General features: G+C 40.9%; 1 long non-coding RNA gene across 1 annotated transcript; it reads right to left on the bottom strand.

Annotated features, from left to right (window-relative positions):
• Window positions 1-10,017: 10,017 nt before the first annotated feature.
• On the bottom strand, window positions 10,018-111,039 carry LOC123939652. Its single transcript, XR_006817954.1, has 4 exons — window positions 110,934-111,039; window positions 26,645-26,754; window positions 22,809-23,070; window positions 10,018-12,274 (listed from the first exon to the last, which is right to left on the bottom strand). It is a non-coding gene; the product is annotated as an uncharacterized LOC123939652 (long non-coding RNA).
• Between the last annotated feature and the right edge of the window lie 33,140 nt (window positions 111,040-144,179).

Below are 144,179 nucleotides of genomic sequence, written 5' to 3' on the forward strand. Positions count from 1 at the left end.
GAGCTTTTGCCTATATACCTTTATAGAATACTTATCTTAGCCATGTTTGTATGTATTTGGTGTGAGGCTGTACTTCTTAACTTTGTTTTTTAGGTTATTAAAGGTTAAATTTCAAAGTATACCTCCCTATGTAGCTACCAAGCTAGCTAAATCACCCAGGAGACTGAGTTCCTGATGGCCTTAGATTTTAGATTTTTTATTAAATTGGTAATGAGCATGAATGAATATTGGAAAGTTTGAACAATCGCCAGTAGGAGTACTAGTGAGTAATAAATATTCTAAGCTCCAGTTTTCTTTTACAATGGTGATACCAATACCTACCTCTTACAAGTGTAACGCAGATGAACTAAAATAATTCATAGAGGAAAAAAGAAAAGCACAATATGTAACAAAAACAAAACAACAAACAAAAGCAGAAGAAAAATAACCTCAATAAATGCTGATTAGTATCAGGAAATTTGCCAAATGAGTATTTGAATAAATGAAAGGAACTTAGCTATCCACATTTTAAGGGCTCTCTATCCCAGATCCTGGAAAGCAGAGTTCTCTCAATATGGAAGCAATGGGATTTCATTCTATGACAGAAGGTATGTGGGCCTTCTCTGGGATCCAGGCCTTAGAGGACTTCCAAGTAGAGTTGCCTGGCCTTAGGATTCAGACAGCATTTCCTAGCTTCCCTCCACACCTGTACAGAATAAAGCTCTCTGACCCTCCTGTTTGTTTACTAGAATTGCAGGGGTAATAACTTACCATCTCCTTTGGGAATTTTGCTACTCGCAGGTAATTTGCCATGCCACTTTTACATGATTACAATGTCATTTTGGGGTGGAGGAGGATTTTAACTTGGGGTTTTATGTTTTTTTTTTTCATTTTATTTTATTTTATTTCTTTTCAGTGTTCCAAAATTCATTGTTTATACCTCACACCTAAGGCTCCATGCAATCCATGCCCTCTATAATACCCACCACCAGGCTCACCCAGCTCCCCACTCTCCTCCCCTCCAAAACCCTGTTTGTTTCTCAGAGTCAACAGTCTCTCATGGTTCGTCTCTCCTTCCAATTTCCCCCAACTCACTTCTCCTCTCCTTCTCCCCATGTCCTCCATGTTATTCCTTATGCTCCACAAGTAAGTGAAACCATATGATACTTGACTTTCTCTGCTTGACTTATTTCACAATGTCATATTTTTTAAACTTGGAAGAGAAAGAGTGATTTGGGTTAACAGGTATCAGGATATACAACAAAAGCTGAGGACTAAACACAGGTTACTACCTTATTAAGACAGAAGGTGAATGAGGCAGGTCTTCTAAAGGGACCTAAAAAACCACTTCCCATTGCAGAATTGTGGTGCTCAGGCTGCACTCAAAGTGTTACTGGCTCATCAAATGTTTCTACTCTGCAGGCCTCACGCAGGTTAAATTCTTCAAGTCTGCTTTAAAGTTGTCTCCTCTTCAGAGGGGGAAATCAGAGCAGTGCCTCACAAAGTGTGCCTTGTTTGGGAAACGGAAATAAAGCTAGGTGACCAGGGGGTGGGGGAGTCAGGGCTCAGAACAAGGCTGTGACTTTCTCCTTTGGCTTTCTCCCATAGTGACCCTCGTTGTGAAGACATGAGGAGCAGCTGGAAGAAGGTGAGGAAACTAGCAACACCTCACTTTAACAAGAGATGGGGAAAGACAGGATAGAAGCCCTCTCATGTCTGTATGCGCAGCTCTTGAGTGAAGTAGACTCTATTTGGGATGCTCCCCAAACTCAAAGTGTATGCCGTTGGTTAATCAGTTCCCACTTGCTGACCACGTGCTAGGTGCCAAGCCCTGTTCAGGTGGTGGATGGAAATACATGCAGAAATGTAGTTCATGTGAACAGCATATGCCTGGTGTGCAAGGCATTTTGTTTTTATTATTCACTTAATTTCCACAATACTGCAAGGACTGTATTATCTCATGTCCTTAAGGACTGTATTATATTGCTGCCCAGTTGGTGGAAAGCAGAATTGTGCTTAATGTGGAAGGCACTATGACTTAATTGAAAACACAGATGTAACTTCAGAAACCTAGGTTTATTTCCCAACTTTTCTACTTACTCGTGCTTTTACCATGATCGACTTCTTTCAAATTCTCTTTGACTCAATCTGTTCACACATAAAATGGGCTAGTAATAATGGCCTTGTAGGATACTTACAGAATCAAAAGGAGATGTATTTACATTATAAATGTAGTATTAGATGTTAACATTTACTGGGCACCATTTTGTGCCAGTCATGTGCCAAACAGTTCACAAACATTTTATTTAATCCTCACCACATGCCCTCTAAAGTAAAAGAATTGCAATTGCTTTTAAAGGAACTAAGGCTCATAAAGATTAGTTTTTGCCCAAGGCCATCCAACTACTAAGGGTCATGACTGGCATCCTGAGTCCATCTGACTTTCCCTACATCCTGTGGTCTTAACCTTGCAGACATCAAAGGATTAGGAAAGCATAATGAATACTGGAAATGTTCACCATTTTTAGACGTTTTAAAGAATGTTGGTTTTGAAGTAGTTCCTGTATCATAAAAGGAGTTAGAGGAGGTAGTTTCTATAGTTCCTTCCACCTGTAAATATTGTTTCTATAAAAAAGATTTTCCAAACCACTAAGTAAGAAATAAGTATGTATTGGCCTAATTTGGCCCCAGTATGAGCTGTAAACCACGGTTTCCCACACTATCCATGACAGGCACAGACTTCTGCTCAGTCTTCATAAAGAAGATCCCTTGGTCCAATCTCAGACCTTGTTTCTTGGATTTTGCTCTTTGCTCTTGTTTGGACCACCTTCTCATTCCATTTACTAACTCACCAGTAATCTCTGCCCCCACTTTTAACACTGCTTTCTGGAAACCTCCACCATGCTCAGCACCTGATGCCTAATTTGTCCTCAGCTAGAGGAGGCTTGGCCACAGCATCTTTCAAAATGTCATCCCTGAGGCACAGTGAGCTTGCCTCATCCTCTCATCCCTCATCTGTGCCTAGGTCACTAGGGCAGGAGAGGCTAATAACCCAAGGTATAGAGTCATCCTAACCCCCACCACCACCGAAGAAATTCATCCCAGGAAATTCTTCTCACCACAAAGTAACTTCCTTTCAGGTCCACCAGCTTCCCTAATAGTGTGTACACCTAGAAGATACATTATAAGGTTTATAGTACAAGTGTTCCACCTGATTTTTCTGTCAGACTTGGTTTGACTTCTAGAGAAATAAAGGTCTTTAAACATAAGTGAATGACAGAAAGAAGAAAACAGCACTTCCTTTCACACGAGGGAGACTCAATGTGAAGAGCTAGAAGGAATGCTGAAAATGTTACAGTTGTGGAAAATGAGGATCAACAAGAGGAATGTACTTGTCTGAGTATCTTACTCTTAATTTCCTACGTATTTTGTTTGCCTTGTTCTCTGCCATGCCACACACACACACACACAACCAAACCCATGCACACACGAGCACACTGTCGCTGAAATTATTCTATCCAAAAATTCATTTGTATATATAAACCTCAGGTCTTAAAAATGTGACTATTTCATGGAGGACCAAACTATACACCAGACCTTTTTTTAATTAGATGGGTTTTCTCATTAGAGCACAGCACAGTGGAAAGAAAAGAGACTTTTGAGTCTGCTTTTGACTTTGGTTTGAAATGACTCTCTCTTATTCATTCACTATGTGACCTTGAGTGACTTATTTAATGTCTTTGGGTCTCATTTTCTTTTTCTGAAGAAGGAAGGTAGTCTCTTTCTCATGAGCCTGTTGAGGGTATTAAACAAGCTTCTGTAGTTAAAAGTTTCTGTCTTCTGGCTGGCACATAGTAGCGTCTTCTATAAATATGACTGTCTTTCCTTGAAAACAATGAGTTTCAGGAACTCTGAAGAAAACAGGGTTTAGTGAATGCTGTGGTGAGGTGAACTGAAGTAAACAGGCAAGAGGCCAACAAACCCTCAACAACAGACCTGTATTTGGGCTAACCACACCCAAATTCACACAACATGCAAGTAATATGCACAAAAGGAATAAAAACATAACTTGACCTCTAGGTGATGGAGGTATTTCTATACATCCAAAGTAGCATGCTTTCTCGATTCTACTAACATGGGAAGGTCTCCCTCAGGAGGCACTGATCACACCTGCCAAAGCCCCTTCCAGGCCTGCCGTGCAGTGCTCTTTGGTATGAAGAGACCACAGGGCCTATCCCTGAGGCTGAAGAGGAAGCAAGAGCCCTCTCATTTCGTGGAGCCTGAGAATCCCAGTCATTGCCCCAAGGGAGGTCACTGGCAGTCTTAGCCAAAGTGATCTGAGTAGGGATGAGCCATGATATCGAGTTCCAGTAAAACCCACAGAATGTTCTGAACTCATGACTAAGCCTGCACTAAATAAACAACCCTCCCCGTCTACCTCAGAAGGATGGCTATGTGTGGTATGGCCTAGTAATCTCTTTTCTCAAAAAAATGAAAGACCAAGAGGCTGTATTTTGCAGTTTTCAACATTCTTTTAACAATTGCATGTTCAGCCCCTATTTCATGCCAGTCATTGTGTCAAGTGGGGATATTATTAACCGTGTTCGGTGAAGCCCAGGGCGTCCTCAGGACCACCGTGGGGGTAAGGGGGGAGCCAAGAAGGCTGTGTCTGGCTGCCACTCCATTGAGTCAACCAGAACAGATTCCCTTTTATCTATTTTATTGGCCTTCCTCATAATATTTTATTGAAAAGATAAAAATGTTAAAAAAAAAAGAGTCCTTTTTTTTTTTTTTAAAGTGTGGAAACAGAATCTAGGCCAATGATATGAAATTAAAGGATGATGAACCTATTATTTAGAGCTAAAGAGAGAGAAAAGAAAACAACTGATATTTATCTTTTATTGTGTACAAGACAGCGTTTTCAATTAATCCTCACATAACCCTAAAAGTGAGAACTATTATTAGCACCATTTTGGAGAAGAGGGACTGAGGCCCAGAGGATTTGAATGAACGTGCCCAACTCAGCCAACAAATGATCTGGTAGATATTTAATCCCAGGAACGCTGGCGTTAGAACGTGTGCTCTTAACCACCACACTACGCTGACGCCTTCCAAAAATCTCCCTTGGTGACCACTTCCCACCTCCATCCCTGGACTTTGCCATACTCCATACTCAGCTTCTGCGCAAGGAGTGCCCCCTCAGAGAGACCTTCGCTGACCATCTCACCTAAAACAGCTTCCACTCCAGCCAGTCTACCTCTTTTTTTTTTTGTGGCTTTATTTTCTCTTTGTTCTTATCCCAAACTGAGAAATATTGCACTGTATTTGTTTCTGGTTTTTGTTTTCTAGAATGTCACCTCTGTGAGATCAGGGATGTGTAAGCTTTCAGATAATGGTCCTTCCCTGATAACCAGATTAGGAAATAAGTAGGCGAGGGGGTATAAGACTTGAAGAGAGAAAGATCTGGACTGGGAAAAGCAACACGGTGTAGGGTGTTAAACCAAGAATATAAGGTCAGCTTCAATTTCTATCACAGCTTTGCTAACAATTAGCTGTGTGACCACAAACAAGTTTTGGCTTCCTCATCTGTAATGGGGATAATTACTATAGACTCACATGCTGTCGTGAGGATCAAATGAAATAGTATGCATTAATAAATGGCTTGTATTGTTTACTTCATTCATTTTTTTCCCCTAGAATGGGTCTTGAAAACATAGCTAAGCACATAGCAAGCACTCAAATAAATATATGATGGACAATGGAATGTCAGGTCATAATTAATAATTAGAGAGGTCATGCTGTGTTATCGAAAAAATAATGATAAAAGAGTAAAGAGTCCAGCTATTACCCAGTTCTGCCATATAACTAGTTGTGTGCCCTTAGACAAGTCACCTTGCCTCTTTATCGCCCACATTTTCTCTTGGGTGAAACAAGAAGTTTGGACAGGCTGATGTGTAAGTTCCTTTCATCTCTGAAATCTATGAAATTGAAAACGTCCCACAGCTGATCTGGTTTCCATTGGATTTTCAGTAGCAAACCATCCTACCTGGATTGTTTTCAGGAATCTGAAATGACCTGTTAGGTTTTTAAGTTGCTCCCTGGGTTCTAGTCCAAATGGAAATTCTTCATACTACTCACATCACAGAGTAACTGCTGGTTGCTTGGCCAAAGCAGACTGATATTCACAATGGGCAATTAATTCACTCTCTTATCTGGGTCTCTGAGGGTCATTCTGGATTGGTGAGCCTCTTGACTGGTGGAAGGAATTCTATTACCCCTCATACTTACCCTCAGTGAATGAGAAAGGAATGAGATGTATCGAGGTTGTCTTGGAGACTTCTGTTCCAAGTCCACCTTGGGGAGTTCAGTAGTTTCCTTTCTGTTCCATTGGAAGGGCCATTGTTTCCTTTGACATGCTGATTTATTGGATGAGGCTGCTTGTTGCCAAAGATTTTGCTGGCTCAGAAAGTCATATTGGTGACCTGATGTGAGGGTTCTGTGTCCTTAGCCATCATTTCAAGAGCCATCATTTCAAAACAATTGATATTTTACCTTTGCCCTGTATTTAAAAGACCGCATAGCCACAATAACATCTAAGAATTCAACAGAGTCATTCTTTTTTTTTTTTTTTTTTTTTTGTGAATTTGTGTCCTTTGGTTGGTGGACTAGCAAACACAACTCACTCATAAAATATGGATTATCTGAAAACTCATTATAAGTCTCACCTTCTGTTTGATATTTTAAAAAAAAAACAACAATACATAGCACTTCTCAGTTTTTTAATCATTTTCACATATATTACTTGATCCTCAGAAAGGGGCATGGACATGGTATTATTAGCCATATTATTACAACCTCATTGTTCATATGTGGAAGCCGAGTCTCAGAATGTCTTTAAGAGTTGCCTAAATACACAGATGAAAACCTGAATTCAAGCCTGTGGCCCAGAGTTGAAGGAGAGTGAAGGTGATCAGAAAAGACTCGTGGCCAAAGTTCCTATGTCTAGCAAAACACGAGACAGTGCTTTTTACAGCAGCTTCCCAAACTTCTAACCCCCTAGGAAATACAGAAAATCTCTAGGGAAGGAGAAATGACAGAAGTAACCAGCAACTTACTTGCAAACATACTAATAAAAGCAAGACCTGAGCTGCTTTCTGTCCCCTATGGAAATTCAGCAGAACTACCTCGGTGCAAAGGTAGGAAGGGAGATAAGGACTCAGAAGGCACCTGCTAAGGAGTCAGCAGGATCTAGGTTGAAGACCCAGCTGTGACACCCACCTGACAGCTGTGTGAGTTTAGGCAAATGATTTCCTCTCTGTGTGCCTCACTTTCTTCAGGGACAAATAAGAATATCTCCCCATAAACTTATCATAAGAATCAAATACAGTAATGCACAAAAAGTGTGGGGCAGAGTGCCAGGAATGAAATAGAAGCTACAATTATGTGTGGTGGTGAATGAAACATTTCACCTCATTGGACCTCAGTTGTCTTATGTGTAAAATAAGGTGGTAGTTTAGAAATTCAGGGTTTTTTCTCTCAAGCTCTCTACATGAGTTATGACTATATTCTCTGGAATAGAAAGAGATAGATTGTTAACTATTTTAGAGTGACATGTCACTTATGAGTGAGTAGAAGGTGGCTGTGGTTATTATATCTCATTGATAATAAGGATAATATTTTAAAACCTATCTTTTATTAAGTGCCTGCTGAAATATATATTCTCTTATTATTTCCCCTTGAAAACCCCATAAAGCAGGGAATAGTAACTCATGTTACATATGTAGAGAGACTAAAGCACAAAAAGTTTACCTCACTTATTTAAAGTCACCTACCTCATCCATGGTGGGTTATACTGCGTCCCATATGACTCTGGCTCTCTTGCCCGTTGCAATCTCCTATGTTGGCTCTATTCATTAAAACTGCTATTTAATTTCTCTATATAATCTTTGTTTTCCTCATTCCATAGTAACCTCTCTTCCTTTGTTCATCCTTCTACTCAATAACAATGTAATGCATATTTAAATACATGTACCCACAGCTGCATTGTGTGCTTTTGTAAATGTGTGATCTGTTATTATCTACTTAAATCTATGTCTTTATTGCATAATTCAGCATTTTAGTATTTGCTTTGAAAAGTTTTGAGTCCCTTCTCTGCAAAGGTGCTGTATTAAATGACATTCATTATTCTTGCTAAATGTAGACAAGTCATGGTTCAAGTGAACTGGCAGGTAACTCCCATTATCCTTGGCACATTCCATCATATTCGTTATTCTCTGTGACATTTATCAACACAGCATTTAGACACTTTCAAGAAAGAAAAAAAAATCACTTTACATTCCAAGACATTTAACTAACATGTAGCCAAAATCTGCAGGTGAAAAAGTCACTTCTTTGCTACAAGTTACACGTGTTGCTTTAACTCTTTTGGAACACAATGAGAAGCTGTGAAAAAAACGTGCTAAGGATCACAGTGTCTGAGCTATCAAACCCACCTGCCATGACTTATGTTGCCTCATGCTTACGGTTATGCTCATGTTATTTTTTTTCTTTTATTCTTTTCTTTTATTTTTAAGTATTCTCTACATCCAACGTGGGGCTTGAACTCAAAACCCTGAGATCAAGAGTCACACCCTCTATTGACTCAGCCAGCAGGGCTCCCCTATTCATGCTATTCTTAATAAAAGATGACTTCCCATGTACCAAGGATATAGAGGTTGTGTTGACATTCTCCTAGGTGTCTTTGGCCTTTCCCTGTGTTATCTTCTTCATTCTTGTACAAAAGCTTAGTCTTCTAAGGGACACACCATCTGGTCTTGCTGCCTTTCAACTATCACGGTGGCTGGCATTTATCAGCCTCACTCCCTTACTCATGGAGAAATCACAGCCTGACTACTGCCCACTCTAGTCATTTTAGTGCTGGAGAGACAATCAATATTGTCGTAGGCCGCGGCCCCCAGAAGTTGATCCCAAGACGAGGATTCAAATGCAAGTAAATAATTTATGAAGGCAGTACTTCCTGGAGAACTTGGTAAAGAAATGGGGAAGCAGGGCAAGCAGGAGATCTCAGATGAAGTCCCATCCTTATCCTGCAGGGGATAGATTCCAATTCAGAGCCCAGAAAGCTGGTTGTTCCTATTCCCACACCCTTCAGTCGTTGGCCAAGGGCCACTCGGGGGAAGGAGGGAAGTTATTAACTCCCAAGGACTGTCTGTCCAGGACTGGAAAACTGTGTCAGCACCCTGAGGGCTGACCTCCAGGAGGAAGGTACAGCCCAATGAAATGGGGGCAGTGCTGGAGAAATGTAAAAAGGCATCCCAGGGAGTAAGAGTGAAGTACCACCACTAACCACTAGAGGCAGCCACATGGAGCAACCATCGAAAGTCTAACATAATTCCTTGATACTCCCATCCATTTGCTAGGGCTGTCCTAACAAGGTACCATGAACTGTGTGGCTTAAACAACAGATGTTTATTGTCTCATAATTCTGGAGGCCAGAAGTTCAGATGGCAGGGTTGGCTCCTTCTGAGGGCTGTGAGGGAGGGATCTGTTCCAGGGTTCCTTCCTTGGCTTGGAGAGGGCCATCTTCTCCCTGTGTCTCCTCCCATCATTGTCCCTCTCTACATGCCCCTATGTCCAAGTTTCCCCTTTGTAAAAGGACACCAGGCATACTGGATTAGGGACCCAACCCCACTCCAGTGTGATCTCGCTTAATTAAGTGCATCTACAACTACTCAATTTCCACATGAGATCACATTCTGAAGTACCAGGAGTTAGAACTTCAACATATGAAGTTTGAGGGGACACAATTCCACATCTCACAATATTTCAAAACTATAGTAAACCCTAATTCAGGCACCCCCTTCCATACCCACATTTAACTCTTCCTTTGTTCCATTCTGTTCACTGTACCTGTTCATTGTCTTTCTCACAACATTTAGTCCTTGGTGAACAAAACACAACATGGGGCAGTTAGAAAATGTAAATGGTATGAATATGATTTGCAAATGATAAGTTCCTGTGTGAGTTTTAATTGCCGTTTATTTTCATTTCATCAAGAAAAGAAATGTGCACGGAGCTCATATCTTGTATTTAGCTCAGATTTCCTGGGATTTCTGACTTAGAAAGCTTTTTAAGTACAGGATGGATTACGGGAATGAGAGAGTAATTGTGAGGGCATTGTAGTGTTACAGATTTTAAAAAAATGGGAGTTTAGATTAGGGAACCACAAAGGGGATGCCAAGAAGGCCAAGTGAGACCCACCCAGAAAGAACAGTCATACGACAGATTACATATTGAATAGGGACATCATGTGAAGAAAGGCAGATTCTGGCACCTTTACATTTTTTTTTTCCTGTATCAAATGCTATCGTTGATTTCAATCTTATTTTATTTATCATGTTCCTACACTGCCATGGGTTCCCCCTGACTGCCAAACAAAAGGCAAACGCTTCAGCAAAGTCCCTCCAAGCATCTGCCCACTCCTCAGCCTCGTTCCCCCCACCAACACCCTTGCTTGCACCTCAGCAAATGACTTGGAGCTGAGCCCTTCCTTCTGTTTCTTCCTGTTGCACCTGCTGCCCTCTTTCCCTGCAAAGTCCCTCCTCAGTGTTCGCTTGACAGAGGGAAGCCTGCTGCCCCTCCTCTCTTCTGGGGGTTGAGCCCTTCCTGCATTTATGTCACCCTCTGTGCCTGGAAGCCCTCGGTCACTGATCCTCTTAAAGTGGAATGCCATCATTTTTTATATGTGCCCCTCGTGAAATCATAAACTCCCCGAAGACAATTTCATATTGGACTTAGCTTGTGCCCACAGTTCTTGGCACAATGTCCCACCCTTGAATACGGTCAGGAAGTATCTGTTAACTGAATAAGTGAATGTAAACACAGACCAAATCAGAGGCTAGGTAATGCATTGCACCCTGTCAGAGAGATCTTTCTAGCACTGGGACATTAGTGACTATACTTTGGAGGCTATGTTTCAGATTTAAAAAAAAAATCTGAGAGAAATACCGATTCCTGAGATATGACTTCCTCATTTGCACCAGCCCCACCAAGCTGATGCATTAGGCCCTTGATTTAATGATCAGATATCTCCAAACATTGGCTGAGTTTCCAGAACACCTATGTGGGAAGCTCCTAATGTTCTCTGGTGTCCGGTGTGGATGCCCAAGGGCATCTCCACTGTGTGTGCACACCAGCTCTGAGAGAAGAGGCTCCTGGTACAGGAGAAACTCGTTATTAGCGAGACAAGCTCTCTCCTCGCTAATGAGCAGCTTCTCATATGGCTGAAGCTGCAGAACTTCAACAATTGCCCCATAAATTAGCTATTTTTTCCCACCCAATTAGGATATTCCTTTTCAAATTAGATAGGAAAGCTGACTCACCCCCAATCTTCCATTTTTCAGAAGGTCTCAAACACTAAGATCTGGATGGCTGTAATCAAGAAAGCAGAGTGCAGCAAAAAGACATTAATTTTAGAGACAGAAATCTGTGAATTTAAAATAAGCAATGCTAATTAATAGCTTCTTGACCTTGGGCAAGTTCTTGAAAATCTCACTTACCTCATCTGTGAATTAGGGGTAATAATAACTGACCTTACAGTATTTGGTAATGATTAAAAATGATGCAACCCACATTATAAGACCTAGCTCTGTGTTTCCCAACAAGGGTGTTGTTGACATTTGGGGTGGGGAAAATCCCCTTCTGGGAAGGTCTGCCGCATACACTGCAGGACAGTAAACATCTTTGGAAGCTGAACTCCAAATTCCAGGAGTGTCCCTGTCACTGTGACAGCCGCAAAGCCCCCACACCACACATACATTGCAAAAAGTCAGTCATAAGAAGAGAGAAAACTTCACAGGTGCTCCTCCGTGCTAGTAGTGTTCTAAGAACTTTACTTGATTCGTCACATTTAAGCCTCATAAAAACTTTGTGATGCCCTGGAAGGTTAAATCAGTTGCTGGGTTACACAGGTGGACAGTTGAGGATCTGGTTCGTAAGCTCCTGGTTCAGCTTCCACACTATGTAGGCTGGAAGCATGGTAAGTCCTCCACCCATGCTGCCTTCCTTTCCTCCTCTCCGTCTGGTTTCATTTCCAGTGCCTTTGGCTAACTCCTCAGAAAGCTGCAATTAGATTTTGTCCCCACATCTCTCCCAGCGGACTCCCAAAATGCAGGCTTCATTGGCCATAGTCCAATCTTGATGAGACTGAAACAACTTTTGTTGTTGTTTTGTTTTGGTGACACGTATCTCAGGGCCAAATTCATCTTGCTGTACTGTGGCCCCCTGAGGGTTTCCACTGGAAATAAATGAACAAAATATTAGCCTCCATGTTTTCCCTCTTATTTGGTTCTTCCCCTCCCTGTTATGGGTAGCACTTCTCACTCGGCTGATTTTTGTGATTGCCCCCTTCGGCTGGGAAGGGAAGAGTTCTGGACCCAATTCCAGTGTTGCCTGAAGAGCAGGTTCCCCACACATCTAAGCTCTTCTCTGACCCCAGCTGCGTGTCATACAATTAAGCTCAACTCCAACACTATCTCCTCAGGAATAGAGAGCTTCCACAAGTGAAGGGTTCAATTCTACCCAGCACCCAATTCAGAGGCCAATGACAAGTTCAGGTGTCACCTATGCTTCTGAACCACTGGCTAGAAATCAGAGGTTCGGTGACCCCCTCTCTTGATTCTACGAACTTGCTAGAGCAGCTCACAGAACCTAGAAACATTATATTTACTAGATCACCAATGTATTGTAACAGGCTAAGTCAAGAAGAGCCAGACGGAAGAGATGCACAGGGTGATGTGTGAGGAAAGGGCTCAGAATTTCTATGACTCTCTGGATACAGCACTTTCTCCCAGCTCCATGTGTTCACCAATCTGGAAACTGTCTGAGCCCTGTCCTTTGTGGTTTTTATGGAGGCTCCATTATGTAGGCACAAATGATTAAATCATTGGCCATTGGTGATGGACTCAACCGCCAGCCCTCTTCCTACACCCTAAGTGGGGCTAGAATGGAATCTCCAGTCCTCTAGCCCCCAGCCTTAAGTTACTTAATAAGCTACCAAAAATCACCTCATTCACATAATAAAAGACACCATAATCATTCTCCTCAGTTAGGAAATTCCAAGGGTTTTAGGAGCTCCAGTACCAGGAACCCAGGTGGAAGATCAAATATACATTTCTTATATAAATTACATCACAGTAGGCTTTCAAAATAAAGTCAGAGACACTTGTAAGTAATAGTCAGGAGTCCCCGGCCCTGAAGCTTACTAGCCCACATGATATGATGCAGAAATAGCTCCATCAACTCTAACATTGAGAGACCAACAAGCTGTTTGCCACCGGCTGCCTGTCAGTTGCTAGGAACAGATGTCACAGTGGGATTCAGGGTGGTAGGAGTGAGGGGTGGGCAGTCTCCCTGAGCGAAGGTGCTGGGGTAGGAAGAGCCCTGCACTAAGACAGGACTTCAGGACCTGAAGGAGTTCAGACTCCCTCTTATAACAATAGAGTATTAAAATAAATGACTCTTTATCTACTCTAAGATTCTCGTACATTCCAAAAAGTGGGCTGACAGTCAGTAAAGAGGCCACAAAGAAAGGAGTGAGAAACAGGTGGACAAAATACAGGGAGGCTCAATTCAAGGCAGCGGGGACTGAATGTCCATCTTGTGTCTCCGTCAGGTGGGCACTGGGAGTAAAGAGGTGAGTGACATCACACACCCCAGAGTAGCTCAAACCAACTCCTTAGTTACTGGTTTGAATTAATAACAAGGAAAAGTTTGTAGACTGTTTGATTTTTGTGTAATTTTGTAGAGGTGTCAGAAGACTTGACCTAAGTAGTCTTAAAAAGCAAAACTCAACCAAATAAAATTGAAGATCTAATTTGACTTTCTTAAGCAATTCTGGACTTGGGGAGCATCCCATCTAGCAAGAAGAGTTGCTCTGAGGAGTTGTACAAAATGGAAGGTTTTTATAGGAAGGAGAGTGGGGCAGGAAGTTGTTAGCAAAGGCAAGAAGGGATTGTTTCATCTTCTTTTGAGGGGAAGGGAATAGCAGGGTTTTTATCATGCAGAGGCCCTCACTCTTGCAGATCAGAAAATTTCCATCTGACTGTTAAAAGGTCAGGTTCCTTTGGTAGATTGGTTTGCTGTCTTGGGGAGCAAATGACTCCTTTTGGGGCTTTTTTTTTTTTTTTTAATAGAGGGCAGTGTTAGAATCATTGAGAGGTTGGCTTGGGAATGGAGGGAGCTAAAGACTGGCCCCAACGTTGCCATAGACTCCATTAGAGTGCCATCCCTGAGTATCATATAGTAGGTCCACATGGGGTCCTGCTAATTTTCTGGCTCTGATTTACATCTCCAGATTTCTGCTTTTCAGTGTTGGAACCTTGGATGTCTGTTTGCTCTCTCCCAACCTTACCTCCTTCCTCTGTACAATGTAAACAACATTACCTAAATCTCAGAACATGTTGAGTATGAAATGAGCTAATATGTATATATATATAATCAATGTATACACATGCACACACTTATTTATATATATAAATATATATAAATATATATATATATATATATATATATATATAAAGCGCTTTCCATATAATATAATTTGCTATGATTACTACTCTTTGAAGGACTCTCAGAAATCATCTCATGTAAACTCCTGAGGATACAGGTGCGGGAACTGAGATCCAGAGATGCAGCCACTTGCCCAATGTCATACTTGCCTGCTATTCATTCTGTTGACATCCAGTCCTCCAAAATCTCATATCCAACTTAAAATCAAAACAAGGAATAGCTAAGTGCCTCATACTGTGCTAGTTCTTTTCACAAGTAACCTCTGAGGATGAATATCATCATCTCCACTTTACAAATAAGTAAATGGAGACTTAGGTCATAAGGGACCTACCCAAGGTCACATAAATGGGAAATGATGGTGACAGAGTAGAAGTCACTCCACCAGCCTCTGTGCCTATTCCTTGTTCAACTAACTTATGTGGACAGAGATGACCCATTATGTGTAAAAAGTTTGATTATCTGAGTTCCAGAGCAGATACATCTTCAGTTTGAAAGGATAAACTCACTGATTTCATGGGTGCACATGGGTTCTTCAAAAGCCTTCAGGCAAAGGAGTTTCTGCCTTGGCCTGGACCCCCATTTCTGGTGACTGCTCATGTTGCAATTTCAGGATCATGGGAACTAAATTGAATCCCTGTAACATTAAAATGCCCAGAAGAATAATCAGACAAAAAGGGGGTTTCTTTATTTACTTAGCTTACACAGAGGTACCTTTGTTCCAGATAAGCCCCTGAGAAATGTAACCAACCATTGTAATTGCATTTATGTGTGAGGAGGCAAATCGTTTTCTGAAGGGGGAGTCTGGGTCTTCGAGAATTGTGCAGGGACCAAAAAGCAGAAAAATACAGTAAGTATTAAACAAAAACAAACAAACAAACAAAGAGATGGAAGGATTTTAACATTTTGCCAAAGAGATTGCTCTGAGAAGGTTTTAAAATCTATGTAGGGGAGGGATGCTTGCATGGCTCAGTGGGTTAAGTCTCTGCCTTCGGCTCTGGTCATGATCTTGGGGTCCTGGGATTGAGCCCTGCATCGGGCTCTCCACTTGGCTGGGAGCCTTCTTCCCCCTCTCTCTGCCTGCCTCTCTGCCTACTTATGATCTCTCTCTCTCTGTCAAATAAATAAACAAACAAACAAACAAATAAATAAATATCTTAAAAAAACAACTATGTAGGGGAGACTTGAACCTGTCAGCCAGGGCTTATTGGACCCAGAAATTAGTGAATCCTTAAATGTTAGAAATGAGCGGACTCTACGGCTGTCCCTTTCTAGATGGACACCCAGACACATCTTGCTTTTCTTGGCAATTATGACATGATGACTTTCAGGAAGGCATGGGCTTAGAATCATTTGCCAGAATAGGAATGAATTCACTCATTCACTCCATCATTCCATCATTCCATGCATTATTAGCTCTAATGCAATTTTCAGGCACCATGAATATTATACCCCTCCGAACAAGTCAACCTCCTGACCAGTTGCACCTTTGAACATATTTATAAAGTGATGACCAGAGGCTACCAAGCTGAACAAACTTGGGTGGCCGTAGGTAAAGATGGCTCCCCAACGTGGCTTCATTTTTCTTGTCTGCGGTATTACAACTAGGTGACCTCAGACCTCTTCCAGCTCTGACAATTAAAGATTTAAAAAATGGTCCCCAGGGAGAACAAAAGCCATGCCCATCGCCCATTAGATAACTGTGGTCTAGGACAATGACATGCCCGTGGCTTCCATCCATTAATTCATGAATCAGTTTCTCACTTACACTCCCATGACAGCATGTACTGAGCATCTCCGCATATCTCCTCAGAGATATGCCCAGGCTACTCTGTGAGACAGACTGTGTGCAGACACTGGCAGTCTCGTGTGGTTTCCTGTCCTACAACAATGAGAATGACTGGGACTCAGGAAGGATAGAAAAGTTTTTGTTTTTTGTTTGTTTGTTTTCTAAGACTTTATTTATTTGAGAGAGAAAGACACAGAGAGAGTGTGCACAGGCCTGGGGAAAGGGCAGAGGGAAAAGGAGAGGCAAGCTCCCTGCTGAGTCCCAGATCATGACCTGAGCTGAAGACAGAAACTTAACTGACTGAGCCACCCAGGCACCCCTACAAATAAGTTTTTTAGTGGAGAAAGAAATAAGAAGAGAATGGGTCTTGCATAGAACCAAGAATGAGGCAAATCTCTACACAATTATTTACGGGTGAATGTGAACATGTTTTCCTTGTTACTAAGCCTGGTGTCCTTCCTACTCTATAAGTGTGGTGATAACACTACTTAGTAGTAATAATATTTCTAAAAGTGTTTGGGAGGCTCCATGAAATAATTGTGGCAAAATAGTGTTAGACTGTAAGGACGTCTGAAAATCCTGTGTTTTTATGCTTACTCCCTTCTTTTCCTGATCCCTAGGACAGAGCACCATACTAATTGAGTTTGCTTAGAAACTCTTAGTTGACATTCTTTCTTCATAATTTTAATGCCATCACCAGCCCGAAATAGTGAAATCACCAGATCCATTCTCTCCCCTTAGAGGTTTCAAAATCTCCTCACCACTTAAGGCCATCCTTTTACAACCTCCCAGGGTCTGAGAGAGGATTAGCTCACATTTATGACCACTAATGCACCCTGCCCACTTGGAGGGTTGAGGCTGATAAAACAAATCCCTAGCAATTGATTTCCCTCCAACTTTAAGTTCACAGTGCTCTATCTTCCCCACCCTTGTGTGTTATCTCGGAAAAATAAGACTTCCTTATGCTCACTGAGTTGCTGGAAGAGAGGAAGAAAAAAGAGCTGAAATTGGTAGGATGGGTTCACAGAAACTGGAATTGCGGAATGAGGCACAAGACGCAGCTCCAGCCACTAGTAAGCTGTGTGAACTTGGCTAAGCCATTTAAGGACCCTGAACCTCAATTTCTCCATCCAGTTTCACAGCATTACTGTGAAGATCAGAAAAAAGAGATGATGTACATAAAAATATTTTGAAAACTCTAAAGCCCTGTACAAACCTTAGCTGGGAGGTGTCAACATTGATAATGATTGAGCTGTATCTTGCAAAAGCACCAAAATGAATGTGTTTTATTTATTTCTCATGACAAACTCATGAATTTGAGTTCATGAGTGGGACTCATGTCATGTGGGAGAGTGTGACCATGTTTGATGATGGTCCTGTGGTGCCACAGAAGTGGAACTCATGGAGGTCTTAATGACATGGCTACCTTTCATAGTTTGGTGGTAAAAAGGCAGAAAGCCCTCCATTTCTTTGTTTTTCCAACCAGGCGGCACACCTACTCTTTGCTGAAGATATGAATCCTTGAATTCTCCACACCCCCGTGGGAACCAAAGCAGCATTCCCTTAGCCTATTTACTGGTTCAAGGGTAACTTCAATTGGTTCAAGGGTAAACTTCAACAGAAAGCAACATAAACTGAGTCAGGCTCATCCTTCTCCTCCCTGTTTATTGAATGTGGATCAGCCCTGTATTCAGACTTTAGGCAGATACCCGATGACTTCTCTGAGCCTCTTTTATGCACCTTATATAAAGTTCTATCATGACAACCACCAGTATGACTGCATTGCTAGTTATCTGTCAGACCCGTGCCATTAGACACTAAGCCCCTCAAGGGCAGAGACCTGCAATGGAAGTCGTGACACATGGTAAGTAACTAATAAGACTAGTCTGAATCTATACATCAATGAATGTGAGAACCGTGAGTGAGTGGGTGATTGGATAGATAGACGAATATGTCCTGGCCGCCTAGAACACAGGGCAAAGAAGTGTATGCTGTCTTTCAAAGGAAGTTTGACTTTGGTGTCAGAGAAGATGCTTCAAGCGGCTTGACTTCTACATCTACACTGATGCGCCTTCACCATGGACAACCTCTTGTTTATTTTATATTCACTTCAATGTTTCTTCAAGTCCTCAGGTTCAATTCCAAGTCTGGCTCTGATCCCTGAGACCCATCTGTTGACCTCTGCATATTGAGCCTCATGAGGGCAGTTGCTCTGGGCTTTGGCTATTGTGGTCTCCCATGAGCGTCCCTTCCACCTCATAACACAAAGACCAGGGAAACTGGTACTCTCTGGAGGTGCTCATGTCAATCAGATTTACCCTCAAACATTCTCCCTGCTTTGTCCTGCCTGTCTGCCCTAGACTACAGAGAAACCCCAACTCAGCTACTTAGAGCTGAAGTCATTCTACTACCCAGGTCAGCAAATCATGGCCCATAGGCTAAATCTGGCCTGTCATGTGTATTTGTAAATAAGATTTTATTGGAATATAGCCCTACTCATTTGTTTACAGACCATCCACAGCTGTTTTGCACTCCAGTTGCAGAGTTGAGTAGTTGTGACAGGGAACAAATACACAAATACACAAAGCCCATTACTACCTAGCCCTTTACAGAAAAAGTCTACCGAACTCTTCCTTGTAAACTAACCCAGGTGTATAAGTTAGTTGGATAAAGCTCTGATAGATTTGGCTCTGGATTTAGTCGTGAGTAGTCAACCATGCTTATTTTCATAACTGCTCTGAACTTCGACACTACCAAGAGAGAAAGACTTTGTTGGTATGGGCCAATTGTCTGGTGGAACTCGAATAATCTATAAAGGAAGAAAGGAAGGAAGGGGGGGAGGAAATGGGAAGAGAATGCATCAGTAGATGGTTCTGTCACAAAAAGATCAATCCAGGGCTCATCAGAACAACCCTGTAAAGTGAAAAGAATATGAACAAACCTTGGTTCTCTACGTGGTTTGAATACTTATCACCTGAGTGACTGTATATGGGTCATTTATCTGAGTCTCAGTTTCCTCATCTGTAAAATGGTTAGAATTTTCCAGATACAAAGTATTTCAGATACATGTACATAAGGCAAAGAGGAGAGATTATGCATGCCTTGGAAACTGAACAGTGGTCTTCCTAAGACACCTTTCCCTGGGCATCCTTTCTCTTCCGTACCCCACTCACAAGGAGTTGTTCCCATGGGCACTTTCTATTTTGACATTTTGATGTCAGAATGACGTCAATAATTGCAAATTAGGTGCCTGTATGTGTTGTCACCAGCCCCAAAAATGTGTGGATTAGAAGTAGCAGGGAGTAAATCACTGACATGGCAGGCACAGGCTGGAAACCTAATTGAACCGAATGCCATTCACACAAAGGAAAATCTGGGAATCCTGCCAGCGTCTTTCCAGAATGATAATTTTTCATTTAAATTCACCCCACTTTCCCCCTTCAAGGCACACCTCCTTCTCTATCATCATCTGAACTATTGAATTGTTCCTCTCCTCCCATCCTTGTGGTAGAAGCAACTGGATTCTTCCTGGACCTTCCCTAAGATGCTATATGTGGACACCTGCAAATCAATGTGGTGAGCATTGTGTACCTGCTTCAAGGCCTGAAGAGTCATGGGGACAGGAACATGGAGAGCTTCATCTGAGCTTCCAGGATGTCATCAGAGCCCTAGGGCCTAAGGTAGAGTGAAACTGTTTTTAAGTTGATATGGCCCTAATGGTTCTAAGACATACTGGTTTTTCCAGGCCCAGTGATGGAATACCTTCTGCAAGAGAGTAAGAGGTTTAATCTCATGGCCACTGATTGGTATGGAGTGAGCATGAAGGTACTTCATGACTCTCAACATTTCATAAACAGAACATCATCTACAGGGATTAGAGAGTGTGTATATTGTCTGAAATTTAAAAGCCAAAAATACCATTTGAGTTAAAAAAACATGTAATCGAACTTTTAGCAAGGATAAATTGAACTCATAGTTCATGTTAAAACAACATACACGATGTACAATCTTAAAAATTTGCCAACAAGCTTAAAGATCTAATTCTTTATTAATTCAACACATTCAGCAAATATATTTTAAGTGCTTATTATTAGTCATAATTATATAAATTAACATTTTATAAAACTTTAAAGTTTCTAGAGCATTTCGTCTCATCAACTCTTAAAAATTCTCTGAAGGAGGAATTACTGCATTCCTTATTTTACAGACAAAGAAAATCGTTCTTCAAGAATAAGATAATTTGGGCGCCTGGGTGGCTCAGTGGGTTAAGCCGCTGCCTTCGGCTCAGGTCATGATCTCAGAGTCCTGGGATCGAGTCCCATATCGGGATCTCTGCTCAGCAGGGAGCCTGCTTCCTCCTCTCTCTCTCTGCCTACTTCTGATCTCTCTCTCGCTGTCAAATAAATAAATAAAATCTTTAAAAAAAAAAAAAAAGAATAAGATAATTTGTTCAAGGTCATGTGATCAAAGGATCACATCCCTAGAAAGTGATGAAACTGTGAAAGGAATGTATGTCTTTTGACTCCAAATCCCCAAATTAATGTGTACCCACTCTCCCCGGCCTTAGCTATATTCACTAGAATTCTGTATCTTAGTTCTAGAGCCTCCTGTCTGTTCTTCACATTCTGATGTTTATTATTTTCTGGAACCTATTTTCACAGAAGTATTTCTCATTTCAGACCTTCAAGAGTCTAGTGCCTAAAGTTGCCTCCAGAATCAACTCTTGAAATCAAGGGGTCATCAAATATTTCCTGTAAGAGTCCAGATAGTAAATAGGTTAATCTTTGTGGCCCATATGGTGTCTGTCATAAGTACTCAATGCTGCCATTGTATTGGGCAAGCAGCTATGGACAATCCATAAACAAATGTATGGCTGGGTTCCAATAAAACTTCACTTACAAAAATGGACAATGGATCAGATTTGATGAAAAGACCATACTTTGCTCTCCCCTTTGCTGCAGACCTATAATGCTTTCTGATAACCTCTTAACTAGTAACAATTCTCCAAATTAAGATTTTTATTAACTGTTCAACATTCTAGTCATTTATGGAAAATGCTGCTGTTTTCTACCCTTTGTGTCCAAGAAAGCATATGTCAATTAGAGGGGGAAACACTACACAATAAGGGCCCAAAGGATGACAAGATAAGTGTGTACTAGCACACAAGCAGAGTAGTAGGTCAGCTCCTCCTGATCATGGTAGTAGAAAAAGGGCCTCATAACTGCTTTTTTGTGATGGGTAAATCTAGAATGTAAGGGACTAAATCAAGAAAAGGAATGATCACTTTTAAGTGTTTATTATGAGCCAGCCACTGTACAAGACATTTCATATATTTCATAATTCTCAAAACCATTATTTTATACCCTTTATAGCCGGAGAAACAGAGCTCTGGGCTACTTAGCCTCTTGTCCAAGTCCAGACAATTAGCAAGTGGTGAAACTGGAATGCAAACCCACTCTTGGCTAATTCCAAACTACACATTCTTTTGAGTTGAGGTGGGGCCCACTTAGGAATGAACTAACCTCCTTCATTACAAGGAATTCAGGCTCTTCTGCATCCCCAGCCCTAAGCACAGAATACTCAGGATACACAGAATACTCTAGACAAATTTATTATAAAGATATCGTTGAATACATGGTCATTGTCTTCGACTTCTACTGGCAATGAAAGGTAGAGCTGAATATTTTAACTCACCAGAATAATTTATTCTGAGCCCTTGTCTCTTCTGTTGTTGACCAGCTCAATTAAAAAGGCTTTATGGTCATATAGGAGGGAAAAATAGATCATTATCCCATGTGATTAATGAGTCAGCAAAACCAACATCATGAAACTGAGTCAGCTGTGGGCTAAATCAGAAGCCAAAGCAGGTTCCAGGACAACCGAGACATTTCCCAGAGCTAATAAACAATAATGATGCATGGTTTGATGTCTGGGTAAAAGTGCAGGGAAGATGCTCGTACTTAATAACATATGTCTCTATCGTACAGCATTTCTATTTTTTCCTGTAGCCTGGAAAACAGAGATCAGAGACCAGGAGATGGTAGACTCTTTTCTGAAGCAGTTGTTATTTCTGATGAATTTCCATAATTTTATTTCTTTTTTATAGTGGTGTGGGAACCTTGATCTAAATAAATCTTTTGTCTAAAGATTATGTATTCATACAATATCAAATAAAAGACAGTAAGCCAAACTCTCTTGGGTTTTAATCCAAATCCAGGATGGAAACAAAATTTACCTTTATTCCTATTTAGTTTAGAATATTTGGAAGAGTCAATTATTTATTATTCTACACTATTATTTCCTGAACTATATTCTTCAGACAGTTGGCATCCTGAGAGAAGCCCATGGGGAGGAGTTGGAAAAGAAAAGTATGGAATGTTTTCAATGGCTAAACATTTCAGGAAGTGTACAATTATCTGTTACTATACAACAAATGACTCTGATGATTGACAACTTAAGATCACATACTCATTACTTCACAGGTTTGGGGGGTCAGGAGTCCGGTCTCTGGTTAGCAAGACACTTCTTGTTCAAGGTCTCACATGAGGTTCTAGTGAGGTTGTCAGTGATGGCTTTAATCCCCTCAGGGCTCCATAAGGGCTGAAGAATCCATTTCCCACCTCATGCATGGCTGCTGGCAACCCTAAAAATCTACCTCCAAGTGTACACACATGTTGTTTGTAGATCACCTTGTAGTTGCACCAGAAGCTTCCTCAATGATATGATAGCCAATTGTCCTAGAGCCGGAAAGAAAATCAGAGAGTGCCCCAGACAAACAAACAAACATACAAAAGAACAACAACAACAAAAAAGGTCTTTTTATAACCCAATCTCAAAAGCGACATCTCCTACTCTTGCCATATTATATTTGTTAAAAGCAGATCGAAGTCCAGGTTATATGCAAGGCAAAGGATTGTACAAGGTTATAAATGCCAGGAGGTGGGAATCAGTGAGGACCCTATCAGGAACTGTATAGCACAGAAATGCTGAGTTAAACAACATTAAAAGGTTTCTTAAGCACAAAATCTCTCAAAGCATTTTATTACACAAATGTGTTTTGGGACCTCTCCCAAAGGTTATTCGAGCAGGAGTCAGGAAACTCTCCTTTGGAATGTCTAATAGTGAACATTTTAGAGGTGTGGGTCAGAAGGTCTCTGTCCCAATTACTCAGTTCTTCTGCATGAAAGCAGCCATAAATACACAAATTGGTTATTCTCTCCATAAACAATGTTGTCAATAATATATCTATATCACCTTACACCAGTTAGAATGGCCAAAATTAGCAAGACAGGTAACAACGTGTGTTGGAGAGGATGTGGAGAAAGGGGAACTCTCTTGCACTGTTGGTGGGAATGCAGGTTGGTGCAGCCACTTTGGAGAACAGTGTGGAGATTCTTCAAGAAATTAAAAATAGAGCTACCCTATGACCCTGCAATTGCACTACTGGATATTTACCCCAAAGATACAGATGTAGTGAAAAGAAGGACCATCTGTACCCCAATGTTTATTGCAGCAATGGCCACGGTCGCCAAACTGTGGAAAGAACCAAGATGCCCTTCAACAGACACATGGATAAGGAAGATGTGGTACATATACACGATGGAGTATTATGCCTCCATCAGAAAGGATGAATACCCAACTTTTGTAGCAACATGGACGGGACTGGAGGAGATTATGCTGAGCGAAATAAGTCAAGCAGAGAGAGTCAAGTATCATATGGTCTCACTTATTTGTGGAGCATAACGAATAACATGGAGGACATGGGGAGATGGAGAGGAGAAGGGAGTTGAGGGAAACTGGAAGGGGAGATGAACCATGAGAGACTATGGACTCTGAAAAAGAACCTGAGGGTTTTGAAGGGGCGGGGGTGGGAGGTTGAGGAACCAGGTGGTAGGTAATAAGGAGGGCACGTACTGCATGGAGCAGTGGGTGTGGTGCAAAAAACAATGAATACTGTTATGCTGAAAAGAAATTTAAAACAAGTGAAAAAAAAGAATACATCTATATCTTCTATGTATATGTGTATATATGCATGTGAGTGTAGATATATACAGATAAATTAAAGGAGTAGTTGAAGATAAATGTGTAATCAAATTTTTTCATATATGTACAAGGAAATTAACACTTTTTAAAATGTAAGTATAAATATCTAACAGTAAAATAAATAAAATTGTTATACGGGAGGGGAAAATACATAAATTGGTGTAACTGAGTTTCAACAAAACTTTATTTGTAAAAACAATCTATTTTGTCACCCCCTGGATTAGGGGATGTGGCGTTAGCTGGTAGTATTTAACAATAACAACTTTTGTCATAGAATCCCTCTCCCACAAAACAGAATGAAAAGCTGCCATATACATATCTGTGATTTTATCAATAAATGCAAAGATGTCAGCAAGAAGGAAAATGCTTTAATCATGCCAGAGTAAGTATCATAGTTTCTCCTCTTTGTTTAGATTCACGGAACACTTTAGGGTCACTTAGGGTTCTTGAAACTCTAGATTCTTAATTTCATGAGGGAAGAATCCACATCTCCCATCTTACCTACCACCATACTTCTCATGTCTAGCACAGGGCCAGAGACCCAATAGGTACTCAACATTTTTGAATGATGGGTAGATGGCTGAAATAATCCCAGCCTTTCATATTGATATTATCTTTCTTCTTTTTCATGATTGATGTTCTTACCTACCCAAGTGTTCACATTCCAATACATAAAGTGTCCTGACCTGCAGCTGAACCCCTTCCCATAGCATCTCCCTTCTTTCCTGCTATCAGCCTACCCCTGAAGCCTGCAAGTCAGAATTACTATCATGGATGGATTCAGCATGGGGTTGTTGGCCCTTGGTCTCAGCTTCCTCACATGAAGACTGAGGAGGACAGGCTGGCAGGAAGAAGAGAAGAGAAGAGAGAGAGATGAGAAAGAAAGAGCATTAGGTTTTTTTTTTTTAAGATTTTATTTATTTATTTATTTGACAGACAGAGATCACAAGTAGGCAGAGAGGTAGGCAGAGAGAGAGGAGGAAGCAGGCTCCCTGCTGAGCAGAGAGCCCGATGCGGGGCTCGATCCCAGGAACCCGGAATCATGACCTGAGCCGAAGGCAGAGGCTTTAACCCACTGAGCCACCCAGGTGCCCCCAAAGAATTAGGTTTTGAAAGCTTGCAAGTCATCATGAGAGAGCCAGGTACTGCTCTGCATGGTATGCTGTTTAGTACTTAGAGCACAATTTTAAAATGGATATTACGGGGGCACCTGGGTGGCTCAGTCTGTTAAGCATCTTATTCTGGCTCAGGTCATGATCTCATGGTCTTGGGATTGAGCCCCAAGTCGGGAATCCTTGCTCAGCGGGGAGTCTGCCTGCTTGCCCTCCCCGACTCATGCAATCTCTCTCATGAATAAATAAAATAAAGAAATAAAATCTTTTCAGAAAATTAGTTAATTAAAATGAGCATTACTGACTCCATCTTACAAATAAGGAAAGAGTCTTAGAGAGGTTCTGTGACTTGATGGTGACACAGTTAATTAAGGACAGAGATGAAGGATAAACCTGGTCTAGACTAACCCTAAAGCTCATTCCCTAAAACACACATCCTGTTTGCCTGGGACAGCCCCAATATCCACCCGTTGTCCTGGCACAATTATTAAAATCATCACTTGTACTCTGAAGGTGTCTCATTTTTAAAAGATATTATCTGCCTATAACCTTCTGACTCCCTAGAGATAGCTCTGGTCTTGCCATGGATACAAATCCGTCAGAGGTCATGGCTAGGATTTTACCCTAGAACCGGGGGCATGCCAACAAGGAGCGCACTGATTGCTTTTCAAACTTGTCTGTGGAGCTCTTGCTAGGCCACTGGCTGTTATATTATACATATTACAGTGGGGGCAGGGCAGTTCATGTAGTCTGAAATGCCACTGAAAAGGCATGTGCACAGGTGCATGTACGCAGAGATAGGCAGACACACAGGGATTTATTTTTAAGCCACCTTCCAAAGTATTTTGCTTCCATTTGCCTCATGGAACATGTTTTGAATACAGTCATTTCTGCACTTGGATTCTGGTACCAAAAAAGTTCCTCCTTTTCCCCCTATAGTCATCATTACTGCTTCTGTTCTGGATTAATTTTGTCGACTTAGAAGTGGACATAACAGATTCCTACTTTGGACTTGACTTGGGAGTGCCTCCCTTCCTTGGACTTCAATGTGCAGTTACCATTCAGTACATCAATCTCACCACATTGTTGATAACTCTTTTATGATATTGGTCCTTTTCCATCTAACAGGACAGTTCGTTTGTGATCTTCTTCTCACCTCTAATCAGGATGCTCAATGTTTTTACAGCACGTCACAGTTGGCTGAGAGTGTCCCATAGAATATTGTATTTGATCCTTACAACCACCCTCACAGGTCGCTCAACTGATCTGCATTTTAGAGATGAGAAAACTGAGATTAAGAAAGGTTAAATGAGTCACGCAAAGTCACACAGTGAGTAAAGTTGACAAAGTTGAGACAACTTGAAGAAAGGGATGAAATATGATCCATATCTATATTCTGCAGAATGCCTTCTTTATTGCACACATGTAAGACGTTTATGTTTAATGACTGGCTGAATTAATGAACAAGTATATAGGATTTTTTTTTTTCTAATTGGCTTTGGTCTCTGTCCTAACTGGGGCAGGATTTGAAATCATGTCCCATGAGAAATGATGGAAGGACATGTTTTGATTGGGGGAAATGTCTCAGGGTGAGGAATGCAGTAGGGAAGAATTGAGAGCCACCACGTGCAAAAATGAGTGGAATTCAGCTCTGTATCACAGGGGATATATCTGGAATTGTACGGATGTCAAAGGACTTCAGGTCATTATAGGGACACACGTTCTAGCTAATAGAATTGTCTAGGCTTTACAAGACTCTCATGAGGAAGTGAGGTCTCCACTCCAGAGGATATCTTAACAGGAGCTTGACATCCTTGGCTAGAACACGGTAAAGGGGATCCAAGCATCGCCAATAGTAGTTGAAGTGTCTGATGATTATTTCAGTCCCCTCTGACAGTAGGAGTTAGAGACTTTCTTCTACATGAATTTTGATTTCATGTGTCATTTAGTTGTCTCCTTCATGTGTCTCTAGGCTGTCCGATTGACACGTTGCTGAGCATTCTGCAATACTGACACAAGTGTCCATGAATGCACCACTTTGTTCTGTCTCCCGGCAACCATTCTTGTTTTGATGTCAAAGCATCCAAGCCTTAGCCATGCATATAGTAACAACAGGTGTAAACCATTTAAAGATGGCTGCATCATCGTCCCAAAAAACTGGGATTGATGTCACTGGGACAGGCTGCTTGGAGACTATTCATTGCAGGAGGGCTTGGCCCCTTCTTCAGGTCCAGAGTCAAGGAGTCAGGACTCGGGAAACAGTTGAAAGGCACTTTTCGAAACCCAGGCCCATGGGGAGAAGGAATTGTAACCAGTATATCTTTTTCAGGTTAACCTGAACACAAAAATTATCTCACTGACGGTGGGAAAAAAACTGGCAAATGAGCAGTGAGGGATGGTAAGACTGATGAATGTGCAGGTCTCACTGGATAGGAGGTCAGATACATGTGACTCATGAAACAAAGCACAATAAAACTGGTTAAGGATTTTAGAGATTATACGGATGAAGAAGGTGAGGCACAGGGAGGGGAATTGACTGATCCACAGTAATACATGGAACCCAGAAACTTGCACACCTGATTCCTATGCTCTCCAGCCTACAATATCCTAAGCCAGAACCCAAGGACTGCACTGTTTATAGTAGTGGAGAGCACCCCAACACCTTGAACATGGGAGGATACTGAAAATTTCCAATATCAGATACAGTTGGGTAATTTGTCTCTCCTAAATCTTATTTCTTTTATCTACAAAGGCAGGACTTGTCAGTGATTCATTTAACTCATGTTCACTATATGCAAGGGAAGGAATCAGCCTCAGTGATGAAGAGAACGACTCTGAGTTCAGACTGACATGTCCACACCACGGGAAGCTCTAAACCCTGCTGAACTACAGCGTGCCTTTTGGGTTCTCGCCGTGTGCTCAGTCCCATTCTAAACCCTTAGCATGAATTATTTCATTAAAACCTTAACCAAGGGGCACCTGGGTGGCTCAGCGGGTTAAGCCTCTGCCTTTGGCTCGGGTCATGATCTCAGGGTCCTAGGATCCAGCCCCACATTGGGCTCTCTGCCCAGCAGGGAGCCTGCTTCCCCCTCTCTCTCTGCCTGCCTATCTGCCTACTTGTGATCTCTCTCTCTCTGTCAAATAAATAAATAAAATCTTAAAAAAAAAAACCTTAGCCAAACTCTGAGATAGTTCTATAATTATCCCTATTGTATGCGTGCAGTAACAGAGACCTCCAAAAGTTAGGCAATGTGCTGAAACTCAGATAATTAAGGTAAAGTCCTACACACACAGAGTAAGTTCTCAGCATATATTTCTCTCTTCCTATAAATATTTCTTCTTCCTCAAGCATCACCACCAAGACCATAGCTCTACTAAATATCTCTCACTTCATGTTGGGGGCCAGGGATGTATATCTTTTAACCCTCAGTAGCTCACAGGCAAACAGGGGAGTAAAATAATTGCACACAATGAAAAATTCAGTGTGATATGTGGTTTCAAAGTATTCCTGTCTGTAATTCCTTAGAGTGGCCTTTGAAGACCCATGGTTTACTTATAGTTTACTTACACAGCCTTCTCTTGCTGGCTACCAGAAAGAGCAACAGTGACAACCACAATAACCTGCAGAAGTCATTACTACTCATACTTTCTCAAAGTCATCAAGGACCACCCTTAAATGAGAGCAATGGTATTATCATTACTAATAATAGTAATCCTTACTATTCCTTGAGGTAGCTGGACTTGTCCTGATTATAGATCAGAAAATCAAGGCTCAGAAAGTCTAAGTTCACTATCCTGGAAGCGGATCCAGATTTTGTTTCCAAACTTGTTTCCAAACCAGCACACTTGGGGCGCCTGGGTGGCTCAGTGGTTAAAGCCTCTGCCTTCAGCTCAAGTCATGATCCTAGAGTCCTGGGATCAGGCCCCACATCGGATTCTCTGCTCAGCAGGGAGCCTACTTTCCTTCCTCTCTCTCTGCCTGCCTCTTTGACCACTTGAGATCTCTGTCAAAAAAAAACCACACACACACACTGACTTAAAAAGTAAATATTAAAAATTATTATTAATTCATGTAAGAAATAAAAATACATGGGGTTGTACAGGTGGTTTAGTTGGTTAAGCATCTGTCTCCAGCTTGGGTGATGATCTTGGGGTCCTGGGATCAGGTGCCACATCAGGTTCCCTGCTCAGTGGGGAGCCTGCTTCTCCCTCTCCTTCTGTCCTCACCCCTGCTTCTGTTCTCTCTCTCTCTCTTTCTCTCTCAAATAAATAACATCTTAAAACAAATAATATATGTTATTCAGTAAAGACATGATTATGTGATGATATATCATGAGTCTATTAAAAAGAATGAAGTAAATTTGTACAAATATGGGAAATAACTAAGGTAAATGAATTAAGTGAAAAAAATTGGAAGACAACTAAAGTAAACAATTAATTTGTCTAAAAATAATATTATGCCCAAATTTATACACATATATACATTGCAATTTTCTTAGAAGTTCTAGATGAAGCTGTTACTTGTGGTTACATTTAGGAAGTAGCATTTAGAGGGCGCCTGGATGGCTCTAAGTTAGGTGTTGGACTCTTGATTTCGGCTCAGGTCATGAACTCAGTGCTGTGGGATCCAGTTCCACCACAGGCTCCGTGCTCAGCAGGGAGTCTGCTTTACTCCCTCTCCCTCTGCCCTTCTTTTCCCCTGCCCCCATGAGTGCACATGTGAGTACACTCTTCTCTCATTTTTTCTCTAAAATTAATAGCTGAATCTTACCAAAAAAAAAAAAAAAGAAAGAAAGAAAGAAAGAAAGAAATAGTACTTAGTTATTCAAAGTTATTCAAGGTAGATGAGGAGGGATTTTCTTTTCAGTATATGCATGTCTATGCAGTTTGAATATTCTTTTTATTTATTTATTTTATTATTTTATGTTTTTTATTAACATAAAATGTATTATTTGCTTCAGGGGTACAGGTCTTTGATTCCTTTTGATTACACAATTCACAGCACTCACCAAAGCACATACCCTCTCCAATGTCCATCATCCAGCCGCCCTATCCCTCCCACACCCCTTCTGTCCAGTAACCTTGTTTGTTTCCTAAGATGGTTTGTCTTCCTCTCTGGTTTTATCTTGTTTCATTTTTCCCTCCCTTCCCCTATGATCCTCTGTCTTGTTTCTCAAATTCCTCATGTCAATGGGAGCATATGATAATTGTCTTTCTCTGATTGACTTATTTCATTTAGCATAATACCCTCTAGTTAGATCCACATCTTTGCAAATAGCAAGACTTTGGGGTCTTTTGATGGCTACATAGTATTCGATTGTATATATATATATATATATATATATATATATATATATCCCCCACATCTTCTTTATCCATTCATCTGTTGATGGACATCTAGGCTCTTTCCATAGTTGGGCTATTATGGACGTTGCTACTATAAACATTTGGGTGCACATGCCCCTTAGGATCACTACATTTGTATCTTTGGGGTAAATGCCCAGTAGTGCAATTGCTGTGTCATAGGGTAGTTCTATTTTCAACTCTTTGAGGAACCTCCATACTGTTTTCCAGAGTGGCTGCACCAGCTTGCATTCCCACCAATAATGTAGGAGGGTTCCCCTTTCTCTGCATCGCCAACATCTCAGTTTGAATATTCTTAAATATGAAGATGTATTATTGTACAATAAAAATAAAATTTTATTTCAAGAATTGAATTTTAAATAAATAAATTTTATTTAATTAAGTAATAAATCAATATCTGACCCAGTTGCAACAAAGACTACCAATATAGGAAAATGTGTCACAGATTACTTAGCAGCCCATTAAGGATAGGAGGGAACAGAGATATTGCTTACTGAGCATCAACAAAAGCTAGGCATTGTGATACTGAGGTAGATCTAATGATCTGCATTTTATGGAAGAGGACATACAAGTCTTGAAAAGTTAAGAAATATGCCCAAGGACTCACAGATGGAACTTCAGGCCCAAGCTCTAATCCCAGATCTGTCTCATCCTCAGGTGCATGTTTTTTCCACCCCCACCAAAGAAGCACTTTGAAAACCAATTTCCCCATTCTTGGAGATGCCACAGGAAGAAAATGTAAGATTCTTCAGTGTCAGAGAAGGAATAAATGAAACATGGACATACGTAAAGATAATCTTTATTAATAACAAGAAAAAGTTTATATTTTTCAGGAGGCAGTGAGGTGCTTGAAAATCACCACCATTATTCAGTTTAGGGAGAGATACATTACCCTGTGTTTCTGGGCTGGAAGCCCATATGAATAAGATCATAAAAGCCATGGCTACTCTGAGGTCATCATGAAAAAAATAATAGACCTTGACGATGAAAGAGCTAGTTAGTCATCAATTCCATGCTCTTTGCCAACAAAAAAGACAATATTTAAAGAACAGCTATCATTTGTATTTAATTCAGACTAATTCTTCTTTGGAACCAGATCTGCAAATACTCTACTTACTAACACAAACAGATTTTATAAACTAACGTGGTTTTGAGTGATTTTTTAAAAATTTTATTTATTTGTTTGGCAGAGAGAGAGAGATCACAAGCAGGCAGAGAGGCAGGCGGAGAAAGGAGGGGAAGCAGGTTCCCCACTGAGCAGAGAGCCCGATGTGGGGTTTGATCCCAGGACCCTGAGATCAGGACCTAAGCCGAAGGCAGAGGCTTTAACCCACTGAGCCACCAAGTCTCCATGGTTTTGAGTGATTTTTAAAGAACTGGAATCCCATAACTATTCTTTTATGATTAAAGAAAAAATCCTTTACAGAGTGGAACCTATCTTTCTGCAGATCACCCTGAGGGAGATGAATTGTGTCCATCTAGAACACAGGTAAGGGATTCTGGTGAAAGTGAGGCAGAATTCTAGTTCCGCCACTTATGGCCTGTGTGCCCTTATGCCTAAACAAAACCACGGAATACTGGTTTGGGTCCCAAGATTGCCAAGAATGTTGACTGGGACCAGCTTAAGTTTATTGTCATCAGTAAACAAGTAAACATGTTTTTGAATGTCATACAAGACAAAGATAGAGATGAGTGGACACAATTCCTTGTGCTTTCCTTGTTTTCCTCCCAAGTTGGCCTGAAGTTGGTAATTTCCATGACAGGTGAACAAGCCTTGATATCAGAGGAGTAAGAAAATAGAGGGCTTGCTGTGTTTATCATTAAGTTGGAGGAGGAGCACATTAACCTTTAAGGTTAACCCAACAAACAAAGCAAATTCTTGTGATGCCGTAATTCACGTAATTCTGATTACCAATTATCTCTCTACATCCTGGGACTTCAGCAAGCCTGACCGTGACCCACAATATCTAGGGCAAATTACATAAACTCTCTGAGCCTTTGTTTCTTTCTCTGTAGTAGAAGGATAATAAAGCCTTTCTCACTGACTTTGTAAGCAGGCTATGTTAAATGAGATGGCCACTATAAAGGAACCTGGCAGAGTACATATTAAAAAATATCACTTGGGGCCGCTGGGTGGTTCAGTAGGTTAAGCGTCAGACTTTAGCTCGGGTCATGATCTCAGTTCCTGGGATCAAGCCCTATGTTAGATCCACACTCAGTGGGGAGTCTGCTTCTCATGCTCTCCTTCTCCGTCTCCCTCTCTTCCTGATTGTGCTCACTGTCCCTCTCAAACAAATAAAATTAAATATATATATATATATATATCTCACTTGCCCTTCCACTCTGCCTTATTCCCACCATCCACATATACGCTCATTCTTACACTTTCACCTTTCAAGTCTCCTAGGTCTCTATGAATCATGTTGCCAACTTTATCACATTGGAGAAATGGAAATTCATTCACCCCTGAATGTTTCCACAGGCCTCCTGCCTGGACATGTAAGAGCCCCCACCTGGATCTGTACCACACCTCAAAGCTCTCACATTTCTATAATGCTTTCTCAGCCACAAGCAATATTCACATTTGGAATCCTCCTTTGATCTATGGACAGAAGCAAAACAGCTATTATTACACCCATTTTACCAAGCCCCAAATTGGGACATAAGAGGTAGGAACAGAATTGTCTCTGTCTATGGGGCTCTTAAAGGTTTTGTCTCAGCTCCTTACATGGTTCATCCAACCTCTCAATCCCTAGACCCGAATTTCAGCCAGCCAACCTGGATGAATTATAATATGTTGTTCTGCTTTTTTATTGATATGTCAACAGACCGTTTTGTCACTTACACTTCACAGTAAAATACTTCATGACTCTTGCATAATTAACAGCAAACTTAAAAAAAAAAAACTTGAGGGTCTGATAGGAAGGATCACAATCACATTCTACATTTCACACATGAGAAGTCCTGGTCTCCAAAAGATGAAGCATCACAGCTATTGACTGACAGCCCGGAATGAGAATGTACAACACAGCATTCTTTCCATGGGAATACATAGCCCAGGAGAGTTGAGTGAACATTCCCAGCAGCAGGCACTCACTGACTCATGAGCTTTGCCTGACTCTGGTAATTCTTCCTTGTTATAAATCATGTTCTACCCCTGTGTCAATGTAAGCTTTGGACCATTAATTAACTTTGAACTTCTATGTAAATCTCTAGAGACAGTATCATTTTGCCTAAAAGTACTCTGTTATCTGGTTGGTATGACAGAAGATACGCTGATGGAAATTATTTGGGAATGGTGCCTACTAAAGTTTGCGTCTGCTATGCTGCTGATCATTTAGGGCTATTAGGCTCACTAATGATTGCACCTGGGATTGGAACCCAGGATTCCCAATCCAGGACACATTCATTTCAGCAAAGTCTTATTAATAAGCCTGTGTTGTGTACCATGTACATGTTGGAATTAGGGAATGAGGCTTTCAATAAAACAGGCCTGGCTAAAGTGGCCACGTAATTTATTGTCCAAAATGACACACCCAAGAGAATAAAAGCAGCATTGATACAAATCACTCAGAGCATCAGGCATGTACGAGGACTATCCAGGTAAATCAGGTTATAAATTCAGGAAGGAAAACACCAAGTAAGTAAAAAGGTATGCAGTGAGTCTTAGGGTTTAACGGGGTGATATGATGGGGAGTTGCTGATGGATGGAGGGCTACTAGGGAAGGAAAAATCCTTTGGTGGGAAGGCTTCTCCTACTGAAGAAGGGTTATTTGTATGGAGAACTAAAGATTCAGGAGGAAGCAGTCACAGATGTCAAGGAGTGTTTCGAGTACAAAAAACAACAGCCGATGCAAAGGCCTTCAGGCGGGAAAGGGCTCAGTATGCTGTGGATATAGGGAAAAGAGTGTTTCAGAGGGGGATAGATGGGGCACAAGCAAAAGCCAGAGCATGGACAGCTGCACAGACCATAGCCCAGAATTTAGGGTGTCTCGGAAGTTCCACAATATTTGACCCAAATATCCATGACATATACTATTTTTAAAAACTATAATAACTAGCACATTTAAACATGTTACTTAAATTTTAAAATCTCAGAGACCTTCTGAAGTGTTTCCTTCAACTGAATTAAGTTTTTGTGTAGAACTTGGAATTTGTCTCCTCAGCTCTAATGTATGCTAAACTTCACAAAATTATGTCATTATTTAGCAAGTATTTTACTTGGAATTTATTCCTCTTGGAATTCAGGCCTGTACACATCAGTTTGCCTAAAATGGCACAAATGAGCACACCCCAGACTACACTCCGTTAAATGCCAAGCCAGGGTCTCGGTTCTCAGAGACTACTTGGAACACAGTATGATGCAGGTGGTGTGATAAAAAGTGTACAGATTACATGAAACACTAGAGCATCACATTTTTATTTTAACGTTTGCATTTTATTTTTATTAGTAGATTTGTCTCCTTTAACTGTTGTGTTTATAATAAGGAATATGGGTAGTAGCTATTTATCATTAGTGATTCAACTTAAAGTAGAAAAGCACCAATGCCCTTTGAAGTTTTTTAGACAATTTAATCAAAGAATGTACAGTGTTTGCAAGGCAAGCCCTTGTCTTCCTATAACTTTTATATCTATTTCCCACGTGAATAAAGACTTACTTGATACAGCAAAACCAAAACAAGAAACAAAAACCAAAAGTAAATTGAGCGCTGACACAGATACGAGCAGCTATCATCTCAGATCTGCAAAGTCACATGCTTATTTCATCAAAACAGTCTCGGGATTTTTTCATTTGTTCGTAGTAAAATAAGTGTAATGAGTTAGAACTTCTGAAATAATGGCATGCCATTGTAATGTGTCCAAAAAATTAAGTTTCCACATAAATTTTTTCTTTGAGAAAAGGGTTTACTGCTAAAATATTTGAAAACAAGGATTTTCACTTCCTTTTCTCCCACCACTTATTTGGATCTTTGGGGGAAACTTTATCTTGGCCATTCTCACTTGGCTCATCAACCAAATGGGGCTAATAATAGCTCACTGCGTCAAAGACAAGGAATTGAACCAAATACATGTTGATACTCCTGGTTGAAAATCAACAATTCCAAGTTCATGCAGTGCAGAGAAGGGGATCTTCGAGGACCTAGTGTGCGGTAGTTGACTTTCAATAATCAGAACTATGTCATCGTGGGAGACCCACATAAATAAAACACATGTAAGCCAGAGAGTTCTTTCAGAAAAAATGCAGCTGTCAACATCAAGAGACAAGTAAGTGCTGTGATTCTGAGCTTCACTGAAAGAGTCATATTCAGTCCACTGCTTCCTTGAAAACTGACTTTATTACCGTGGCTCCAGGTTCTGCAGGAGAAAACCCACAAAGTATGTGCAAACCAGATGAACAGTCTGTGTTGATGACAAAAAAAAAAAAAAAAAGAAAGAAAAAGAAGGTCATTGAGGTACAGGGCAAGCCTGACAGAATGTCTTCTGGGCTTCTGGAACTGTTGGTAAGAACCACGTGCTAGAATCCAGACCTTTACCTGGCGACCTCCAGAGAGGTGGGAGAGGGGCTGGTCTTCTAAAGGCCAAGACATGGAGCAGGGACATGATTTAGGTTGAGAAGTCAATAAGGAACAGGGCAATGTTGTGATACAGCTTCTAGGGCAGGAAAGAAATGTGCCGAGGAAGGAAGGAGATTTATTACCTTCTTTTACACTTGCCTTGCCTGGAGAACAGAAAGAGACCATGTATTTGCCTGAAATCATTAGGAATTCATGGAATTCAGTGTGGTTTTTTTTTTTTTCAAACTCCAACACTGATTGTGAGATTTCAAATGGATCATTCAAATCCTCTGGGCCTCAGTTTCTCCCACTTGTAATAAAAGGACTTAAAAGTCAACAATGTGATATCTGATATATATATGTGTTCACAGGTAAATCCTTGGAACTCAAAGTTAATACTGCAATGACTTTTGAGAATTCATGAAACTTTGAATATCACCCTTACATAATTTCTTCCATAAAATGCAGGTAAACATAGATAAAAAATTAAAATGCATGAATTGCAGATATTAGGCAAGTATTATGGCATATCTGAAGTTGAGAATGGAGGAACAAAGCTTGAGAGGAGTCTGAATTATGATATATCCAAATGAGTGGTTTTCAGACCTTTAGATTTCATGGATGAAATAAAAGTTTGTTTGTTATAACTAAGAAACTATGCTAAGTTTTTCAGGATTTTATTTTAGCCAAATAATTCATTTTTTTAAAGATTTTATTCATTTATTTGTGAGAGAGTGAACAGGAGAGACACAGGGAGAAAGAATCTGAAGCAGACTCCATGCTGAGCACAGAGCCCGACATGGGGCTCAATCCCCTGACCCCAAGATCACAACCCCAGTCAAAACCAAGAGTCAGACACTCAACTGACTGAGCCACCCAGATGCCTCTAAATAAAATCATTTAAAATGAAAACACTCATAACTACTATCTATTATCATTGCATAAAGGAATAACATTTTTAATTTAAAAAATGGTTGAAAGAACCTAATCTCAGAATAAAATATTCTTTCTGAAGGAAGCACAGATCATAAGCAAACGTAGAGGTACAAAGATACAGAAAAATCCCAATATGCATTGATAGATGATAATAATAAAGAGTAAATTTTTGTGATGTTTGTTGGAAAATTGGGCATCCAATTCAACAAGCATGTAAAGTAGAACTAGCAGATGAAATTTGATATGGAACAGCCTTGCTCGAAATCTATTTTCATATGATGAGAATGGAAACAATGCCCTGAATGCTATTCATTCAATTCAGTGAGAAATTGATCTGAAACTTCAGCCCAGCCATAGACCATGACATGGGTCTTGGTCATGAACAACACTGTCTTACGGACCAGCATTTGAGAACCACTGCAAGAATGATCAATGTCCCTGGCTCCTAATCTTCGTGACTCAAACCCAAGCCCTTACAAAATGAGAAATTAAATCCTGATGAGATATGTTACTAATCCAATGTTTCACAATGAGGCAATGGAGCCACAAAAAGATTAAATAAGTCATTCAAAGCCACACCATTCCTAAGGAGTGTCTGATTCAAAGACAGTGATTTCCAGCTCTGAACTAACGTAATCAATACTTTCTCATAAGAGCAAACATTTTGGACATTTATTATATACAAGGCATAATGTGAAATATTTGACATTCACTATGTTATTAGATCCTCATAGGGTCATAGTGAACCTATGAGACAAGTATCATCATTATCCTGATTTTACAAGAGAAGAAATAGAGGGAGGCCCAGTCAGTCAATCTCTTGCCCAGGACCAAACAAAGCCTACATGGCCAAACAGGAATTCAAACTAAGCAATCTGAATCCAGCCCTGCCCACTTAACCTCTGATATACGCCTGTGCATCTCAGATGTGTAATTTTAATGATAATGGGGACTTCCATTTCTGGGGAGGTATTAGTAGGCTGCTGCTCTGACTAAAATGGCTAAAAAAGATAAAAAAGCATAAATTGCCTGAAAAATCACAATTTTAAGAACATAGGCAATCTGGGGGAGCAAAGAGGACTGGATGAACTATAATTATAGAGACAACAGTCTTTCTTAGGTGAGCTGAGATTGTTTGTCATTTCCTTCCCTCAAAGCATTTACTAATTCTGGACAGGAACAAAGGATTGGGCTTCACCAGCGCTGAAGGCCTCCGGAGGGGGAAAGAGAAGCCTATGGAGGTTTGGCAGCCCCAGGGGCTGGTAGTGCATATTGGAATCTAGAGGACCTGGGCAAGGTTGAGTTGAATGCTGGGGAGGAGGGAGGCTGAAAACCATAGTCTTGTCATACTTAGTACACAAAATGCCAATAGGCAAAGTAACCTGCCACAAGCATCCAATAGGCTTTCCTCTGAAGATACTGCCTATGTTTTGATGCTATTTGGGTAGGAGGCTAAAGAGTAAGCTTCTGAGGGACAGCATTAATTATTCCAAAAACTGGTGGAGATAAAATGGAATTAGTTTTAAAAATGCACAACTAAAAAAAAAAAATGCACAACTAGTCCAGAAAAAGGTAGGTCAGGAAAAATAATGGGAGGAATGATGGGCCAAGAGATAGAACAAGTAGCAAACAAATATCAAGATGTAAACACAAGCTCATAATAACATTAAATGTAAATGGATGACTCATTACAATTCAATGGCAAAAACTATTAGCTTAGTTAAAAAAAAAAGATCCAATGATATGTTGTTTATGAAACACACTTAAAATCAAAAGGAAGTTTAGAAGTTGGAAGAAAATACAAGAAAAGTTCTACCATGAGAACACCAGAAGAAAGTTATGTGGTTTGTTAGTTTCAGTCAGAGCCAGGATTAACTTTAAGGCAAGAAATATCATTACAGATTTTTTTTTTAATAAAGAAATTGTATAATGGTAAAAGATTCAGTTCAGCAAGAAAACACAACAATCCTAAATTTGTATACACCTAAAAAACTTAGCTTTGGAATATACAAAGATCAGGGCAGTGGACAGTCCCAGAGTTGAAAAGAGGTAATAACACTATAATAATATTTACAGAAATAGACCCGTCTGGCTCCACAGCCCATGTGCCTCTTACAATGCCAATATTGTACCTACTTCTCACATTCAGCCTCTCAGAACTGTTGTTCTTGGTAATGTCAGTGACAGCTGTGTTCATGTGGGCCATTGCATAGTTAATTTTATGATGCTGTGAAATGTGAAATGAGAGAGACGGAAGTTACCCTAAGCCAAAAACCATGCACACTAAGTCCTTCAGGTTTTATCTCTTTTACTTGGATCAATAGTACTTGGCTTAGAACTCTTTGTAGTTGAGTGATAACCAGTAAGGGCCTGTGTTTACTCTGCAGAAGGCTAAGTCTCCTGCGAGCCTAACTTTTGGCACAGTTTGATTAGCATGTGCACAAACATTATACCTTCCATCCTCAGGCAAGGAGCTGATTAACAATCATGAATAAAAAAGGCCAAAGACCATAACTGTTTATGGTTTTGTGCAGAACATTTTTTGTTCCCTCTGAACTTTGCCCCTTTAAAAGGTTCTTAATCGCACCTAGAGATTTGTTATCTCTCTTCAATTTCAGGGTAATTTAAGATATAGGCAGTGTCAAGGCCAATCCTAGGCAAAATTATGAGGAAGGTAGTTTCATACAGGCCATGGAGTGGAAGGAAGTAGTTTACTCCCTTGGAAATATTCCCTTCACCCACACCCTTCCCTAGGTGGTCACAGGTCCCATAGTATCCCTCCTTACATCCATCCAAACCAGCCTTCAATTCCTTCCTGACTTCTATTCAGGTGTTTGAGAATAAAGACAGTTTAGAATGGATCACCCTAAAGATATGTGATTCTTAATAAACAGAAAACCCAAACTAAAGAATGAAACTTAAATAAAGCAGGCTTCATTAAAGTGTCCTTGAAGCAAACACCAAGGACACAAACTGGAAGGTGGTGGAATGATAGCAAATCCCAAAGCCAGGTCTTTGTATAATGTAGGGAGGTCTGAGGCAGACCTGGGGCTCTTCTCAGAGTCCCGTCACTTTTCCAGTCTGTAAGCTTATCCCTTGATTTCACATTCTGCTGTCCATTCATCTGTTAAACTGGCATACATTGGACCTACACTGTGCCAGGCACTATTCCAGAGCCTAGAGTAAATCACTGAGAGAAAACATCTCTGTCCTCAAGTCCCCTGTCTAGTGGGTCCATCACTACGTGGTCAAAAAGAACAGAGGCAAAATGTTAGCTTTTTTTTTTTTTTTTTTTTTTGGAGAAAAGTTTAAGCTCTCTAGAATTGCTGGAGAATGAATGGCAGAAACATGCTGAGGCAGTAGGCAGAAGTACAAGACCACCTTTGTCATTATTTTCATCAAAGAAAGAAACTAACATAATTGACAATTTACTATGTGTCAAACATAGAAAACATGTTCTAGCCACTTCACAAGTTTTGAGTCACATAAAATTGATCATGTAGGATGTTATATGCCATATGAAGGAACTTAGCATTTGCCTTGTAATAAGAAAATGGTAAGTCTTTGAAAAATTCAGTTGGATAGAAAAGCTAGCTTTTAGTTTTAGGTGACCCTGGTGTCTATGATGCTGGTGTCTATGATAAGAATAAAAAGAGGAAGACTCTAAAAACTGAGAGACCAGTCAAGAAGCTGCAAAAATAGTTGAGGCTAAAGAGTAAGACTTGCACAGTTGTGGAAAAGTAATGGGATCGAGAGGAAGGAGAGATTCAAGAAAGATTTAGGAAGTAAAATTTTGGATTTCATGATTAGATTTGGGGAGGTTATTGGTGGGGGAAGAAGAAAAGAAATACTTTATTAATTATCAGACTTATAGCTTGGGAATTTCTGTGAATAAAAGTGTCACTAACTGAGAAACAAAATACCAGGGGCTAAGATGCTATATTCTGGTTGGGATACATGGTGTTTGAATGGCCAATGGACAACTGAGATGTCCCACATACAATGCAATCTAGATGTTCAACAGGCTATGCATGACCTGCCTATAGGCCATCATGAAAGCTATAAGCCCAGATGCAACATTGCAAAACACCAACAACTAACACATGGACAAGGGAGTGGGAATCCAAAAAGAAGGTCAAAGTTGTATATGAAGAACGTGGAGAACAAAAACCTTTACAAAAACTGATCAGTAGCTCAAATGCAGAAAATAGACATGTCAGGCAAAGAACTGAAAAAATACCCCTTAGATTTGATCAAAAAAGAAAATGAAAAAAAAAATTTAGTACTTTACTGAGAGCAGTTTCAGCAAAAAATGGGGGAGGCAAATACAGATCACAGTCAGTAGAGAAGTGAGTGATTTAGAAATGAAGTAGATAATGAATGAGATAAGAGAGTCTGGAAAGTGATGAATGGGTACCTTAACAAGGAACTACATTTTTGTGATGGTTAAGTATTGAAAAAGGCAAAAGATGGAATAAAGGAAGCAAGCAGAAGGAAAAGTTGGAATCTAAGAAAAAGAGGAAATAATCTACAGAGCAGAACTTAATAGGTTCCCAGAGCTAAAAGTAGAAGGGGTGGGGTCAAAGGCACATGAGGCCAAATTAGTGTTGAACATGATGAGAGAAACCTCACATTCCAAGACTAGAGAAAAGGAAGGAAGAATGGAAGTGAATGAAGATAGCAATGTAGCTCTTCCTGGAGGAGCACTGAAAGTTTCCATTTCTCTTGGTCTCTGTGGTGAGATCATTTGCTGAGAAGAGGTGAATAAGGTTCTTGGAGAGAGTGATAAAAGTTTGCAGGAGTCACTAGGGGAAGTGAGAAAGAGCCGGCCTAAGGACGGATGGAAAGTGTGGAGGTTCACATTGGGTTGGTGGTGCTCATTTTTCCAGGTTTGGGAGCTGAAAAGAAATCATGACTTGGTTCCAAGGTTGGCACTCTGCTGGGTGGGAAGGCAGAAGAAAGGAATATCTTCTACTTCCCTTCTTTTCATCCCCACTCTCTCTAAGAATCCTATGCCTTCATTTGCTGTGTATCTTTACAAGATTTAAAAAAAAAAGATACAAACTCATTCACATGGACATATTGGGCATGCAGTGCAGTATGATGAAACTATCAATAAACCTAAGGTTCAAATGTTTACTCCATCACAGGTTGTTTGCTGCCTGACCCTGGGGTCAGTGACATAATCACTTGAAACATCTGTTTCATCATTTACAGAAGAATTCTAAACATTAAGTAAGCTTATATCCATACAGTCCCTGGTTCATAGGCATCAGAAAATGCTTCTTCCTCTTTTCTTGATGAACACCTCCCAAGGAAGTACCCCTTGTTATGCTGGGCCCAACCGTAAAAGAAACCCAAACCTAAGAAATTACTTTTTCAGGGTAGAATTTCCATTACAGAAGAACAATTTACTTGGAGAAATAAACACCTATCCTCTGTCAATTAGATTAAGCCATGGAGAACTAGAATGATAACTTCTAAATGACTTGATATAATCCCATAATACCATTGTACCCAATCCCCATTTTTTAAGGAGGTACCAAATAAATTAAGCCCAGAGCTATCTGCTAACATTGCCAATGTACATCTCTGGCTTAAAAAGGAAAGCTTATAACTCTTAGAGACTATTTAAGTTATATTCTTAATAAACCAGAGCTTCAGCCACAGAAAGGCAGGCAAGTAACTCTAAGCAAGGCTTTTAAGGAGTAAGTTCTCATGACATGAAATAATTAAATAAACACCTCTGTAGTCACCTTCATCACCCATCAATATCCACCGTCAGTCATTGTTAGTGGAAAGAAGGACATGACTAATATTCTCCCAAATAAACTGAACTGTTCCATTTCTGATTTGTGCTGTCGGAAGCATCCAGAGTTCCTTCTTTCCTACCATCACTACCAAGATAGGCTATCTGGTGTATGCTACTCTGCTGTGTGGTCAACCTCCATGTGAGTCACATCTATTTCTCCAAACACTCCACACACTGTTGACTAAAGAAGGGAAGGAAATCTATGTTATTTCCCGTTCCCTGCTCTTTTTAAAAATATTTAATTTAATTTTATTTTTTTCAGTGTTCCAAAATTCATTGTTCATGCACCACGCCCAGGGCTCCATGCAATAAGTACCCTCCATAATACAACACCACCAGCCTCCCCAACCCCCACCCCCCGCCCCTTCAAAGCCCTCAGATTGTTTTTCAGAGTCCACAGTCTCTCACAGTTTTCTCCCCCTCCAACATCCCCCAACTCCCTTCTCCTCTCCATCTCCCTATGTCCTCTATATTATTCCTTACGCTCCACAAGTAAGTGAAACCATATGATACTTGACTCTCTCTGCTTGACTTATTTCACTCAGGATAATCTCTTCCAGTCCTGTCCATGTTGATACAAAAGTTGGGTATTCATCCTTTCTGATGGAGACATAATACTTCATATAGACCATATCTTCTTTATCCATTCGTCTGTTGAAGGGCATCTTGGTTCTTTCCACAGTTTGGCGACTGTGGCCATTGCTGCTATCAACATTGGTGTGCAGATGGCCCTTCTTTTCATTACTTTTGTATCTTTGGGATGAATATCCAGTATTGCAATTGCAGAGTCTTAAGATAGCTCTATTTTTAATTTCTTAAGGAATCGCCACACTGTTTTCCAAAGTGGCTGCACCATCTTGTATTCCCACTCACAGTATAAGAGGGTTCCCTTTCTTCACATCCTCTCCAGCATATGTTGCTTACTGTCTTGTTGGTTGTGGCCATTCTAACTGGTGTAAGGTGGTATCTCAATGTGGTTTTGATTTGTATCTCCCTGATGGCTAATGATAATGAACATTTTTTTCATGCTCTGTTATCCATGTGTATGTCTTCTTTGGAGAAGTGTCTGTTCATGTCTTCTGCCCATTTTTTGACATGATTATCTGTTTTGTGAGCGTTGAGTTTGAGGGGTTCCTTATAGATCTTGGGTATCAGCCCTTTGTCTGTAGTGGCACTTGTGAATATCTTCTCCCATTCCATGGGTTGCCTCCTTCTTTTGTTGACTGTTTGCTTTGCTGTGAAGAAGCTTTTGATCTTGAAGAAGTTCCCAATGTTCATTTTTGCTTTTGTTTCCTTTGCCTTTGGAGACATATCTTGGAAGAAGTTGTTGTGGCCGATGTCAAAGAGGTACAGGAAGCTATCAAAATCCTAGAGGAGAAGATAGGCAGTGACCTCTTCGACATTGGCCTTTCCCCACTCTTTCAGTCATTGTAAAGGAGGCAAACAGGAATGGGAAGAAATGCCAGAAAATGGAGAGATGACAGAACAAAGCAGAGATGCTGAGAAGAAAACAGTGGTGGTGGTTAGAGACAGAAAAGCATAGTGTACGGTGATGAGAAGAGCCCCCAAGTATTGTTTTGTCAAATCATCCATTTATAAGATTGGTAAACTAAGGTTCAGAATCAGGGGGCAAATTGCTCAGAGTCATGATACACATCACATGTACCAAATGGCCAACCTCTTTTTACTTGACAATGACATCATTCTACTTCTTTCAGTAGTAGAAACACTTACACTTTGCCTCAAGTGGAGCTCTAACCATTCTGCATGTAAGGTGGGTAAGAACAAGGGTGTTAGTGCCAGACTGAGTTCCAATCCCAGCTCTGCCATGTACTCTCTGTGTGATCTTGGAAAATCACTTAACCTTTTTGCCTATCAGTTTCTTCACCTTTAAATAAAGATAATATTGGTATCTGTGGCTTTTAAGAGGGTTAAATTGGTCAGGTCATATAAAAACCTAGAACAGCGCCTTAGAATATAGTAAGTGCTATGCAAGAGTTTATAATATGAATATGTATGTGTGTATAGTTCTGGTTGACTCATCCCTCAAAAACAAAGCAGCTTAGTAAACAGACTTTATTTCCTCCTCATTTATTACATTACTGTTTTCTTTTATCTGTTCTAAATGTTCAATATGTCAAAGTGGTGTGTTTATTAAATATTCTTTAGGAAGTGGGCTGGGCTTATATACACAAATCCATTCAACAAATAGATACTTATCAAAGTTGGAGAAGTGCCATCGCCCAGGGACATTCTGCATTATCACTTCTTAGCACATTATTAGCAGCTCAAAAGAGTGTCTCTCCAAAGAGGTGCTAACTCAGGGCAATGGCCATGAAGCCAAGATAAAAGCTGGGGTACTAAACTCTCCCAAAACCTCTGGCTCTCACCTAACTCACATTCTCACCTCTTCTGGGACAAGATGAATGTCACCTGGAAGTGAAAACTTCATTGCAAAATGGAGAATAATATGTCTAGGAATCTCTAAGCCAAGAAAAATACCTCTTTTCATCTTCAGCCATTTAAAGCTAAAATAATATGACCTTTTCCCTTCTCATCCTTGAGGCACAAAATGCCCTCTACTAATACTTAAAGGGAGAGAGGAAGGAAAGAGGAACCATCTCCCTCTCAAGTCCCTGATGCATGTCCTACTACCCTCTCCGCTCCCCCAAATCCTCCCTACTGCCGCCTTCTCTTGTACTCCCAGAATGACTCTTGGCTATAAAATTCAGTAACCATGAGATGAAGGGAGTGTTCCTGATTAAGGAAAGGTCAAGTGGTAACAATAAGAGCTGATATTTATTGAACACTGACTCTGTGCCAGGCACTGTTCTCATGCATAAACTCATGTCATCTTTACAACAGTCTTCTATAAGGACCATTGTAATTATCTCCATTCTGGGGAGAAGGAAACTGAGACCCAGAAAGGCTAAGAAAAGTTATTCAAGGTCACACTGTTGGGAGAGGCAAAGCTAAAATTCAAACCTAGGTCAATGCACTCTGGAGTCCATTTCTCCTCCAAGTGTGGTCTGGAGACTGGTGCTTATTCATGCCTGTAAGTGATGTGTGACAAGGTAAGTATAGAAATTGAGGGTGATCACTAGAGAATATTACAGCAATTCGCTCTTAGCCTGGCATCCAAGAATGTGATCAGCAGACTCCTCTCCATGAACAGTGGATAGAGGAGTTCTAGTGTTGTTGAACCCACATGGTGAGATGCACGTGTTGTAGGCTACATGCTAGTCATCCACAATAGGACCACACAGGGATCGATTATCAACTGGAAATGGAAAATAAAGTCCTTCTCCAAAGATAGTATGATAGGCACTACTCTAAAGCATTATGCTACACTACATTATGTATGTATGTATGCTACAGTACACTACATTATGCTACTCAGTGCTTGCTAGGAATATAAGCTTGTGAGGTCTAAATGTAGGCAGAGAAACAAATACCAAACAGAGAGCCAGAAGATATCAAACAATGCGTATGATCAATAAGTAAGTGATATTGTTTGTTAAAAGTTAATAAGTGCATGGAAAACTTAAAGTGAAGCAGATTAAGGGAATCGGGAGTTGGAGGGAGGGGGCTGCAGTATTAAGCATGGAGGTCATGAGGAGAGTCTGTGACCATTTTCTGGAGGCAGATAAGCCCCTTTGTAAATGTTTAACTTTGCCTTGGCTTCTCTCTGCCCCTCCCTCTCATATGCCCAGGCTCCTATTTTCTCTCTGAATCTGTGAACACAGGATCATTAGAGCAATCAAAGCATAACAAGACAATTCATTCTGTGCCAACCGGGAAAGCCCAGTCCATCATACCATGTACTCCAAAGCTAAATTATGGGTTTGGGTTAGAGGACCTGTAAGATCTCCAACTTTGAAGTCTTATGACTTTGGCTGAAGGAGCTGTTGTATATGACTCTTGAGGGAGTAAACCTTTATATCAAAGAGGCTCATTTGATATGATTTATTAATTCATCCGTTCATTTATTTAATACATACCTATTGATCACCTACTATGAGTCAGTCACTGTCTTAGGCATTGATGTTACAGTGATGCATGAGATATAGACTCTGCCTTTGAGAGTTTCAGAGTTCAGCAAGAAAGCCAGACATATAAACAAAAAAATGACAGCACAGGTCGTAAGTGCTACAACACATGTCTCAACAGAGCGCTGTGGGAATACAGATGAGGGAGGATATGATCTTTCTGGATAGCAGGAAAGGGAACATCACAGCAAGATTGAGAGAATGCCATGTGCTCCAGGTTTTGAAGAATGAAGAGGAGTTAGCCTTCTTCAGTAGGAAGGAGGGAAGCCAAATCAGGCAGTGAAATAGATGTGAGGGCACCAAATTGGGTGATACATTTAGGGAGGAGAAAAATAGCTTAGTCTGGACTGAAGATTATACGCACATGTGGATCATGATTTGTTATGTTTTGTTTTTGTGGTTGTGTTGTGGTGTGAATATCTGTTTTTCTCCAGTGTGTGATTATATGCACACACATGCCCACACAGTCATCACTTTCCTTCTTTGGTCCTCCACTTCTTCATTTACAACAAAATGTAGGGTCTCTGCATCATCATACTGTAAACCCCATGAGGGTTCATCATTTGAGTCCTGGGGCCTAGCACAGTGCATGGTACATGTAGGCCCTCCAATTTGGTTCAGTGAATGAATGAACCAATAAATGAGTGAGTTGATTAATTATCACTAATATCCTTTCCAGCCATTTTCCATTCCTAGAAACTTTAGATTTTTCTACAGCTTGGGATGAACCAGTTGTATGCATCCCTCTAACAAAGGAATATTTTGGGGTTGAGTATCCATATGATTATACTTACAGATATTTGAATAAATAGGTCCACAGGATGTCAGGCCATTCAAGAATCTTTGGTGGGGGGCCAGCATAGGAAAGAAAGAGTGTTGACCAGAGAAAAGCTTGACTTTCAAATTATTTTTAGTGATTGAGGGCCAGCTATCTGTTTCTCATCATTTTTCTCCTCTCCCCCTTCTATGAATTAAAAGACTGGATTTTTCTAATACATCACTTCTGCTGTGATCACACATTTGGATTTTATCTTTCAGTCACACTTACAAAAGGAATGGGTTCCAGGGTGAAGCTCAGCAATCCCCTTCTTGGCGTGAGTTACTTATGATAAGTTTCCAAAAGTACTGATTGTTCACAAAGGCTTTCTAGAAGCTCTTCCACATCCCCAGAATGACTTCATCCTCTTACATAGGATTTTTTGAAGTTCTTTTATAAAAGAGATTTTTCTAATATGAAAAGAATGCTCCAATGAATTCCCTTGTATCAGTCACTAAATTTTAATAATAATCATTATTTTGCTACTATTACTTCTCACTTATTAGCATCTTCCTAATTTTGTCTGTTTGTTTCTTTGCTTGCTGGAGTTTAAAGCAAATCCCAGATGCCATGTCATTTCATGTGTAAATGCTTTGGTATGAATTTCTGAATGATAAGGTCATGTTTTGTTTATATGGTTTCCCTAACACCACAACAGTAATGTACTTCAGAGAAGTAACAGCAATCACTTAATTTGGTTTTATACACAGTTCATCTCCTAATTTCTCTGATAATCTAGAAGATATCTTTTAGTTGGTGTATGTACTAAACAAGATCTGCACATTGCCTTTTTGGTTTTCATTTTAATATGGCAGCCTAAAGCTGTTTATTTGAAATATTTACTTTTTTCCTACCTCAAGGCTAAAAAAGCTGAAATACTCAGAAAAGGGTGAATAAAAGCTGTCATGGTACAGCCTGCTGCAACAGCACCATTTTTTTTTTCATAAAGATTTTCACTCAATGCACGCTAGTGACAATCCATAATATGCAAATGTGAAATGGAGTCAATATGTCTTAAACACATAGGTCTTCACATTCTTCCTTCTAGGAATACAAATCAAGGGAGATCCCTCAGGTGAATACCTAAAAGGGAATCACTATGATCCTTCCTTCTACTCTGGATTCATTTTCATTTTCCCTAATAATTATTGTAATAATAACTTCGTGTTGTGTATCTATATTGTCTTTAGAGCTTACAAAGTGCTTCCCTACCTATTCAACAGACAATGACAAAGAGTTCAATTTTTATGAAAAATACTTCATCTCATTTGATTGTCCAAATGAGTCTGTGAGAGAATGCAGGGCTGATATAATCTTCCCTTTTTTACAGATACAGAAACAAGCTCAGGAATATGAAGAAACTAAGTCTTCACAGTCAAGTTAGTGGAGTTGAACATTTGATCCCAGTCCAAGTGATAGCAAGTTCAATGATATTTGACCAGATACATCATGCGTTAACTTAATACAGAAAAACCCAAGACCAGCCTCCTGCAAAATGCCCCCTATAAAGGTGTTTTCTAGTGAAATATTATTTATTTCTTTTAGGGCTTCCTTCAGCTTTGCTATCATCCTGAGTACCTATTGCCCAGAGAGCCACATTCCCACACACCTGTTCCAGGTTCAGTGTCCCAGATGCCTTTCCCAACCCCAAGAAAATTATTGTGGTATACACGTAGCAATGGCTTAGGTCTTTAACAATCTATCCCATTAGCCCAAAGGGAAAATTTTTTTTTTAAATATTTTATTTATTTATTTGACAGAGAGAGATTACAAGTAGGCAGAAAGGCAGGCAGAGAGAGGGAGAAACAGGCTCCCCACTGAGCAGAGAGCCCGATGCGGGGCTCGATCCCAGGACCCTGAGATCATGACCTGAGCTGAAGGCAGAGGCTTAAACCACTGAGCCACCCAGGCGCCCCCCCAAAGGGAAAATTTGTACGGATTAGGTTGTAGCACTTACGGAAGAGATATTTCATGCTCATTCATTTTCAGTTTTTCCCTCTTACAAGGTACACGGAAGGGTTACTCTTTTCTGCCCCACTTATTATTGGACCGGCAATGTGACTACTCTGGTCAAAGGTCCTGGAGACAAGAACTTTGTGTTTATTTCAGATTAGCCTAATTAGAGTCTAATACACAACCCTCCAGTGCATTCTTCCTCTGACTCAGCAATTTATAGAGGTACCAAATGGCAGTGGCAAAAAAAATCAAAGTATCCTGGGATCCCCCCAAAATGGAGGGTTTCTACTCAGGAGAGTCACCCTGGATCTATAGCATATTGCAGGGGAGCAGGAAACAAACTTTTGGTTAAACCATTGAAATGTAGGTGTTGTTATTATAGCCCACTTTAACCTACTCTTATGGGTACAGGATTCCTTTCTCAAGATACTTTACTTGTTATCTACTTGAAAATCATCATAAAAACCGTAACATTCAACAATGACAAGACGTAGCATCGCTCCTGGAATTGAGTAACACACAAGTGGTAAACCGTAAGCAATAGCCTTGTCCGCAGTTTTACAAAGAGACATCATTAGACATAATTCCTTTATTTATTAATTCACGGACTACTCTTTGAGTGTTTACCATTCACCAGACACAGCTGGGGGATGAAGATACTTTTGAGGACAAGGCAGTTATAATCTGTGACTTCATGAGTTCTAAAATCTAGTTAAGAAAAAGATATTTAAAAACATAACCAAAAATGTGTTATTGATAATGAATCATTGAACACTACACCAAAAACTAATGATGTTCTATTTGTTGGCTAATTGAAATTAACTTTTAAAAAAGGGGGAAAAAAAACAAAAGAAAAAAGAAAAGATGTCATTGAAAGATAGAGACTGCTTTACAGTGATCCAATAGAATAACTTAATGAATCCAGCCTAAATATTCTGGAAATCTTCCATCCAAGAAAGAACTGTTTAATGATATTTGACCTAAAATAGAAGACCTGACCTAGAAAGGATAGGGGACCCATCAGAAAGGGAGAACACCACATGGGAAAGTACAGGGAATAGTACAGTACATTTCAGTTGGAGGAAGGAAAGGATCCCAGGGCATCTGGAGTGTAGTAGATAGGATGAAGGCAAAAAGGCATGATGGTGGTGAGGAAGTACTTTTTGAAAGAGAGACATAAGCCAGATTATGCACAGAAGTACAAACCAGCAAAAGATTTAGGGTTATATTAAAAGAGTAATGGGAATTCACTGAAGTATTTTAAGTGAGGTGAATGATATGATCAGATTTTTGTCATTTAAAGGATTAACCTGGCCATAATAGATTGTGAACTGGAGAGTTTAAAAGTAGAAGTTGGAAAACCACTTGGGAACTATAGCAGGTGAGAGAAAATGGTAAGGTAGATTAGGAATGGAGAGAAGTAAAATTATTTGGGAAGTGTTTAGGAGTTAGATAGAATGATGGACCTTCCCAGTTTGCCTAGGAAATAGGGGACTTTCAGTTCATTCTGGGACAGTTCTGGGTGAACCAGGAAAAGTTGGCCACCCTAGATAGACACATTCATGAGTTCAGTGACTGACTAAGAATGGGAATTGAGGAAGAGGATTGAGTCATTCTGGATAATTGAATGGACGATGGTGCCATTATTGAGGTGCCATTATTGAAGAAACTGAATAAAGAGCAGATGTAAGAGAGAAATCAGCAAGTTAAGTTTAAGATATGTGACCAAGGGGAGATGTCGGATAAGAAGTTGAATTGACAGGTAAATCTGGGATTTTGTTTTTAATGATCATTAGCATTCAAATACCATCTATGTGCAGGGACCTGTTATAGTTACTCAGCCTACGTTTACTGACTCTTTGCAGCTACCAGTGATGTATCTCTATTCATGCTAACAAAGGCAAAAAAGTTATCTAGGTAGCACTGTTGGAACATGATGAAGCTGGAATTAAAACTCAAATGAAGTTGGATTTGAAAGTGTTTTGTCCCAAAAGTGAATTGGGGGCGGAAATCAGAATGGGAGACGAACCATGAGAGACTGTAGACTCTGAGAAACAAACTGAGGGCTTTGGAATGGACGGGGGTGGGGGGATGGATGAGTCTGGTGTTCGGTATTAAGAAGGGCACATATGGCATGGAGCACTGGATGTGAACACTGAAAAAATAAAATAAAATGTAAAAAAAAAAGAAAGATAGACAGAAAGAAAAGAAATGAAACTGGCCTTTCCTGTTTCCAAGTTCTATGACCTTAGGCAAGACCCAGAGGGTTTGCTCAACTCAGCCTTAAAAAAAAAGAAAATTTAGATGTCATGTTGGGGGTGAGAGGATCAAAAAAATCCATTAGATATCACACACAGGACAGGATAATATTATAATCAAGATTACTTATATAGGTCAGAGAAAAGTAAGTGGTGCAAACTTCAGAAATTCATATAGATCAATGCATAGGAGGAATCAGAATATGAACATTTATTCAAAGGAAACACTGCAACGTAAAACTCAAGTGGTATGGTCCCTGGAGTCAAAGTGCTGGGACTCAAACCCCAACTCCACCACTTACTAATTATTTGATGTCAAATGAGTCGTTTACGTTCTCTCACCTGCCAGACTAGGTGCTAAGTATAAGGGGTACCAAAGGAAACAAAACAAATATGGAACTCACAGTGCAGAGGAAAATACAGAATTGCATAAGACCACAGGTATGATGATTATCAGAAAGGAGTCATGCTGGAGGCTTTGGGAGACAAACGGTGGGAGAATGAACTTGGTTTGAGCAAAGTCAGGGAGGGTTTGTAGGGGAACTGATATTTAATCTAAGACCTGCAGCAGGAGTGAGGGTTTCCAGGTGAAATGGGAGGAAAAAAATCCAGGTGAAAGGAACACACATAAAGGCATATTTGCAATTTTCAGAGGTTCCTAAAGACTGAAGTGGGATCCACAAGAGGGAAAGTGGAGAAAAGAGAAGGTGAATATATAACGTGAACTGGAGCTAAACATTTGTTCATTCTAAGGGTAGGAAAGGCAGAGCAGAAGGTCTAAATGCAGACAGATGAGTTGATCAGCGTCTGGTTCTAGCAATGTCTTTGGACTTCACTGCAGTAGAGGCTGACTGGAGGTTCTCTATCAGTAGTACTCAAATCCACCTGGGAGCTTTTGAAAAAAGAATGCCTGGGATCCACTCCAAGGCTTACTGATGCGAGACCTGAGCTATGCTACTCCTTCTGCCTCACTCATTCCCACTCTGCCCTTTTCCAATTTACACTGGCCTTGGAGTTTTTCTCAAAGACACCAAGCACAGTCTTCTTCATTCACTTTGTTTTCACTCTTTCGCCTTGAATACTTTCTTTCATTTCCTCTCACACTTGGTTGCCTTAGCTCATTGAGTGTCTGCTTAGCTGCCGCCTCCTCAAAGAGGGCTCTCTTACCCATCTTGCTCATCCCGTTTATTTAGTTTATATGTTTATTTTTGTCTTCTTCCACTAGATTCTAAGCTCTACGCAATCAGAAAATGTCTCTATATTGTTCGTCACTGAATTCCCATACTTTTACAATGTATTTTTATAAAACTGAAGAAATACCTATGTATTCCTGGACCTGCAGCCCCAAGGATCTAGTCCTCAAAGACACTGGGATTCAGACACAGGGGGAAAAGAAGAGATCTAAGTACCTAAAACTTGGGTATAAAGTAGAGCATTACCTCAAGCAAGTCACTGGGACTGAAGACAAAAGGTGTGATAGTACCAACAGGAGGGGGACTTAGTGGTGTGTCCCTAGAGCACTTACCTGGGGCTTTTAAAAGCCCCTTGAACAAAGATAACCTTGGTGCTCCAGGTTGACAATGAACAGAACCTTCAGATGGAAGATTAGAGGCTACGCCAGAGCTAGAAATGCTGGTAAGGAGCGGGACGCTTTCAGACCATTGCTAGACAGAGTATGAAATGCCAAATACATCTTTGATTTTTCTTCAAAAGCAGGGCTTTGTGACTCACTCTTGTAACATTTCCTTTATTTGGTAAATAAGATATAAACATTTTGCTGAGAGATCCCAGTAGAATAGAGTGTAAAAATAACAGGAAGCACTCAGCAATGTTAATTGTGCATCTTAATGTGGCATAAGGACATTTGTCACTCTGATGCACTTCCCTCTGCTGCTTACCCCAGATGTTTCAGGAAGTCCAGTTAATCTTATGGGAAATTAAGCAGCAGTAAGATTCTGTAGCCATCTTAGTCTAGACTCTGATATTGATCATGGAACAGACAAATTGGAGGAATGAGGTAGAGTGGCCTTCTTCTGTCTTAGACATAAGTGCAAATATTCAGTGGAGAGTGACCTTTAACGAATGCAAATCTACTTTATAAAGCATCACATCTGTGACTCTTTTCAAAGTGTGTGCTAATGGTCAGCTAGATGTCCCTCTCTCAGCTTCCTCTGATTCACTTAGGAAAACTCCTGAGAGCCCACTAAAGCATTTTATATGTTTCTCATTGATGTTTGCTTTTCAAATGTTTGTCAAGTTCAGGCATTTGTATTGGCCCCATTAAAATTTAAAGGATTCAAGCAGCAAAAATAACCCACAATAAGTGGCTAGAAATAGAGACTCCTAAAGACTATGCATGCCAAGCCCACTGTGTTACTGCCCCAGGAAATTAGAATCTCAGAAAAAATTAACAGGCATTAAGATGGCAGATTGGCTAAACATCTGGATTTTGAATCTCAGCCCTAACATGTGTGTACACATCGTTTGGCCCTTTTACTTAAATTCTATACATCAGAAATATGTCTACCTCATAGGTGTTATGTAAATATCTGGCATATACGAGCCCTCAGCAAAGGATAATTATTTTAGTAGAAGTATTTATCAAATACCTGGTTCTAAATAAAGCTAATACATACTATAATAAGACTACTGAACAATAAATACTAAAATGTGTGAAACATTATTTATCGTTTTTTATCTTTTTACTTACCATTTTTTACTTTTTTACTATTATTATTTACTTATCATTTTCCTGCCAATGCTAACTATTAATACCCTCTTACTCAACTGAAGTATTAAGGCTAAAAATAAATCACAGATGCAAAGTATTAGAATCTAGAATCTAAGGACGTTAGAGGCCCTCCATCTAAACACCACTGAATGGTGTTTATTAACATTATTCCCTAATCAACATTATTCTCTATTAACATTATTCTCTAGCAAGCCTGGTCAATGGCTATCTGATGATCACAAACCACAATGAGCCCAAGAGACACCCCGACAAGTTACTACATAGTGAGAAATTTCATGTAGGCTTTTGTCCCCCAGAACAGATGAAAAGTGCCTCTTCATTGCTTCCATTACATAAGTCAGAGTCTCATCATCAAGAGCCACTCAAAACATAGGTTCACTGCAAATATTTAATAGCAGATTTATATCTCTTCTTAGTCTTCACTCTTTGGAAAATGTCCTGTTTCCTAAAGCCAGTCTTCATGATTTCTAGACCAATGCCACTCTAACCCCCACACAACCCAGCATATGGGATGCTCACATCAGTGCATGCTCCAATTCATTGATGTCTTCTGGGCAGAATTGTCAATAGTATACTCAGAAGTGGTCTGGCTAGAGCAGAAGATGGTGATCTATTCAATGTGTTTCCATTAATATAATTCATATCATCATCCTAAATGTTGGAATTCAATTTTCTAATTCACTTCATTGGTTTCTTCCAGCATGTTAATTTGTTAAGGTCATTTTGAATGGTATAACATTTATATTCCATATGCATCCCTTATATGGCATCTCCTAAGTAAGAGAGAAAACTATTAAATAGTCTTTAGTCCACAGTCTCCATCCCAGACATTTCTCCTCTGTGACACTGAGTCATAGTTAATATTCTTTAAGTATGGCCATTCAACTCATTCTACAATTCATCTGCCAATAATGTCATCCTAGGCAGCACTTGTCAAAACTTCATCCCTGGGGATATCAGAAGAAACATTATCAGAATTTTTTCTAAAACATTATTCAAGTGAAAAGGTATGTGGGTCACATTTTTTGGCTGAATTATCATGTAACCAGTCCTTTGTTCTCAGAATTTAATATTCACAAATCTTGGAGAATTGGGAAAATATTTTTAGATTGCAACAAAGAATTTTTCAAGCAAATCCCAGCCCAGGTGTTAACGTAGACTAGATCAAAAGTTCTTAACTCATAGGAATCCATGTGTGGACTACAAAAATTGTAACTCCCTTGGAATCATAGGCAACACATTAAGGTTATGCAAATATATGCATTTTTCTTGGAACAAAATCTACAGCTCAAAATGTCCTATGTTCAAACACTACCATTGAATAAGATTAAATCTAATTAAAGATGTCTCAAATTTAGGACTGTCCTATTCCCATTATCATATTTTCTATTTGTGTCCTACAATTCTGCTTTCATCCTTCAGTTCTTTCTCATGCCCCAAGATAGCCAAATGCACTGTGTTTACACCTACATGAATTAATTGCTGTGGTTTGAAACTGTAGCACATATTCACACAGACACCTCCAAAAATTGCATTTAACATAAATAAAAAATTCATGAGGTAATCTCAACTCCTTCCTGTGAATTAGACTTCTGATATCTAGTGTTTACAAGAAGAGGGTTTTTTTTAATTGAATATGAATCATGAGTACAGGAATGAAGAAATATGGGGGATTTGTTTTTAGAAAATAGAGAAAATTGTAGGTGATCTCATTCTGGTTCAAGGGTGCAATTAGTAAGACTAGTCCCTAAATTAGTCCTTGGGACTCTTATACAAAGCATTTGGGTGCTCAGGAAAGAATTATTGTTTTCTGGGAGATGAGTAGAGTAGTTGTGGATGATGAATTATGAGGAGAGTATCACAGTCTGAGTCAATGTGGGAAACTAGAGGTTCCCTATAGATAAAAGTGCTCTTGTTCGGGGCGCCTGGGTGGCTCGGTGGGTTAAAGCCTCTGCCTTCGGCTCGGGTCATGGTCTCAGGGTCTTGGTCATGGTCTCAGGGTCCTGGGATCGAGCCCCACGTTGGGCTCTCTGCTCGGCAGGGAGCCTGTTTCCTCTCTCTCTCTGCCTGTGTCTCTGCCTACTTGTGAACTCTGTCTGTCAAATAAATAAATAAAATGTTTAAAAAAAAAAGTGCTCTTGTTCATTAGGACTTCTCACAGTAATTTGATTATATACACAAATTCATTGGAAACACTGACTTTGAACCCTATGGTAGACAGAATAATGTCTACTGCCCCCAAAGATGCCTAATTCCCAGAACCCTGAGATAAAGAGGTTATCTTAGATTATCTGCGTAAACTCAGTCTGGTCACATGGACCGAGAAGTAGAGAACCTTTCCCAGCTGTTGTCAGAGATGTGATTACACAGGATTGGTCAAGGAGATACAACGTTGCTGGCTTTGAACAGGGATGAAGGGAACAATGAATCAAAGGACATGGATTGCTGGAAAGGCAAGGAAACAGATTCTTCACTAGAGCTTCAAGGAAAGAACCAGCATTACTTACTTGGTACTTTGATTTTAGTCCAGAAAGACTTGGGTTGAATTCATGACCTCCATAACTGTACAATAATAAATTTGTGTTGTTTTAAGCCACTAAATTGTAGTAATTTTTTATAGAAGTAAAAAGAAACTATTATGTACTCTACTCTGGAGGTAAAATAGAAGCTTACTATTCCTAGACTGTAATTTCAAGAGAACGGTGAAAATAAAGAACTGGCTATCTCTGTAATAGGGATTAATAGAAAACACTGTGGATCAGTGGTAAAGACTCTAGGAGTCTTCCTCTTTTTTTTAATATTTTATTTATTTATTTGACAGACAAAGATCACAAGTAAGCAGAGAGGCAGGTAGAGAGAGAGGAGGAAGCAGGCTCCCCGCCAAGCACAGAGCCTGATACAGGACTCAATCCCAGGACCCTGGGATCATGACCCGAGCAGAAGGCAAAGGCTTTAACCACTAAGCCACCTAGGTGCCCCAGGAGTCTTCCTCTAAATGATGTTCCAAACACCAATTTCATTTCAGATTTCCTAGGCATGAGTTCAGATCCTGGCTTCATCACATATAACCCCACTGGTTTTGCTTTTGTTGTTGTTGTTGTTGTTTTAATGATTATCTATTTCTGTTTCCTCATTTGTAAAAAAGGAATGATAACCATTTCCTTACCAGCATCATTACATCCCTATATGGGAAAAAAGATAATCATGTCTCTATTCACATGGGTCATCTAGCAATTCCCCACATTCCCTTGGGCTAGCTCATGCTTGCATGTTCTCCCAATGTCTGTCCCCTCTGTATGGCATGCCCTTTCTATTTGGCTTCTCTTTCTATAAAAATGCTCAACTATCACCGAATCGAGGAAGACTTTTCTGACGACTTAGTCAGATTTAAATGCGCTTTTTGGTACTCCTCTGTCATTGCAATCCGAGGTAGCAATTGCTTTAAAATGGTTGAGATTTTTTCTATACATTTTGATGCATTTAAAGGAGAAGACCACACTAGCTATAACAAATTGCATCGAGGGGCGCCTGGGTGGCTCAGTGGGTTAAACCTCTGCCTTTGGCTCAGGTCATGATCTCAGGGTCCTGGGATTGAGCCCTGCATCAGGCTCTCTGCTCGGTGGGGAGCCTGCTTCCTCCTCTCTCTCTCTGCCTGCCTCTCTGCCTACTTGTGATCTCTGTCAAATAAATAAATAAAATCTTAAAAAAAAAATTGCATCGAGCACTGGGTGTGGTGCATAAACAATGAATCTTGGAACACTGAAAAAATAAAATTAAATAAACAAACAAAGCAACACACACACACACACACACACACACACACACACTCAGTGGCTTAGCACATAGGCTTATTTCTTTCCGAGATCTGTGGTTTTCCAGGGTAGCTTTCCTCTGAACAATGATTTAGTGCTCCCAGCTCCTTGCAACACACAATGCCACCATTTTGAAAATGTGACATCAACCACTACCCGTAGTGTTGGGGGCAGGATGTGTGGTTAATTGGGAAATTTTATGGGCAAGCCCCCAAATCGTATACACTACTTCTGTTCACATTCCATTGTTCAAAAAGCAGCCATGTGGCCCCAATTGAATTGCAAGAGAGGATAGGAATATAATCTTTCTTTGTTTGCAGAAATGAAAGCGGGAAAAGTGAGCATCTAGCTAGTTTCTGCCAAAATTGACTTGGAATAAAAATGGGTTCATATTCCCTTCCTTTAGTTTCCATCTTCAAGTAAGTTTTTATTTGTAGATCATAATAATTACTGGCTAGTTTCCAAATGCAAACTGCACAAAGCACAGTCAATTCGATGAAAAATTGTGTCTCACTAATTCTTTGTCTCTGTCTCCTCCCTCTTCAGGAAATAGCCAAATGTTGCCTAAAGATTATTTACGAATTCTACATATGATACTTATTTTCCATCTGATCCAGTGTTTAAATGCTTTTTAACTTATGCCATAATTAGCTTGGGATTTGTAAGTACAAAAGAAATTTTTCCCGTCCAACATAGAATCCAGGATATGAAATTGGAAGGAAATTGCTTCTTGGTGTGTGAGCAGACATCAGCACTGCATCATGCTTTAGGCAAATACCTGAGGGAAGTTGAGACAGTCTCTTGTTGAAGAAAGGAAAACTATGACTTTCTGATTTAAGGATTTCATGCTGAGGCCAATATGAAAGGCTGCTGTAGAACTTCCTTACTTCTTATTTTCACTGAGGTGTGGGAGCCCAGAGACTTCTTTTTATTTCATTAGTCCATGAGAAGAAATTGAGTGGTGAGATAGGAAGAATGTAAAAGACAGCTGGTAAAATGGTTAACTCAGTAGCTAGAGAGTCTTATTAGTGATTTTAACAGCTAAAAATAACTGGTCAACAACACTCCTTAGGTATATTTTGTGTCCAGGGACTGTTTAATGACCGTATAAATTTAAAATTGTACAGACTTCTGAAATTCTAGGGTTTTAAGCATGAATACCCATTCAATATGATTCAATATGTTATTTGTTGTAAGCAATTAATTCAACTTTCAAGAGGTAGCTTTAAGTCTATGTGGCATCTGCCTATCTCTCCTTCTCTCTTTCTGTGCGTATGTGTGTATGTCTGTCTGTCTTTCTCTGTCTCTATCTATCTCTTCATTTGCTTTAGGAATCACAAGTACTTTGGATGAAGTCTCCTCCATCAGCCTATAACTCTGAGTAAGAATACACAAACAGAGCCTCTAGCCAGCCCACTATAGATTTATATGCAAGCTAAAGAAAAAGAAAAATAAACTTGTAGTTTTAAAACACTGAGATTTCGGGTGCCTGGGTGGCTCAGTAGGTTAAAGCCTCTGCCTTTGGCTCAGGTCATAATCCCAGGGTCCTGGGATCGAGCCCCACATCGGGCTCTCTGCTCAGCGGGGAGCCTGCTTCCTCTGCTCTCTCTGCCTGACTCTCTGCCTACTTGTAATCTCTGTCTATCAAATAAATAAATAAAATCTTTTAAAAAAACCACTGAGATTTCTTTTTTTAAAACAATGATTTAATTTATTTGTCAGAGAAAGATAGAGAGAACACAAGCAGGAGGAGCTGCAGACAGAGGGAGAAGCAGGCTCCCTGCTGAGCAAGGAGTCCAGTGTGGGACTCAATACCAGGACCCTGGGATCATGGCCTGAGCTGAAGGTAGAAGCTTAACTGACAACCATCCAGACATCCCTAAAGCACTGAGATTTCAAGATTGTTTGTTACAATAGTCAACCTTAGCCCATCCCATCTACGTGTCTCCCTTGGAGAAGAGCAACTTTAGGTTGACACTGAAGGTTTAGTAAGCACCACCTGTAGAAGTTCTCTTTGATTAGCAAATATTCAAAGACCATTAATTTGGCTCATATGAAAAGCATAAGGGCCCACACAGAGCTGGATCCAGAAGTGAAAACGGGGTTACTAAAAATTATACTTTTTCTTTTCTCCTTTATACCTCTTCCTTCACCCATATTTCTTCATTCCCAGGCAGGTTCTTCTAGTGTGGAGGTGAGATAGTTTTGGTTTATATTTTACCACATTAGCAACTTTCATGAAAAAAAAAATCCATTCCTGAAGGTTTCAAGAAAAGTTGCATGTATTCGTCTCACTGTCCTGTTGGGATTACATTCTTATGTCTAAAGCAGGGGTAGACAGAGGGTGCAGTTCTCCCATCAACCACTCTGGGTCTTGTCCCACTCCGAGAATCAGGATTAGTTTCATCCCCCACCAACAAATTGTATGGACAGAGAGTGGGAAAACATGACCCCCAATGGGAAACTGGAATACCCTAACCAGGAGGATGACTAAATACCTGGGAGAAAATGCCAAAAGAGACACCAAATTCAAACATTCTTCAACTAGAGCACTGAACTCCATTTTCTCTAAGATCTTTTCCAGCTGTACTAGTCTCTGGCTCTGCTTCCCAGGTCTCCAAAACGTATTCTAATGGCATGCTTATTTCTATTTTTTTTATTTCTTTCCTCTTTGCGATTAACTATTCCTAACAACAGTTACAGTGTAAGTTTTAGGTATAATAAAGTGGAAAAGCACTCTGTTCTCTTTTTCCCACTATCATTCTCTTATGTGGGCATCTCTCTGCACCTAATGACATTGTATCCTAACTGCAAGCAAAGCAACTGGGAGATGTCTACCTTATTGTGAGAACTAGCTTCACGAACTCAAAGCTGTAAAGTGACCACAAACCACGTAGGGGCAATAAATTTGGTCCCTTCTTTCTATTCAGGGGTTTGATGAGGATAGATGTATGTAAACTCTTAAACCCTTCAGAGAAAAGGTGCTATATAAATCCAAGTGATTATTCATACCATTAGCCAACACAAATTGAACCTCCATTCCTTGGAGACTGTTTCATTGCTAATTTCCCTGACAGCAGTTGATAAAGTTGACATTTGGTTTTAATGGCACCAGCTAATAAGCTGTCAGAAGGTTTCACAATCTTATCAAGTAATATATTACATTACAAATATTAAAAATTACTCCTGGAATTAACAGAATCTACTTTGGACACTCCACTGAATGAATCTGATACAGCATGCCACATTGTGTTCTTTCCTTTCTCATCTCAGGAAGACTTATATACTCATTGGATAGGAGGATGAGCGTTTGTAGAGTCTTGTACATTCCTCTGTGTGTGTGTTCTCTGTGTGTTTACGTTTGATGATGGGCATTCACTCTGCAGCAGGGTAACTGGAATTTTGGCTCAATGCTTTAACTTTTAAAAATACCTACAAACATGAGGCACCTGGCTCTTTGATATTTTTATAGCTTTCCATTTTTGAGACCACTACAATTGTTATCATGGAAATAGTTAGCATTGAAAGGAAACTGAAGATGAAATCGCAATAATTGCTTTATTTTTCAAGAGTGTCCTCTGGATTAGTGTTTCTCACAATGACTAATTTTATCCTTGATACAACTCTGAGATAATTTTATCAATTTAAGCTCTTTTACTTGCAAGTGCCAGAAAACCCAACTCAGACAACTCAGTTCAAATAAGAAAGAGGATTTGTTAACTTGCATGAAAGTCTAGGGCAGAATCCAAGGTCCTCAAATATGTCCCAACCAAGGGCTCAAAGGACAATCCCCAAACCCTTTTCTCAACTTGCATCTTCTAGATAGGTTCTATTTTCCAGTTTCCTGTGGTGACTCTCCTTAACTCAAACTCTCAAATATAGCACCCAATACAGTAGGGAAGAGAATTTATTCTCCCATTAGCTCAGAAAAGATGCACCAGCATTAAATTTCTTTGATTCCAATTGGCCTGACTTTAGTCACTTGACCAGTGTTAAGCCAGAGGGATGGAAAGCCTGGTTTTACTGCTTAAAATTTAGCCTTCATTCAGGTCATCTGTTGCCCTCTGGGGGAGAGGAGTAGAGATGTTTCATCCAGAGTACCAGAACTGAGGATAGAATGGGCTGGGGCCATCAAAACAAAATCATGATTTGTGGCCATAAGAGTGGAATAGAGCCGGGGTGGGGGGGGGGGCAGTGGTGGATGCAAGGGAGTAATATCAACAAATATCCATTACAGATTGACATTATCTTTTTATCCATGAGGACAAGGAGGCTCTAAGAAGTTAAATGACTGCTGTGATATCATACATCTCATGAAGGTTGGACCAGAATTTGAAACAAAGCCCCTGTGCCTCACAGCTAATGTTCACTGTCTTCTGTGACCCATCAATATGGTAGCCTGCACAGAATGCAGCATAGCTAACTGAGCCTTATGAAGGTAGGTCCCACATGTGCACTTTTCTGTGATGGAGAGAGCTGGAAAGCAGTACCCCCTACAATGCAGTTAATCCATATACCATCCATAAAGCTCATTCAAAGGGAGAATCAAAGAATTTGCAGTGGTGGTGAAGACAGTGGGGCAGAAGGAACCTGGCATCCCATGCTCTGTCCAAATTCCTGCTACCCTTCCTAACTTGACTGAGAAGTGAGAGAGTCATGCAAAGAGGGTCATGCAACCTCTCTCAGATGTGAAATAAAGGATAATGGCCCCTAACTCACATACACTGGAGACTGTTAAAAGAAACTGATATCTTCTAGAATGTTTTGTGAACTATCATGTACTTAGAAGTATAAACTGCTGATATGAAAATGGATAAAAGGGGTTAAAACGCCGTACAGCTCACAATGCAGTGCTGGGCAGAGAAAGGTGTCTCCATGTCTGTGAATTTGATTTCAATGGTTCTTTTTACAGTTAAAAAATCTGATCTATCCTGAAATGTCAGGATCTTAAAACATTATAAATGCCACTTCTTGGATGCCTGGGTAGCTCAGCAGGATAAACGTCCACCTTCAGCTCAGGTCATGATCCCAGGTCCTGGCTCAGGCCATGATCCCAGGTCATAATCCCAGGTCAGTCTCCTTGCTCAGAATGCAGACCCTGTGTGCTGCTTCCCCTCTTTGTGCATTCTCTGTCTCTCTCTCTCTCTCCCTCTCTCACCCTCTGACAAATAAATAAATAAAATCTTTTAAGGAAAAGCCACTCCTTGTCACTTTCTGCTGGTTTATTTTCTGCTTGCCTTCAGAATTTTGGAATCGCCACAGGGTTCTTTCCACAACTCTGCCTCTTCTCTCTTTGTACCTTCTTCTCAGGTGTTCTCCTCCAGCCCTCTGGCTCCCATAGGGTCTCTATGCCAGCAAGCCCTAAAGTGCGTCCCCAGCCCTGACCTTCTATATGTCCGAATCCAACTACCAATGTGGCACCTCCCTTCAAGCTTCTAACTGGCATTTCAAAATTAAGTGGCAAGACCAAAATTCCAGATTTCCCTCCTCATTCATGCCTCCCAGTCCGCTCCTTCCCTCATCCTTCACATTGCAATGAGCTCAACCTTAATGACTCTTTCCTGCATCTTGCATCTAATGAATCAGCAAGTCTGCTTGACCTCATGTACCTGCGGATCACAGCCTGAGTCTACCCTCTTCTCTCCACTTCCACTACATTCACCCTAGACCAGCCTTCCAGTCTTCCTGCTTTATCATTGCAATCGTCCTTTGTGGATCTTTCTCATCCCACACTCTCCCTCTGTAGTTTGGTGTTGAGACAGCAGGTAGCTTAATGCTTTTCAGCTGTGTATCAAGTCACCCCACTCCTCTGTTCCACATGTTACAGTGGCTTCCGTTGTCCTTGGATGGGTTACTCACTGCTGTGTGATCTAGTCCCTGCACACTTTTCCAATTTCATATCTCATAACTCTTCTTTAAGTTCACCGGGCTTCAGCTTCTTCAACCTTCTTTTTTCCCCTAGAATTCCTGCCTTCGAGATTCTCCACTAGCTGTTCTCTCTGTGGGAAGTACTGTTGCCCTTGATTTTCTTCAGAACTGATTCCTTCAGACCATGAACATTTCAACTTAAGTACAAATCCCACAAAAGAGCTTTTCCAAGTTTCTAACCAAACTGATTTAGAGACCCATCATCACTTTTAATCACATCATCTATTTAAACCTTCTGCATAAAACTTACCAGTACCCTCTATTTTTGTTTATTTAATTGTTTATTTGCTCCCACAAACGTGTGAATTCAATGTAATCAGGGATTTTAGATTATGCACAGTTGCACTGCCCAGGCCTAGAACAATGCCAATCACTACTGAGGAGATGAATAAATGGAAAAATATGATGAATTAATGATGAATTATGGCTTCTATTTAAAGCGTGGCCCACCTGTGCAATAACCTGGGCACAGATGATTGACATATATATGAGAATCCTAGCTCTGTGAGGACAGGAACAATCTCTAAACTTCCAGAGCCCTGGAACCTAAGCAAGTGAACTGAATAAATAGGTCTCTATATCTGCCTCATCACAGAGGGATAGCTCAAGACTTCCTGTGGTTATGACCTATACTTCTGTTCAGAGTTAAAGGGCTGTATGGTGTGGGAAAGAGCTTAGATCTAAAGTCAGCCAGGTTCAGGATGGAATTCCTGCTCCATCCCTGACTGGTCATGTGGACTTACATTAACTTAACATCTCTGCCTTGCTATTTTCTCAACAGTACAGTGCCAATAATAAAAACTCATTCCACCAAGTTCTTGTGAGAGTCAATAAAACTAAACAGGACACCTGACACATGGAAGGTATCCAAGAAATGTTAGTTCTCCTTCTCTCGTATCTTCATTTGTCATTGATTGCAATAATTCACACAGTGTTTCCTGAGAATATCCTACATTTGAGCTATTGTAGGTATCTAAGGGGAAGGGATCACATAGATGAAAAGCCCTTGGTCTATGTGTGTGGCTATTTTCCACTAGTCTTCTGGTTTCACTCTCCCCACTCCCTACATACTCTTTGATCTGTGTCCCACAAGGTAGAACTACATGGACTGTATTAATGGCTTTTCTTGCTTCCTGGATTCTGGTTGGGTTTGACCAGAGGGGAGCATCAGCAGGAGATTAGAGAGAGGGAGGAGACTGTGGTCAGAGACTGCATTCCCTTGGCTCTGTCTCCTCAGGATGGATAAGGGCTAAGTGCCTCCTTCCACCGAGGGTCATAGCACTTTCTTGGCTGGTTTCCAGTAACAATTCCTTCCCTTCCCCCTTCAGCCCAGGAGTGCTAAAACCTCCCAAGGTGGTGATTATTCTTGAGGTTTCTGCGCAGCCTGCTAATATGTTTGTAAATATGTATTTAAACTTTCCTCGAAGTACCCAATTTGAGGGTGCCATCTGTTCCTTACTCTGATTCAGCCTGAAACAGTCCCTGTCCCTGAGGAGCTCACACATGAAGAACTCATCACACCAGAAGTCATTAGTACTAAATGGACCAAAACAAGAGTTCTTCACTACCATTTTACCTACCTCCCAGTGCATCAAAAATTCAGCAAAGTATATTGATGATTCATTACCCACTTTCCCCAAGAAGCCACCCAAGATATCTGTGTGCTTATGAAAGAACAGACAAAATTGCCAAGTGCTGTGTGTTAAACGTTATTTCTTTTTGATCCCGTGGGACTTTCTAAACGATCCACGCCAGGATCAATCCTAGGCCACCTGGACCAGAGTGTAGGAGGTGGAGCTCAGGCATCTGTACATTTGCAAAACCAACCTAATTGTCTCTACTGTGAAGCCAGGCTGAGGATGACAGTTTTGAATATTTCTGGGTATGGTGCATAAACGATGAATCTTGGAACACTGAAAAAATAGAATTAATTAATTAATTACTAATTAATTAATCAATTAATTCTGGAGAGTCTAAAGCAGAGGCTCCCAGGACTGGATTAACCACGCCTCTGGTCATTTGCTTCCTCACCCTGAAGTCGCTCCCAGTCTCTGCCCACCTACACATGCCTCTTGGCTTGGTCTCTGCTTCCCTCAACTCCTCCCATTGACTTATTTGCATAGCAAACATTATTCTAATAACTCCAGTTAATCTGGCCACTAACGCGTGAAGGGCTTGTCTTATAAACTATAAGGCATTTCCCTTCAATACCCTTAACAGTGGCCACTTGGTTTTAGTCTTCATCTCCAAGGTTAAGAAGCATGCTGCCATGGCAGCTGCCAGGAACTCCCAGTCCACAGCCTGCCAGAACAGCAGTGCCCTGCAGCCTCCACCTTCCAGGGACGACCAGACAGGTAGAGCGCACACTGTACCGCCATAGGAAGAAATTATTTTCAGGAATTGGTTTCATTAGGGATACATTTTTCACATCACCTATCATATGGAGAATGTTTTAAAAAGCCTCATAATCACTATCATTAAAGTATATTTATATAAAAAAGTATAATTACCCATCCTTAAACAGACCAAGGGACTTGTTAATGATCTCATTCAAATCTCTTAGTGCACACGGCTTTGTACTACAACGGCCCCTATCCCCAAGAGCTAATATATGTGATAGTTCCTTGTAAAATTTAGTATCTTCTATACATACATTGGATTATCATTACTGTTTCTATGATTACAACTTCAGACCAAATTTTTTTAAAAAGCTCACAAATATGTTTAAGATAAAGTAAGCAAAAATAAATCAAATGCAACAAACCATTTAATCATACTAGTGCTGGGAATGGAATAATACCCAATAATTATGCCAATGCTAATAAAAACTTTACAGATGATGAATCTAAATAGATTTAAATCCGAACACGCAAAGTAATGTTCTAACCATATATTTGAAGCTTATTTTCTGAAGCTTATTTTCTGGTAAGAAGGTTAAATGAACAGGAAGAGGGCCATTGGGGTGGTTAGTGAAGAGGGAATGGGTTTTGGAAGCCAGAACCACAGTGCTACTCATGTGATTAACACCAACATGACACAGCTACTCTTAACTCTCCAAGGAGCAAACCCATTCTGATGAACTTCCATCTTCTAGGCCAGCTGAGACCTCCCTTGTACTGGCGACCCTGCAGTGCCACTGTGGACTGCAGACTAACTCTATCTACAGCTGCTACAGCGAAGGCTGATTGTTCTATCTGGCATGACCTTCATGTCAGTTCATTGTGAATAATACTTGATGTCAAAGGTAAAGAAATAATATAATGTGACTAGTGCACATAATTAGACATTGATATATCAGGGACTTGCATACGTAATTATTCATACGTTTGTTCAGTAAACGTTGCTGGAGCAGCTAGGAAGCACTGACCTCATGCTATGCTGCAGTGACCTACGGGGCTACAAGGCAGGGCACCTGCTGCAGCAGCACACGTGGGCGTATGTTAGAGAAACAGGCATGGTTTTTTGAAATAGCAGTATCTAATAAGTGCTGTGATAGACAGGTAAACAGAGATAGATGGGGACAGGGAGCAGGCAGGGATCTGGCTGCATGGGAAATAAGCAGGTTTGGCTTGCCTTAACTTTCCTTCTAGATATGTCATTCTTGCCTAAATTGGCACTTGAACTCAACCCTTTTTTTACTCTGCCTTTCAACACAGCCTTCTCCCTCCAACTTGATCAATTGGGTGGGCTCTCTAGACTCCTGACACACTGCTATCATACTAACTCTTCTTACTTCTTCTGATACATCAAGATGGCCTGATGGATTGAGCCTGATAGTCCCAGGTTTGACCTTTGCTCAGGAGTATAAGAACTTGGCTCAAGGGGCGTCTGGGTGGCTCAGGGGGTTAAAGCCTCTGCCTTTGACTCAGGTCATGATCCCAGGGTCCTGGGATCGAGCCCCGCATGGTGCTTCCCTTCCTCTCTCTCTGCCTGCCTCTCTGCCTGCTTCTCTGCCTGCTTGTGATCTCTGTCAAGTGGATGAATAAAATCTTAAAAAAAAAAAAGAACTTGGCTCAAAAGGAGTCTTCACATCCTCAGATAATTAGAAACATTCAGGGAGTGATTAAAATTAAAGAAGGAGCACCCAGGTGGCTCAGTGGGTTAAAGTCTCTGCCTTCGGCGCAGGTCATGATCCCAGGGTCATGGAATCAAGCCCTGCATTGGGCTCTCTGGTCAGCGAGGAGCCTGCCTCCCTGCCTACTTGTGATCTCTGTCTGTCAAATAAATAAATAAAAATCTTTAAAATTAGAGAAAATATACACAGGACACATGGTACAGAACCTAGGGAATGTCATAGACCTCCCCCTCATTCCAATGAATGGAAGTCTTTACTCTGCTTTTATTATGATCAAATCTTTCAAATTTCTGTCTGGGTTCATACTGTTGTTCTAATTTGATACCCTGTCTTTTTTTTTTTTTTAGATTACCAGACAGGCTCCAAGTCTCATAAGGACAACACGGCCATATGGAGTTTGATGTCAACTGCCATCAAAATGTCCTCAGTAATGGTACTGTGTGTGGGATGACGGGCTGCCCTAGCAAGATGGCTTGGTGGGCAAGAGGGCCTGGCAGGGCTGGAGCAGAAGTGAACAGCCCATGCACCAGCTGCAGACCCTTAGTATCCAGGCAACCTGGGGTGGTTGCCAGGACTTATGGGAATGGATGTCCCCCTCCCTCTGTGAGTCTGGGGACTCATAGCAATACCAAGGTCCACCCTGCTCCAAAACATATTGTCCTTTTCTCCCAAATCCAGATCCCAAGGAACTCCTTAGCCTTGCTCTCAGGGCCAGGGTTGGGAATTCCGTGCCTGAGACACACCTAAAACACCTGCAGCCCATGGAGCCTCCTTGTATCCTTCCAGCACAGGTTCATAGGGATCTGACTCAAATGCCCTTCCCCATTCCATATCAGGAGTGCAAGCAGGGAGCCCCTCACTCCCAGGAAGATGGCCTGCTGGTCTCGGGTGGCCCATTCACACATTCTTAGAGGACTTGGATACCTCAGGGCAGGAGGGGGCATGGACCCAGTGTGACTGTGCCTACCACTCCTATCCTGCCTCCAGGCTCACTGGATAGGTCCCATGGTCAGGTCCATGCAGGGACAGCCTCTGTCAATGGTGGACCTTTGGGGGACATATATCACTGCCAGGGGCCTATTTTGATCTCTTTCTCCCTTTGTGGCTCTGAAACAATAAATATGGGAAAGATTTTTAAAGTGAAATTCTAAGTAGATACCTCCCTCCACCCCAGGAAATGAAGCTTAATTCTTACCCGCCAATGTGGACTGTACTTAGTGACTCGGTTCTGAAGAGCAGATAATAGGAAGTGGGAAAGAAACACTTGAGAAATATGGGAAATAGCTCTTTAACCAAATGATAGTGGTTATTTCTCAGTGATGTGATGGAAAAGGCATTTCATATCTCTGTTATTCTTTCTCAAGACCCATAATCCTAATCTAGTAATGAGATAAAAGACCAACCAAACAAAAATTGAAGTACTTTCTACAAAATACTTGGCCAGTAGTCCTTAAAATTGTCATGGTCAAGAAAGCCAAGGGAAGATTCAGAAACTGTCACAGACCAGAGGAGACTAAAGAGATACAGCAACTATGTACACTGGGGTACCCTGGATTAGATAGATCCTGGAAGAATCTGGAGTTGAGTTAATAGAAGTTTACCAATTTGACAAGATATACTGTGTTAATGTAAAAAGTTAGTATCAAGGGAACCAGGGAAGAGACTGTACGGGTCTCTCTGTATCCTCTTTGCAACTCTTCTGTAAATTAGCAGTTATTCCGAAGTAAAATGTTATTTTAAGTGAAAACACTTTCCCAAATCTTTTTATTAGGAATCGCCTATTGTTCCTGTGGATTGGCCACTCAAGACAGATGCCACGTTTCTACTTCATTGAAAGACAGTCATAAATAAACCTATCTTTAAGATCTTCATATATTTTTTCTCTTTGGGGGAAACAAGTGTTCCTATCAATCAATATATAATTTCTCCAGGATAAACATAATTAATGATTTTTAGACTTCTCCTAATGAGTGTGTCATTGGGGAGATAGATTCAAAGCACGATCTGATTGACAATGATTTAATATTCTTCATGCGGGTCCTTTTTCTTCATGACCAGAGCACTTAGTAGACACTTCAACAACTGGATACTGTGAAGTAGACACTTCAACAACTGGCTATGTTCGCTTCAACGAGAAAACTAGGGTACAGAACATGTGTGTCACTTGCACTAAACTCAGGTGACAAAATCAATAAATTTTCCTCAAAGATTTGTGTCCCAATCATATCCTATAATGACATTATCTGCATTTAAGGATATTGGGGACTGCATCAAAAATGGACATTTCCAGGGACTTACAAGAATGAGTTATTACACATTTGTGAATAGTTTCAAGTTTGCACTTTAGCGTCTAAAAAAAGAAAGAAATAAGAAACTCCTTATTGTATAGGTAAAAAGGACCAACATGTAGCAAAATTATGGAAGTTCAAAAGTTTTGTCCCTGAATTCTTGGTGAAATTTTCATCCCAAGGAGAGTTGAGTCTCCATTCCTTATGATGTCACTGTAATTTGAACCTTCCTGCATTGCTATGCTTCTCACATAAATAATTGTTTTTTATGTATGTGTCTATCTTCTTTGTTAGAATGTGGGATACTTGAGGGCAGGAACCATGTCTTATCCATCTTTATATTCCTAGGACTTAGTTCCTGAAACATAACATACGTTCAATAAATGAAGCAATATTTATTGTTATCTAAAGACTGGAATTTTTTTTTAAAGTTCTCCTTAGTAGTTTTTTGCCAAATGAGCCTGCGAGGAATGAGATTGTCAGGCAGAGTTACAAGTGCAAGAGGCTTATAGGGTGGTTGGTAGGGAGCAAGCATATTTTAAAGATAAAAAGAGGAAGGAGGAGCAGGCAGGGAGGGACTCGGGTTGCAATGCAGACCTGACAAAGTCTCAGACAATTCCTTAGGGAGCTCCAGAGCAAAGACTGCCTGTCAGTTTTACCCTTCCTCCTACCACCATCACCACTACCCCTCACCCACACACACATACAACAGCCACCATTGGGCAAAATGGCATGGTCTTAATGCCCCAGAAGAGTGGGATCTCACTCAAATCCCGTGACCAGTCCGACGGGGGTTGCAGCTGGAGGATATCATTGGACTCTACTCCTTACAATTAAAACCACCTCTTGCTTGAAGAGCTCTCAGTGGTGCACCTCGGTGGTGGCCACCAATTCTTAAACACTTGTTGTGCCTTCTTCTGGCTAGTGACCGCTGAGTTAGCAATATGGATGGATAGGCTTCCCAATTATTGGAAACTTGACTCCAGATCTAGCAGCAACTTGTAAGGCAGTTTAAGCATCCTGAACGACTAACTCCATGTTTTAAATGGCTTAAATTACTTAGGATGCCAAAAGAGTTCTATGACAAGAAAATGTCATGAGTTTGTATGCACAGATGTAGAACGATTTCAATTTTTTACAATAAGCTAGTATTTTGTGATCTGTGTTAGCAATTACAAAAGCATTTATTGTATAAGTAAATTATGGTTTCTTATGTTATGTCATATATTTTGAGGAAGATAGGTCAACAACACGCTATAGTGAAAAAATAATGTATTTGAGTCAGACAAAGCTAGGTTTGAATTCCAGACCTGACACTCACAGGCTATGTGTCTTCAGGCAAATTATTTAGCTTATTCGAGCCCCAGTTTCCTCACCTGTAAAACAGAGATAATAATATCAACCTGACAGCTTATGCATATAATGGAGAATTTATGTGAAATTTGAAGCAAACATATGTTGATTCCTAATGACCTGATTGCCTCATAGCCATTCTCTACCTAACGATGCTCAGAAGAAAGATATCACTCTCAAGCTCTGAGTTTCAGGATAGAGTATTGTTTGCTTATGGCTAAAGGGGCATGATCACCTTGAAAGGAAAGCTAATTCAAGAAAGAATTTCCCAGATGATTTTTTTTAATCTCTTGTTTATTTTTTAATATGTAAGGAACTGGAACTTGGAGGGCTAACTATGGAAATCATGGAGCAGGGGAGAAAAAGGAATAGAATCAAGGGAAACCATGCTCTCTAAGGAAAAGAAGACTTCTGATCACAGGGAGTAGTTTGGAAAGATTTAACATGGATGAGACCAGATGCTCCCTGGCTCACTAAGAAGGAAGCTAGCACAGCCCACCCATGCTGAGACTTGGATACAGTGATAGGCCCACAGGATTGTGAGCAGGTATTCAAAGACACAAGGTCCAGGGACAGTGCCTCTCTGTGGTTATTACCTCCAAGGTCCACATGACCCCTTGTGGATTTTATGCCTAGCCCACAGCTTTACAAATAGTCTCTTTATTAGACTATACTTAAATTATCATAATTTCCATGTGCCATCTGTTTTCTGCTGAAAACACTGATTTTATAGATCTTAATATCATAATGTCAGAAGTTCAAACTTACCTAAGAAGATTATAGAAACCAGATGCTTTTATTGGACCACGAGATAACAAAATAATTATTTTGGAAAATAGAAATGTGTGCCAGAATATCTTAGTTACTTGAGGACCAAGTTCAGACAAATATGTCAGAATTTTTTAACTGAAAAAAAAAGTCAAATTCATTTCAAATTAAAAGTTAAAAAATAATTTATCTAAAAATTTCAAACAGTGTCTCTTTCTTTTCCCTTCCCAAATGATTTAGTGAAAACATGTGGCTGAGTAAGAAAGATATCTGTGGATGGGAGGGGCAGGAAGAGATGGTTCAATACAAGATTTGGAGCCTTAGTAGAGTAAAGAGGGTGTCTGCCTCACAGAGGGCTGGGGTCACTCAACTGTTGAATGACACTCTAATAAAAGGATGACCTTCTATGGGGTGTCAGAATCAGAGTGGGTTCTGGAAGGCATTTGTTTGTGAGTGCGATCTTTAGGATTACTGGGCCTGAGCAGGGCAAGGGGAGTATGCACATAGGAAGATTACCGTATTGGCAACTGGGTTTGGGATATCAGAGCTCAAAGAGGGTAAGGAAGAATTCATGCCGAGTATTACCCCACACAATATCAGAGCCTGAAAGAGGTGGGGAAATTTCTACATGGGGAACCCAGGATGGCCCAATACAAGTATCAGAGCCCAAGCAGCAGGGAGAAGATATCTCTGCAGTGGAAGGACAACAGTAGCATCTCAGCCTGGGGTACCGAAGCCCAAGCAATGGTAGGAGGACATCTATGCAGTCAGAGGAGCAATGGTGGCAGACAGGTGTGTCAGAACCGGGCACCCATGAGGGATCAGGGATTGATAGTGGCATGGTCCAGTGGAGGATATGAGTACCCAAGCAGGGTGAACAGATGGTGTTTGCAAAAGTGGGGGGGGGGCAATCTCACAGGGGATAAGTTACAGACAACAGGAATGATCAAATAAATAAATGCATTAAGGAAAATGGAGTCAAGATTCTCACTATTAAAAAATAGAGTTCAATATATAAAATGTGAGAAAAACACACAAAAAACCCTGTAGTGTTGAACTGGAATTGCAGATATGGAAATAATCCCATGGTTTTTAGCATACAAACAGATACAAACAGCAGTGCATAAGATGTAAACGTATGCATATGCATATCTAGGGTATATGCATATACTCCCCAGCTCTGTCCACAGAAGACCAAATAACAGCATCATTCCAACAGCAAAGATCACACTTAGGGCTCAAATCTTGCTTCCTAAATACTTTTTCCACTAAAAGGAGTCAGAGTTCCTTGGAGAAATGACTGATTCCAGGGCTGTGACAGGGAAAGTACAAAATGAGCCGGAACATCTCTATTGGTTAGAATGTAAAGAAATGTTTGAAGTGGATGGGGACATATCGAGAGGACACATAAGCCAGCTTAAAAGAGCTCCCACAAGTCAAATCACAGACAATTAGAACATCAAAATTAAGAAGAGTAATGGATTATGAGCTATTGAATAAAAGAAGAATCTAAGTGTTTATACTAATATAAATATATCCATTGAATAAATTGAAAGATTGAGGAGCAGATACTTACATAGTTTCATCCATAGTACTGCCCTTCAAAAAATGCATTAATCACAATGTAAAAAGGAATTAATTTCAGGGTGGAGAAGTGTAGCAGAATCCACTTAATAAAGTGGTCAAACATCACCAGTAATGGGACTAGTGCAAATTATGTGTGTCCTGACAAACAAGAAAAAAAATGAGAAGGAAAGAGTATCACTTCAGTGATATTCCTACCAAAGGTGCATATTGCAAACCCGAAAAATGAAGAGACAGCAGACAAACCCAGATCAAGGAATGTTCTACAAAATAACTGGTCTGTACTCTTACAAGAATATCAAGGTCATGATAGTCAAAGGAAGACTGAAGAATTGTTGTAGACTTAAAGAAACAAAAGAGACACAATGTCTGAATACAACACTCAACTGCATCCTTTCGTTATAATTAGGGTACTTGGAGACCCTTAAGTGGGGTCTGACAACTAGGTAGTAATGTATCAATGCTACCTTCTGATTTTGATGGTTGCTCTGATTATACAGGAGATGATCTTGCTTATAGAAAATGAATACTTAATTATTTGTGGGTGATGGGACATCATTTAACAAATGATTCTCAAATGTTTCAGGGGAAAAGAAAGGAAATTCTTCATGCTGCATTCCTAACTTTTATTTAAATCTGATACTGTTTGGAAATCACTCTGAAAAAGTTATTGACTGTTTCATCACAGTTGAGCATTAAGTATCCTGCCCCACAGTCATTTTGAATATGCAAACTTGGTGCTTCATGAGTATTCTCACTCTTTACAGTTCCTTCAGCAAAGAGAATTCAGACCTATTTTTAGGAAGATAATCTAGGTCATATAATTTACAGGGTATCAGCTGGCAACAAGACAATCCCAGTGAGATTTCTTTCTCTTTTTTTTAGCTAACTGCTTCCACTTAGAAATGAAACTTTAAATATTCTGCTCTGACCTTTTTGTCTGGGAGGAGAGTTTAATTACCTGCCCAGTTTACATAAATTATGTCGCCTGTTTGTCTAAAATTGAATCCTGGGCAGAGATCAATATGGCCTCAGAAAAGCCAGAGCAAATGACTTCTCTCAAATGCCATCAAAGGTCACAGAAACCTTTCCTGCTTGGATGGGGACACATTCTGTTCGACAACCTGGAGCCTGTCAAAGGCCTGCTGCCTGCCGCCTTGGGTACCAACCGCAAGAGCATGATTGATCATCAGTTAGAGGACATTGGGTACAAACTCCCTCAGGAGTCAGCTGTGTGGAATTAATTGAATACCATGATGAGTCTGATTCATCATTCTCAAAAAAAAAAAAAAGGGAGAGAGAGGGAGTGAGAGAGAGCGAGAGAGAAAGTGGTACAGAACACACCCAGAGCCTGATGCATGAGACCTTACAGGGTAAATTGTAATTTATAGTCAGGATCCTGCTGGTCACACGTTGTATATGTGCCATGTGGTTGCAATTTCACAATATTATCCAGGAAAAGAGTACCTTTAGATCTTTCTTTTGTTCTACTGTTATTTCTTTCAAGAAGGAGATACTCAATGAGTGCCGACAATGTGCCTGGCTCTATTCAAATAACTACATTCTAAAATATTTCACAGTAGAGATATACATAAGATATAAAAAGATTTCAGACAGAGATAGGATTTTCATCTGGGATATTCAGAGAAAGATTCATAGAGAATATAACATTTAATGGGTAACTAGAAGGGATAGGATTGTAGTAAATATTTGGGAAATGAAGGCAAGCAGAAATAACAAGAGCAATGTCATAGAAATTGTGCAAATTTGAAGCCCAGAAATGACTTCAATATAACTAGAGAACCATGATTAATAGTCTTGGAAGGAGAGGACAGCTCAGGGGTGCTGAAGTCTGTCCCTTGGAAAACATATGTATTTAGCATAAAACCAGAGAGTGAAGAACGGTTAAGAATAAACAAAAACACGTGGAAAAACTGGAGAGTATCAGTTACTTAAAGATAAAAGTAGGCAAGATCCAGTTAGGAAAAAGTGATGAACAAGGTCAAAATGTAGAGAGAGGCCAAGAAGAGTAGAGCTGAGACAATGCCACTGATAATGTGACTGCAAAGTGATTCAGCCTCAGAAAGTATGGAACACACCAGATCTCAAGGACAAGGAGGAGACTGTGAGGAAAGTCAATGCGGGAGGCGTGAATTGACGTTTCTCATAGTTTGGTGGTGAATGAAGATAGGATGGAGGTAAAGATAGCAGTGGAAAGAGAAAAAAAAAGGAAAAGAAGAAGGAAGGGGATGGATTTGGTCTTGAAAAACAAAACATTGTGGTAGGCAGAAGTTATGGGCACAACATAGAGCAAGAGATGGGTGCAGTAGATCATCATTATATCAAGTTCTCTTGGTGGGAGAGGTGAGAGGAGATGAAACTAAGAGTATAGATTAGGTGATCTACTATTTTGCCTGCGTTAGCAGCTGACATAAATGTACAAGAAGAAAATGAAGTTTAAGGAAGGAGAGAAAATTTGAGAACTAGAGAGTCAAGTGTGAATAGCAAATATTTGGGAGGATTTCAAACAAATGCAGAAAGCTTTTGTATTAAAAACAAAAGAAACATGTCAAGGAAGCGTAGGGCAAACTACTGTAAAGTGCTCTCATAAAAAGAATTCAGGAATCCAGTGGCTTGCCGAATAAGATGTCTCTTTATTTCTCATTCCTCAGGTGAAGTATCCAGGTTAGCAGTGGCTCAAGTCTGCAACAGCTCTGTCATGTTCAATGTGTGACTTCCAAGTTTCTTCTGAGTGCCACACCCCAGAAGTTCTGGAAGAGCTTAGAGGAATGTCCATGGGGTTTTTATGTCCCAGACCGGGAGGTGGTACATATCATTTCTCTTCCTATTCCATTAGCAAGAATCCAGTTCCGTGGTCCACCCTGATGTAAATGAGCAGCTAGGCATCTCTGTGAAATCTATGACTATTCTAAGAGATCAGGACTAATATTAAGACATCATCTCTCTTAAGGCTTAGAATGTTCTTCCCCAAAGACAGAAACAAAGACAGACAATACTAAATTATTCAGGAAATAAGCTTCAAATTCTGAAGAGCATCAAGGGCCACAGGCTTGCTGGAGCTCTCCTTGGTGCTGAGCACAGGAAAGCTGCTGGGATCATTCAATATAAATAAGATTGTCATAGAAAAAGTTAAGAAGCACCATTGTACATAGTCCTTGAGGTGTTATACCAAAAGAAGTTTTGCTGCTCTTATAGGAAATTTTCTTGAATACTTTAAGGTTTGCCTATTTGATGGGAATGACTAAATCAAGGAGTGCAAGGAGTCTTGGACTGGGAGGTAGATATCTGGGATATAGTCTAATGATTTAATCATTCTCTGATGATCTAACCAAGCACTTCTTTCTCCTGGTTCTCACTTAAATGCTGATAATGAGCGCAGTGGAACTTATAATCTTCCCTAGCTAAAAACTAAATATGTAGTAAGGCCTTTTAGAGTTGACGATATTTTCTTGCATCTAGTCTCATGAAGCAACAGCTCAAGTGAATGTGCAGCAATAAGGCATTCTCAAACATTGAAGCTTGGAATACAGATTTGAACTTCTCTGTGAAAAGTAGCTTGATAGAGGCTTCAAGAGTCTTAAGTAAGTTCATTCTTATGGAAATATGAGAAACCTAGGTGTCCATGGAGAAGAATATATAATTATTTAATAAAGAAAATTAAAAGCAATCAAAATGTACAAATTCAATAGGAGTATTATATACAATGAACATGTGTTGTTATTAAAAATAAGATTTTTAAAGTTTAGTTAGCATAATGGATATTGAGAAACCATGAAAATATTTGGTTAATTATTTAAGATAATGGAAATATACCATGCTTCTATCTCTAAAAATGTCAACTCTTCCCAATACTCTTGCACTTTCCCTTAGCTCCTATCATCACCTAAAATCTGTATATTCTACTTACCACCTTTATTTTTGTCTCTCCAAACTGGGATGTATGCTCCAGTACGGTCACAATAAATTTTGTTTCTTTTGTCTCCTGCTTTCAACCTCAGGTCCTAGAAAACTAGTTGGCAGATAATAGGCATTCAGTAAAATTTGCTGAATGGGTAAATTTGATGTCAATAAAATGACATCAATAAATGAAATCAATAAATCAATAAAATGATGTCAATAAAATTTGATGCCAGATAAAATTAGATATATACCATAACAATTCTAATTTTATAAAGCTAAACAAATGTGTATATATGAATCTGAATACATCCTAGATATTTACCATAAATTTATTTCATCTAGAAATGCAAAACCAAGTTTAAAATAGCTTCTCAGGGGTGCCTAGGTGGCTCAGTTGGTTAAACATCTGCCTTCAACTCAGGTCATGATCCCAGGGTCCTAGGATGGAGTCCCACATCGCGGACTCCCTGCTCAGCAGGGAATCTCCCTCTCCCTCTCCTGAACCCCTCCCCCATGCTCGTGCTTTCTTTTTCTCTCTCACTCTCTCTCTCAAATAAATAAATAAATAAAATCTTTCAAAAAATAAAATATGTGCTCATTTTTTAAACTTGAGTGATTTTCTTTGATTTTAAATTCAATATGTTTAGCAATGAGATTTCGTTGTGTGTGTGTGTCCATGTCTGTGTGGCTGAGTGTGTCTGTATGTCTGTGTGTGTTTGTGTGTCTTTTTTCACATGTGTCTGTGGGGTGTGTGTGTGTTTATGTGTCTGTGTACATGTGTCTGTGCATGTGTGTCTGTGCATGTGTGCTTATGTGTCGGTGTCTGGGTGTCTATGTCTGTATAGTCAGGCTGTGCTGAAAACTCCAGGTCCCTTCCTTCTACCATGTGGCAGCACTAATACTAATTCTCATTTCATCTGTAGGTTTGGCTTCCTCTGTAGTCTGTTTTCAACACCAGCTCTTGCTTGAACTGTCACAAAACCTTTGAACAGATCTCTCTTTGTGATCACTCTTGACCCTACAATCCACTCTTCATATAGAATTATAACTTAAACCTATAAAATTGATCCTGCCATTCTGCTATTAAAATCCCTCAACAGCTTTCAATCACACTCTGAATAAAATCCAAACTCCCATTAACTATGGCTGAAAGACTCTGGCCACTTCCTCAGCCTCAGCTCCTGGCAAGCCCTCCCACACTCCCTTTGCTTTACTCCACTGTTTCCCTGGTCCTCAAGACACAAAAACATGTGCTCATCTCAAACCTTTGTACTGGATTTACCTCTGCCGGAAATGCCCCTCCCTCAGATGATTTTAAGCTAGTTGCTTCTCATTCTCCTGGTCTCTGATCGATCGATATCACTTCTTAAGGGGGGGAGGGTCCTCCAGGGCTCCACCCCATCCAGACCCACATGAGTCACTTTCCTTCTGCCGCCTCACTGTGTTGACAATAAACTATGTATCCTTGTCTGAAATTATCTTATCCATTTGCTTCTTCATTCTTCGTTTGTATCTATCTCTTCCCTAAAAAATCAACTTCCTGGGAGCGAGAGGATTATCTGCCTTGTCCTGTACATTCCCAGGACCTAGCACAGTACTGGATATATGGAGTTACTCAGTGACTACCTGTTCAGTGTATGAATTAATGAGTTAGACCTTGATTCGTGTCTGCTTCAAGGTATGATATTCCTCCCATTCCATTCTCAGTTACTTCCATTCTGGCTCTTGCTAATTAACTCCATTTTTACTCCTTCACCTTTTATTCATAAGACTTTAAAGCAAAGTTTGGGCATCAAATGATAAAGTTCTGGATAGAGATATGAGTATAGGTACTCAGATGAAGACCTGTATGAGCAGAAGGACAGATAAAGGTAGGGGATTTGATGATATTTGTTAAAGCCATGGTGAAGTCTACAGTGATCATATTAATCAGAACCCTTGTTTGATTAAAGACAGCCACATCAAACTACTATAATCAAAAATGGAAAAATAAAAATAAAGAGAATTTATGAGCTATGTTATAAGAAAATTCAAGGATATCCTGGCTTCATGTTGAATCACCATATTGTATACCTGAAACTAATAAAGCACTGCAGGTTAACTGACTGGAATTAAAATAAAAACTTTAATATTGAGTTATGGACATTGGGGAGGGTATGTGCTATGGTGAGTGTTGTGAAGTGTGTGAACCTGACGATTCACAGACTTGTGCCCCTGCGGCTAATAATACATTATATGTTAATAAAAAATTAAGTTTTTTTTAAACATCTTAAATAAATAAATAAAAGTTTAACAGAAACATTCTCATTCAAACATTAGTGGATCTAAATGATCAAAGAATATTATCATAAATGTGTTTAGTTAATCTTTCATATCTGTTTCTTCAGGACTGGCATTTTTTTTTTTTTTTGCAAATGATCTCTTTTCAGAGAGAAGTGACCACCAGCTATTTCTGCTTAAATCCTGATAGCTCAGCAATATCAGTGAAGATCACTCTCAAATAACTACAGCAAAAATTTCAGGAAGTCTCTGCGAGGCAGATATATTAGTTAGCTCTTCCTTCATAATAAATCACTCTAAGACATTATTTAAATGATAATGATAATTCATTCTTGTGGATGAGTCTGTGAGTGGGCTTGGTGGTTCTGTAAATGTCAGATGGGCTCATTGGTACATCTGATGTCAACTGTGAGATAGCTGACTCTGTTGATCTTGCATGGGCTTTCTGCAGATTTGGGCAATGGCAGGCTGAGTATTCTAGAGTAAATTTATCTAGAACAACCATGCTCTCCTACATGGCTCTCTCCTTCAGCAACTTAGCCCAGACTTTTTTCATGGCAGTGGCATGATTCTAAGAGAGGGTGGAGATTCACAGGACACCTTGAGGTCAAGATTTTAGATTAACACAACACTTCTGCAGCGTTCCATTGACCACACTAAGTCTACAAAGTCATTGTGTATTAAAGGGAGAAACTTAATGGTGAGAGCTTTCAAGTCACATTACTAAGGGCGTGGAAACAGGGGCGGTGGAAAATTGAGATCATTTTTGCTACCATCCTCACACTGGATGTGGGTCAAAGGCCCATTATTAAATTATTCACCATGAACCAACTGTTGACAGAAAGCTCAGGAGTGAGGGGAAAGCAAAGAGCTCTTCCCATAAGAATGGGTGATTAGAAAGAAAAAACAGCCATTTTCCGCTACATGGATGTACAAACAGAACGTCAGTTTATCATAGTGATTTAGAGCCCAAGGTTTTGAATCACATTGTGGATGTGGAAATCAGAACACTGCCTCTCCAGAAGTGTATTTCACACAGCACTTAACCTCCCATATTCCATTTTTCCTTATCTGTGGGATAAACATCATCATAGTTTTTCCCTCATGGAATTCTTCCGAGGATTAAAGGAGACCACATGATAAAGGGCTGTGAAGGGAACCTGGCACTTAGTACGTGTTCACTAAATTCCAGCTGTTTGTATTATTATTATTATTATTTTGGCAATAGTGAGGTCTTGAAAAATTATGATACAAGTAGGAACATGTCGGGGCATCACTGAAAGGAAGGAAGCTTAGCTTTCTTTAAGACGATAGAGTGAAACACCTCCCTTTCATCTGCACCACACTTACCCCACTGAATTCAGTTTCCAGTACCATAGTAGAGCCACAGGGGAAAAATATCCTTCCATAAAGAAAGTTAGATAAATTTCAGGCTTAAGAAAGCAAAAGCTATAAATATAATCCCATGGCAAGGGCATTAAACCTGTGTCAGCATGGTTCCAGGGTAGTACTGGAGTCCGTCATCAATTATTAAACAAGGTCAATATTTGTGGCACAGAGAAGCATTTTAGCATATATTATTTATGCAGATGATTGTAATAGGTACTCCATCCTTGAACAGGGAGCTTCAAGACTGGAATACTATTAACAAGAAAACTACTTGGTCCAGGAAATAGGATATCTTCCCTTCCAAGAAAATGTTTCTCTTTCTCTCTCTCTCTTTGCATCTCTCCCTCCACCACTTCTTTTACACAAGAATCTCTAATAAATCTATAATTACTGGCCCTCAGGAAGCCTATGATCTAGATGGGTAAACATCGTTTCAAGTATTAAGAGGGGAAGAAAATGGTCCATAGGAACAAACACTGTAATGTGAGCTAGAGACAGATGTTTAGTAGTCAAGTTCAGAAGAGAGATGATCGGTGTGAGCTGAAAAGTCATGATGGATGTAACACAGGGTGTGGCATTTCCCCCCAAATGTGAGAGACGGCTGGATGGGGGCAGGGGAGATCGGAGGCTGCATTTTCAAACTGACATATATAAGAAGAAAACAGCGTGGAGGAGGCGCTGAGTTCGTTGTCTCTGGAGAGGGAGGAAGCTCCTTAGAGAAGGCTCATTTGGGGTGGGAAAGGCAGAAAGACCCGGATATTCAAGATGTGATTCTCCCATTCCTCCATTCACAAGAAAGCATGACTGCCAAACTGAGGTTATTAAACTTGATCTCATATAAGCAATGTGGAGCCACTGTAGGTTAAAATCACTTTTTCATCATCTCAACGACAGTAATCATGACATCTTACTGAACGACTCCTGGGAGCCAGTCCTATACCACAAACAACTGGGATATAAAGATGGGCAGGGCAAAGGAACTTATTTCTAAGGACCCACTGTAGGGGTGGGGGCTAAGACACACACACACACACACACACACACACACACACACAACTCTACTGTCTATAAAGTTCAAATTGCACTAAGAGAAATCCAAATGGCCATTCAGAGCTTAGATAGCTTTGGACAGCAGGAAAGGAAACCGATGCCTGAGTATCAAGTACTAAAACTTGCACTAGAGTGAACTTCATTCACTTCTCTGGTTCTAGCAAGCAGCTGGTGGTTTCTAGGCTCAACTAGTAAACTCTGGCTCTCTGTTCTCAAGTCATGTCTCAGAAATCTAGCAAGCCAATCACCCAGGTAAAAGCATTTACACCAAGCTCTGGGAATTGTTCTGGCTCCGTTTAACTGTCCTCCAGGACTCCCCTTGGCATCTTGTCACCTGCTCACGTCTGAAAATCTAGTGCAAGATGCTCAAGGAAAAGGAAATTTCTAGCTTTCTGGAAATAGAGGGGATTTTTGTTTTTTGTTTTGTTTTGTTTTCGTTTTTGTTTTTGTTTTTGTTTTCCACCCACTTGGAGCTCTAGTTCTATGTTCATAGGTGAGTGGTAGCTCCATGGTGACATGGAACAGACAGCAACTTCTCTAATCCCATTTGTTGGGGCTTTGCCCTCCTCCTGGACAGAGAAGATGACATGAAGAATCTGGAGGTTGTCTCCAAGAGGTCTCCAGCAGGAAATCATCAGACAGTAACTACTGATAGGCACCCACTCCTCTCCTCCCCATCCAGCTTCTCCAGTTGTTGTTGTTGTTGTTGTTGTTAAGATTTTATTTATTTATTTGGGAGAAAAAGAGTGAGTGAGCACAAGCAGGGGAAACAGCAGAGAGAGAGGGAGAAGCAGACTCCCTGCTGAGCAGGGACCCTGACGCTGGACACTGGGATGATGACTTGAGCTGAAGGCAGATACTTAATCAATTGAGCCACCCAGGTGCCCCAGCTTCTCTAGTTTTAAATAATAATAGCTAGCAAGGATTAAGGTAAATAAATATGTATTAATTTATTATTATTATTAATGTTATTAATAATATGCATCAATAGATTATGGATTGCAATGTATAATATAATATATAATATAATATAGATTATGATATAATCAATTATAATATGCAGATAGATTCATATTTATCTATCAAGATGCATGCATCAATATACAAATATGCCATATAGAATTCTAAAACAATACATATGGGTAATTATCTGTTTATTCTTTCTCTGCTAAGTGATAAGACATGTAAGGCTAATGCTGTAGTGTTTACTTACCACTGCATGGCAGCTCTTAGTAATGTGCTCAGCTCATAAGAGGCACTCATTACATAGTGGTGGAATTACAACATCTATACTTATCAAGTATAGGGCATCTATACTTATCAAGGAATCTTATCTAAATTTCTTACTTAAATACAAGTTTACATATATACAGATCCTGTGATGTAGGGTGCTAACCTTCGAAAGACTATGGGTTATGCATTCCTCTAGGATAAATCGGTGTGGTTATATAACTTCCATCAACTGTGCAGAAAGCACAAGAAACAAGATCTGCCAAGCTACAGTCAAATTACTCCAAAAATTTTTGATTTGACAGAAGAATATCTATTTTTGAGTCTTTGGTGCATCATGTTGTTGATGGACGGTGTGAGGGAAGCACAGAAGTGGGAAGCAGGTCTTAGTATTTAGGCTGTCACTGTGGTTGAGGTAATGAATCCCACCCCTTACATGAACACAGAACAGCACAGGATGCCAAGGATCACGTCTCCGAGGCCCATGGCAAGAGTAAGCACTGTGATTGACTGCCTTTGACAACCAGAGAGATTACGAGACATCCAAGGCTTTTAATCAATATCTGCTAAGTGACCAGGTGCGAGATATGTTCTGAATGTCAAGATTAGCATCATTAGGGATGTGTGAAAGGAAGAGGCAAGGGGTGGAAATCAGAGTTCATAGAGCTTGGAACTGGATATATTGGACTCCTGATGTCAGTCCTCCTCCCTCCCTCTCTGTTTGACTTCATCAGTCCTCAGTATCCCTATCTGTAAAATGGGAATATAGTTGTACCTATAGTTACTACGAAATCTAAATGAGATAGCAATACAAAGTGGTTAACACAATGCCTGCCACAGAGTGATGACTCAATAAATGTTAGAACTGTTAACTTCCCTTGTTATAAATATAATTCAGTAAGTCACAGAGTTAGAAAGTTATAGCTGGAAGGGACGTGGCCCATCACTAAATTGAACTCAGTATAATCTAGAGGTAATGAGCTTTCTTCCAACCATCTTGCTTCTGAGGACAGGTGGAAATTCCGCAAAGTTGAGCAGGACTTTTTATTTGTATTTATCTTTTGAAATATGACTATTGATTTTTTCCAGAGCAGGGTCACAGTAGAGGGCTTTTTAAAAACCAACTTAATACAGCATGTTTCCCAATTTTCATCAAAGATTGTAACCAAGGACAATCCATAAAGAGATGGGCTTTCAGCAGAAGCAGCAATTTTATTATGCTCAATGAGTTTCATCACAAAACTCTTCCAGCTAATGGTGAGAGTAAAGTATGTTCAGAGTCCTCCTTTGTCCTTTCATTAATGAATTAGAGTACACACACACTCAATACAAGTGACAGAGAAGGCCTGGGAGCATCATTGAAATCATCCCTACCAAGGCCACCTGCATCAGCAAAGCCAGTTTCCCATTAATAAAAGGTCTTACTCAGAGCAGGATGCTACTCTCTATTGCTTTTTTTAAAGATTTCCTTATTTACTTGAGAGAGAGAGCGAGAGAGAGCATGCACATGAATGGGGGAGGGATGTGGAAAAAGAGGAGAGAATCAAGCAGACTCCATGCTGAGCACAAAACCTGGAGAGGAGTCTGATACCCAGACCCCAAGATTATGACCTGAGCTGAAATCAAGAGTCTGCTGCTCAGCCAATTGAGCCACCCAGGCGCCTGCCCCTCTCTACTACCTTTATACTGCATGAAGTAGGAGTGGCTTATCTGAGCAGATACAGAGCCCAAGCATGCAGCTTGAGCCCTGTTGCTATGGGATTTCATTGGCGTCGCTCTGGTCCTGGCTCAGCCTCTTCCTGGCTCATGTTTTTGACCAAGCTAAAGCCCTCATTTTCTCTTATATAGTGTATTGAGAGAGCCCCATAACTGGTTGTCTGCCCATCCTCCCTTCCTGTCTCCAATCCATTCTCCACAGAGTTGATGAATGTATCTTTCTCAAGCATGGACCTGCAGATTTCCTACTTTTTAAAAGGCACTTTGGCTTACAATCTCTCCTCGAAATTCTTATTGTTGCTGTTATTATTAACACCATCATCAACACCATCATCATCACTTCTGGATAAAATCTAAAGTCCTTGAAATAGATTTCAAGATTTTCAAAACTCAGTACTTCCAGCTTTATAATAATTGGTATGATTACCATTTATTGAAAGTTAATATGCTGCAGCGTTGGGCTCAATGTTTCCCTCCATTGTCTCATTTCATTCTCACAACAATCCTGAAAGGTAGCCATTCCACAACCATTCAACAGATGAGGACACTGAGGCCAGGGAAAGTAATATATATTGTGAAGGTCACATAGTCCATAAGAAACACTCAGAATTCAAACCCAGATTGATTTCACTCTCCAGTCCACGTTGTTAATCAACAAAATTTCACCCTCATCCCCTTTGCCTAGCCCCCACCCCCATTCACCCACACCTGACTGCTGATGCCTTCTAAGGAAAACTAATCCTGCCAACTCTCTTTTGATTGTTGTTCAGGCTTTTGCTTCTCCACAGGAGATGCTGGAACATCTTCCAACTCATAGAAGCAAAGGATCTTCCTCAAGTGTTCCTCTAGCAGATGCTATGAGTGCCCCTCCCAGTTTCCAAGCACAGCACAGGTGCAGATAGGTGGCGGCTGATGCTAATTATTCCCAAGCTTGCCTTTGGCTTTTAAGATCCACCTCTTCTAGAGATTTCCATGATGTGACCCTGTACACCCAACAACCTACCCAGGGCAAATGGTTGACCTATGAGGGCAAATAAAAGCTCTAGCCCTTGCCTTAGGGAGGACAACCTCTATGGTGCAATTTGAAAGCACATCTTTGCATGGTGCTTCCCCTGCCCTATCCTACTTCCCTTACTATCCAGATTCTCTAAGAGTACACCCTAAATAAGTCTCCATCTCAGCATGCTGCTTCTAGTGAACTGACGTAAGTTCACTTCCTCTGTGATGCCATTCTTGGTTTCCCCAGAAAGACTTTACATCTTCATCATCAATGCTCATAGAAAATATTTCCATTATGGTAGTTAGTGCAATGTTCTGATAATGTTGTATTGACAGTTTCTCTCCTACAATAGATCAGCAGTTCTTCTAGGTCAATGACTGTGCCTTTTAAAGCTCGGTACCCTCACACAGTGGCAAGCTCTCAGGAGGCACTCCATACTTGCCAGCTCACTTGAAGACTTCTATCCTGCCTGTCAGACTAGAAGTGTCCAATTCAAAGAACCTTGGTGCTCTGATCTTCTAGCCCTCCTTCTCCAGGACCCAGGCTAACATGATCCATAGCATTGAGTTAATCTCCTTAGGTACCGCTTTGCTTCTGCATTCTCTTCCATAGGTCCCCACCACTCTGTCTCTTCCCCTGCCTTTGGTTTATCTTCCTTTCCGTCTTTTAACCTTCCAGACTCTACAGCAGTATGGAATTCAGAATTACAAATCTGAGCCAGCCAGATGACCCCCTCAGCCGGATGCAAATGTATGACCTCTTTAATTTACGAATGTCATGCTTTTTATAGGGAGGGAGAAATGTCCCATTAAATGATATCCATCTCCCCAATCCCATTAATAAGCTAATAAAAAAGTTAAAGAGTTGTTCATGGAGATAGACTGGCTTCTGTGATCGTATGTTGGCTAACTGAAATATTAATAAAAACACAACAAGTGTCTGTGTCAGATTCCTCAGTGAGGAGGGCTGAGACTGTAATTAACAATGTGAGATTCTAGTCATTTGTCTGTTGTGTGGCTGCAGTGTCTTTTCTGTCCGAGTTAGTTTTTTTATCACGATCAAATCGGCTTTAAAGCAAAAAGTAGGTTGCTAAAAAGAGAATCATTCAGTGAGAATTAGATGCTTTAAGTATAATGCTTCAGTTAATGCTTACAACAAGCTTAGAGGCTAAGCATTTCATTAGCTTCTTTTTTTCAGATGTGTATTTTTTATTTTTTAACATTTTATTATTATTATTATTATTATTATTATTATTATTATGTTCAATTAGCCAACATATAGTACATCATTAGTTAGTTTGTTTGTTTTTAATGTAGTGTTCAATGATACATTCGTTGTATGTAACATCCAAGCAGGACCCTGAAACTCAGAGACTGTGATTGGCTTTCCCAGGGTCACACAAGCAGGAAGTGTCAGAATTAGATTTGAATTCTTGTTGATCTGGACCCAAAGTATATTCTCTTTCCACCATACCATATTTTATAAGAACCTGCTATAAATTAGGACAAGATTTGAACAGAGAAGTGATGATTGAAGTTGGTAGGAAAAGCCAGAACTCCTGAGTCAGGGAAAATGCCGAGGAGATGGGCAGCATTTCCAGCAATGAGAGGAAGACTTCTTTCAGACAGCCAGGTGTTCTATTTACAAGGTTTGCTAAGAGAGGAGATAGGAGGCTCAGCATTGTTTAGTATTCAAGACAACTGACCAGGAGTGTTGTTTAGCCAAAGCAAAGGAAGTATAGGGCAGAGGAAGTGCTGACTTTTTGAATGGGTGAGTTTAATCCAATAATCCAGAATGGGATAATCAAATTCATCAGTATGGTCCCAGCAATGGACTTGGAGAAGGGGAGTTCTCAGAAAAAGAAAGGGCTCTCATTTGTTAAAGCAAGGCATTCTCCTGATTAAGAGAGTAGGGATGAATCCAATTACTCGAGCTTCTTGATATATGGGGAAGAAAAAAAAAAAAGGGATAAAGTGAGAGCCAGACTAGCAGGTAAAAGGAAGACATGAACGGTAAGAGTCTTAAGTTTGCAAGATAAGCCCCTCTTTCATAGCAACTGAGCCACATTGGTTTCCTTTGTGTCCCAGGATCTTCAGACATGCTGCTCTCTCTGCCTAGGACATTCTTTGTCCTCCTGTTCACAGAGATAACTTCCATTCACTCTTTGGAGCTCAGTTCAAAAATCCCACTCTCATAGACATTTTCCCCACTTGGCTCACCCATCCTCAACATAAGCTGAATCATGTTCTGATCTTTCTAATACATGTATCATGGCTTTCGTGACCTTGCAATAATTACTGCTCATTGAATAAAGTGATCAACTAATATAAGTAATTAAACTCTGTGGTTACCTAGTTTAGAGCTTTTTTCTGATAAAGATGAAATCCCTGTGTGAGAGGGAAGGCAATGTCCTTATTCAGCCCTATATGCCCTTTATTTTCAGCATAACACATGGTGTTTAAAGTAACAAGCTATAAGTATTTCTGGAAGACGGGACAGGAGAGAAGGAAAGAAAACAAATTTTATTGACTTAATCAGATTCTATTATAATCATCTGTTTATTAGTCTTTTCAACTGGACTTTAAATTCTTTTATTCAGAGAGAGCTTCTTTTTCATAATTGTAGGCCTAGAACCCACAGTAGTCAGTGTATAGTAATCAGTTAAAAACTAATGGGGAGCACCCAGGTGTCTAAGTGGGTTGAGCATCTGCCTTCAGTTCCGGTCATCTTCCTGGGGTCGGGGGATGGAACCCCGTGTTGTGCTCTCTGCTCAGCAGGGAGCCTGCTTCTCCCTCTCCCTTTGCCCCTCCCCCACTTGTGCTGTCTCTCTTATTCTCTCTCTCTCAAATAAACAAAATCTAAACAACAACAACAACAACAAACATTGGAATTATAAATGTAGAGCTTGGCCTTCTTAAATTACCACTCCTTTCCCCATGCTTGAGATAAGGACTGTTTCAAGAATTCATAGCATTTTCCCAGTGGAAGTCCAATGACTCCAACATAGGTGGGTAGGTGACCTCTCCCATCAGTCAGATCCGTGTGTTAGAATCAAAGGACAAAGTGGATCAAATTGACTTGTGTTGATATCTTGAACTGGGTGCTTCTTATACTCTTGTGATGAGGGACCAGTTGTTTTGTTTGCTTATTTATTTTTTGTTTTTTATTTGTTTTTTAGTTTTCAGATCATTGCAGGTGATACTCGTCATCTCATCTCGTGTGCTGAATTTAGGTATCATGGTCACATCAAGTTACTATAAAAGCCCCTACATGGTTGCTTTCAATACTTTCATCAGCTCTGGTCCACAAACCAGAGCAGTGCTATTCTAACCTACTGTCCTAATGCTCAAGTTGCCTATGATGGTTAATAGATTTTAGGTTCATATGATCTATCTGGAGGAAACATATTATATTTTCCCAAGGCAAAGGTTGGAAAACTGCCAGCAGATAGATTGCTGGTATTTTTATTCAGATTTCCCAAGCTCCAAGGTAAGACTGAGCAGGAGAAATAAGCCTGAATGAGCACACAAGCAAATCTCTGACTGCTCTCTACAAGACCTATCTCTGTATGAAAGGAATAATACAAATTATGTGTCTGTTCATTACTAACATGTATAGATGATATATCACAATGTAGAGCAAGATTTATAGAAATATGAACACTTAGATACAGGCTGGTAATTTTTCCCCGCACTAAACTTCAATTATCATCCATCACAGCTTAATCCAGCTTTGATTCTGCATTATCTCATTTATTCTTCATATGATCCAGGCTTTGTGTGGTAAGCAACTTCTACTGTCCAATGCAGAGTGCAAACCCATCTATTCATGACAGCCTCACCTAGTCCCCTGAGCAATGCTTTAGATCAGAGAAGTCCCTCTATTCCACAAATTTCAATGTGTCTCCATTTGATTATACACAACCCATCACAGGGAAGGATCTTTCTAGCAGTCCAGTTGAGCTCCGTTTCTTTATGAATTAAAAAATATATATATTTCTCTCCTGCTTGCAACTATTTACTTCTTTCCACCTCCTGGACTGAATATAATTGCATGTAGGAACTCTAAGTTATGGCATATTCTTTGGTGTCCAGCTGTAAAACAAACAAAACAACAACAACAACAACAAAACCCCTCAAGGATAGTCTTATTCCAGTTGTGGAAAAAAATGCCTTGGCCATGAGATTTATGTCACCACAACCTTCTAACCATCCATCCTTTCTTGAACTGTCTCATTATCATTCAGAGGGCTGTTCATGGAAGCAAGATCCCAGTGGTTGTTACAGCTGGTTTTGATCTCCTAGAACGATTGATTCTCTCATACAGAGAATATTCTTCGTTATTTCTTTCAAATGGCAAAAGATGCATTCCAGCCAAGTGGAAGATACACAGTTTTCATGGATGCGGTTGCTTCTTTCATGCCAGTTGCTCATTGGTTTCTTGGGTGTGTTCAAGGCAGGAGACTTTTAGGTTAGAATAAGAATTATAAACAAGGCAAAATAATAGGACCTGGAGCCAGGGGCTAAATCCAGGGTCTAAGTCCACCAGATTAAGCTGAAATGTTATAGAAATTAAAGAAACTGACTCTATTCTAAATTCTGAAGAAATTCTTTATCTCATATCCCCCACCATGACCCTCCAAGACCTTTTTTGTTTCCAGTTCTGACAACCCTTCCCTTCACATGCCTTCAGAGACAGTACGGGGTAGCTGAGGCCTCTGAAGCAGTAGAAAGCTGTATTGAGATGTTTGTAAAACATTCTGAAAGTTCAAAACACAAATGGAGCACCAGCGTATTCCTCACTTTTAACTTATGAATGACTTAAGACTTTGCGATCAATTAGGGCCCCATTTAAAATCAACACCTCAGGGGGCTCCTGGGTGGCCAGTCAGTTGGCTGTCAACTCTTGCGTTTCTGCTCAGGTCATGATCTCAGGATCTGGGATCAAGCCCCATGTCCAGCTCTGCACCCAGCAAGGGAGTCTGCTTGGGATTCTCTCCCTTTGTCCCTCCCACTTGGGCTCTCTCTCTTTCTCTCAAATAAATACATAAACCTTTAAAAATAAAATAATAGTAAAATTGGCATGTCATGATCAAAACATGCCCACTCAAGTCCTTGTGTCATTTGTCCAAAGACAGTGGGATGCAGGTGGAAGGAGAGGAGTTGTGGGGTGTGTAAACCCTATGCAAGATTTCACACACACAGCTGCATAAAATATCATCTCATTAGATGGTTGCCAGGAACCTGGGAGCCCTTATCATAACCTCCAGTTTATGGTGAGAAAAATGAGACTTTAGTAACTTGTCCAGGTCACAGAGGAAAGTTCTTTCCTCTCTGAGTTCGTGGCTGGGTATTTGGTCTTCACTGCCCAGAGATCTCATCCACTCCATGGATTTCTTCTGAGACCTTAGTGATCTTTCTAAAGTTGGAATCCTATCATGTCATCATCCTACTTAAGACATCCCAGAGGCTTCTTAGAGCCTCTAGAAGACCATACCATCACTCATAAGATCCAGGTGGTCACTGTCTATGTCTTGAATACACCCTCATCCATTCCCCATTTGCTCACTGCACTCCAGCAACACTGACCTCCTCCACATCATTCAAACAAATGCATTTCTCTATTAAATCAGTCAGTACCAGAAGGCATCCTCTTTGTCTGTGATTACTGCCAATAGTCTTCACTCACATATAAGTTCCTTGAAGGCAGAGTTTTTGTCTCTATTCATGATCTCAGAACAGCGAAGAGTGCAGAATATAAAACCACTCTCCCATCTTGTGTTGGTTGCATGTGTGTTTCCCTCTGCTGAAACATGCTTCTTCATCCTCACTTGACTGACTACCTTTCATCCCTTTTACTTCCCTGGGAGGAACTTCCCTGGCTTCTCCAACCAAGGTGGCTCCTCTTTCATGTGCTCATAACTCCCTTCCTTAATAGTTCTTACCAAGATCTGTAACAGGCTGAGTTACACCTCTATGATTTGCATTTGGCTCCTCCACTAGACCCAAACACCACAAGACAGAAGCCATGGAGAACCTGCTGGGCCCTTCAAAGGGCCTGGCATAGAGTAGGTATTCAGTAACCATAGAAATGAATAAAGAAGGCCTGAATGAATGAGAACACAGGAGGCAGGTTTGCAGGGCAGAGTGCATTCCAGTGGCCCTCAAGTGTGTCTGAAATTATAGCTGCAATCATCTGCATGGAAACTTCCAGGTCAGGAGGGAGAGTTTCCAGAAGGATACAAGTCAGGTTCCTACAAAGTAGCAGAGATGAAGGAGGAAGGTGGGCAGCAGAGAAGCAAGATAAGGCCTGAGGATGATGGCATGGCAGTTACCTGTGCAATGCTCTGCAGATCCTCCCTGTGTGGAGAAGACACAGAAGCAGAAAGCCAGAAGCAAAAGATAAAGGACAAAGAAGAAATGGAAGGGTCAACCAGGAGAGACCTGGAAGGAAGGCAGACCAAATGTTGGAGAGAGGAAACAGGGAGAATGTGGAGCAGCCAAAGCTTCCTGGCTTTGAAATCTAACTGTGGAAAGATTATGCCTCATTAGAACAGAATGGACCTGATAGGGCTTCATGGGTCCAAATTCAACTCACAGTAACTAAATTGTCACCCTGCTCCTACTCTTGAGATTTTTCAACTGCAGGAGAGACATCCCAACTTGCTTCAAGTGTGCTCACCACTGCTGTGGCCTGGCAGACCTGGCGGCTCCCCTGCAGATCTCCTGCAGCTCCCCTCCTCAGTATGCATCTCTCCTTCCTGTGGTGCTACTTGAAAATGAATTGAATCAAGCAGGAGGTAGCGCCTGCTCTTCTTTTCGCCCTTCCTCTGTCCTTCTAACCACCATGCTGGCTGGAGCTTCAGCTGATGTGAAGATGGACCATGGCACAGACTTGACTATGGACGCTTGGTGCTAAGGAAGGATAAGTAGGATAGAAGGAGTCTATACCTCGGATATCTTTGGAGTTGCTCTGTCTACCTTGGACTTGACTTACGTGCAGTAAAATGAAATCCTTCTATGGCAGGTCAATCTTTGGGGTTTTCATATATGCAACCATACCTGATTCCCACTGATGAGTGAGGCAAATCAAATCTGGCCTACATCCCATTCTCAATGCGAAATCCCTTTCAGAGCAATGGAAGAAGACAGACCGTGGTATCAAAAACACTCAGTTGCTGCTTGACCTTCAGCAAAGGGCTTAACATCCCTGAATCTCTATTTCTTTCTCTGTAAATAATAGTTAATAATTCTCTTGTGGTGCTTTTGTAAGGATTCAAAGTTTAGAATGTGCCTTGCACAAATGAGTAGCTCAATAATCATTATAATTATGCAAAATTTCATTTTCTGGAAATAAATCAATGTTCATTTATTTATTCAGTCAATATTTTCAACACCTATTTTGAGGTACAGCTGACAGAATATTGGTCAGGATTACTATAGTAAATAAGGCTGATTTGCCTAGCTTGGATATTTTGGGAGATGCCATTGCAGTTGGTAGATTGGGAAGAAAGCAGCAAATAGCGAACATGTAATTTTTGTATCTTTCCTATTTGCAAACTGAGCCCTAAAACTGTAGGTATGGTCCCACCCCCACTTCCCGACACCACTACCAGCTGCCAGCCCCATTAATTCCATCGATGTTCTCCTTAACTGGAGGTTAAGCCTGCTCTTATTGATGCTTTGGACCTGATCATTCTTTGTTGTGGGAGCTGCCCTGTGCATTACAGGACACTTAGCAGCATCCCTGACCTCGTCCCAACTCGATGCTGGTAGCACATTCCCCCTAAATCATGACAATAAAACATGTCTACAGACATTGCCAAATATCCCCAGGGGAGCAAAATTGCCTCCAATGAGAATCAGCACAATGAGATCTAAACTGCTCAAGAAGGAGAGTTGTGCACTGGGGTCGCACATGTTGCGCTGATGTTGAACTTCGCAGAGGATTAGCCCTGACTCACATGTCACTTAGCTGCAAGAGCCCAGTTCTTCCTCTATAGCCTCTATAGGATTCCTTCTTTGAGTCAATGGCCTTTTCCATAGAGTGTATCTGAAACCATTGCCCTTGATCATGAACTACAAATCTTTCTGACAGTAAAGCCTCATCTAGCTGTCTCCTACTTACTTTCACCTACCTGCCAGCCATGGGGCATGCTTTCAGTTCCTGGACACTGCCGGCCTCATCTCTTTCCCTAGAACATCATATGCCCGATCTACTCCCACCTCCCCCTTTTCTAAGCTAACGCTTACACTCCCACTCACTCCCCCAAGTATCTTTAAGGCTTTCTGGGGCCCTCGATGCTCAGTAGGATCTCCTGCCACTCTACTGTCTGATTTCATAGGACTTCTTCTAATTGGAATCAATGTCTTGAAGAAGGTACTCTAAAGTCCACCTACTCTGCTCTACTCTGAATCTTGCTGTGGGCAAAGGCCATGTCTGGCCCAGCTTGTGCACCATCCCCAACATGTTGCCCATGACCTGGCAGGAAGCAGGTGCTCAGTGAATGCCACATGGTTAAAAAACAAATTTTATGAACTAAAATAAATAAATAAATAAATAAAATGAATATTTTTAATATGCATTTATTTTAATTCCAGTATGGTTATCATACAGGGTTACGTTAGTTTTAGGTGTACAGTATAGCGATTCAGCAGTTCCGTACATCACCCAGCGCTCATCACAAGTGCACCCCTTAAACCTTACCACCTATTTCACCCATCCGTCTTCCCACCTCCCCTCTGGCAATCATCAGTTTGCTCTCTATAGTTAAGAGTCTGTTTTTTTTGTTTTTCTCTCTCTCTCTCTCTCTTTTTGGAAAAACAATGTTTTTATAGGAGGTAAAGAATTTACTACACTTATCACCCTATGTCTTTTTAAAGAGTTTCTATATGCCAAGGAGAGATCTGAGCATCTGCAAAGATGCCAATTGCCAATCTTCTTTCTGTGAGTTCCTCTTTTTTGTTCTCTGAATTGAATTGATGGGAAGAGATCAGAGGCAGGAACACATCTGCTAGTCCTGGGAATATCATAGCACAGTGCAAGTTTTGGAAGCCTCTGGAAGCAAGCCAGCCCTGAAATTCACAATACATTTGTTTCAATTGTCCATCATTTTGGTTCTTTGTAAATTGGAATGTGTAAAAAGAACTCATTGCTCAGGAGTATTATCTAAAATTTGATGTTTTCTGAGAGTCCTACTATTTTCACCTAATAAAATCAAGGAAAATCGTTCTAAGAAAACCTCTGAAATTTTTGTTTCAAAACAAAGGCCCCGCACTGGGAGTCTCAAAGTTATATCCAGCCAACAGATGTTTTATTGGTGTTTAACCAGAATGAGATTGGCCAGGAGAATGTTAATGTCAGTTACCAACAATAAAAAAATTTTAAAGAAGCAAAAAAGAAACAAAAACAAAAACAGAAGATTCCACACAAAAACCTGGATTTCCGCTTTTTTGTGGGAAATCAGAAGATTCAAGAATATTGGAACTACCTTCCATCACACTAACATTTGGCTGACTGAAGTCTAACAGCTACATTTGACAGAGCCTGCACTGGGGCTCCCTAGAAGCCACTGCACCTGCTTGTTAACACCTGGCTCTTATAGGCTTGTAGCTTTGCAACTTCCATTTTCTGCCTTGCCTCGTTCTTATCCTTTGAGGAGTACATATCCCTAATTCATCTCAGCTATTAAAAACCATGCAGGGGTGCCTGAGTGGCATAGTGGATTTAATACCCAACTCAGGTCATGATCTTTGGGTCGTGAGATCAAGTCCCAGTTGGGCTCTGTACTCAGTGGGACTCCACCTGAGATTCTCTTGCTCTCCCTCTCTCTCTGCCCCTCACTCCTCTCTCTAACATAAATAAGTAAATCTTTAAAAAAACATGCAAATAAGAATTCACATATTCAAATCATGGAAATATAAATTTTTTACTTTTAATGAGCAATTAGTCCAACCTCTCAGTCTTTAGAACAGTGCTCTTCAATGTGGTAGCCACTAGCCAAAAGTAGCTCTTTAACTTTAAATTATTTAAGTGAAGTTAGATCAAATGAAATTGGAAATTTAACTCCTTGGCCACAGTAACACCATTTCAAGTGCTCCATACCCACTTGAGGCCAGAAGCTACCATATTGAAGAGGAAACATTTTCCTTACCACAGAAATTTCTACTGGACACTGCTACCCTAGAATATCTTTTGTTTAAATATTTTAAAAATTTATTTATTTTAGGGAGCGAGAGAGTGCACAAACAGGGGGGAAGGGCAGCAGGATAGGGAGAGAGAATCTCAAGCTGACTCCATGCTGAGCGTGGAGTCCCACATGGAGCTCGATCCAATGACCCTGAGATCATGACCTGAGACAAAATCAAGAGTTGGTTCCACTCAACCTACGGAATGGGAGAAGATATTCACAAATGACACTACAGAGGGCTAATATTCAAGATCTATAAAGAACTTCTCAAACTCAACACACAGAAAACAGATAATCATGTCAAAAATGGGCAAAGAAATGAACAGACAGACACTTCTCCAAAGAAAATGTGCAGATGGCTAACAGACACATGAAAAAAATGTTCATCATCATTAGCCATCAGGGAGATTCGTATCAAAACCACACTGAGATACCACCTTATACCAGTTAGAATGGCGAAAATCAACAATGCAGGAAAAAACAAGTGTTAGAGAGGATGTGGAGAAAGGGAAACCCTCTTACACTGTTGGTGGGAATGCAAGTTGGTGCAGCCACTTTGGAGAACAGTGTGGAGATTCCTCAAGAAATTAAAAAATAGAACTACCCTATGACCCTGCAATTGCACTACTCGGTATTTACTCCAAAGATACAGATGTAGTGAAAAGAAAGGCCATCTGTACCCCAATGTTTATTGCAGCAATGGCCACAATTGCCAAACTGTTGAAAGAACCAAGATGCCCTTTAAAAGATGAATGGATAAAGAAGATATGGTCCATATATACAACGGAATATTATGGCTCCATCATAAAAGATGAAGACCCAATATGTATCAACTGGAGGAGATTATGCTGAGTGAAATAAGTCGAGCAGAAAGAGTCAATTATCATATGGTTTCACGTACTTGTGGAGCATAAGGAATAACACAGAGGACATTAGGAGACGGAAAGAAAAAGTAAATTGGGGGAAATTGGAGATGAACCTTGAGAGGCTGTGGACTCTGAGAAACAAACTGAGGGTTTTGGGGGAGGGATTAGGTGAGCCTGGTGGTGGGTATTAAGGAAGGCACGTATTGCATGGAGCAATGAGTGTGGTGCATAAACAATGAATCTTGGAACACTGAAAAAATAAAAAAAAATTAAGTTAAAAAATAAAAAATAAAAAAAAAAACATTATTCATTGCTGCTATGAAAAAAAAAATACAATGCTGCTGGTATTTGATCTCAGACTTCTAGCCTAAAGAACTGTGAGACAGTAGATTTCTTTTGTTAAGCTATTTAGTTTTGAGATACTTTGTTACAATAGATTTAGAAAATTAATACACTCATTGTTCATTCATTTGTTGACAAAAATAATGGCTGTCAAACACTTATTCTGTACTAAAAATGGCATAGGCATTTCAAGGAATATCAAGATAATTTTATCTTTCCTCTAAGCCTGAATAAGGGTGATAAAAGCATAATTTAAATAGTTAACTCAAGTGGAAAGTGGTAAATACCTTGTGAAAGTTCTTTTTGCTCCTTTAAATTAGCTAGAAAATTTAAGATAATATCAATTCTCCCAAACCCCCCTACAATGGGTCTTTACAGTGAGGTTTCAATACTAAGCTCTTTAAACTAAAAGGGGATAATCTCTTCCTTCTTTTAGTGAACAAAGCAGGATGTAATAGTACTTCTTTCTTCTCATCCCAGCCTCCCACCTCTGGTCACTGCCAGGAGCCCCCTTGTTGTCCGGACATTTTCCTACATGGTGGATGCAGCTGGTGACCGAGGCAATGTTAGTGATCCCACTCAGCCCACAACTTGACTGCTAGTGGGTCCCCATCAGCTGCTTATTCTTAGAAATACCCTAGATACCACATTATCCAATCAGTTGAATGAACACTGTAGAAGGTCTGACTATGATCAAGGCTAAACCTTCTCAGTTTGCGTGCTCCCCCAAACCTCCTGCTACCAGAAACAATAAACCAATACTCACTGGCCTGGCCTCCCCCAAGACTGTTTTCATCAAAATCAGGGGCTTCTTTTTTGTTAGCTCACATACTTCTAAGATCAACTTTTTAGAATTAATAGTCTAACCATCAGTGACTCACCTATTTGTTTTAGTTAGAAAGATGAGAAAGATGATTCACTTTTTTATCAGAGTGTGAATGTTTATAGTCTGATGTCTGTTTGCTTTTTCCTCTCAAATTCCTAGACATAATCACAAATAAAAATGTAATTTGCCTAATTAAAATCCTTGTACCCTGCTCAGACTCTCACTGTAGGTAGGGACGATGTCTGCCATGGTCTATGTATATCACTGACACAAAGCCCATACAGCAGGTACTCAATGAACATTGAATGGTTTGAAACAATTAATTTTATGCACTAACAAATTATAAAGTGAGACTTTTTTCATTGTTAATAAATTAGTTTTACAGATGACAAAAGGACTATGCTATTTCAAAGGATAGGGAAAAAATGCTTTCTGCCGAAATGATCTTGAAAAGCTTTGAGGAGGAGGCAGTATGTGAACAGAATCTTTAAGGATGAGGGGACTTTAATATGTGGAATTGGAAGGAAACAATGATTCAGAACAGCACAAGCAAAACCCTGAAGGCAGGAATGTATGAAGGAGAATTATAGTAAACAAAATTGGAGCAGTGAATTGTAGGCCAAATTGGAAAATAACTTTTGATTTTCTTCCCTATAAGTAATGAGGAGGTATTATATTTAGGGAAAGAGATTGATATGTTCTGAACTGTTTTACAGGAAAATTAATTTGGCAGTAATGCTTGAGAATGAGCGAAGTGAGGAAAATTAGAAGCAGAGAAAGCGAGCATGAGACAAGGATGCTCTCATGTCATTATCTTTGTATATTCCTTTTTAGACAGCTGCTGTGGTCATTGTGCTATGGTGACCTATTCATCCCTCAGAGTGAAGAAAGTTGACTATCGTTGTATCAGAACAATGTTTTTGTATTCAATGCATTTTGTGTTTATTTCCCTTCTGCTGAATCTTTTTCAAAGTCTTTAGAAATTTCCAACTTCAGCACTATGTGCATGAGCTTTGTCCACTCTTCTAATTAGTGATGGCAGTGGACTGCCAATCAAAGAGCAGAGAACTGAGTCCTCTGGGTCTAGTCGTATGGTTCTCAACCTTAATTTCACTTCAGAATCTTGCCTGGAGAGGTCTTTAAAATCCTCGGTGTGCCAGGTCATACCCAGGTCAATTAAATTACAGTACAAATTAGGCATCAGTGATTTCTAAAGCTGTCCTGGTAATTCTAGTAGTCACCCAGGTTAAGAACCATGAATCCAGAATGTCCCTGCTTTCCTGGAAACTGTCCATCAAGAAATAAACCTTGGAGGTCTGTTTTTGCTTTATAAACATCCCTGTTGTTTTTCTCCTGGCTGGAAGTCCTTTACTCCCGTGAGAGGAGAAATGAGGTTTAAATGATGGTAACCATGTTAGAAATGAGAGAGGATGGCATGAGTGATATCAGGGAAGAAGAACCAGCCATGAAGAGATGGATGCAGGGGTGGAGAAAGGAAAGGGCTAGCCCTGAGTATTAGACCCCATGTCACTGGGTCGAGCAGGGAGCAATTAACACGACAGGGAGCAGGATGGCAAACAGGTTTTGCAGGGAAACGATGAGCTCAGCATTGAACAAAGCTCGGTATTGAACAAATTGGGTTAGAGAAGTCAGCAGGACATTAGGTAGAGGTATCACACAAGAATTAGATATAAATGGGGCACCTGAGTGGCTCAGTGGGTTAAGCCTCTGTCTTTGGCTCAGGTCATGATCTCAGGGTCCTGGAATTGGGTCCTGCATTGGGCTCTCTGCTCAGCAGGGAGCCTGCTTCCCCCCCATCTCTCTGCCTGCCTCTCTGCCTACTTGTGATCTCTGTCTGTGTGTCAAATAAATGAATAAAAGTTTTTAAAAAGAATTAGATATAAATGGATGAAGCTCTGGAAAGAGGCCATGCTGGGGAAACAGATTCCGGAGTCAGCTGCATCTAGGTTCATGGAATATATGACACCAGATGGACTGCAAAGGGTAGGGACCTAGAAAAAGAAGAGAAGGAAACCAAGGGCAAGTCCTACTCACATCATCATCCCAGCCCCTGAAGATCACCGCTTGGCTTTCTGGGGTTCTTAGCACCATTGCTCACATGACATTGATCTCATAATATGTGTATATCTCTGTCTCCCAGCTCTGGGCTCAACTTTGTCAAGGGCAATGCCATGAGCAATTAATCTTCACATTTACCAGCGTTGAACCAATTTCCAACACATAGTTGGTCAATGAATGAATGTAAAAGTGAATTAATAGAAAGTATGCAGCCCCAGGGCCAGAAGCCACAGTCATGTATCATGGCAGTGCCCCCGTGTTAACCTTGGCTGTCACCACCACACCCACATTCTATCTTCAGTCCTTGCTTTAGCCTCTCAAGGGTCACTGAAACAAATAACGTTAAAAGAGGGACTTACACCACACTTACTGAGCACCTGTTATTGTGCTGGGTAAAACAGACAATGCAGTATTTTTTGAAGGACACGGTCCTTGCCTTGAAGGAGCTTATGACCAAGCAGAGGTGAGAAGATATCTCTTCTGTGAAGCCTTCGCTGATAGGCACACTAAGGTGCCTCTTAATCGTAAGGATTTTGTACATATTAGTACAGTAGCTTAACATATTCTCCTCTGATCCTTTGCTGTGTTTCTTTCCTTTACATAAGATAGAACAATCTTCAAGACAAATAATTGTCTTATTCATCTTTATACCTCAATGGCTAACACACTCACTCTGGACTACCTTCATTTCCCTAAATGCTGCTGTATTTTGCTTCTGGGTATTCATGGATGTTATTCCATGTATCTAAAATGTTAATCTCCAGTTTCATTTGGTGATGGTCTATTTTATCTTGAAATTTCAGCTATGTACCATTTCCTCCAGGAAGACTTCCCAGACTCCAGGTTTACTTTTGGTTAGCAGACCCTCCAAAATGATCCGTGCCTCACATTTCTTCCCTGTGCCAGCCATATTACAATTGCCTGAAAGTTTATACAGTCTCCCACCCTTTCACATTGTATCATAAGCTTATTTGAGATGAAGGTTATCTTTTAGTTCACACTGTGTCCCCCAAACCCAATTTAATGTCTGTAATAGATTAAACTCTCAGCAAAGGTTAAATGAATCCATGCATGCATGAATGAATGAACAGACCAACAAAGTAGGTATTCACTATGAGCTCTATAAATTCAATGTTCGGGTTTGTGAAAACTAAAAGATACAACTAGAGAAGAACATGTGGTAGTGTGAATGTGACCAACGACTATACCACAGGACACAGATCACAAATACAACAGGACTCCAGAAGTGGATCTGGTCAATGAAAAGCAGTAACAACCACTTGTACATCGCATTCCAAATAGCCTTAATAGTTGTTAACAATAATATAAACTATCTTCTATACTTGTGATCTATTTTATTTTGATCACAATTAACAGTATTATTTTTTCTTGAGGCAACAATTAATAAGATTAGTGATCAAATACTTGAAGATCAATAAAGAGTTATTTATAAGTTAACAAACTTTGAAAATTATAAGCAGATTTTTAAAAATATAATGAATCTGGAGGGTGCATGTAATTCTTGTAAATGCTTTTGTGAATTCCATAAGTTCAAAACATATGATATGTTTAAATAATATATTTTTATAGAGGCTCAGCTGGGTAAGCCTCTACCTTCAGCTCAGGTCATGATTGCCAGGTGCTGGGATCCAGCCCTGCATTGAGCCCCACATCAGTTTCCCTGCCGGGGAATTGGGGAATCTTCTTCTCCCTCTGCCCTTTCCCCTGCTTATGCTCTCTTGGGAGCCCTCTCTCTCTTCTTCTCTCTCTAATAAACAAAATCTTTAAGAAATAAAAATAAAAACAATAAAATGTTAAGTGAATAAGTCCTCAAAAACAATTTTGACAAGTCACTATCTATTACACCTGTCATAGTCAAACTTTATGGATCAATAATCATAGTATTAATGTGTCAGCTAGATACTTCCAAGTTCATAGCTTCAAGGTCATCTGGAAAATGTGGCACATTGAAACTTGACCAACCACATAAAGCTGTGAAATAGATGGATATATTGGTGGGTGTATGGATAGACAGATGATAGATAGATTGATGATAGATAGATAGATAAACATAGATATAATTAATTACCTTTTATGGGTGAAATATGTACTATAGGCTTTATGTGTACAAGCTAATTTATTCTCCACTACCATTCTAAGAGAATATTGTTATTCACTTGCCATTGATTAGAGTAGTAGGCTCAGAAAGATTAATTTACTAACGATTGCTAAACAAAGAAGTAGCTGAACCAGTCTTGAACTCATAATTATCTAATTCCAGAACTTTGGAACATTCTGTGCTGCTTTGCTATGTTGTCTTTCAAGACAAAAAAATCAATTGTTGTTGGGATCCAGTCACATTCCCCTACTCTGAACCCTGCTGTTCTTATCAAACAAGTGATAGGGCTGCCGACCCACCCAGGTCCTGAAATCTCCAATCTGGCCTCAACATTAACCTTTAGCTAGCTGAACCAAGCAGCCTCGGATGGGCCTGTTTGCCCTATCTTGAGTGACCACGTATGGGATGACATACCTAAAAAAGAATTGTCTGTGGGGAGAGATTATTACTGATTCACTCTAGCTACCAAGAAGGTGAATTTATGTGATGGTTGAATCCATTTGAGTTAGGTTCCTCCCCTCAACAATATCGTAATGGATTTTCTAACCCAGAGCTTAAAAATCATAATGGAAAGGTTGGTTGAGAGAAATCACTATCCTCCTCCCCTCAGAGACAACAGACACAAAGTTAATTATATAATGTTTACATATACGTATGCATTGTCTATATAAATATATCCATTTATGTATAATGATACACTGTTACATATAAATGGAAACCCAAGTATTTACATGCACTCAAGCACACACCTGGATTTTGCATACAGTAAAGACAAAGACCTTGGTTTTGTTTGTTTGGTGTCTGTAGAGTCTGGCATAAATTAAGTGCTCAAGAAACAGTCATTAAATGAATAAATGAAGTCTGATTTTAACAGTATCTCTCCTGATCCTCCTCACCTGGCGTTAAATGAAGACTTCAGTCTTCAGTTAGCACTGACTGAGGTAATTTCTCTTTTAATCCCTATTCTGGATCACCTTCTGCTGTTTCCTGGTTCCGTCTCCTCCCCTGATTGGTTCTCTCCATCCATACCAGTCTCAGCCCACGTCCACATACATAGGATCACTTCCTTCCTGGACAGCTTTTTTTTTTTTTTTTTTTTTTTTTTTTTTTTTGGGAAAGATTTTACTTATTTATTTGTCAGAGAAAGAGAGAACAGGCAGGGGGAGCAGCAAGCAGAGAGAGAAGGAGAAATAGGCTCTCCGCTGAGCTGGGAGCCTGATGTGGGGCTTGATCCCAGGATCCCGGGATTGTGACCTGAGCTGAAGGCAGACACTTAACTGACTAAGCCACCCAGGCCTCCCCTGTGACAGTTTATTCCAGAGAGTTCTCAGGCTGCCTGACTAGAGTCATTCCCCATTTAGTCATTAGACTTGAACATTTTTTTTTCTCTTGAACGGAAGAGTCTTTGTTTTTATTATCGCAATTCTTATTTTTAGTTACTAATAGCATCGACCTGCACAACTATGAATGCCCTTGTCCTCCAAGGCCAGTGGGCTGTGGGAATGCTGTCGGCGTAAGGCCTACTACAAGATTTCTGAGTGTCCATGAACACGATAGGTGTAGGGAAAAGACCACTGGGTGTTTTAATACAGATTCCAGGCTCTTCCATTTATTAGCTGTGGGACCTCCATCAAATCACTCTGCTTATCTAATCAACAGTAAACCCATCTTTAGACAGGGACTCTAAAGGGATTAAAGAAGATAGCGGGTATGGAAAGCCCATACTCAGAACCTTACAGAGACTTTGTGTGCTCAGTGAATAGTCTGATTTTTGACTTGAGCCTACACAATGAGATTTTGTAAATATCCACAGCTTTAGGTAGAGAGAGAATGTCCATATTTATTGGTAATTGGACTATTTTCTTCCTTTTCTGAGAAGACCTTCTGTCTGTGGTCCCTCGGTTTGTGCCACAGTGAAGTCACCTCAACCACAGTGATTGAAATGTATAAGAGTCCACCTGCCTCCCTCTAAGGTTTCTTTAACTGTTACTTGCTGACACATTGCTTAAAGCCACAACGCAGAAGACTTCCATTTTAGGTTACAGTGCAAAATGCCTTCAGTTAATAACACCAAAAAAGATCCTTTATAGGACATTGAAATCAAACCAGATTTTCTTTTTTCTAAATCTAATGGGAGCCTAGGGCTCGATGGATTTGCTCTCTGTGTGGTCACCATCAGAAAATATTCCAAAGGCCCTGGTGGAAATGAGAGCCCGTCACAGGCAAGTGAGGCAGTGAAGAAAGTAGGATTGTGCGCCACATGAATAATGGGTCATCTGGTCACAGCTGGATACGGGTGTCAATTCCATTCTTAAGGCAAAATTGTAAACTTTTTCTTTTTTTTCTTCTTTCTTTCTTTCTTTCTTTTTTTTCAAGAACTAAGTTAACAGAGCAAAGAGAAATGCCAATGGATGTGTAACTTGCCTTTAAGTAAAATCTCTTTCTGCCTTGCCATTTTAGTAGAGAATTCTTCTGAAATGTCATTTTAGATATGTAGTAGCCCTCTGTTGCCATGAGATGCTGGACATAGAGGGGGCCCACTGGGAAGAAGGAGCACATGATCTTGAATTAGAAGAGCTGAGTTCAAATCCTGACTTTGCCACTTATCTGCTGCCTAACTGGGTATAGTTACTTACCTCATGGAGCCTCACTTTTATCGCCAATAAAATGGAGATGGCCCTTGCTTCTTTAAAGGGTTGTTATAAAGATTAAATGGAAATATTGCTTCCATGGAATGTATTGATCACTTAAAAAATATTAGGCCCTTCCTCCAAGCTTATCTTTGTCCCCATATAGTAAGAAGAAAAAACAAAACAAAACAAAACAAAACAGGAGAAAAATCACAGATGGGCCACATTCCAGCAAATGTTCTCATGCTCCCAAAGTTGTGTATTAAGCAGGCATTGAACACAGACTTCTCCGAGGCTTAGTACCTTCAACTGCAAATGAAGATAATAATAGTCACCTCTGCTATTCCTATTTCAAGAGTAATTTTAAGGCTCATGTCAGATCCTAATTGTGAACACTTTGGAAAGAGGTCAACAGCTTCTTGTACTCTTATTTTCTCTCCTTTGCCAGTCCCTGTGGATATTGAGAAAGACTGCACAAGTCCAGTCACCATGGCTCGTATTCATCCTTCTTGTTTATGTTCTTTAACATCCTGGGGTTTCTCAGCACTGTGATGACCTAACGCAACACTTTGGAAGTGTACAAATTCAAGTACAATTGGCAGCCTGGCTTCCATGGTCTTGTTTAGAACAAGATCAGTCCTGTCTGGACTGATGAGAAGATAATGAAGGGATCGCCCAAAGACCTTCCAATTGGTATTGCAAGAATTTTTTAAAAGTTTTATTTATTTATTTATTTATTTGAGAGTGAGGAAGGCGGGGAGGGGAGAGAACAAGCAGGAGAGGGGTAAGGAGGAGGGAGAGGGAGCGTATCTAAGGCAGGTTTCATGCTGAGTGCAGAGTCTTGATGCAGGCCTCAGTCTCATAACCCTGAGGCTGTGACCTGAGCCAAAACCAAGAGCCCGGCGCTAAACCAACTGAGCCACCCAGGTGCCCTGATATGGCAGAGCATTTTAACACCCATCTCATTAACATACCTGTGGAAAAGGTGTGTTTCTCATTCTTATTGCACAGATGAAAGGAGCAAGTCCGGAAATTTTAAAGCATAGAGTTGTTAAATCATGACGCTAAGAAAGTTTGTTTATGACACATTCTAGTTTTTATCCTCGGAGCACACTGCTCTTGATTCCACTGGGAGAATAGACATGATACAAGCATCCAGAAGAAATGCTGTGGCAGCTGGTGAGGGCTACCTGGCAGGGTAGTGAGCTAGAGGCGAAATCCAAAGGGTAGACATGGCAGGGGAGGGAGGGGACTAGAGCTCAGCCTGGTACCCTGCTCCCCCACGGGGGGTTGTGTGAGTCAGCATGTACCCCCAGCTAGAGGCCAAGCCCACCTCTCACTGAGCCACGGTTTGATCCGCATGTTCTAGCTTCCTCCCTATGGTGATCCTACGTTGTCCTGTGCCAGGCTCATGAGCTATTCCCCAGCTTTCCAGTGAACCATGGAGCCATTATCTGCCCAGCTTCTCAGACCGGTTATGACCTTTAGGGAAACTAAGTACACAAAACATGCAGCCGGAGTGACAGGGAGAGTGGAAAAAGCTTGAGCTGCCTGAAAGGGGCTTCTTGCAAACAACTTCCTTGGACAGATCTTGACTATGCCAATGCAAGTTCTGCAAGGTTAAGAGACTCACAGTTCAGGATTATTTCCTTGTTATGTCATTGTAAGCCAAATGTCTCCAAGTTTCATCAGCCTGGTGACTGAAATTTGGACCTAAATTCCCTGGCTCAGTTTTCTCCACATTTATAAGTCCACAACATCCTCGCTACCTCCAAGGGTCCCTCTCCTTAGCCTTCTGTCTCCCTGTGAGTCCTGATGTTGGACCTCCATGCTGCCATGGTCTGCTAATATTTGTGGGAAGCCATTCCCAGTGTTCCCATTAGGCCCCCTGCCCCTAGGGCTCACGCCCCAACTTGCCTTGTCAGACAGTGCTACTCACCCTCTGTCCCAGGCTACTGGCTCACTTTTCTTCTCTTGGCAAGGAAATGTTTCCCATTCTGTTTCCTCTTTTCAAAGAGGGATCTCACAACAGCACTGCTCAGACTCTGAGAGCACTCTGCAACTACTTTCTTCTCAGGTGCAATGTCCACCCCAGCCCCACCAAGTTGTGTGCATTGTGGTCACAGCACTTAAGCCAAGACCCGCTCCCCTCCAACCCCTGAGTGCAGTTGCTAAATCCATCTCACTAGGCTTTGCTGCTTAAGCACAAGAGACTTTCTCCCAAGACACTAGCAGTTCGTCTTTGAAATTTAGCTTCTATTGCCTCTCCGATTTACCCCCTTTCATTCTCTCTGTGACTGAAGTCAAATATGTGTATTTTTATTTATTTATTTGACAGAGAGAGAGATCACAAGTAGGCAGAGAGGCAGGCAAAGAGACAGGAGGAAGCAGGCTCCCTGCCGAGCAGAGAGCCCCATGCGGGGCTCGATCCCAGGACCCTGAGATCATGACCTGAGCCGCAGGCAGAGGCCCAACCCACTGAGCCACCCAGGCGCCCCCAATATGTGTATTAATGGAGTTCTTTCTCAGAGTGCTCCTAGACCATGCTCAAATGGATTCTTAGAATGATCCCCTGAGGTCTCTCACTGGATAACTATACACTCCATCCCAACCCTACCCTAACACAATGGCAAATCAAAACACTGCCTATTTTATTTCAGGAAGCAGATTGAAATTATAATAATTTATACTTTCCTCAAGGTTCATGAATCTCATGAATGATTTCCCCATAGCACAAATTCTTACTAATTCTTTCACTCCTAACCTCTAAAAGTATTAAAAGTCAACAAACACTAACAAGTACCTATTTTGTGCCAATAACTGCATTATGCAATTTCATATATATCATCCTCTGTTGGATATTCAGAATAACCCTGTGCAATAGACATTATTATCCACTACACAGTTAAAGACCCTAAGGCTCTAAGAGGTCAAAAAACTGGCCAAACATTATTCAGGATAGTAAGACTTTTGATCTTTGTGATTTAAAGGCAGGGATCTTCAAATCATTGTAGTGGTTCCCATTTAATGAACATAACTTAATGTTCAGTTTTGCATTTTTTTCTTTTTCATTTATGGCATCTTTTCTTATTAACTACTATTAATTACACAAGGACATTTGATCCTTCTGTTTGGCCATCTTCTGGTACAAAACCAATTACCCCAATTACACATCATAGCTTAAAACAATAACCATTTTTATTATATCTCACAGTTTTGTGGAACAGGAATTCAGACAGGAACCCACTGGGTAATGCCCCCTCCATGATGCAGACTGTATCACTTTGTGAACAGTACTCATTTCTGGACGGGCTCTTCTGGAGAGTCCAAGAGGATCTGTGCACATGAACGTTAGTTGGTGAGGGAAGCTGGAAGCCTGGACTTCACTGGTGCAGCTCATAAGGCTGCCTGCCTTGAGCTCCCCAGCATGGGAATCTTGACGAAACAAATTTCTCACATGGTTTTTCAGGATTCCCAAAGAGGATGTTCAAGAGACAGGGAGCAGAAGCTGCTAGTTTCATAAACCATCATATTAGCACTTACACCATATTTTCAGAACCTGTCAAGGTTCAAGGAAAGGTGACAGAGACCCCACCTCTTAAAGGGAGGAACTCGGAAGAAATTAGAGCCATTCCTAATGGAGGAGGGCAGCTTCTTCCACATCCCCTGAATATATATTCAGTAAATATAAGTAGAAAGAGATAATAATTGTATTTTAATTTTTTTTAGATTTATTTATTTTAGACAGAGAGAGCAGGGGGAGGGGCAGAGGGAGAGAGAGAACCCTCAAGCCGACTTCCCACAGAGCATGGAACCCAGCACAGGGCTTGATCCCAGGACTCCGAGATCATGACCTGAGCCAAAATCAAGAGTCAGCCGCTTAACCAACGGAGCCATGGGGGCACCCCAATAATTATATTTTAATATAATATTAATATTTAATAGTTAACATTGTTACTGGCTCCAGATGGCCAAACATACTCTTGTAAGACAGACTTCTCAATCTTAGCACTGTTGACACTCTGGACTGAATGACTCCTTCTTGGGGGCTTGGAGGTTGTCCTGTGCATTATAGAATATTTTACAACAGCTCTGGCCTCTACCTGCTAGATGCCAGTTGAATACTCTCCTGCTGTGACAATCAAAAATGTCTCCAGACATCGAGGATGAAGGTGCCCCAATTGAGACCCACTGCTCTGTGGCAAGCACTAGACGCCAGGATGCAGTGGAGTATCATACAACCCTCAGTAGGGCATATGTAGGCATATGTCAGGTACTATAACATCGCCATTTTACAGGAAGGTAAACTGAGGCTCAGAGAGTTAAGTGATACCATGGTTACTCCATGGGAAAAACCCAGACCTGTGTGACTGCAAAGCCTACATTCTTTCTACCATGCCCTTAATTTCTGTTTTCTACTTCAAAATGTCCAGAATCCAGGTAGATATCACAGGCCAAATCACCAGTTCTCAAAGTCAGAGACAAAACCCCCGTCACGTACCTCCAGCATCCCTGAGGCCCAGCTGATTCAGCAAGGGGACTTGGCTTGATCCTTGCACACTGGAGGCCATCTCCAGCAGAGAAAGCGTTGATCCACTCAAAATTAGCAGGAGCCTCTGTTCCCTGTCCTGCTGTTTGCTTACAGAGGGAATTCGAGCCGAATTTGGATTGGTGCCTGACTCCGGGCACTGTGCCAGGCCTCGGCGCGGACAAGCTGGTGCACACGTGCTCACCTGGGGTGCAGTCTGTTTCAGGTCACAACCTCAGTGGCCGCTGCTGCAGGTGTCCTGGTGTGGGCTTGTCCTTGCAGCGGCTTTCTTCTCAAACCTCTCACTCAGAGCAGAGCCTTGGCATGTCTGCCTCCCATCCTCCCATCCCCCGCTACCTCCCACCCTCACCCCCTCCCATCCGCTCCCGAACTTGCTCTCCTTTGTTGGGGGAGAGAAACGTACAACTGGCAATCTGGAAGTGGAGGGTAGAACAGAGGCGAGGACACGAAGTGGGGGTCGGTCCTATCTGGAGACGCTGGTGTCTGTGTCAAGGAAGGCTTCACAAAGGAGGAAGCCTGTAGAGGTTCCCCAGGAAGAACAAGTGAGAATCTTTGGGGCAGAAGAGACATTTCAGGCAGAGGGAACCTCCTGGGAAGGCCAAGGATGCTCTAAATGCACAGTGTCCAGGAACGACCCTGAAACACAGGGGAGCAAGAGGCTGAATCATCAGTTGGAATGGCCAGGGACTGAGGATGGGGTGCTGGGATATTCCTTGTCTGCAAAGGGAAGAGCAGGACTTTAAGGAAAAGTGTGAAAGTTGGATTTGTCCTTTACAAAGATGACTCCATTGCCTCTGGGCAAAATAGTTTGGAGAGGGGCAGAGCAAAATGCAAGGGGCAGGGCCGGGGGTGGGGAGGGGATCCCATTAGGAGTTTGTTCCAACATTTTTACAGTGTCATCATCCAACAAATATTTGATATAGTAACTATCTGTGCTGCAGACACTCGGCTAGACGCCAAAATGGAGTGCCATCATCCTGGCATGTGCCACTCTCTTGTCCTAGTTAGGAGGGCAGATACTGAGCAGCAGGCACAACTCAGCACAGTGTTAGGATCTTCGAGAGAGGAGGAGTCGAGTGGCCTGGGAAAGTGTCGGGCAGGAGAAGCCACACGGTCTGAGGGTAGCCGTCAAGGGTGGAGGCAGTTTATTGTCCTTATTAGATAAATCAGTACCCCATCGACCCTCTGATCTAGGTGATGTTCGTTCATCATTCCACAGATGCAGGAACAAAGGCTTAAGATAGGGCGTCAAACCTGTTCCTAGAGGCAAGGTTCCCAGCTTTTAAGCCAGGAGTAACAGCAACATGAGAGGCAGAGAGATGGATTCCAAATAAGACTTCTTCTCTCTGCTTGGTCCTGCCAGCAGAGTGTGACCTGGAGGTCTCCTGATTCAGCGGGAGACCTCCCCACCACCAAACTCTCCATCTCTCTCTCTCCCTCTATGTCTCTGTCTGTCTCTCTCCATCTTCCTCCCTCCCTTCTATATTCTCTCCCTCCCTCTGTCTCCTTCTCTGTCTCTGTCTTTCTCTCTCTTCCTCTCCATCTCCATTTCTGTCTGTCTCTGTCTTTCTTTCCAACTCGCTCTCTCTTTCTCCTTCCCTCCTTCCTTTTTTGTCTCCCTCCCTCCCCCTCTCTCTCTCCCTCTCCAGGCTACATTGTTTTGTGGAGCTGTGTGGACAGAGCCAGCCAGCAGGGTGACATTGAAGCAGAGATGGGAGCTTGCCGTTCCTTGCATCAGAAAAGCAGACAAGGCCTCTCTGGCAATTGGCAGCCGACACAAAAAAGCTTGTGTTGAAGGTGACTCAGCTCTGGCCTCAGCAATCCTCCACCATCAGCTGTTAAAAAAGAGACAAGACAGCTTTGAGGAGACATCAGACTGGTTCCAAAGCAAGAAGCAGCTGGGCAGACAATGTTGGCTTTTTAATGAGCCACATGGTAGAGTGTTTTCCCAGGGCATGGACATAAGTCCTGCTGGTCCTGGGCAGGTTTTATGTCCTGCTCGACTGTGATATCTGTCTCTGTCACCTGGAAGGTGGCCCTGGGAGCTGTGTGACCAGCTGACTCATTCTTCATGGCCCTGAGATAGGTGAAGATGGCTTTGAGCTGAGAGAGAGGGAGGTGTTCACATAAAAGCAGAGGCCTCTTCCCCACACCCCTGAGGAAGCTCCAGGGCCCAACAGAAAGGATCTGGACTTGAGAACCAGCTGTATGAACTTGGAACCCACTGCCCTGCCCCTCCCTCCAGCTCCCAGCAGCCAGGTGACCAGAACCTGTTTGCACCTTTGTTCCCAGTGAGAAAGAGGAAGCAAGAAGAAAGAACAAATTGTCCTTGGACCTCTTCCATGAACGAGGCTCTTCACCCATCTCCTCTGGTTCTGATTCCATTACCTCCATAGAAGCCTGTTGAACCCAGAATCCTAACCCTTCCCTCCCAAGGTATTTGTGAGGCCCAGTGAAACTGCAAACCTGTGAGTTATGCACTGTCATAGTTACTATCACTGTAAATACTCACCTCATTCTATAGATGAAAACCCTGAGTCTAGGAAGCCATGTTACATTCTCTGATCTGGCTCTGTCTTGTTCTAGAGCCCTGATTCTTAACCCTCTCAAAATAGTGATTTCCTCTCCCTTCCTTCTTCCCTAGGGGTTGGCTAAAACCCATTGAAGAAAGAGTACAAGAGGAAAAAGGAATTTAGTCAAATTCATCCTGAACAAATTTAATGATTATTAAAATTATTAAGGAACTATGAATACATCAAAATCATGTATTAGTAATTAAAAATAATTTCATAAATATTTATCAGGGGCTATTTATGGCCTAGTTATTGTGCTGCTGTGGAAGATAAAAAGGAATTAGGCATGAATTCTGCCTGCCTACAGTTTAGAGTCCAGGAAGTACACAGAAATCCCTAGTGATAGGAGGAGTGACAAATAATAATAATAAGATAATGCCCCTGGCCTATATTGATGTGTGTTATATTCTAGACGCAATAGTCAGCATCTTGTATGCATCATCTCTTCAGCATTTTAAATAATCCTCACTGATAGGAATTATTACTTCAGTTTTATAGAGGAGAGATCAGAGCTCACAGAGGTTATATAATATGACCAAAATTATATAATTTGGAAGTGGGACAGAACCAAGAAGCAAACCCAGGTCTGTGTGACCCAAATTCACCCCTAAACCATGGTGCTACGCTCTTCCTCTCCCTAACTAGCCTCTTTAGTGGCAACAGAAAAAAACAAGCTAGTTTGACAAAATGGCTTTAATAGCAGAATGACACCCATCCGTGCTAATAGGGAGCAATTTCAAATAAAATCCTGTGAACTCCCTTTTGACCTTCCGGTTCCCTATTCTCTTCTACTGTGTCTGGTCCTCCTGAGTGAAAACACAGACACACAGACACACAGACACACAGACACACACACACACACACACACACACACACACACTGCTGTTACTCTACTGTTCACACACGCCTCTATAATGCTGCACAGTCAAGCCAGCTCTCTGGCGGCCGAAAGTGTCCTTCTTTCCCAAAGGCAGATCCACCATCCTGTCACTTTCAACAACACTCATCAAACAGTAGTGGTCGTTGTGTTCTTCTTCAAAAGCTTTATTTGAATGACATTCATGAAGAAGAATATCGTAATGTGATGTTTTTCTCACTCTTCTCTTCCAAGTTGCTCAAGGATATCCAAGCCACAGATGGACTTGAAGTCACGTAGAGGATGTAACTTAATTAATTAATTAATTAATATTGAGGGCAAGAAATTAACTACAGTTAAATAGATATCCCCCCTCAAAAGCACCCCAAGGAGGTGCGTCTCCACAGAAGAATTATTCTCTTATTGAACACCAGCAGCACAAGGGATAAACCTTTTCATTAGATTCAAGGTATTTGGGATGGTGAACCCTCTCTCTACCTTCCATCATCCCACAGTCTCTCATATCTGGCCACAGCTGCCTGCGGGTCACATCTCCCTCCTTCATCTTATACACGCTGTACTTCAACCACACAAAAAGATTTCTTCATTATTCAAAACGCCGAAAAGCTCTGGACCATATTCACCATCCACAAACCACATCAAGGTCAACCTCAAGGTCCCACTCAGAATTCACCTTATTGATAAAGCCCTCCCCTGACCACCTCATCTGGGAGGCTCAAGGACTTCTCTCATTGTGTCCTGCTTCCCTCTGACACAGCCATTATCACCTTGTATTTGGGTTACGTCTTAGAACATTGTTCTCTCTCACTAAATGACAGTCTTACAGACAGGGCTTTACCTAAATGTTCTTTGTTGTCCTACTTACTGGTGAAAAAGGAAAACAGCTTACATTCATTCTAGTAGGGAATGAATGGGAAAGCAAACAGATAAACAAAGAAAACATTACAGATAGGGATAACTTCAGTGCAAGATAAAGAAGACTGTCAACCACCTTCAAATGGGTGGTCAGGAAAGGGCTCCTATAGGAGGTAGAATTTAAGCTGAGATAGAAAAGAAAGATACAGGTCCTAATGAACTGGGCCAAGAATGGTTCTGCAGGAAGCCCAGCACATGCAGAAATCCCTTCCTGCCAAGAGCTCGGTCTGTGTGAGGAGCTAGGAGGCCCCATGCAGTGGAAAGTAGTAAGCGCCAGGGAGACCAGGCAAGGACAGAGTCCACACAAGGCTAGGCCAGGTCAGGCTGCACCTTGCAGGCCACAGTACAGAGAGCTGCTTGTTCTAAATGCAGCAGAAGGAAAAGGACATTATTTGATTTATTTCTTTAAAGGGCCATTCTGACTTCTCTAGAGGAAGAAAACAGATTAAGTTCTTAGAACAAGAGTGGGAGTTGAGAAGGCAGCAGGGAGCTATTGTTCCAACACCAACCACAGCTTCTGACCGGGAGGAGCTCAAGAGAATGAATGAGTGAATGAATGAGGAATGAATGAATGGGTTAAATTACCCTGGGGCTTACAGAAAAACTGGCTGGCCAACACTCTCCCAGCTGGTTGTGATTACGTCTCCCCCTCACTCATAGCACCCACAGCATTTGACTTACTCTGAAAAACTTTCAAAAGCACATTCTAGAAATTCCTCATTCATAATGGGCCCAGATTTCCCACGTCACAGGCTTGCAAAAATCACCATCTTGTCCTGGTAACATTTTATCATGTTTGACATCATTTCTTGCCACTGTGCTTCATTCCTATGAACAGAAAACAGCCTCCAATTTCTGGCAAAAAAAAAAAAAAAAAAAAAGAAGAAGAAGAAAAAGAAAAAGAAAGCAGGTTCTGCTCTAACCAGAAAAGAGAAGGCGAAGAGAGGGGGCAGGAGTTCTGATGGAGACTTTCATCCCCTTCTCAGGAAGCTGGCTGTGGGCCACACTTGTAGTCTTGACTTTAAACCTGTAAACTCCCAGCGTCCCCAGGGGAGTCAGGAGGGGCGGGCTCCTGGCACTGGGAGTTCCTGAGCAGCACAAGTATCCGCTTTTCCTCAGCAATCTCCTGCTTTATTAGCTAAGCTGCTCTGAAGCCCTGGACAGGCGCATTTCATGCCGAGTTTATGGTGAAAGCGTTTTGGCAGGTTCCATTCCCAGGGTGCTCCAGAAAGGAGACCACGGGCTGTTGAATACAAGCCATGCTGGACGCTTTCCTAAACCAACAGGAATCAGCTGCTCTTTGACAGTGGGGTCTGCTAACAGATGGGAAATTCTTCAAGGGGAACAGAGGCAGAAGGAGCTAAGAAGGTGCTGAGTATTCCAAACGGATATGATTCCAGCAGAGCATTTCCCCCCAAACTACCCTGTAGCCCCTATTAAGGACCCTTATAAGGGACATGAAAGTCATTCGCCAATACCATGTCTATAAAAATGTAAAACCAATAAAATTAAATGAATTGCTGCACTAGAAGGAGAGTGAATAATCAAACAGTCCCATTTCTCACGAGGAAGTTGACATACAAAGTTGTGGAGTGACTTCTCAAATTGACCAAGCTCTTAAAGGACGCAGCCAAAAAGATGTCAGGTAACCAAATGGCACTCTGCCCAGCCTCTTTCTGATACCATATCTTGTCTGTTATTCAGGAAGGCACCGCAAGGTGATGACTTGGGGCAACTTATCATAGTACAGACCTGGGATGGAATCTCTGCATGGTGCTGGCCACATCTGTGACTTTTGCAGGATCTTTGCTGGGGGGAAAAATGGGAAGAAGAGCACCTGCCTCATAGATAGAAATGAGGTAACAACCATAAAGTCCCGGCACAGAATCTGTGTGCCTGTGTGTTCACCAAATATTTCACTTTCTTCTGGGTATCGAGGACAACTATGTTGCCAGCCAATGGAAGGTGGACAGAAGATCTGTGTCTGTCCCCAGAAACCCACATGCCCCACTTCATGTCTGTTCTCTCCACAGTGACTGCAAAGTAAAAATGGCAGAACCCCAAAGTAGCTGGTCTCTGGAGCCTTAGATCACCTTGTGGAGGAGACTCACCTGACCGATGACTTTTACTTTGACTCCTTGTGAGTGAAAAGACTTTTGTGTTATTTTAGGAGGTTGTTATAACAGCTACTGTTGTTTCCTCTAACATAGGAAACTTGTGGTAACTTACAGTTATTATTAATGGCATTATTTTGCTCTATTCAGAATCTACATCAACTACAGATTGCTGCAATCAGACTTCCTTTCAAAATAAGCACACATGGATGGTCAACATCAGCTCGGATGAGAGGCACCATCAGATTCTGAGACCTTCTGTGTTTTGTCAAAAATTCGCAGTGGAGAGAGTTCTCGTTTTTTTAAGCATGAATTTGTTAAGTGATTCCTAAGCTCACAACACTGTGTGGAGGAGAGTCACCTGACTGGTGATGTTCACTTTGAACTCTTGTTCAAAGGTTGATACTGATAGATCCTATCACGTACGTTGTCTACGCTGTCCTCACAGCAGCCCGCCAAGATTGTGAGGTACCAACTGTGTAAACTCCCACCTCATGTACCTCCCACACACTATTCTTTCTGTCAAGGATCCCCTTGCTCTGGACGTCTGCATGACTCTCTCCTATTGCCAGGGACTTGATATCAAGTCTCTGGCAACTCTGTCTACAATATTCCTCATCCATGCCCACCGCTGACCTCCATTCTCTATCTGATGAGTGCCTAGTTTGCTGTTTCTTCTCAGCACTGCTCCCCTCAGTAGACCAGAGCTGTCCCTGGGTAGAAGGGTACTTCTTTTTTTTTTTCTTTTAATTAATTAATTTATTTATTTGTTTTCAGTGTAACAGTATTCATTGTTTTTGCACCACACCCAGTGCTCCATGCAATACATGCCCTCCCTATTACCCACCACCTGGTTTCCCAACCTCCCACCCCCCACCCCTTCAAAACCCTCAGGTTGTTTTTCAGAGTCCAGAGTCTCTCATGGTTCATCTCCCCTTCCAATTTCCCTCAACTCCCTTCTCCTCTCCATCTCCCCATGTCCTCCATGTTCTTTGTTATGCTCCACAAATAAGTGAAACCATATGATACTTGACTCTCTCTGCTTGACTTATTTCACTCAGCATAATCTCTTCCAGTCCCATCCATGTTGCTACAAAAGTTGGGTATTCATCCTTTCTGATGGAAGCATAATACTCCATTGTGTATATGGACCACATCTTCCTTATCCATTCGTCCGTTGAAGGGCATCTTGGTTCTTTCCACAGTTTGGCAACTGTGGCCATTGCTGCAATAAACATTGGGGTACAGATGGCTCTCTCTTAACTGATGCCACATTGAGTTCTCATTGTCCTTCAAAATCAATATTTTATGAGTAGGAGGGGTAAAAGTTGAAGGTTCTGTAAAAAAATAGAGCAATGAGAAGAAGATGTGCTTTAGAAAAGTATGAATGAATACTTTCTCAAATTGTGTTCTGTGTGTTTTTAGGCTATCCTCTAGAGATTGCCCCCTTCTTTCAATATATGCACGTTCAAAGGTTATGATGACCCTTGCTGAAATCAAGTGCTGTGGCCCATTTTGTTATTGGTGAATCCTGGCACGGATGTTGAAAATCAGTGTCTCTCCTGCATAAGGACAGAAAAGCCATATGATAATTCTTCTGGAGAAGCTACCAGTATTTGCAGTTTATGAAGAACAATGAACAGGGATTTCTTACATGTGTCTATAAAGAAAACCAGGCGCTTGGCCCTGTGGAAGTCATCCTTTTGGAGCATGCCTGGTGACTGATGAAGTGGGTTTTGTGTAAAATGCAAATTCACATTTTGTGAAGACTGGAAGTTCATTCATCTAAATCATGTCTGTTACAGTCTATGACGGCTTCTGAAAATTGCCAGGGTCGGTTTTTTATTTGATCTTTCAACATTATTGGAGGTCATATAAACAGGATTATATGAAGTCTTTCACTGTCAATTAGTATAATTCTAAATCAACATTCTGTCAACGATGTGCAGACTTTACAGCATAAGGAGGAAGAGGGAAGAGCTCATTTTTTTCTTCAAATAGATTTCCCTGGCTTTTGGTTAATGCTTAATTAAAAAGAAAAGGAGAGAGGGAAGGAGGTAGAAAGGGACGGAAGGAGGGAAGAAAGAAAAGAGATACCAAATTTATTTCAAGATGTATAAAGAAATTAGTCCATTCCTTATTTTCATCTGGAGAAAGAGAAACAGAATTATTAAAAGGTTAAAAAAAGTTCATTTTCTATGAAAATTGGATGCCTAAATGGTATTACAATTTTATAATCTAAAATGTGACTCTTTCTGAACCTAACAAGGAGGAGACTTATTTTTAGCTCATAGATCTAGCAGAGGGCACTAATGTTTTTGATGGAAATGAAGAACAGACCAAATTTCACTTTTTTGTGGAATATCTGCCCTTCTATTAAGTGTAATTTACTTGACTTACATTTGCCTTCAAGGATTTCAGAGCACTTATGGGACAATACTTTCCATAATTCTTCATAAATATAAGGAAGAATGCCCTTCGTTTGAAAATTTCTACAAATACTTGATTAAATTTTCACCTTCTTGGTAGCTCCACAGGAAGCCTCCCAGGGATGAATGGAAAAAGATTTAGTACCAGATAAATTATCTCATTTATGTCCACACTATCCTTGTAAAAAAGAATATATATATATATATATTCTGAAGCTAATAAAGTTGGAAGCCCTGAGACATGAAATGGGATAATCCAGTGCGGAGGTCCTTTCCTAACATAACGATCTATAACCCACAGAACTCGTTGGTGCCAGGAGCTCCATGTTTTCTGCTCCAGAGTAGATTCAGTCTGCAGAGCCAGAGGTCCTGATGGAATCCCAGTCTGCCTCTTACTCTCTGTGTGACCTCTCTGTCATCCATGTAGCGAGTGAAATTATATTCTTTACTGGGAACTGCCATGAGAACAGAGTCACAGAAGGTATGACAGTGACTGGCCCCATGTCTGCCACACCACTCCATCATCACTGTGGTCTTCATCTACCTCCACAGCTTCAAAATTAACCCCATGTCCAGTCTTGCTTCCTTTAAGTTCATCCTCAAAGTGGCAGCCAGTGTTAATTTTCTGAAATATAAACTTGATAATATGGCTCCCATGCATTTTTTCAGTGTTTCTCCATTGTTCATAGAAGACTGCCCATGATCCCTGAAGAGGCAGACCTTCCAAAACCCAGTGCTGGCTTCCACCTCTAGTATCTTCTCCTGTCCCTCCCTTCTATGCCCCTATTTCTTGTCCCTGCTCTGAATGTGCAAACTTCAGAACTATCTGAGAGTTCTAAAAACTTCTTTCCATTTATTTGTACTCTCTGGACCTCCCCCTGCCTAGAACTTTCTTTTCCTTCTCATCCTCAAAAGGTTAGATCAAAATACTTCTTTCTGTGTCGGGGTCGGGGGTAGGCAGAGGGACAGGGAGAGAAAGAATCTTAAGCAAGCTCCAGACCCAGCATGGAGCCCCACAGGGAGCTTGCTCTCACAACCCTGAATTCATAACCTGAGCTGAAATCAAGTCACTGGCTTAACCAACTGAGCCACCCAGATACCCTCCAAATACATCTTTCTTCCTTTGAAGCAAGAAACCCCAGTCTTGTGATGCCCAGAGGAAGGAAAAAAGAATCTGCTCCAGTGATGCTCAAAGAGGAACAGGTGTCAATTTGCTCACCAAGGGGGGGATCATTATGAACTCATCTGTGCTGCTGCTTTACACATTCCCACTGTGGCCCGTTTACTCGCATTGCTAATGTGGTCATAATCTAAGTATTCCCCAGGTTGACCTGGCCAGCTCACAGTACATCTTAAAAAGCATCTGCAGCACAGATTGAACCAACTCTACAAAAATACTGGGAAATGATAAACATATGATTCTGCTTAAGTAGTTACGCTGCTGCAGTGACCGTTGAAGATCGCCTCTCCCTGCGCCTAGCTCAGCTGTCTGTGTGCACAAAGGCAGTCAGGGAGCTCCTTCTCAATTAGCTCCAGTAAGTGAGCCGAAGGACAGGACAGAGAGCTGGGATGTACTAATTTCTATTTGGGATTGTAGTGAATTGGGGGATACTATAGATGATCTTTACAGGACCCATAAATACCTCCACCCTGCCAAGCCTCCATCACCCCATCTTCTTAGGAAGCCCCTAGAAGAAATATATATACAAGAGAAAAGGACAAATCAGAAACCAAGTACCACTTTATTATAATTAGGTGGGCTTTCACCTGAGACTCCAGTGATAAATTCCTTGGTAACCTGGGCTGAAGACAAGGCTTGGAACACATAGTACACAAAAGTCTAAAGGGTTTTACTTACCTTCAAGCTCAGACACAAATCAATGGTTGTCTGGGTGGCCCCAGGTAGGAAGAGACTTAAGAGATTAAGACCTAGAGCAAGGATTTGAAAAGAACAAAAAGTATCATGTGGATCTCCTCCTGTGTAGAATTATTATCCCACTCACACGACTGCTTTAGGCTTGAAAAAATGTAAGACAGAGACTGAGGACCACGGCTATGTAGTTATTCTTACAGCATAGTTACCCTGCCCACTGGAATGCATACTCTGGGTAGTGTCCCAGAATCTCGTTTTCCCTCTGCTGTCCAACTTACGGTTACATATGATCTTCTGCGTCAACACTCTGGCTTTGAAGCCATGGAATGAGCTAATGCCAGACTCTGAACTCAGTTTTTTCATCTTTCAAGTGGTGTTTTAGGCAAGATGTATCTGTGGGGCTTTCCAGCTCTGATGTAATGTTATGTGACCATAAATAACATTACCTTCTAAGCAAGAGGATTAGGAAAATCCAGTACTTCTCCTGATAGCAAAATGAATTCCTTTTGGATGTAAATTTTATTTTCAGAGTCTTCACACTTCTATCCCTAGGCAACTCATTCATAGGAGGCTGCGTGAGGGAAGGTGATTGACAGGGCCAACATCCACCACAATCCTGCAGTGAAAGCTCCCAAATGCCTTACTTCAGAAAACTCAGAGCGTAAAAAAATCATGGAATTTACCTTATCTGCTCCCTAGAGAATTCTAATGAGAATCAAAATAGTCAGAAACAAGGAGCAAGAATTTCCCATATGAGCATAATGAGATAGTATCTTCTCACTTCTCTTCCAAGAAATTGTGTTTTAAAAACACTAAAAAGAGTGTTTTCAATGTTTAAAACCCTGCAGTCTGCATTTCTGATAAAATGTGGATATGACATGATGCCACACAGGATCCGTAAAATCCAAAATGCACATAGAACGCTACCCCAAACTGGGAGCGGTAGAAGGTAAAAGGGAGGAAGAGTTAAAAAGCTAAATGAGCGACAAGAGGGTCCCAAACTCAGAAGCATCTTTCTTGGAAGTGAAGTTCATGACTTAACGCACAAAAGCTATCCCCCTTCTCTGCAACAGGTGAGGGAGTGGAGGGGGCAGTTTTGGCGGAGAGGAAGAGAAGGATCCACAGGCAAAAATCACAAGATCAGCAGTATTTCCAGGGATCATGCTAACAATGGACCAACTGGGAGCCTCCAGGGTGTGAAACCTTTGAAGCTATTCCCCCACCCATAGGAGTCTGCTGAAAATAGTGGCTCTCAAAATACCCATTTCATTAAAAGATGAATAATTACACAGGAACAAGAAAGTCATTTCAAAGATACTGTTGAAAAGTCTGGAAAAGAGAAGAAACATTCAGCATGAGATGAAGATTTCTCATCAGAAGAAAATTGTAAACAAGAATGCCATGAATCAAAACATATTAATAAAGCAATTGCTGTTATTAAAGAAGATTGCAGGCTGAAATGGAGTGGCTTGGAAAGGTAGAACATGACCACAGGAAGACTTTTCAGATGACAAAAGTGAGGCAGGCTGCTGAAGAAATAAGCAAAAATGTCCTACATACACAGAGAGAGAATAGGAGGGAAAACAAAGGGGATAGATATTACAGAAAATATAATGAGAGTCCTAAAGGATAAAAATGAGGAAAGCATAAAGAAGTGAGGGGAAGGGATCAAGGAAGGAAGGGGCGGGGGGATTGGGAGGGAAGAAAAAAGGAGGAAAAAAAGAAAAAAATTAAAAAGATTAGAAAAATCCACAGCAGTAAAAAGTAGATAAAGGAGAGCCTATATATATAATGCTTATATGCATAAAGCAAATTTGGTAAGTCATAAGGTTTAACGGGAAATGCATCGTATAGCATTTTTATATGTAGTTTTAAACTTTTGGATAGCACGAATTATTACACATAAATTTCTTTAAAGCAGAAAAAAAGGAATAAGACAGAAACACGATGGGAAGGAAAGAAAAGTAGCAGACTTGATCCAACCATTTATGTATGCAGATGTACTCAGCAAATACTTACTGAATGCCGTTATAGGTCAGGCACTGTTCTCAGTACCGAGTATGCAACAATAAGAAAAAGCAGACAGAAACAGGAATCTCTGCCCTTCCGGACTCTGATTGTAAAGAGGGGAAATGGACAATAGGCAAAGAAAAATATATTGTTTCTCAAAAGGTAACACATGGAGAAAAATAACACACAGTAAGGGAAACAGAGCATGCCAGGAGAAAGAAGAGTTGCTACCCTGGATACATTAGTTAAGAAGAGACTCACAGATAAGGTGACATTTGAACCTTGAGCTGGGACCTGGAAAAAGAGAAGGAGGGAGACATTCAAATATCCCAGGAAGAAGGAATCGGAAGCAGAAAATGCCCTGTGGCAGAAATGTCTTGGCTGTTAGTCCAGAATGACCAGCATGCAGGAAGAAAGAGGTGAGGGGGCAGACAGGCAGGGACGTGATAGGGGGCACATACAAATGGCTTGGATGATCAGTTTAAGAATTTTAGCTTTTCCTCCAAGGGGGAGGCAATTTGAAGAGTTTCAAGCAGAGAAGTGACATGACCTGACTTCTAGTTGACTTTGAAGCATCTCTCTGGGTGCTATGCTAAGTTAGCAACTACTTAAACCAAGACCAAAAAAGCTAGACACTTCTCATTAAGATAACCACAGAAGGTTGGGCCACATTCTCAAAATTTCAGGCACAACCAGAAGTTTAGAAAACAGGCCCCTCCAACAACAGTGCCCATCCCTCCTTCCTACCTTTGTGTTGTCATACGTGGAGACACTGGTCTCAGAAGAGGTTGTCTTTGAAAAACGTATGACGGGAGAGTGAAGCGAGGCCACTGTTCATCAAAGTCAAGGAAGGAAAACTTCAAAATCGCTCTACACAGGATTGGGGGTGGGGCTCTCAAGAGGAGGTTTTCATTCTCTGATGTATTATCTACTTAACTATAGACTTCTAGAATTTTGCCAGTACTACCAGAAAAGACAAATTGAAGGCTAAGGGGACAGGGCAACACGCAGAACTGCGTGAAGGACAGATACACAGGACCACTTTGCTTCCAAACTTATTGCAGAAAGTATGACGTTTGAATCCCAAGAATGCCCAAAGTCTCAGAGTTTGCGATAAAAGGTAAAAGAGACTGGGGTTCATTCATAGACCCCCAGGGGCCTCTAAAGCACAGCGGGGTGCGGAGGTGGACACAAGGGTGGGAAGGTGTCAGAGGTGATTTCTTGGCACCAGCTGTGTGTCTGTGGGGGCATGGCATCACATCTCACAATAGTGACAATGAGCTAGAACAGAAGTTTTGAAAACCCAGAGAAAACACTTAGCTGTATTTAACCAAAAGAGAGACATTCCTGTTTTCTGTCTCTACCTATCACCTAAATCCTCAAAACTGGAGAAGACTACTTACCCTCTCCATACCCACTTGCATGCTGTTTGCCGAACTCCATGGTTATAGAGATTTTGCGTTGTGCATAGGCAAACTTTTTACAAAAGTTAATGGTACATGAATAAGTCACAGGAATAAAAGGTACCACACAGGGACTATAGTCAATGATATTGTAGTAGTGTTACAGGGGGACAGGGGGACAGCTACACTTGTGGTGAGCACAGCATGGGGTAGAGCTCTTGAATCGCCATGCTGTGCACCTGAACGTAACATCACGTGTCAGCTACAATCAAATTTTAAAAAGTACATGTGATATGCAAAAGGGGCCCAAAATGAGGTAAGAGAATAGCTGAAATTTGGCAACCTATGATTGAATTCAATGCGCGTATTTTACAAACCTTAAAAGTGAAGGAGGGAATATGACTTTCACAAGGTCGTATGGCTGGTTAGTAGTAACGCTAAATATGGAAGACAGAGCTCTTTTCTCTCAGTTCATTGCAAGACCTTACAAAGCTGATCAGAGGAGCAGGCAACAGACTAATCATGTGACATGAGGATGTGGGCATATTTATGCTCATAGCTCCTTGTACCATCTCCAAAAATAAATGGTTGCACATAGAGAAAACACAGAGCCATGAACCAGAGCACTGGTGCACTCAGTACAGGGTGTTATGACGATAATTTATAATGCCATTGCAATTACAGTAGAATTATAGCACGCCCAGCACCTAATAGAGCTGTGTGCATACTCTCGAGAAAGACAAATGTGCTGGCATCTCTCGTTGCAACAATGAAATTGAACAGCCCCCACCCCCGATCCCGCCATTGATTTTTGTAGCCCTCCCATTAACATGATAACTTCACATACCATCTCTCTATCATCCCTTGGAGGTGAAGACATAGTTTTAGAGTATAAATAATTAGACCCTCAAAATCCAAGGTGACAAATCTCCCACTCCTCCAATTGCCATGAATCAGGACACATAAATCAGGGCCCCTTTCGAAGATATGTTCGTGGGGAGAAGACATGTTTACAGAATGAAACTGCTTTGTGTTTCTTTCTTTCTCTTTCCTCTTTTTGCCTCCTGGGCACACTTGGCTTTGGATGCGAATCAGTTAAGACAGGGTGACTGTACAAATCAGGACATTTTTGTAAAAGGAGTCAAGGGCTCTTACACTAAGGCAATTAGACCAAATAGGAATAGTCACTTACAAAAAAAGGGGGGGGCACATGCTCCTCCTTGTTTGGGATCATAATGCTTTATATCATGAGTGTTGGTCTTTGCTTTGGTGTCTCATAAACTGCTTTTCTATAGGTTGCTCAATATTGCCGAAGAGATACTACAACAAAAGGTAATCAGCTTAATGCTTAACAGTGGCTACCTTCTTCTGAGTATCGATTTTGTGATCCTAAATGTTTATGATTGAGAACACTGGGCTGTTTAGAATGATCTAAGAGGTCCATCAACCACTCTGTGCCTATATATATATTCTGATGAATATAACACACTTGTACACAATAGGACTGAAAGAGTTGAGCTATTCCTATTGTATGCAGAGTATTTTATATACATAATTATATACTATCTACTCTTTTAAGAGCCCAGTGTACAGATATCATTAAGCAATATTTTCAACAAAAATGCTGAGATCAGCAAAGATGAGCCATTTTCCTGAGGTCACACAACTTTAGAAGTTGGAAAGCTTGGGAGCACCTGGGTGCCTCAGTCAGTTAAGCATCTGCTTTTGGCTCAGGTCATGATCTTGGGGTCCTGGGATGCAGCCCCGTGTCAGGCTCCCTGTTAGCACAGAGTCTACTTCTCCCTCTCCCTCTGCCCCCGCCCCACTCATGCTCTCTCTCTCTCTCTCTCTGCACTTTCTCTCTCTCCAATATATAAATAAAATCTTGGAAAAAAGGAGAAATTGGAAAGCTTGTATCCAAACTCAAGTCTGTCTGCCACACACCCTCACTTGTTACAACCTTACTGCTTTCCTGAGTTAGTCCTAAATTAGTGCTAGTTGAACAATGTTAAAATGCTTTTTCTAACCTGGGCTTGCAAGCTGGTTAATTTACTCATTTGCCCATTGAACACCCACTAGGTATTTTATATAAGAATTTATTTATTTATTTATTTTTACTCTTGCCTTATAAAACTCGTCTCATTCCAGAAAGGTTTGCAGTAGTTTACTATTCTAAAATACGTGCTCTAAAAAATTACATATGTTAAGAAATCAGGAAGAGACCAAATGAGAGTAGAGAGAATGGGAGCAGAGAAAAAGAACCTGAGCCAAGGATGAAGTCAGTATTCAAAAGGTGAGCAAGCTGTTACTGAACACGTCCACTGTAGCTGACACCACATAAGAATTGGGAATTTAGATGTAAAATGACAAGGTCTCATCTCTTCATAAACTCTGATTCTAATGAAGGAGATACATACACAGACAGACAATTACACGGCCTCGGGAAAACTGGAAAAAAATGTACAAAACCCAGTGGGAGCACGTAAGGAAGACACACGCTCTTATATTTGCATAATGCTCATTGTGATCTGGTACCTTCCTAGCTTACTTGTTTGTTGTCTGTTTTCCCTGTCCAGAATGTAACCTTCAAGAGATGTGCTATCCTGTTTGCAACTGTGTCTCCTCTACCCAGAACACTGCCTGCCATATTAGACATGTTCAGGTAATGAGTGAATGAACAAGTCTCACTGGCATTAAAAAAAAAAAATCTTTTGTACAGCAAGTAATTGGAAAACAATTCTAGTTGTATCTTTCTCCCTTAGACCTTGGAGATGACCTGCTCAGGTAGTCACTTAATACAAACACTGGAACTAAGCAGATTGACAATCAGTGCCTGGAGAGTGGGTCAGTGAATACACATCAACCCACAACCAAAGATGGGGATGGACATTAGTAAGAGTGATGTCAAAGCTTAATGATTTGTTCAGTCTGCCACATCAATAAGAAACCAGTGAGGTATTTAAGTCCAACACCCTCTGGCTTGAGGTCTCTATGCTTTCCACCACCTCTCACTGTAGATATGAAATGAGGTAGGAGAGTTGAGAAAATACCTGAATAAAGACAAAGTGAGACATTCAGGGCACAAAGGAAGGGCATAGGAAGGTGGAAAGTCAGAATATACAAATGCTTATTGATTCACTTTTTAAAAAATCAGATTTCAGCAACAGAGAAAAATTGCTGTGCATTAATCAATGCATCATGAAAATGCATTGAGACAGACTGATGGCCTTAGCCTTTTGAAAACTTACTAGTTTTAGCTCCTTTTATTCTCTTACATTTTCTTATAGTGAAATCTCACCGTGCTTTTCAGAAATCAGTTTGAGAATCAGGAAAGGACTCTTGGTGAAGGTCTAGAAATCCCATGTTATAAGCCTTTTTTTTCAACCTTAACAAAAAGCTGAGGCAGTAACTTTCTCTCCTCTGGGCTTTAGTTTCTGCTTGTGTCAAGTGAAGAATTTGCAACCAGCCTCCCAAAGCTCTTCCTGGCTCTGTCTGTATTTCCAGGGCTCTGGACAAAAACAGGAGACTATTTCTGGTCCCAACTCATCCCTTATATTTGGCTCATCTCTTTTGTTTTCCTCGTTAATTTCCTACTCTTACAAACTGGGATACAATGTAGAACATTGGCATGAAGCTTTGGAGTTCAAGGACCCTCTTCTTATTACCTTCTTTCCACCTGATCTCACAGGTCCTTTGCAGGCCAAGTAAGTTAATGAAGAACTGAGTACTCGATGGTGACCAATTACGGCAATTTAAAGAATCAATTGTCCTTTGTCTAATATTATATTTATATAGACTTGCTGATAGCCTGTTTTCAAGCCAGGTTAAAAGCATTTTTCTAGAAGATAGGTTAAGACAAATGTAAAGATAGACTGTTTGCATTTTTTTAGATTAAGAACAAAGTATGATAAAATTAGGGGTGCCTCGGTGGCACAGTTGACAGTTGACAAGAGACATCTGACTCTTGGTTTTGGCTCAGGTCATGATCTCAGGGTCTGGGGATCAAGCCCTGCATCAGGCTGTACGTTCGGCATTCTGCTTGGGACTCACTATCCCCCTTCCTGGCTCTCTCTCTAAAAATAAATAAATAATTCTCTTTTTTTTTAAAGATAAAATTAAATGAAGTAGAATAAACTAAACGAAACTGAGATAGAAGATCTGGCTCTCTTGTGTGGTTGGGAAGAAGGATCTGGGCCCAGAAAAACTAACAAGAAGCAATGTCGTCAACAAGGATATAAGAAGTAAATGGCAGAGGGCCCTGAGGGCCTCTGTGTCCTCCCCTGTAGATGAGAGGTCAAACTTGATGGAGAAGAAGCAGAGGCCTGTTGCCAGTTCAAGGGCCTCCAGGGCTACCTGTCCCTAGAAGTCACCAGATGTCAGGAAATGGGGAGTCCAGGATATGAGGTGCTGTGGGACATGTATACCTTGTAGAGAGCACACCCCTTTGTCAGCTCCAGCTGATACTTGCCCTGCACAATTTATTCAGAACATAGGCCTTTTTTTTTTGTAAAAGGTGCCAAAAATTTGTATTATGATATAAAAAAAAAATCTTGACTTTTAAATGCTGACGACTGAATTAAAAAGAAAAACAACCCACCTCTGGGTGGTTAAAAAAACATCAGGCTGAATCTAAATATATGGCAGTTTTCCATCTTCATGGTAGATGATCTGTAATTTGTTTTACTGCTCTGACATTCTAAGATGCTATGAGATCCCCATTGGTATGAGAGTACTGCCTGAAAACAAACCTGTAGGTCATGGATGACACTGAGTAGTGATCATTACAATAGAAGCATTAATATCTTAGACACACATGATAAATAGCTGCTTCCAAACCACTCTGATACCTGTTTTGTTTTGCCTTATGGCTTTCAAAGCAAACCTAAGAGCACAGGCAGATACTGGGGAAACGGAAATCCAACAGATGTTAAAGTACTGGTATCAGATTCTACGGCAGGTTGGTCGCAAAACTTAAGGATGGTGGTATTTCAAACGGTATGAATGAGCATTTTTTCCTACCAGTCCAACAATAATAAGAGTAGCTACCATGCAACCAGTGCCCACTAAATTCTGGGAACTTTACTAAAGGGCTATATTATAATTGGAATTCAACCTCACACCAGCTATCTGAGGTAAGCAAAGTAGACCCAAGTGAAAGATGACGAACTGTGGGACTCAGAGAGTTTTAATAACTGAACAAGGACACAGAGAATGAACAGAGTGGTGAGTGCATGAGCTCTCCACCCCACTACCTGGATGTGAATTGTGATCCTGCATTCTTTTTAAGAAGAAATTTTCTAAGATTAAGATGTGGGTACCAAACACTGGGGAGCTAAGAGTGGGAAAGCAAGAAAGGGGTGTCCTTTTACTCCCAGGCAACAAAACTTTCCATTAATTGACGCATAGAGTTCCATCCACGAGCTCAGAAGGTGAAATATTCTTTAGAGAATACCAGTGTAAGTATAGACCGTACTTTTTCCAATAAGAATCATATGATCCATGGTTGGAGGGGCGTGACTGATATCAGAGACATCACCTGACATTGATGTCAGAGCACACCAAGTCCTGAGTTGTATGCTCTGAGAGTAATTCCTAGCTGTGTCCGTTAGTCCAGTAGCAGAGGCAAGTCGCTTACCTAAGGTGTAAGCTGGAGCTAGAAATAAGGCCAAACTCACGGGACTGTGAAAATCAAATCAAATAACATAAAAGTATTTTGATTGGTATAAAAGTATATTCTAAAATAAGCTCTTATTCTCGCAAGAAGCAGCTAGAGGCAAGAGATGGATGCATAGCAGGTATCCACAGGAAGCTGGACTCCAAGAGTGTTATAGTTTCCTGATGGACTTCCAGTCTCCTGGCGCCTAGATCTACCATCTACTTCTCTTTGTGGGTTTTCTTCCTCCTTCTCTTTTTTAATTGAGAAACTTCATTTCCTTATTCCCTTTTGCTGTTTCATAGGTCATTGCTCTTTAGGGATGGAGGTTATTTCTGTGCTTCAGTTTCCTTTTCATTCAACCATGTAATAATATTTCCATATCTGGCAAGCTCCCTCTAGAAAGGGAGCCAGCAAATTGTGGATCTCTCGGTGCTGATGGAAGTCACTTGCCTAGATTTAAATCCCCAATAACATTTTTTAATACTCAGTATTAAGCAGGACCATAAATGCGTCAGAGATAATGACCATCTTTTCTGTATGAGCAGTGACAGTCAATAAATTATGGAATTTGTGAGTTGCCTGCAATTCTGTGCGAAGTGTTAAAGACAGAAACAATTAGTTGTTTGGATGTGTTAGTGTAAGAGCCTGCCCTCATATACATATGAGTGTTTTAATGGAATCTTCTAAAAGGAAAACATTTCATTGCCCATCTCCTTAGAAATGGTCTCACCAGATGACACCAAGTACCACTTCTCATCAATTTTATCTTCACAATGGAATAAAAGGGATTTGTTGGTTATTGTTATTAAAATTCAACTGCAACTTCACTAAGATAAAACCTAAAGATCTACTTGTCAAGATCTGCAAATTTCTTTTTGGCTGTAGTTCCTTTCATTCTTATGGTGAAGGAGCTATGTGAGGAAATGCCAAAAGGGTTGGAGGAAAGGGAAGGAAAAAATTTTGATAAAGGGTGAATAAGGTCTTTTCAAATGGGGATATGGAATGAAGGACCAGTGGGTGTGATATCCTCTATGAACTTTATGCAAATCAGGCACCTAGAGCTACTTGTCTTTATTAATAACAATTGAAAACTTTATTGAACACTCATTTCCTGCCATGAGCTAGACTAAACACTTGGCAGGCACTGTTTCATTTAATTCTCAGTAAATCAAGAAAGTCAAACTATTTCCTCAAGACTGTGCATCTAGTAATCAAAGAGACTTCAATTGGGTAATTCTGTGATTGTGACTGGATGGGTGATTCTGCTTTCTTCTTTGGTGCTCTATGAAATATTCCATTTGTCCACAAACATGAACCACATTCTGAAAGATAAAGGGACAGCTTGATGTCCATGCCATCTTACACCTTCACCTTGTTTCTGTCTTGGTTCAGATCTTGAGCAAGGACGACAATGAATACTGGCTACTGGACACTCAGATCCCCAAATCCAAACACTTCCATGTGGCCAACAATGACGTGCTCAATCCTATTCCTAGCATATCTCGAATCATAGCCTTTTCCTTTGGTAGATTAAAAAATGGCTACCAATACATTTCAGTGCCTCCCATCCAGAGACGAAGACATTTTCCTGACCCCTTGAATCTGAGTTGTGGCTTCCTTTGACCAGTAGAACTTGGTGGAAGTGATTTTGTGTACCTCCTGAAAAAAAAACCTCAAGAGAGCTTGAAGCTTCCTGCCCTCACTCTCTCAAATATTGCCTCCCAATGAAGAAGGACAAATGAGCCAATAGAAATGTGGCCCAGCCAAGACCCAGGAGCAGCTGCCAGAATGAAGTCATCTATGACCAGTCAGCTCCAATCCAGCCACCAGAATGACTACAGCTGTAAGACTTACCTTATGAGACACTGAGCTTGGGGGTGGATTTTTGGGCAGCAACAGATAACAGAAATGCTCCCTCCCCCTCCAGGCTTGGGTTCCCAGCCTCTGGTCTTCTCTCTCTCAGTTTGTGGAGCATGCCACTGTCATTCAAAAGTCAAATAGTTTACCTCAAAAGTCAAATACCTCAAAAGTAAAATAGTTTACTCCTTTCATCATTCAGCCCTCAGCTTCAAAGCCATCTCCAGAGAGAACCCATTATCTATATATAGTAGATTTCTAATTTTTTGTCTGTATCAGCCCCCTGCCTATTTTTTTCATTGCATGGATAATGGTCTATCATCAGTTTATTATTGCCTGTTTCCCTGCCACCCAGATGTAAGCTCCATGAGGGAGGTCATGTTTGTCCTCTTCTCCATTGCATTCTAGGAGGGTGCCAGGAAGAGTCCTGTCCACATTCCTTTGGATCCCATTACCATTTTTGGTGCATATTTCTGCCCTATGCGTCCATACTGCCAGCAGCCAGTACTTGCTTCTCTTTGTGGAGGGCTGTCCCCAGGCTACTGAAGCCCAGCTGGAGTTGCCTGCACCAAAACACAGGGAACTGAAGAGTGGGAATTTGTAGAGCCTTAACCAATGACCAAGGAGTGGGATGGTGGGTATAAACACTTCAGCTCCCTTTCCCCTGATGAGGACAGCTCTGAGGTATGATCTACGCTGTCTACAGTGCTTACCTGCAGAAGTGAGCAGAGTTTGCCTCCATGAGACCCTTCTTGCTTATTTCTTCATTGCGCCCATGGTAGATGGATGATGCCAGTGACCGGCTTCCTTTCATTTCCTGTCCCACTTTCTCAATCTCCTGAAGGTTTTTCCAGTCATTTATACACATCCTTGTGTGAGAATCTTCTTCTAGAGAAGGTTCTCTAAGACAATACATTTGTTTAATTAATTCATTAAAAGCAAGTCTTGATTTTCACATATTTGCTTTTCCCACGGATACCTTTAAACCAACCTCATCTTTGAAATCCAGACCTTGTAAGCTGTGTCACTCGCTTTGACAACCATGTTTGTGCAATGATTTCAGTGTTTTGCTACAATTTTCCCTAACGTTTTATAAAAATAAGTGAGAAATGGAAAAATGAAAGCCCTCACACCAGCAGTTAAACAACGGAGACAAGGGTAAAAACCACTCGGTGTGCTCATAGCAGGGAATCTCTGGTTCTGTTGGAATCCTTGATGGATTCAAGCTGTTCAGTCATGAAGAACAGGTACCAAATTAAATACCATATAGGAATCTCAGGAAATAGATCATCTAAGACTGTATTGAAAGATGAGCCTTATTGAAAGATATAGAGAGATCTTTGAAAAGTATGGAAATTATGAAAATTGGCACCAAAAGCCCTTCCAGAATTCCAAAGACAGGGAAGTGCTTGGAACCAGAGAGCAGTTCATAAGGGTGAGCATGTTTTGTGCTCCCTTGTCAAGAGGAGAAATAGTCCTGTCCTCAAGTCTCACCTCACAAATATTTAAAGAAATCTTATAAAATCCTATGAAACCACCCCTGCAGCCTCACACTGAGTTTCATACTCCGTCTCTTGCAAAATCACCACTAGCCAGTCATTTTCCTACATTTTAAAATAAATCTCTTCTCCTTCCCAAATGTCACTTTAAATAAACTGGAAAAAAAAATCAGGGTTTGAGGCAGGAAATTACATAAGAGTAGAACTATTTGCATTTAATGTTCAAACCAATTTTAATGTTTTAATCATTGCATAATCAAGAATTTTAGTAATGCTTTTGGATGCCGTGGAATATGACTCCTCCATAGTACATGCAAAGTGGGGTTTTTTCAGTTCTCTTCATTCAGCTTTTATGTTTTTTTGGGGGGGGGATTAATGTATTATGCATGGCAGGAGAAGGTTTCACAGTCTGACGGAATAATACAGATCACAGTTCTGTCACCAGTTATGGAACCTCCTGGAAGCTGGTCTTTCTGAGCCTCAATGTATGCATCTGTAATAATGCTTCCTGTGGAGGGCTGTCACGAGGATTAAGTCAGAGAGTTTAGATAAAGCACATAGGGCATAGCCAGCATTCACTGAATCTCGATTCTCTTTCCCATGCTCCCGTCATAGAACAGTGGCTATGAGTGATTTTGCAAACAATTTGACTTGGCTTGAAGAACAAGTCTGAACTTCTTAGCATGACGCACGGGCCCCATGTGATCTGCCTCTGTGTGTTTCTCCTGGCTCATCCAACTCCTGTCCCTTTCCACATCTATCACTCTGCTTCTAAAAGAGCAGCACATGGGACTACTTGTGCCTAGAAAGTGTTGTGCTCTTCCTGCCTGCAAGCCTTCCCTCTGGGCCCAGGATGCTCTCTCCAGGATTTGGTCCAGATGAGACATCCTCCTGGACTCCTGGAAGCCCCACACCCTCCAGCCTGGGGAAAAATGGCTGTCTTGTACAGTCTTCCAGGACCCTGGGCTCTCTCTTACACAACACTTGTTAGTTAGTTTTGTAAATATCTGTAATATCAGTTTCCTCCTTTAGATTATAAATTCCTCAAATAAGGATAAATTTCTTTCCATACAGAACTCATTTTATTATTACAACAGCCTTATGAGACGAATTGTCTCAACCTCATTTTAGAGATGAGAAAAACAAAAGAAAAAAAAAAAACTAAATGATTCTCCCATAACCAGATATCTAGTAAGCAACAGGGCCATCTCTGTTACCCACGTGCTAGAAACCCATCTCCTGCCCCACGCTCAGGATATGAGGTGTACAGGTACTCAGTGAAAACAGAACAAGCAAATGATATCATCTCAGGGAGTAAACCAAGACCTGAGCAGGGACAAAGAGAGTTTAAGGCACTGCCAAACTGATGACTTATTGGGAAGAAGGCAAAGAGCTAGCACATAAAACCCAGAGCTTGGAAGAGCCTCTTCCCTCTGGTGTTATGAGTTGATTCTGGAATAATGGAGCATACGCTGCCTTGGGGAAAATTCAGACAGGAGATCTGAATTCTAGTGTCAACGTGGGTGACCTGCCCCTTGACACACCTCACTCGCCCTCTCTATTAATGGATGCAATGGATTCAGAAGCCCTTCCAGGACCAGATGTATATGTCTGTGATACTAACAGAGCAGTCCCCCTCCAGGGACTGACACCCGTTATCCCTCTGCCTTGTTAATAGTGTACTCCTCCTCATTTCTATCTCAACACGAATGTCAATACAGAGTAGTCATTAATAACACTGACTCTGAAATCATGGCTTTATGACGCCTGAGGAATGTGATCTTCGATGTCACTTAACTTTTGGTACCTATGTTTTGCCTATCGGTCTCCACCACTGGAGGATAGAGGCATTGCTGTTTAATTGCTTAACATCTACAGTGTACTTGTGCATAGTAGGCAAGGCCACGAAAGGAAAAGGAAATTGGTTTCGAAGATTTTTACCAATTTATGGTGCATTATTTTATTATATATTATTTAAAGCAATCCTAGTCAAAGGTATAGAAATAGATACGGATGTAGATATACAAGTAGAGATAGAGAGGTAGAGGCGGGGATGGAAGTATAGGGACCCGAGGCTGTATTGTCCTCTTTATCTTCAACCTTCAGGTCAATGACTGCATGAACCAGTTGTCATAAAAGAAAATGACTACTCACCCTCACAATTTTGTGTTCAAGTTAGATTTGGACTGGCACATGGGACAATGCAATGTTTATACAAACTGTGGTTGAAAATATTGGCAGGATACAGAGGTCAAGTCCACATAGCACAGAAAAAAAAAAAACCAAAAAAAAACACTAGTAAAAACAAATGTTCAGTTCCAGTGCACAAAAGGACAAATGCAGGGAAATGTTGGAAGTAACATTTTGAAAGTAAGATTTAATTTCCCTTTAGTTTCCTTGCTAAATACTTAACATTATACAAAGCCCTGTCTGATTTGCATACTCAAAGACCCACACTTGAAATCCACATTTCCTGATTTACTTAGTGTGAGCTGATCTTCACGAAGTCAGTTGATTTAGGTCTCTCTTCAGCTACCAAAGAAAATGAAAGAGGGGAAGAGGAGGAGAAAGAAAATTAGAAGAAGAGGAAAAAATAATTACTTCAGAATTAAACGTTACAGTTTTAACGACCGTATCTGAAACTTTTGCCCTTCCCACCAGGTCAATAAGGCCAAAATTTCCGTAGGCACAACCAATTTCACACATCCTCCAACATACACACATCTATATAAATATGTGATATCCTCTTTTCAAGGTTCGGTGTGTGTGATATTGAATTAGGTATGTAGACAGGGTCTAGATGAAGGTTACAAAGAATGAGCGAAGTAATATAATATGATGATTCAGAACTCCCTGTGTTTTCAACTCTGTGTGTGTGCATGCACGCATGCACATCTCTAAGCAGATGGATTTGGTGAGTTGAATAAAGATCTCTCACCTCTTTAATTTTCAGAGACTTTAGAACCACAGAACAAGCAAAGCCATCCTTTGAATAATAGAGAACCAACGCCTAGAGAGGCTCATCTTCAGAGGAGCGGACACTGGACATCAGGTTTCTGCTCCCTTTTGTACAACAGAGCCGTTGCTGGAAGGGGCTGTGCATTTTTGGTGCCTCTGCATCCAGGTGAGGCCATGTGATCCCAACAATCAACTGGGAGAGCATGTCATGAGGGTCACCTCCAGGCTTTTGGGCCACCTTAACCATCTTAGGTTAAGAAGCAGCTGTATCTTCTTCAATCTCCCTTCCCCCATTATCTGACTAGAGACAGAGGATTCTGAGGCCCTTGAGGATGGTGATTCCATAAAATGTAAAAAAGCCTGTGTCACTGAATCATTAGATGGAAAACACTCACCCTTAACCAGGAGTACCCATACTGGATACCTCAGTCTTATCTTCCTCCTCCTTATCCCAAGATCCGGACCCATGCCAGACTCACAGTAGGCATGCGATAAATATTCGTGGAATGAAAGGTCAACACTTACTACAACTGTAAAACAGGAATAAAAATCTTTCAAATACTCAAAATCAAGATAATGAACCCTACGATTTTGTGAGTTCTTTATGCTCTGAAGCCGAAAATCTCTGGTCCAATAAATTGTCCAGATTCTTCTGCTTTGGTATGTTTTCAGTTTATCTTTGGCTTCAATTTTGAAAATTCCATTCCTGTGATCCCCCCCCCCAATATCTATCTATATTTAGTGTTGTGCAAACTATCTTGTCCTGGTTTGAAGTGGGGAGAACATACTTCTCTCTGGTTTGCCAAGACAGATCAGAGCAGCTAATATTTATTAAGGAGTTGATAAGAAAGACCACTCTGCTAAGCAAATTGCATGATTGAGTCCAGGCTTTCTGCTAAGCAAATTACATGCAGTGGCTCACTTTTTCAACACCCTATTATCCCCACTTCATAGGTAAGAAAACAGACTTAGAGAGATTAAGTGACTTGTCCAATGTCACATACTTAGTAAATAGTAAATTTGGGATAAGAACAGAGGTTCATCTAATATAAAACCTAGGTTGTAATCTCCAGGCTCTGTCATCCCATGGCAAGCAATGAAGAATGATTCTGGCTCATGAAAGAAAGGAAGGGAGGAAGGCAGGCAGGAAGAAGGGAAGGAAGGAAGGAAGGAAGGAAGGAAGGAAGGAAGGAAGGAAGGATCAAACGAACTTATTGGAAGATTGAAGATGAATGTAAGGGGGAAAAAAATCCCAGAAGACTAAAAAGGAGCAGGCAGGCATCAAAGCAATTCCTTTGAGTCCAGGAAGGAAGGAAGGATTAACAAACAGCCTTTTCTTCAGGAAAGGTTCTGGAGCTGAGATGCATCTGTTTTCAGTATTTGTGTTACTCTGCTCAAGAATCAAATTCCATGCCAAGACTCTGGCCTCACTCACATCACCTGCAGGATCCTTGGCCAGGGGAGAGAGGGCGCTATGAGTGTAGCCCCACCAAAACTGTAGTCAGTGGGATGAGATAGTCCCCAAAGTACAATAAGGGTACTATCACTGGAAATAGAGGGATAGGGCACAGAGACATATCCACTAAACAGGAGATATCCACTTACAGAACAATGCAAAAGAAACAGATGTTGTATCCCCAATGTACGAGAAGCTACAGAGCCAACATAATGCTGAAATGTATATTTTTCCCCTCCCTGCACTCAGCAAAACCTAAACTCAAATCCCTCCTTTGTTGAAACAAATTGGTTGGGGCTTAAATTGGGTTTGAACTGTCTTCTCCCATTTATTAGCTCCATGTCTTCGGAAATTTACTACACTTCTTAAAGTCCCAGTTTCTCCACCAATAATAAAAAAGCCTGGTACCACCCATCTACCTAGCTGAACACAGAACACCTTTGGGCGAAACTCATGGCTTCCAAATGCCAGTCCATGATCAAACACTCACCAATCAGTGACAAGACTTAGTGTCAAGGAGTCCTTTTTGAATTTGTGATGATGAGATATAGCAGTTTTTTTTTTTAAATGTTATGACATATTTTCTAATTGCTAAAATAAATGTTGCCAGCCCTAGGTCTGCCCATCAGTTCTTTCCATAATTTTATTCATTCATGACTCTCGGGATCTGAGAATGTCTTGCACACACCACGTCACCAGCAGCATTTCCAGATACTTCTGCACAGTGTCACCGAGTCAAAGGAGTCCTCACTCCCTATCCCCTTGCTCTCTAGCCCCTCTTGCTTCATTTTCCCTTGTGAAATTATGCATTGATTCATCTGTTTATGGTCCTTTAGAAAATAAGTTTCATGATATCAGGACTATTTTTTTAAAGATTTATTTGTTTTAGAGGGTGAAAGAGTGAGAGAGCAGGGGGGAGGGACAGAGGGAGCTGGAGAAACAGACTCCCTGCTAAGGAGGAAGCCTCAAGACCCGTGCTATAATCAAGAGTTGGATGCTTAACTGACTGAGCCACCCAGTAGCCCCAGGAATACACACACACACACACACACACACACACACACACACACACACATATATAATCAACTTTTAAAAATGACTTCAGAATAGGGGTGCCTGGGTGGCTCAGTGGGTTAAAGCCTCTGCCTTCGGCTCAGGTCATGATCCCAGGGTCCTGGGATTGAGCCCTGCATCTGGCTCTCTGTTCCGTGGGGAGCCTGCTTCCTCCTCTCTCTCTGCCTGCCTCTCTGCCTAGTTGTGATTTCTCTCTGTCAAATAAATAAAATATTTTTTTAAAAAAGACTTCAGAATAAATAAAGAATGAAGCATCCTCCTGTAGAGCTAGAGAGAGTTCCTGTGAATACACTATGCTGCAGCTATCAGAGCCTCAGTCTTCTCATCTGCAAAATGGCTTGAGGGTCATTGGGAGGTTTAAGTGAGGAAATTGAAGCAAAACTTCTCTATATCATAGTGTCCACTCAATGGCTAGTGTCTCTGGCTGTACTTTAGTATTATTCCCAAGTGTTTTTTCCAAGTTCGATGTCCTATTTCCTTGAAATAAGACATCACCCTGACCAGGCTAGGCACACATCCTATACTCCTCCATCACCGGCTGCTGCAGCAAGCACAGCCAGGGGCGGAGGGAGCCTCCCGAGCATGGAGCAGGCTGTGCCCATCACAGGAGTCCAGAAAGACACGAGATGTCCACAGTGGGAACCAGCCCTGCCTTGCTCCCTACTGAGCTCTGGGGCCGAGTGCAGTATCTTGTACATAGCAGGTGCCCCACAGCATCCGCTGAACAATGAATCAGACTGGCTGCAAGTGAGCAAGAACTACAAGGCCTGGAGACCACAACATAACTTAGTAGATCCCAAAACCACATGGGAACTAAACAGTTAAAGAAAAGGAGACACCTGGAGAGGGAATGCGATGGACTCTATGCAGACTATGAGCGAAGACATAGCTAGATCCAGCCCTAAGTCTCTTTGAATCATTTGTATGTGCAAGTTCTTGGGTATTAATACAAAATCTAAAACAAACAAACAAAAAAAAAAGAAATTCTTCTCATGACTTTTATATTTATCTCTTAGATTAGTCTTAGCAATCAAAGCTCCAGAATTACTAGGAAGAAATTGTTTCAATAAGTTTGTAAAGTAAGAAAAAAGAAAGGAATAAAAAGAGGAGTGATGAAAAGGAAGGAAGGAAGAAAAGAAGAGAAAAAAAGGAGAAGTGAGGAGGAGGACAGAGACTGTAGTTCTATCCTGTTGGTCTTACAAGGTTGATTTGTCCCCTTTGACTTAGGAATCCACCCTAGGGAAGGAATACATAGATGATAGATAGATGAGATGGATAGATGAGAGATAGATAGATACATAAATAGTAGATGATAAAGATAAATGATTTGTGATGGATGGATGGATGGATGGAAGATTGAATAGGTAGGTAGATGATAGATGATAGATAGATGATGATAGATGATAGATAGATAGATAGATAGATAGATAGATACATAATAGAGTCTTTTTAAGGCTTTAGGCATAAAGATGTTCTTGCTGGCATTACTTAGAAGAGTAAATTAGAGCAAACAATCCAAATAAACAACATTTTATGCTGAGGGAGTTGAGATTGTGGCAGACCTCTGCAGAACTGGAGAGAGCAATTTAAATGATGCACCTTACAACATTTTTAAAAGGGGCTTATAATGTTACACTTTTATTTCTTTAATTATCATAATAACTTTTCTGAGATAAAGTTCACATACAATACAACTCACACTTTAACATGTGAAATTCCATGTTTTTAGTATATTCACAGAATTGTATAATATCACCACGATTAATTTTAGAGCTTGTAATCACCACCCCCCAAAAGTACCTTACTCACAGCAGATAATCTTGATGTTTCCTAATCCCTAAGGCCCAGGAAACACTAATTTCCTTCCTATCTCTATGGATTTGCTAGTGTTGAACATTTCGTAAAAATGGAATAGTGCAACATGTAACATTTTGTATGTGGTATGTTGTCAAGGTTCACCCATGTTTTAGCAGGGATCCTTCATTTCTCTTTTATTGCTGGCTAATATTTCCTTGGGTAGTAGAGCACACTTTGCTAACCCACATTTCACTTGACAAACCTTTGTATTTTTGCCACTTTTTGGCTATTATGAATAATGAGCTTGTGAACATTCATGAACAAATTTTTGTGTGGACTTATGCTTTCATTTTTGCGGGGTGCTTAGCTAGGAGTGGAATTCCTGGGACCTATGGTAACTCCCTATTTCATTATTTGAATACCTGCAAGACTTTCTTTTAAAATGACTGTACCATTGTATATTCCCACATCAGCAGTGTGTGATGGTTCCAATTGCTCTATATCCTAACATGGTACATTGTCAAAAGCAGACTATAAAATCAAAGAATTAATATCATCAAGGAGCCATATTTCTTCTGTTCTTTTTTTTTACATTTTCCAAATGCTTCCTTATTCTTTGCATGTTTTATGATGACACACACAGACACACACACACAGACACACGTGTGTGTGTATATATATATATATATATATATATATATTGTTTATCCATCAAGAATCATTTCAGACCACTGAGCTTGAAGATTACTCAACTCAAGAGTTTAGGTTCACCTTAGTCGTGCTCACTGTTCTTCCTTCCTTTCTCATTAAAACATTACACAGTCCTGGGGTTGCTGACATTCCCACAATGGGAGTGAGGAGGACAGTTCTCTGTTACCTAGAGATTCCAGCCCCATCAATCAGCAGAGAAAGACCCCCTCACTTTGCGGAGGAAGAGATGGTCTCTGCAGAGCAAGTAACAAATGGCCAACAGTATTGAAGATTACCACTCAGTCTACAGAAAACTCACCCAGCTAACTTTATGCAACCAGCTGCCTCATGTTCTCCTGAATCAAGAATGTTTGATTTGCTTGGATGCCCCACCACCTTAGAAGGTGACTCGTTTGCTTTCTGCCTCCCTCTGTGACACACAGACCCAGTTGCTGTGGATTTTCTTTAGACCTCAGATTTAATGTGAATAAGGGGAAAGGTTGAGAAGTTGTTAGGGATTAAAAATCTTGCCTTACTTTCTATTGGTACAACTAACTTTTAATTAACAGCAGAAAGAAAAAAAAGGAAAGGAAAGAGAAAAGCTGTATCATCAATCCATCCAGATGTCAGTTGCTGTTTAGCTGTTAACGCTTACTTTTTTATTGCACCGAAAACTCCCAAGATGTATTTTGACATTATTTACCCTCCTTTGTAATTAGAGTTAGCAAGACGGGCATCTTTTAACATGAGAGTGTTCTTTAAATACCTGCCACCATTTTGAAAGCTTCCATCCTTGTGAAACCTATAATTATAACTTTTACTGTATTATGTTGCTAAGTTTATTTTAGATGAAAAAAATCCTTTGGCTCTTTGGTCATTCACTGAAAACAGGTTGTAAGAATATACGAGGTTATGAAGACTATGGGAGAAAGGGCTGGGCACACCAATTTCTTTTATGATGCAAATATAGCGTGTTCGAGACTCTGCAGCACAGAGGGAAGGCTCTGCCCCTTGCCCCAGCTGTAGTGGGTTGAATGGTGGCCTTCAAAAGATGTGTCCATGTCTTAACCCCTGGAATCCATGAATGTGAACTTACCTGGAGAAAGGGTCTTTGCAGATGTCATTAAGTTAGAGATCTCAAGACGAGATCCTCCTGGACTGTCTGGATGGGCCCTATCTTCAATGATAAGTGTCCCTATAAGAGAAAAGGGCAGACACAGGGAGATGAGGAGAAGGCATATGAAGTTGGACACTGAGGATGGAATTAAGCAGGGCCACAGCCAGGGAGCCCCTAGAGCCCCCAGAATCTGGAGGCGCCAAGGAAGGAGCTCTCCTAGAGCCTTTGGGACAAGTCTGGCCATGCTTGATTTCACCTTGATTCATGCTTGATTCCAGCCACACCTTGATTTCAGACTTCTAGTGCCCGAAGCGGTTATAGAGTTTGTGGCCATTTGTCATAGCAGCCCTAGAAAACCAGGGCTGTGTGATCTTGGTGATATTAATTCACTTTCTCTAGTCATTGTTGCCCCATCTGTTAGATGAGAGTTGTAACACCTCCCTGTAAGGTTGTAATGGGAATTAAACCTAATGTAATACCAATGACCTGGTGTTTAGTAGGTTCAGTAAACAGCAGTTGTAGTTATCACATTGTTATTATTAATACTATCAATTTCATAAAAGTTGAAGGGAAACAATACCCAGAGACCCAAGAAGGCTCGGAGACTCTGTCCACACTGTGACCCCCCCACACCCTCACCCCCACAGCCTCCAAGATATGCTGTGAAAGACTGCCCTATGTTTAATGCAGGGTTGGAACTACTGAAGGTTTGTATTCTGGTATTTTTTTCAATGGCCCCACCTTACTCTGAGATCCATGATAAATGCTAAGCTGGGTAAATATTAAACCAGCGAAAGTGGTCAAGGAAGCAGGTTATAATTAAGCTGGTGTTACAGTCTGTTAACCCCCTTTATAGGAATGATACAATGGTCTTTCCATAAAAGAAACCCAACTTGAACC

Source organism: Meles meles, chromosome 1, assembly GCF_922984935.1.
Source record: "Meles meles chromosome 1, mMelMel3.1 paternal haplotype, whole genome shotgun sequence".
In the NCBI taxonomy this organism is placed as follows: domain Eukaryota; kingdom Metazoa; phylum Chordata; class Mammalia; order Carnivora; family Mustelidae; genus Meles; species Meles meles.